Genomic DNA, 144179 nt, shown 5'->3' with positions numbered 1-144179 from the left:
AAGAGCACTCCTTAAATCAGCATTTGATATGCTTGAGAGAAATATAACCCTGACGTTAATGCCAAAAGTCGTATCTTATTTTCTACATTATAATTACAAATTATATTCCCCATGTGAGAACATTAAAGTTAACATAAACAAGCAGTCCTCATTGATCATATTTTTGGAACTGTGCACAGACTGGATATAGGGGTGACGTCAGGCCAGAAAGAAACTCACAGACAGTACTGGCGTTGAAACAGAGAGATTGCGGCTGTTTAAACAAAAAAACAGCACACAGCACTTTGAGCCGAAATAAACAGACAAATAAAACAGACTAACACTTAAACAAAACAGCGACTAACAGCCAAACAAACAAGTACCCTGCTGTACCCTTCCAGTATTATTTATTTCTTTATTTTACTTTGTTTTACTCTCCTTCTCCACACCCGTTCTCCACTCACCGAACACACAACCACGAGTGAGTGAAAACATACATCTATATATACTGTTGTGCTGGGATTCAATTGCTAATTAATTATTTACTTGAACTAATTTGTGCAACCCCGTGCTCACATACTATAAAATACATTAAATGTAGGTGAAGTGCATGTGAAGTGCAATCCCAATGCCTAAATACAACTATATATTTTAAATCACTTGTGCTACACAGACCAATTTATATCCAGTGCAGCAATACCTATACACCAACATTAACACACAACATGCAACACATAACACAAAATACACGCAGGGGCAGAGCACTGCCACAAAAGCCCTTAGTCAAATTTTCACATCTTTAGCCCATAAACCCTAGTTTTGTACGGATTTAAATTTTAAAAAATCACACATTTTCAATGATACTTTACTTCAAAAAAATATCTTAGATTTTCAAGACGCATAAATGTTTAAAAGCTTACCTTGACAAAGTTGCAGGTCTTTTCTCCATAAAGACGATTAGCTAGTCTCAGTTGATAGGCGGCTCCTGCCTTGTTGATGTCAGCAAGCAGTAAGCTGAATCCTGAATGGATATCTCCAGAAGGGTCAATATGGAAGACCTATACACAAAATAACAGCACGTTTTAACTTGAAAGGAGGTGTTTTTATACTAGTAAGCTTAATTGAAGTAGAAGGAAAGAAGTCTTGTTGAATATTTCATATTTTTACTTTCAAAACAACTTTTTTAATGACAGACACCCAATAAGTGAGCTTTGCTGCAAATGTGTCAAGATCCTCAAAGGTTATCACATCTATAATGAAGGCTGGACACTTTTGTTTTATTAACATAAGGCTAGATTCATTAGCATGATTTTTCTTTAAAGCAAAGTTGCCAAACTAGAAATTTAAGAGAAGGAAAAACCTCTTGTGGGTCTTGTAAATAGACTTAAGTTGTTTCATAATTTTTTTTAGAATTGAAGTGTGTCTTTGTTCACTGTGCTAAAAACAATTTCAAGTTAATGCTCTGAGAATCTGGGCCATAACCTGAACTCTAGATAATGTGTCAGCACCCACCTGTGCAATCTCAGCGGCTGTGTTCCCCCGAGCCCCCAGATACACCATGGCCAGAGCGGAGGAGATGCTCAGGGGGGAGTAGAAGATGTTCTCAGCTTTTCTGTCATTCGTGAGATTCTTAAAGAGTTCCAGGGCAAAGCTGGTGTTTGCACTGGCCAGGCTCTCCATGATCAGCAGCCTAGGTGAAAACTGAAACATTGAAAAGATCACACGTATTAATTATGTATTATATGCGTGGAATCTCTCTGCAGTTCACTTTCATTAGAATTCCAAATCTGGTTGTCCTGTAATAAACAACACAGTACAGTTTGGAAAACAAATGTCATAAACATTCCACACACAAAATAGAAACAGACGTTTGTCTGTGTGCCCAATGACTTGAAGTCAAACTCTGTTTTTTTTTTTTTGTTGTTGTTGTTGTTGTTGTTGTTGTTGTTTTTTAACAGGAACTTAAAACTAGTAAAGCCTAAAGCATGTATATGTAGTCATATGACAGCTATAACTAGAAGATGAGCCAAGTGTACAATTTTATCGACTACGAAGTTATCTCCTCAATCACTTGTTATCTCCTCAATCAATCCTCAATTACGGCTTTACCATATGCAGTAGAATCTCTCGTCCATTTTTTGTATTTGTAATTAAAATTAAGTTTATTCTGTAATAACACAGTACAGTTTTGATTTTTTTTTTTAAAACTCGCAAAGGTTCCCAGTGGTCGCAGCGCAGCACAGCCTGCCACTGAGAGACTGATTCCGTTGAGGTCAGATTCAGAGCTGAACAGCACAAAGTGAATTCCACGCCTTAAAAAAGTCAGAAGCCATCACATAATAGCTATAACTAGAGAACACATTTCTGGAGACAACCTTCTACTTTGCTAATATACAAACCTTAACCTCCTTCTGTAACAAAACTGTTAGCTCCTTGACCACGTAATGCACTCTGTGCTTATCACTTAAATGTAATTTTCTAATGTTGTCTACAGCAACAGAATTTTTGATATCTTTAGTTTATTGATCAACCAGAAACGACTTTGTAATACTTACCTTTATCTCCCCAAAAATAGCATAACTCAATGCAGGTATTTATTATCTATTTTATAATGTCCTGATGTTAGGAATTATAATTAAATAAACACGCTTTTTCAATTCTGAACACAAACTTTGTATAAAAACAGAAAAAAAAAACATTACAATACTATCCTCATAGATTTACTGTATACAAGCTATTCTACTACAGTAAAAAGCAAGCTAACTATAGGATATTACTGTAACAGTACACTGTCTGAAGGTAATATAACTATTATTAAGTGCATATAAAATGCATTCCCACTTTGTTATTACACTTAAGTATGAAGTAATACAGAACTCTAGAAAATAAGTGATTTATGTGCTTGCTAAAATCACTTAAATGCAAATAAATAAATAAACAGTTCATAAGTCCACAATTTGTGATAGAAAAAAAAAGTTTATAGAAACATACCGTGCCTTGTTTTAATTTGGGGAAATGTTCAGTACAGCTGTAACTGCATGAAGTGAATTATCTGCTTTAATTGCTTCTGCAAAAGAACACCCAACCCTTCCCCCAGTCAGCTTCACAAACTATTTTAATGACACTGTGGAATACTGGCCAAAACAGCAGAACAAATGATTTGAAAGGAGGGCAGTTTTCTTAAAGGCACACGAAAACAAACATATATTTTTTAATGTTTATGAATTTTTTGTTGTTTGTCAATGTTTTTTCATTTACTTCATGTAACGGGGTGACCGACGTCACCTTTTTAGGTACGTTTGATTTTGTTATTGTAGTACATTTTGATTTGTCACATTTGATTTAATGTTTGCGAGTTTTTTTATTTTAACACGTTTATAAAGCACATTTATTTTGGCCTATTACTTTGTTTGTGGATTTGCATAGATCTCACTGGCATGTTGATGTTCTCCTGTTCTCAGCCCCCTTAAATAATAAGTGTTAATTGAATAATTTGAAAAAGCTGAGTACCTGATATAAAAGTTCCTGATTTCATCCATTCAAGAGACTGGATTTTGAACCCGGGTTTCCCTTTCAATTCGAAGATGGCCACCAAAAAATTCTTATGGGACACACTACTGCCTATTGGTAGGTGTCACTGAGCTCTTTCTATCAAAGCATGGAGATAGACCCTCTCCCCTCGGTGACCCCCTCCGTCCCACCTCCCGAAGGTACTTAACCGTCACACGGGAGATTCTCTTTCGCTTCTCACGATTGGTATGGTAAGACCTCTCTGTGTTGCACTGAGCCTTTTTTCTTCTAAAAGGTGCTGCATAAGCTACTTTTAGTTCCCCTGCACTTCGTGCTGAATGATGGCCTTTGCTGTGTCCCGCTGTTGAGTTGAATCCGCCAGCTTGTTTAAGCCTGCCTACTTGGCGTGCTACCGTGTTGACTGTTGTTTTACCCTCACAATTGCTAGTGTGTGTGTGTATATGTGTTTTTCTTTACTGCCTTGCAGTTCGAAAAGAAAAAGTAGTAGCAGCGTGATTCCTCTACTGGGACCCAGCTCTGCAGGGTCTTGCTGTTCAGTTGAATCAGCAGGCTTATTTTAGCCTGCCTATTGGCGTGCTTGGTCACCCGCCTGTCATGGGGAATGTGTCACTTTGTTCCTGCATAACACGCCGCAGCTTCTTGAGCCTGTGTTCCACTCTGGCATAAGTTATGCGCTGCCACGTGGTGTGACTGCATGTGGTCCAGGACCAGGTTATCGCTGCCCTGCACCATGGTGCAGCATCATGCGCTTCCCTGTACTGCTCTCCTGATTGCCTGCTGCAGTCACTCGAGCTATGTATCCACCCCAGTGTATGCTATGCGCTACCCAGGTTGTGTTGACTTCACATCCATGCCTCAGTGTTTGGCGTCACAGCATGTTAATAACACTCGGTGTTCCCGATGCTTCGGTGCACCAGTAGTGTATTCTACCTCACCCAGTGCCCTCGGTGCATCTGCACCCTTGGTGCCTGAGTGCTTCAATACATGGCTGAGCCGTATGGTGGCTCGCCAGGCCATTGGCCCGGTTATCAAACTGGACCAGGAGTACCTGTTCCACGTTCCTATGGGTCCAACACACAGGCAGTATCTCTGCTCCGCCTTAGAGGGGAGCGTTCTGAGTTTCCGTGTGGTGATTCGGCATCTCCTTACCCCCTCACGTTTCAAAGTGCGTGGATGCCAATTTGCTCCCTTGCGGCGGCAAGTGATCAGGGTGATGAATTGCCTGTACGACTGGTTGATCTGCCCAGTCGCAGGACAGAGCGGTGGCCGACACAGCTATTTGTGATGAAGCACCTGTTTAAGACTGAGTCTCACCCTTAACGATGCTAGAGCCAATTAATAGCAAGCTTACCTGTCAGACGACAGAGTAGCAGCTCTCCAGCACCAACTCTCCCTGTTTCGACGTGGATCGAGGGTGCCCCTTGTCTTGTGCTGCAGCAGTATCAGCATCGGGATGGGTTTACTGCACATGCGCCCACTGCAAGTGTGGCTCAATGCTTTCCATCTGCATCCCAAGCGCAACAGTCAGCTGATAGTGTGTCTTGCTTGCTCGCCGGCCCTGCGCTGATGGAGGGATACCTCTCACCTGCACCAAGGAGTCCAAATGGGAATAGTTTCCAACCGGACGCCTCCAACTCAGGTTGGCCGTTAGACGCCCCTGTATATCAATATACTGGAGCTACAGGTTGTGTTCCTTGCCAGGTATGGCCCAGAGCGCTCCGTTACGCATTCCCGCCTCTGCCATTACTCCCGGCCTTTCTCGTAAAGGTCTGGTCAGAGAAGGTGTCAGTTCTCCTAGTGGCCCCCAGGTGGCCCAGGAGAATCTGGTTTTCATCCCTGCGCCAGCTATTGAACGGCCCGTCCTGGGAGATCCCACTTCATCGAGATCTCCTCAGCCAGGCGAGAGGCACACTTTGGCACCCGGAGCCGGGCAGGCTCCAGTTGTGGGTCTGGCCCCTGAAAGGGATCACTGGTCAGCCTTAGGGCTGTCAGAGGTGGTCGTGGGTACATTGCAAAATGCTAAGGCGCATTCCACTAGGTCACTGTATGCCTATAAGTGGAAATACTTTCAAGATTGGTGCCGTACTAACAGTCATGATCCAATCCCCTGTCCCATGCCTGTCATCTTGCAGTTTCTGCAAGATCTGCTTGAGGTTGGTAGATCAACTTCCACATTGAAGGTTTACCTAGTGGTTATTTCTACTTGCCATGCCCCTGTTGACTCAGTGTCCCTGGGCGCGCATTTTCTAGCTACTCAGTTTCTCCGAGGCGCTCTGCAATTGCTCCCTCCTAGGAGGGCTACTCTCCCCGAATGGAGCCTTGAGATTGTACTGGAGGCTGTCACACAGGCCCCATTTGAGTCTATATACTCCATTGAGGTGAAGCACCTGCCCATGAAGACAGCCTTCCTCTTGGCTATCACCTCCACTAAGTGGGTTAGTGAGCTGCAGGCGCTGTCGTGCATAGCTCCTGCATGCATATTTGGGATGATGGTAGCAGAGTGTCACTGCGTGCAAACCCTGCTTTTCTCCCCAAGGTGGCTACAGCCTTCCACTTGAATCAGTCTGTGGAACTGGAGTCCTTTCATCCTCCACCGTTTGCTATGGAGGAGGGTAAGAAGTTGAACCTTCTCTGCCCAGTACGGGCATTGATGTGTTATGTGGATAGGACGAGAGTGCTGTGTCAATCTGGCCAGCTCTTCGTCTGCCATGGATCACAGACCCTGGGACAGCCCCTTTCGAAGCAGCGACTGTTGCATTGGATTGCAGACACAGTCTCAACTGTGTATGATGGTGCTGGCTTACCCCCACCTGAGCGGGTAGCAGCACATTCCACGAGAGGTGTGGCTACGTCAAGGGCCCTCTTTCGAGGTGCTTCCATGGCTGAGATTTGTGATGCGGCTAGCTGGGCTACCCCGCATACTTTTTCCAGGTTCTATCGCCTGAATGTGGTAGATCCCTCATTGCCCTCTGTGGGCTGACCTTGGTCAGACAGGACTTAACGTCCCTCATATGATGCCATTCTTTCCTTCCTCGCGATGGCTCTGGTACAAGTTTCACTGTGGCAAAGAGCGAATGAATCTGAATCAACAATCTCCCTCTCGACCTGGGAGAGCACTGCACAGCAGGAAATACGTGCCCCGTACTGAATGGTTGAGCAGTTCATTCAGGGGGCAGTCGGAAGCCGGCCATTCAGGAAGGGGGAGACGTCACGGTGCCAGGAGTCATCGCCCTAGTACGGAGAGTGAAGTTTCATTCATGAATTGGAGGAGACGTGATTGAACTAGCTATCGGAGGGGGCGGGGCTATGGGTACTTTAGGGGAACGTGACGTCGTGATCGGTTCCTTTGCTGTGGTTAATGGGAGGAAACTAGGATGGTGAAATCGCGAGTGTTTTCTTTGTTTAAGTAACTGTGTACATTTGTCTTTGCCAGATGGCTAATACTAATCTGGGAGCTGCCGCCTCAAGCCAGTACTAAACCGGGATGTCACTGCACCTGAACACAAGCAAGCACCCCTGGATCAAGCACCGCACCTGCACCTAGAGCACGCACTGTCCGGAGACGTGTCTGTTTGTGTTGTGTCCGTGTTTGTGTATTATTATTTCGGGACTGTAACCCCTCGTTTTGGCGCTGGCGATACCCATTGTTAGGTAGAGCCAGTTTTATTATTTTGAGCGGTGAAAGTGAGGATTAAAACTTGAACCGTGAACTTTGTGTCTGTCCTTGTTTGGAGCACCTGCATCACCCTCTCACTACGCACAGCAACCCACACGTTCACATTCCCATAATAGTGTTTTGGTGGCCATCTTTGAATTGAAAGGGAATGTTAGTTTACCTACCATAAACCTGGTTCCCTGAAAGACAAGATGGCCACCAACTGCGAGGTCGCTTCGGTCGACATCACGGTTTTGACGCGAAAGAGAGCGAATCTTCCCTGCGTGACGGTTAAGTACCCTTGGGAGGTGGGACCGAGGGGGTCACTGAGGGGAGAGGGCCTATCGGCAGCTTTGATAGAAAGAGCTCAGTGACACCTACCAATAGGCAGGAGTGTATCCCATAACAATGTTTTGGTGGCCATCTTCTCTTTCAGGGAACCAGGTATACGGTAGGTAAACTAATTTTACCTGGAGTGGAGGTTGGACACACAGCCAGCAGGAGCAAAGAAGGAATTCGACTTATTTGCGTTCGGCGGTGGGTTGGGGAGAAAAATGAAACAGCCGCTGACATTTAGAGCGAGACTCCTTGCTTCCTGTCTCCCTCCATGTGTGTGTGTTTTTAACTGTTTTAGATTATAGTATTTTTTAAAAGGCATGGAGGATTTTGGAGGAGTGCTGGAGACAGGGATTTTTAAAGTATAGGGTTTATTGTTGTTTTTAGTAAGCCCCATCTCCGCTATTGTCTTGAGCAGCACTGCACATTGTTTATTAATTAACCGTGTAATGTTTTAATGAACAGTGCAAACCCCATGCGGTGACTGTGTATTCTAGACTTGTCCTATTTGTTAAATATAGTTAACCACCTGTATTTAATAAAACAATGTTAATTGCCCTGCATATTATTGTGGTGTTAGTTTATTTCCTTCTGGTATTCTGCCTGGGACTGATCCCACCCCTATCGAAAAGAACGAGTGCCCCTCCCGGGTGCTACATTCATTTAACTTCAACTTTTTTTGTTATCATGCAATAAGTCATACACTTGTTCATGGATTTGTATGTGTCAATGACACTGCAATATGAACAGCTTTCCTTGCCTGCTTTCTATCTGGGTTGAATGTAGTTAAAGAGAATACTAATATAGCTTGTCAGTGGAGCAGTTTGCAGGTAGCAAGCCTGTGGAGCTAGTTCTTCTGCTGGCTGGCTAGTATAGGAATATGACATTCAACAGGTAAGCACAAGAGCACTTTCAGCTCTGGGGAAGGACCCAAGCTAATCCTACCTTTTTGTTACCTTTTGTGATGCTAATTTGAGCTTGAATGAGAGCCGTTCGAGTTAAAATTATAAACAAGCACCCAATGATAACTGGAAGTGAAATTAAGCAACAAATGAATGTGTGACAGAGAAAGAATTAATCTTAGTTATAAATCTCCCTCCCGACCTGTGAGGACGCTGTGTAAAGGGAACAGTGTGCCCCAGACTGGATGGTCTGACAGTTCATTCCAGTGAAAGGCTGTCAGCCATCTAGAAAGGGAGCAAAGCCACGGTACACCAAGGCTGTGTTCCAGTCCATGAAAATGCACCCTACGAAGTGCATTTCGAAGGGCGGAAGAGATTCTCTCTTCATAATCCAGCAAGCATTGCGTCAACCACATTAAGCTTTGTGTTTTAAAGACACAGCGCGAAAATGGAAATGGAGATGGACAAGATGGAGTTTGTGTACAAATGTAATTAGCAATTATTAATACTTATTAATGTATTATTCATTTATTTGGCTGATGCTTCTATCCAAACATATAACATAACAATATTATAATGCTTCTTGTAATAAAATTAATGTTCGAGACGACTTTTTTGTGTTATTGCGTTGGCCTAGCTTGCTATTGTCAATAAAAAAAAAAAAAGAATAGCAAGCTACAATATTCCATATCGATGAGACCTTGAGGGATAGCTGCAACAAGCTAGTTGCCTTTTTGTACTGCTAGATAACTTATTTATTCCAGTGAAACAGTTTTTTTTTTTTCTCACTCCTCATCAAAAAAGAGCAGCAGAACTGGCACTTCATTGTTAAGCCTTGCGTAACTCTGCAGGCAGCTAGATCTCTGAAAAGTGAATTGGATAGGGGGTTTTAATTTAAAATATGTATTTAAAAATATTTATATTCACTTTTAAGTATTTCATTTTTAAATGTATATTTACATATTTGTTTTATTGGTTAGTATTAAGTTGTGCACATAATTATATTGCTGTTAATGCAGAAGATAACTTGATGTTGGTACAGTATTGCTGCCTTGGCTGAGTCTCCCTTAAGAAAATAATAATTGGAATTACATTTTTAACTCTATACATGGGTAATTCCGCCTGGTTTCACTGTTTTCAGTTTATTATGTATATCTCTAGGGGGCAACAAAATTAACTTTAGAATGGTATAAGAGACAGTGCTGTACATAGCATTCAATTACCATGTAACCATACTCATTGTTATGATTATTACAATGTTTGCAGTGAAGATCTATATGAAACAGTTGGATAGTTACTATGTTAAAAAAAAAAAAAAAAAAAAAAAAACTTTATTTATTAGCTATAGGCCTACAACTTACTTATCAGGCCACCCTCATCAATCCCAGTATGGCTGCACGGCGATGATGGATTGGTCATTATTTAATAAAAAAAATAGCGAAGGCTATTGAGTCCGCATAAGTGTCTCCATTTAATTCTCTCTTCTCCTCTCAGAGCCTTGGCGCTCAAAAATGAACTTGCTACCAATGTTTTGATTGTAGTTGGCTACAAAACTACATCAAACACGATTATAAATAAAAATAAAAGACAAGCATGCCTATAAGGACAACATTAGAAATTTTTGTTTTCGTATTGTTTATTATGAATAGCTAATTTTTAGCAAAAATATTATTTAAAAGAATAATATCTAAATTCATACAATTAATATTATTGCTTTATTATGAATAGCTACTTTAAGCATAACAATATTTAAAAGAGTAGAATATCTTACACATACAAACAAATCTGTCAACCCCCTCCCGATTTCAAGCACTGACTAATGACGACGCCTTTCCCTGGCCGTGAGTGATGACGCTGAAGTGTGTTCCCATTGAATCACTTTTGCGCCCCCTACGCCCTACTTCCCTTCAAAGTGACCACTTCCAGAAGTGATCACTTTAAAGGGAGTAGGGCATAGGGGGCAAGGTTTTGGATTGGAACACAGCCTAAATCATCGACCCAGAGACGGGAAGCGATGTGGCACCCGCGGATTGGTGGAGAAACGGTTGCACTCACTAACCAAGGGGGCGTGGCTGACGGTACAAAAGGGGATGTGACCAAGCGATCTGTTTCTTTGTTATGGTTGAGAGAGAATCACTGAAGGAAAATAAAAAGTAACCATGAGTGTTTAGTGTTTGTTTGTTTTGCCGTTTCTAATTGTACTCGTTTGTTCTTATTAGACGGCTAACATGTACCGTGAGCTGTCGCTTAAGGCCAGCACCAACCCGGACCACACTTCACCACTGTGCACTAATAAATTGTATTTCACCACTTGCACGTTGGCACTCACTCTGGACTTGTGATCATGCTTGTGTCTTTATGAGTATTTATACTGTGTTTATTATTTCAGGACTGTAACCCGTGATTTAAAACTGAGCAATACAAATTGCTTTGTATTGCCTGGGATTATTATCTACGGTCGCCACGACCTGGATTAAAAATGGAACCAATAGAGAATTGTTTGGACCGTGAACTGTGTTGTCTGTCATCTGTTATTCACTGCAAACCACTGCAAACACATGGTGTCAGAACATGGGATGGATCACGCTACACTGTCAGCGCTGCTGGAGGTGCTGGATAGCAGATGGGAGGCAAAGGAGAGAGGAGAGGAACACGGCTCTAATTGAGAGATGCCAAGCACATCGACAGGACCCGTGATAATGGCCCCGAAGGCGAAGGCACAAAAAATGATGGCAGAGGATGATCCAGAGGCATACTTAGGAGTTCTGGGTTAGCCAGTTGGGGCCCTGTCTGATCAGGAAGACCAAGCCAGCATACAAAGCCATGACTAACCCCGAAGCCACCCAATGCGACCTGGTGAAGTAAGTCAATCTCTGACGCCTGAACATCACGGGACACACACAGTGTATGATTCAGAGAGTACCAAAGATCGACGGATACACGCCTCTGGGTGGTCTTACAATTATGTGACCACATGGTGCACTGGCTAAGCCCCTCCCAGAAGTCGGGAATACAGATGGGTGAGGCTATTGTCAACGAGCAGTTCTGCCATGTGGTCGGTGCCGAAACCCAGGCCTGGATACGGCACCACAATCCCGACACCCTGGAAGCTGCTGTGAAACTGGCAGAGGATTTTGAGGACTCCCGGATATTCTACAAGACCGGCCTACTCATCGCTCCCTTACCCCGGAGCAGCCATTTCCACCTCCTCTCAAGACGGGACCAAGACCTCCTAGACCACCAACCCCAATGGGCAACCTTACCTCTACATCATGGAGCCTTATCAGCAGCGGGACAGATGATTAACCTCAGCTCCCTCTGCCCCTCCTATTTTTTTCAGGTGCCAACAACCAGGACACATCACCAGGTTATGCCCATCTGCATTGAAGTGTGATGTGGCAACATGTTATTTGGCATCTGAAGTGGGTAAGCAATGGGGAAACAGTCGGGAGGGGCTTTATATTGTTGATATACTTATAGGGAAAGTGAAAATCCACGCATTAGTGGACACAGAGTGTGAGCAGACCTTAATCTGAATGGCTCTTTTGGGTGGTGTGTCGTGGCAGCCACAAGGTCAGGTGGCTATCTCCTGTATCTACTGAGACATGGCGACATACCCCGTACTAAAAGTATATTTATCGGTGGGACCGATCAAACGTCATCTGTAAGTAGGGGTGGCAGAAAGGCTACCACACCCAGTAATTCTGGGCCAGGACTGGCCAAACTATACAGAATTGGTTAAATTAATGGCAACCCCGGTCACACACATAAACATGGCAGAAAAAGGGAAAGGGGAACTGATTGGCGAGATTTTCCCCTTTATAACCGATTTGTTTTCACCCACTTTTCATCCTAGAAAAACAAAAAGAGAGCGATGGATCGAAAAATGGGAGGGAGCATCAATGAGACAAGGCTGTGGTCTGGTGGGAGAACGCTCTGATTGTAGCAAACACCAAACAAAGGGGGTTGGTATGCAATGTAACTGAGCGGGTAATGGTACTTGAGGCTACTCCAGCCCCACTCAATATACCAGACATGTGGGACCGAAGCGTGGCCCTAGTGTGGGACCAGAAAAACCATTCCACACTGGTGAACACTTGGGGGCAGGGCTGGTCTATTGAAATTAAGGATGTTTAAGGCACTGGGAGGCTAGTATATCCAAATTTCATTATAAAGGGCAAATATTACATCGGGTGAAGCCTGCCACGGGCACAGGACAGCCTGTAACACAATTAACGATTACCCAGTCTTGAGGGGAATCATCTTGCGTGTACATCCCTTTTTTGGGATACCTCGGAGTCGATACACTAGGGAATGCATATTGGCCAATTTTATTGGGTAGGACTTCATAAGGATGTGTCGAAAATTGTAGCAACATGCCCAGACTGCCAGCGAGTAAAACCAGGGTCGAGTGCCCCCCGCCCCTTTGGTCCCACTGGCAATTATTTCCACCCCCTTTGAAACTGTAATGTCGGACCTGATCCAACATAGGATCGATAAGGGCTAATGCAGATGCTGAGACATTTTGTGATTCAACGCTTCTTCCTTACCTCCTTTTGCAGTGTGTGAGGTGCTGCAGAGTTCAACAGAGTTCCCCCCCTTCGAGCTCTTGTACGGCCGACAGCCTTGCGGCATCCTCGATCTGGTGAGAGAGTGTTGGGAGGAGCACAAAGGCTTGTCCAAAAATTTAGTGAAGCATGTGTTCCTATTCAGAGATCGCTTGGATTTGGTTGGTCGATTGGCACAAGACAATCTAAAATTGGCTCAGTATCAACAAGAGCAACAGTACAATAAAAATGAATGTATTCAAACATTTTGGCCAAGAAACAAAGTACTGTTGCTCCTCCCCATGTCGAAATCGAAACTATACTAAATGTCAGGGGCCATATGAGGTGATTCAGGCTATATGAAAGGAAAATTGTCAAGTTCAATGCCTATCCTATATCTCGGTTCATCTCAACTTTGGACTTGACAAAGGGATAGTGGCAGATTCCATTAAACCGCAGCTCTAGAGAGAAAAGTGCATTTTCTATTCCTGATGGTCTGTTCCATTTTATAACTATGCTGTTTGGGCTACATGGTGCGCCCGCTGCCTTTCAGACTGATGGACCAGGTCTTACACCCACACTGTGAGTAAGCCCCCCCCCCCCCCCCAAAAAAAAGGGCGTATCCCATGCACCAGAGATAACACGGACACAAACAAAGGAAATAGCCTCTTCTGCATCCAGCTCTCAAAGAATATCACAGACATTTGCAGAGCTTTTTGAGATGTTATAATAATAAAATAATGACTTGGATCACATTATTGAGGAGTTTGGTGATAAAATGAGAGATCAGGAGAGGATTTATTAGTATGCACGTCTATAAAGAGGTATGTGAAAAATACAGCAAACAAGGGATGGGGCTTGGCTGGAGATTCAGTACTGGTGTCCTTTTGCCATATACTGCCTTTTAAACCTGCTTTACTCTGACAAATGTTTTAAACAGAACGTGTGAAGTAAACAGCGCATGTGAAAATAAACTGGACCTGACACACCTGACAAGCGCTTAATAAATGGACCGCTAAGGGTTAAGGGTAGCTCGGCTGATAGTCAACTTGAGAAAATGTGCATTTGCCAAAGTAGAAACTCAATATTTGGGATTTAATATGGGAAATGGACTGGTGAAACCTGTTATCACCAAAGTCTAAGTTTTTCAATGATCGTGGCAATCCCCAAAGCAAAGTCGCAGGTGAGGTCTCTATTGGGGTTGGCCGGTTATTACCGAAGATTCATCCCTGAGTATGCCACAGTAGTCAATCCCTTAGTAAACCTCACTCCAAATTTGATTAAATGGTCAGAAGAATGTCAATGTGCATTTTACACTATCAAGCTGAGACATAAAAGGTACTACTTTTGATATCAACAATTCTATTTCCAATATCAATTCAACTTTTGATATCCACAATTGTACTTCCGATATCAACAATTCTATTTTTGATATAAAAAAATAACATTGATAATTGTTGATATCAAAAATAGAATTGCTGGTATCAGCAATACATTACTGATATCAGTATTAAACTTGGTGATATCAGCAATTGAGGATTAAATGTTAAAACGGCTTGCCATACAGTTCACCTAGTATTTGTAAGTATGACATACAGTTGGACAGAGGTACAAACAAAAGACCCCCCCACCCACACCCACCATCTGGTTTTCCAGATATTTGGAGAGATCTGTGTGACATGTACGTACGTCTGCACTACACCCCTTCACAAGGGATACCATCCCCACTGGGGGAAGATAAATAATTAGAAAAAAAAAGTATTTTTTGTCAGGCTTTTGTGTAAGGGTACAGTATCTTCTGTAGCAATGTTCTTGATTTGGTTACAGCACCACCTGCAGTTTGTAACGTACATTAGACTTATAAAGGGATATCTATTCCAGAAGGGAGAGATAACAAAGTGGTAATACAGAAGTAAATCTACCTGACGCTATAGTTGTTCAGCAATAAAGGGCTGTATTCACAAAGCTTAAAAAAAAAATCCAGTCAGTATTGATGGATTGAATAAAGTTTTGTGTCAAGGACATATTCCTAGAGTAATGTGAAAGAAGCCACTGTTGAACAGTTCCATGAAAATCTTATTTTCTTCATAGGAATCTAGTTACCTGGCTGAAACTAGAACAGCTATTACACAATTTAAAAAATCAATGAATATATATGTAAAAAAAAAAAAAAAAAAAAAGTGTTTTGAAACTTCAGGGCCTTTGCAAAACAGTTCCATGTGATGTTCCATTGAAGGACTGGATTACAAAAATAAGAATTTTTTTTTTTTTTTTTTTTTTACTGATCAACTCATATTTTTAGATGCTCCAATCAATAAATCCAAAACCCCACATAATGCAACACAGCAAACTCTTAACCAGGTGAGTGAGTCGACATTCCTACAGATAAAAATGAATTAAGTGCTGTTTTAACATTGAATAGTGTGTGTGTGTGACAGTGTGCCCCGCCCCTGTGTGTATTTTATGTGTTATCTGTTGTATGTAGTGTGTTATTATTGGTGTGAGTATAAGTGCACAGGATATAATGTTGGGTCTGTGTAGCATGAGGGATTTAAATTATATAGTAGTAGGCACAGGGATTTCACAATCACTTCACGCGCAGATAAAGTATGTGTGCATGGGATTGCACAAATTAGTTCATGTGCTGGGATTCCAGTGAATAATGAATTAGTAATTGAATCCCGGCACAACTGTATATATAGAGGCACGAAGCACTCACTTGGGGTTGTGTGTTTGAGAGCGGAGAACGGGAGAGAGAAAGTAGGGAGTAAACTTTAAAGAAAAATAAGAATTGCTATTTTTTGCTGGAGCACCAGCAAGGTACTTGTTTGTTCATCCACTGTTTGTTTGTCTGTCTGTTTGGCCATAGTGCCCTTTATTTTGAGTTTTTTGTTTTGTTCAACCTTTTTATTTTCTGTTTAATAATAAACCGGCGCATGAGCGCGTTTCATACCCCAGTACTCTTATCTGTGTCCACTGTCTTCCAGGTTTGACGTCACCACAAGCCATCCTGTGACATGACCTTATAGTGTTGTGCAATAATTTTAAGTAAAGAGAGAAACAACTAAAAAAGAGTTGTTTTAATAATGAACTTTACAGTATATATTTGCCATGTTAAAGAGTAAGTAGCGGGGCTACAACTGTTTAAATAACACACCTGCCATTCTTAACTGTCATTGTTAACATCCTGACAACTTTTTACACTTGTAGCTTTAAAGTCTGTTTCAAAGCTTTTCAAAATGTCTGCTCTAGTGCACAGTTAAAATATTGCCCACATTGTCAAACCAGTAACATAGCAATAACGAATTGTGGTACTGAAAGAAAAGCCAGAGCAATTTTTTTTTTAAATGTATCTCTATTCATGCAGTGATTTAGAGAACATATCTCAAACCCCAGTGTACTAGAGCAGACATTTTGAAAAGAAAAATTACAGGTATGTTATTTAAGCAGTTGTAGCAACACGTGGGGATGTGTAACGTTGTATTTTTCAGAACCTCACCACTTACTCTTTACGGTGCCAGTCCAAACATACAGAATAATCATGTTTTCTATTTAGATATTTTGCAGCTGTATTAAGCAATGGTAGGTGCTGTAAATATTCCACTGTACATTTACATTCCCATTTAAATCACCAGTCTAGGGAGACCACTTAGTTTTCAATCATTTGTGCCATATTTTCAAAGAGTTACCACCGTCTCTAATTAACTCCTATATTTTTAAAGGAGAAAAACAACAGAAAAGAACTCAAGTTAAACGAGGCAGTTTTCCCAGCGACAGCGAGTGGAAGCGACAGCGAGTGGGAGAAGTACAGGCGTGGAAAAGTACAGAGCAGTTTAGAAGCAGTAAGGAGAAATTGCATCTTGAATTGCTTTAATCAGAAAACAGAGGACATTGGGGAAACACAGCAGCAGCTCAAAGTCAAACAGCCGCGTGTGTTTTTCTGATAACAAACAAGCTGAAACTCGGAGTTGCTGATTCAAATTCAGCGCCGTTCTGAGACACGGGCGAGGGGAGGAGCCAACAGCACAGCAGAACAACGCAGTTAAACGAGGCAGTCTTCCCAGCGACAGCGAGTGGAAGTGACAGCGAGTGGGAGAAGTACAGGCATGGAAAAGTACAGAGCAGTTTAGAAGAAGTTTGAAAGCAGGTTGACGGCTGCAGAAGAAACTAAACTTAAAAAAAAAACTCTCAACATGGTCTTCAAGCCAGTAATCTGTGACACCTGCTTGATGTGGGAAATCCGAGAAAACCCAGCGGAGCTAAACCAAGTGTGCGTAAAGTGTCGCGCGATCCAGGATTTGCATAAACTAATAAGTATGCTAGAAATGGAGCTGGAAGAAGTGCGACAGCAACAGGATCTTGAGGAACTGGCACACCCACAATTCATGGAAGTCTGCATCACCCCTAACAGACTGAAAGCCACCAGGGAAATAGAAGGTCAGAACAGCTGGGTTCAGGTAGGCAGAAGCAGGTAAAAAAAGAAACTTTGTCAAACACAACCACCACAAATCAAAACAACCAACAAATTTGAGTCACTTCAGAATTTTGATGAGCAGAATCAACAAGAGAATGAAAGGAACAACATTCAGGACCCCATTGACGGTGGTGACCAGACAGCAAAAAGAAGGGAGGTCATGATTGTTGGGGACTCCATATTGAGAAACACAGCAAGTTCAATTCGCAGTTTGGACCCCCTTACTACGACAGTGTGCTGCCTTCCGGGAGCCTCGGTCAAGCACATCACTGAGAACGTGGACAGGCTCCTAGAATGAACAGGAGACGACCCGGTAGTAGTCGTCCACATCGGTACAAACAACATTGGAAGAGACAGACCAAAATCCCTGCAAAACAAATTCAGAGAGCTAGGAAGGAAATTAAAAGAGAATACCAAAACTGTGGTATTTTCTGGTATACTACCGGCACCTTGCAAAGGACCATATGGACAGCTGGAAATAATTAATCAAAACGCATGGCTGAAGACGTGGTGCACACGGGAAGGCTTCACCTATCTTGATCATTGGACCACATTCTACAACAAGGACTATCTGTATAGACGGGATAGACTGCACTTAAATAACAAGGGAACCAGTCTACTTGGATGCAACATCGACAATGGATAATTGCAAAGCATATGACATGGTTTATTTAGATTTCCAGAAAGCTTTTGACAAAGTCCCACACAAAAGATTAATTCTCAAACTGAACGCAGTTGGGATTCAAGGAAACACATGTACATGGATTACGGAGTGGTTAACATGTAGAAAACAGAAAGTACTTATTAGAGGAAAAACCTCAGAATGGAGTGTGGTAACCTGTGGTGTACCACAGGGATCAGTATTAGGTCCTCTGCTATTCCTAATCTACATTAATGATTTAGATTCTGGTATAGTAAGCAAACTTGTTAAATTTGCAGACGACACAAAAGTAGGAGGAGTGGCAAACACTGTTGCAGCAGCAAAGGTCATTCAAAATGATCTAGACAAGATTCAGAACTGGGCAGACACATGGCAAATGACATTTAATAGAGAAAAGTGTAAGGTACTGCACGCAGGAAATAAAAATGTACATTATAAATATCATATGGGAGATACTGAAATTGGAGAAGGAATCTATGAAAAAGACCTAGGAGTTTTTGTTGACTCAGAAATGTCTTCATCTAGACAATGTGGGGAAGCTATAAAAAAGGCTAACAAGATGCTCAGATACATTGTGAAAAGTGTTGAATTTAAATCAAGGGAAGTAATGTTAAAACTGTACAATGCACTAGTAAGACCTCATCTTGAATATTGTGTGCAGTTCTGGTCACCTCGCTATAAAAAAGATATTGCTGCTCTAGAAAGAGTGCAAAGAAGAGCGACCAGAATTATTCCGGGCTTAAAAGGCATGTCATATGCAAACAGGCTAAAAGAATTGAATCTGTTCAGTCTTGAACAAAGAAGACTACGTGGCGACCTAATTCAAGCATTCAAAATTCTAAAAGGTATTGACAGTGTCGACCCAAGGGACTTTTTCAGCCTGAAAAAAGAAACAAGGACCAGGGGTCACAAATGGAGATTAGACAAAGGGGCATTCAGAACAGAAAATAGGAGGCACTTTTTTACACAGAGAATTGTGAGGGTCTGGAATCAACTCCCCAGTAATGTTGTTGAAGCTGACACCCTGGGATCCTTCAAGAAGCTGCTTGATGAGATTTTGGGATCAATAAGCTACTAACAATCAAACGAGCAAGATGGGCCGAATGGCCTCCTCTCGTTTGTAAACTTTCTTATGTTCTTATGTTCTTAAGAGACTATATTACTTAGTTATTTGGTTTTAATTTTCTAAAATGGACAGATATTTTACTGCTTTCAAAAGATAGAAGTTAATTAAAGACTAGTAAATGCTTTGAAAATATTGTAATAAACTAACGAAAAAGAAACTGGCAGCAGGAATCTTCCAACAATAGCACTTTTATTGCTATAGCAATTCAGCAGGTTCTTTACAGCAAATGCAAACAGAACTTCTCTAACACACCACCCACCTAGCGCGCAGGCTGCTAGTTTTATAAACGCCACCCACCCAACATTGCAACAATGTACATTAGTGACAAGCATACCGTCCAATCCGCGAATCCTCCCTCATGCTCCTAAGTCCCTGTCCGTGCTCCCAGAGTTGCATGCAGAGTCCCAGACAGTAAAACATAAGGCTGTAGACAGAACAATTCCATGGGTGTGAACAGCACAGCTGCGGGGTCGTGCACTGAGTCTTGCACACAATTTAGAGAGTGCACTACAATAGAACTGTTCAGCAAAGTCTGCACACAGCTCAAGCTCAGACGCACATAACAAAGTCCCGGCATCATTACAATATGGTCCTTAGTGGCTAAGAAAGTTTTACAAGTAGTGTACTACATGTGACGCTGATTTTGTTTTACCAGATCAACTGCTTGCCTAATCTGAGCTTTTTAAATAAAGTAGCTTATAAAAAGTTTAAGAATTTAAGTTCAATATACAATTTTATACCTGAAGTGAAATCTCCATTTGTTTAAAATAATTAAAAAGCTCAGATTAGGCAAATTATTAGTTCAATTAAGGGTTCAATTATGTAATTGAATGCTTGGTTGGAACAAAAACCAGCAGGGCAGTGTTCCCCCAGGACCAGAATTGAGAACCACTGCTCCAGATTACCGACAGTACAGCCTCACGGTGAGCCTCAGAGCCCTCATGATGCCTAAGGGCATGTCTCCTGCAGCACCCTAGAGCCCAGAGAGGGTCTTGTTGTTGCAACATCAAGATGGTAAAAATACACAAATGTCAGACTACCTGTCCATGTAACAGCATTGCAAAGCTCATCCAAGGAGGCACCATGAAGGAAAGCCCATGAAGTTGCTTGGCCTCTGGTAGAATGGGCTGTAATGTCCCCCAGCAAGGGGGTGTCCGTCTGTTCATATGCCAAGCGTATAGCATCTGCCACCCAGTGCGCTAAACGTTGCCTGACCTCTAGAGCGGGACCCATAGCAGACAAGCAGCTGGTTGGACTGTCTCCAGGACGCTGTCCTATCCAGGTAACAGCGCAGAGCCCGGACCGGGCAAAGTGTGTCCTGTCTACGGTCCTCCTCTGACTCGTGCGGGGGAGGTCTGAAAGTTTCCAAAACCACTGGTTGGTTAATATGGAATGAAGATACCACCTTTGGCAAAAAGGCTGAATTTGTTCTTAATGTTACCCGTGAGCTATTTCCAGTGAAAGCTATACATGTGTCATCAATGGACAGCGCATGTAGTTCACTTACTCATCCAGCAGACGTAATGGCTATTAAAAATGCCAACTTCAAGGAAACAGGGCAGAGCTCTGATGACGCCATGGGCTCAAAAGGGGGACCTGTAAGGACCTGCAACACCAGTTCCAGATCCCACTTGGGGACCATGCTTTTCATGGGAGGACGAAGCCTCCGAGCCCATTTAAAAAACTGCACTGCCAGGAAGTGTGCCCCGGGGGACACAGAGTCAATTTTGTCGTGGCACACTGATATTGCTGCCTGGTATACCTTCAGAGTGGACGCGGATTTTCCTGCATCAAACAGGTGTTGTAAGAAAGTTAATATTGTCTCAATAGGGCATGTTACTGGATCGTGACCTTCAGCAATGCACCAGTTTTGGAAAACTTTCCATCTATATGAATACTGGGCTCTAGTGCTCGGCATCCTAGCCGACTGTAGTGTCTCTACCACTGCATCTGGCAAACCTCGACTGGATAGACGGCTCCGTTCAATGGCCAGACCCAGAGTTGGAGATGGGCTGGGTTCGGGTGCCATAATAGCACCTCCAATTGCCTCAGGAGGTCCTTGCATAGCGGGAGCGGCCACGGTTGACCCAACAACATGTCCGAGAGGAGAGCAAACCAGGGGCGTCTCGGCCATCTGGGTACAACCAGCAGATCCTGTGGTCTCTCCACCCTGATCCTCTCTATTAATGGTAGCGGAGGGAACGCATACAAGAAACCCTGTGGCCAGGGGTGAGCTAGTGCATCTACTCCCAGGGGGCCCCTATCTCTCTCCATAGAGAACCTTAGGGGGCAATGAGTGGACTCGGCTGTAGCAAAGAGGTCAACTCGTGCAGTATGAAACCTCTCCCAAATCTGTTTCACCACCGAGGATGCAGTCTCCATTCCGAGCTGTCTGGAGCTCTTCTGGACAGGAGGTCTGCTGCCTTGTTATCCACACTGGGGTTGGTGAACCGCCCTGATGGAACGCAAGTTTCTGTGTGTCCAGGACAGGAGTCTGTGCACTGCGTGGTGAAGGCCTGGCAAATGTAGGCCACCCCGGTGGTTTATGTAGGCTACCACTGTACTGTTGTCCGTCGGGACCAGCACATGTTTGTGCGCTAGCTGCTAGCGAAAATGAGAAAGCGCCAGTGCTACTGCTAGCAGCTCTTGAGCATTTATATGTGCTTGCTGCCAATGTCCCTTCCACTGACCTCTTATTCCCCTCCCATTCCAGACCGCTCCCCAACCCATGCTGGAGGTGTCTGTAGTGACCACTTCCCTTCTCTGAGGGGAGCCGAGGGGAGATCCAAGACGCAGATTGCCAGGACGGAGCTACCACTCCAGTGTCTTCCAGCATTGTCTGGACACTCGCACCAACCGGTACCGATCACAGACCAGGTGCACCTTGAGTGTATTTACCCAGGCTTGAAGCGGGTGCATTCTCATCAACCCTGGTGGAAGGATTCTCGAGGCGGCTGCCATCATCCCTAACAACCTTTGATATGTTCTGACCTGTAGAAGAGCATCCTCTCTGAACTGGGAGCGTGTGACTTCCAATGACCTAATCCTGTCTTCCAACAGTGAGGCAAGCATGCTCACAGGGTTCAGTTTAATCCCAAAGAACACTGGACTGAGACGGTACGAAGCTGCTCTTCTGTTGATGAATGGACAGCCTTAGCTTCGTCACATGATCTATGACCTGTTTTGTGTGCGCCTCAGCGCGTGCTTTGGAACACGGACAAACTAGCCAATCGTCCAGATAGTTAGGATCCAAATACCCCGCAGCCTGAGTGCAGTGTGCGGGGCGCCAGCGAGAGGCCAAATGGCTGCATGCAGAATTCGTATGCGTTGCCTTGAAAGGTGAGGCATTGATATTTTCTGTGCGCGTGACAAATTGGGACATGGAAGTGGGCATCTTGCAGGTCGATCATTGTAAACCAGTCGCCCGGCTGGACGGACTGGAGAATACGCTGTGCTGTCAACATGCTGAACTTCCTTTGTTTAAGAAACATATTATGGACCCTGAGGTCCAGAATAGGCCTGAAACCGCCGTCCCTCTTGGGCACCAGGAAGTACTTGGAGTAAAAGCCGCTGAGGGCATTGCTTGGGTTTACCACACACACAGCACTCTTCAGTTGAAGATTGGCAATCTCCTGTAAAGCTGTATGACTCTCATTGGTTTGGCTGTGGTAAGGAGCACACCCCTGAAGGGTGGCGGACCTAAGCGGAATCCGTGTCTCATTGTCGATAGCACCCAGGAGTCCTGGGTGCAGCCTTGCCATGGGTCGTGCCCATTGGTCAGTCCGGTTGTGAGGGGGGTTGGTCTCCAGCCGGAGAACCGGTTACCCCTGGCCGGCAGTGGTCCCTTGCCATCGGCTCTTCCTCTGCCTGCTTGTTTGTTCTGGGGTGGGGGGCAGCGTTCGCCCTCGTTACCACCAGTAGCTCCCCTGTGTCCGCCCCCGTGCCCACTCCTGCAGCCTCTCAGCCAACTGTGTCTGGTACAAGACCATTATAGACATGGCATTGGCAGCCCTGGTTGATAGTGCTGCTGACGCATATGCCTTTTTTAGCATGGGGGTCTTTGTCCCCTCTGGTGAAGGTAGACCCCTGCACCATCAGCCCGATGGTGGGGAACATGCCTAGGCTTGCTTCTTGGGCTCCTGCAGTGTGTAGCAGGGCCTCTGCTGTTCTAAAGGCTGCAGATGTTGGGTTGCTCCAAGATAACAGAACCAGCTCAAGAAAATTCTGGCACAAGGTAGGGCATGCTGTGGGTGCCCCATCTGTTTTAAGAAGCGGTTCTCCTTTCCCTCCTGTTCAGCCGGCCAGGGATTGTCCACATCAGGGCCCGGAACTCCTCCCTTTGCAATACATTCGGAATTGGCGGTATGGAGCCCCCCGCTGTGGTCTGCCCAACTGATATCGCTGGGTCAGACATGTCCAACCTTGAGGCTGTAAATGACAGCTCATCTGGGCTCGGAGGTTTATGTGCAGGCGATGAAGAGCGCCTGTGCCTATGTGGGGAAGGAGAGCAGTACCTGCTAGGTGACCGCCTGCTCCCCGGCAAGCGTCCCCTAGAGCGGTGCCGCTTCGGCGGCGACCATCTCATCTCCCGAGAGGGGCATGCGCCTCTGCACCGGTGGTGGGGAGGGGGTGGGTGACCCAGGGGTACGGGGGAGCTCCCTGGTCACAGGGGTTCTAGAGGACCTTTGTGAACCCCTTGTCGGTGCCGAGCAGTCAGTGCGAATCAATCGGCGTTGTGGTCGGTGCCGAGGAGAGCGCTGTCTGTGCCGAGCAGTCAGTGCCGAGTCAATCGGTGCCGACATAGAATGCACGGTTGGGCCCGAAGGTATTCTCACCAGTACCAATTCAAACGGAGCCGGGGTCGGCGCTCGAAGACAAGTGCGGTCGATGTCATGCTGATGTAGCCGAGTCAATCGGCATCGGGGCCGAGGGCAAGCGCAGCCGCGCTAGGAGAGCCCGAGGCTAGAGAGGGGCGTGAAGGCCCAAGCTGGAAGGTCGATGAGGCCGAGTAATTGCCATAGAGGACAACATCGCAAGCCCGCGGGTTCATCCTACAGCACCACAACAGCTAAAGCAACGGTAACAAAAAACTACACAAGGTAGTGAAAAGGAGAGAGTAATGGCTGCTTGCCAATCTGAAAGAGCGGTCTAAACCAGCTCTAATCAGTAAACTGATGCAAGACTAAGGCAAGATCACTCTCAATAAACCTCGAAAGCGTAATTTTACCGTGTATAGATATAATTTGAAGGTTTAGAACCAACAAATCAGCCAATTCGGACAAAGAAAGCATGAAGCAATCTGTGACCTGTCTCAGTGAAGTGAGAGAGAAAATGGAGATATGCTACTGTGAGGACGACCCTCTTCAGCAAGAGGTGGGAGGGACTTCCTCCTCACAGCAGGGCCCTGATAGGGCAGCTTTTTTTGTATTGTATACCCTCAAGTGTAAAGTGAAAGTATCGTTATGTTTTTTTTTTTATATGCACTGGTTAACAAAGATACGGTATGCAAAACGTTGGAAAATGAACTAGCAGAATTATGAATTTGTATTTAAAAATTGAATTTGATCTATTACTTATTATTATTATTATTATTATTATTATTATTATTATTATTACATTACACTATGTAACAAAATTTTTGTTCCTGGGTAGCAAGTGTTATTTCCTAATTGCTTATGCCTCAAAAGTATAGAAAATGGCTATTATTCCCCACAAACTTTGCTTTTGTGACCAGGACAGTGATATTTTGAAATTTCACTATTTCCAATGAGAAAACGGGCGAATTTGTGTCTTTTCATTCACATAAAGTCAGAAAAAAACAACATATGAATCCAAATTAACATGTATTTATACTAAAGTAATACAAAAATGACTACAAAAGATTTAGAAGTGAGTAGTTTTTCGAGATTTACAATTATACTGTAAATCACTTTCACGAATCAGCCCCCAAATGTAGTCTACCATCATGTTCTCGTTATATTGTCCTTGGTAACGACGTTCAAAGTCCAGTATATCCTGGTGGCAGCGCTCGCCTTGCTCCTCCGAGTACGGTCCCATGTTCTCCTTGAATTTATCAAGATGAGCATCAAGGATATGGACTTTGAGGGACATCCTACAGCCCATTGTGCCGTAGTTCTTCACCAGAGTGTCAACCAGCTCCACATAGTTTTCGGCCTTGTGATTGCCCAGGAAGCCCCGAACCACTGTGACAAAGCTGTTCCAAGCCGCTTTCTCCGTACTAGTGAGCTTCTTGGGGAATTCATTGCACTCCAGGATCTTCTTTATCTGTGGTCCGACGAAGACACCGCCTTTGACCTTTGCCTCAGACAGCTTAGGGAAGAAGTCTTGAAGGTACTTGAAGGCTGCCGACTCCTTATCTAGAGGTCTGACAAATTGTTTCATAAGGCCCAATTTGATGTGCAGTGGTGGCATCAGCACTTTCCGGGGGTCCACCAGTGGCTCCCACTTGACGTTGTTCCTCCCCACAGAGAATTCGGTCCGCTGTGGCCAGTCCCGCCTGTGGTAGTGCGCCTTGGTGTCCCTGCTGTCCCAAAGGCAAAGATAGCTGGGAAACTTGGTAAAACCACCTTGGAGACCCATCAGGAATGCCACCATTTTGAAGTCTCCTATGACCTCCCAGCCGTACTCATCATACTTCAAGGCGTCTTCAAACTTTGACTTTGAGGTGCACCGAGTGAGCCACGGGAAGAGACGGGTACTTGTTACCATTATGGAGCAGCACGGCTTTGAGGCTCCTGGATGAGCTGTCAATGAAGAGGCGCCACTCATTCTGGTTACAGGCGATTCCGATTGCCTCGAACAGACTGGTCACATTGTGGCAGAAGCAGAGCCCATCTTGACGGGTGAAGAAGCTGGAAAAAGGTTGGTGACGCTTCTCTGATCTGCGACTTGTACACTTTCATCCAACAAGTTCCACTGCTTGAGCCTAGACGTCAAAAGCTCGGCATTGGACTTGGTGAGACCAAGATCTCTAACCAAGTCGTTGAGGTCTTTTTGGTTGGGGTAGTATGGGTTTCTCTCCTCAGCTCCACCTATGAAATTGTCATCTGGATCTACAACGTCGTCCTCGCGCTCTGACTTGCTGCTCTCTTCTAAAGACGGCTGCTCTCTCTCCGGAGGAGTGGGTACGGGGAGCTCATGGCAGTGTGGCACCAGGGCTATAAGAACATAAGAACATAAGAAAGTTTACAAACGAGAGGAGGCCATTCGGCCCATCTTGCTCGTTTGGTTGTTAGTAGCTTATTGATCCCAGAATCTCATCAAGCAGCTTCTTGAAGGATCCCAGGGTGTCAGCTTCAACAACATTACTGGGGAAAAGATGTAGAACTTCTGTCCTTCGAGCCGGATTTGAACCAGCGACCTAAGGATGTCCGGGCTTCACCACTACAGTCCTCCGCTCTACCAGCTGAGCTATCGAAGGCAGGTCGATGATGAAGGAAGGTCCGGATACGTGATAGCAGGTGCATTCTTGCCAGTCCAACGTTTGGAAGGGTCCACCATGCAGAAGTAGCAGTTGCTTGAGTGGTCAGTGGGTTCCCGCCAAATTCTTGGGATAGCGAACTTCATGGCTCTCTTTTCCCCTCTGTACCATCCTACAAAAATACATTTATTTCACCCATGACTAATGTGTAAGAGATTCTCGCAACATTTTTCATATATGATATATTTTTTCAATAACATTGAAAACTGTAAAACATTTTAAAATTAAAAACTTTTACAATTTTAAAAATTTTAACAAATTTTATAACATAAAATTCCGAGTAACAATTGTCCATCTTACCTTCCAGAGTTTTTCTGCAGTGCTCGCAGGTGAAATGAGGTGCCCAGGGTTTGTCTTGATCCCCGACAGGCATGCCGAAATACGCCTTGTAGGCCTCGCACATCTTAGCAGATGCTTCCACCGAGTACTTTTTCGCTCTTGTCTTGATAAATTGGCCGCAGACATAGCAAAATGCGTCTGCCGGATGTTTGCAGCCTCTTGACGCCATCTCAGAAAAATGCAGATATGTATCCACTTAGGCAGCTGGAACTAAACTGAACTGGTGGGCTTAAGGCCCCTGTATTTATACTACTATTTATATTACTGGTAAGTTCTAGAAGTTACTCCAAGTTTACTCAGCACTGAATCTATCTGGAATGTTCTGGAAAATAGGTAAATTTCAAAATATCACTGTCCTGGTCACAAAAGCAAAGTTTGTGGGGAATAATAGCCATTTTCTATACTTTTGAGGCATAAGCAATTAGGAAATAACACTTACTACCCTGGAACCAAAAAATAAATAAAAAATTGTTAAACGGTGTTATTATTATTATTATTATTATTATTATTATTATTATTATTATAATTATTATATAATAATAATAATAATAATAATAATAATAATAATAATAATAGTTCAATCCACTAAAAGACAGTCGCACAAAATTCAGACAGCAACGCTGACTTGAGTGCTAAGAACTGTTGTGTATAAGACTGAAGCACTGGTAATTAGGGGTGTAAATCATTTAGAGTTTAAACGTTTAAACATTAATAAAGCGTCACACGTTTTTAATTTTGCGTAATCATTTAAACTTTGTTAAAAACGTGCAGGTGAAATATTATGAAGCTGGTATCTGCAAATAATGGCTACTCATTTTTACTTTTATTTTTTTATTACTTCTTACCTTTGTCACGTGGCATCATTGTCACTGGATATTCACCACCCAATCTCCAGCATGCTTTTGGTCACGTAACTTGTCTGGTTCTACTGAAGTTGGCTCTTGCGTGGAGAAGGTGGGGCCCAGACATGCAAGCGAGTTGTTAGGAAATGCAGTAAACTTTGGGCTGAGAACAGTTGATTACTGAGTCAATCGCAAATGGCATGCAACCAATTTCAATTGTGGAGGATGGACAACTTTAATGTCTTTTGTTGAGCCAGATTACAGAAGGCTGTGTTGATCTTTTTTTTTTTTGTTGTTACTATTCTGGTCTTATTTGATTTTTTGGTCTTAATTTTTAAAACTGAATTAAAAGTCATGACGACGGTACAGTTAAGATGTTTATTCTTGGCGTTTTGATGGTCAGGTCTGTCACATGAATAACCAGGTACACGAGTGGAAAAGATTGCAGGCGTTTTTGTAACATTTTATTAACGAAAGGCGAAAAATTGTGCTTAGTCTCTTTCCCGCTTCTAGACAATTAAATGTTATAAAGTTATATTTTATATGGCACTATAAAACAAACTATGGGTTATATTTTATATGAATAGTGATATTTCGCTGTATAATGAATTTTCCACAAAAACATGTGGGTACTTTTTTACTATCGTACAATAAATGCTATCACATACTTAACAAAATAAAAGTTATGTGTAGATATATTTGTAACCACCCCCGCAGTTTATCGTATTATAGTCTACATTATAATCGTTTGTGTGATGTATTTTAATATCAAATATATACACTATTGCAGTATACATTAGTTTATCTCAAATGTAACCACAGTTTTAAATAGACTGCTCCTGTTATCATTTCCATCTCAAATTCTAGACAATTTGGTTTGCAGATAACGTCCCAAATTCTGGGCTGCTTTGGTTTTCTTATAATGCCATAGGGAGGTGGTGGTCTCATCGTACCTCATATCTCCACAACCCCTGGGGCAAGGAACTAGGGAGAACTCTCTTCATGTGCACATGACTCTCAACAAAAGAAAATCACCGGCCACGGGTTCGTACACCACCCCGCAGCCAGAAGGCGGACGTTGCCCCAAAGGTGTTTTATAGTGGGATTTCCCATAGACATTTTTCAGGGTGCTATATCTCAGGTTTCAGGGTCCCCGAGAACTGAAAATCGGTACGGGGGTCCACCTCGGGGCCCCTGTCGATCCCTCCAAGCGACGTGTCCCCAGCTGGAAAAGACCCCAGGTTAGACTTTCTTTGCCAACCTGGAGCTCAAAAGCTATTGGAAATCCAACCTTGACACTCCATCATGCTGAAAATGTGAAAAATTGTTGAAAATGTAGCATCTGAAAACGGATGTCTCCCTGTGAAACAGGGGCCCCAGACATGACCCTAGGAAGTTCAACCCAGGTTCTAGGCGCCAGGGTCATTGAGATATTCGTTAGTCGTTTTTGGACATTTTTGACATGGCAAATCTCGGGTTCTGTTGAGGTTAGGAACTTGATTTTTTTTTTTTTTGGGGGGGGGGGGGGGGGGGAGTCGCACAAGGAGTCACCGTTTTCACGATTCTAGGTGACAGGACGGCTCAGCAAAAAAGAAAATTTCGTCACGACTCGAGTTTTTGGGTGAACCACTGCACCGTGGTGGTTTGGGGTGCTCCTCTGTCTCTGTATCAATTTCAATGGTGGTTCTTCGTGCTCGGGTTCAAGAGATGTGCATGAAAATGTGTTTTTCAACCCTTCCATAGACAAGAATGAGGCTGAATACCCTAAAAATATTTTTTGCAAAGAACTGTTACAGATTCATGGCATGTTACATTCAGAGTCTAGAACTCTTCGTACAGTGGTTGTATGTGCTCTGGGTCGAGAGATATGACTGAAAATGTGTTTTTTAACACTGCCATAAACATGAATGGGGCTGAACACCCTGAAATTTTTTTGCAAAGAAACTGGGCATTACATTGAGGCTGGTCTCCTGAGTCTAGAACCATTTGAATGGTGGTTCTAGGTGCTTCTATTCCAGAAATATGCACTAAAAGTGATGGCTAGGTGTGTGCATTAAGGGTTCGCATGGTGGTCAGTGTGCAGGGGTTGCATGGTGGTGTGTGCATACATGGGTTGCATGGTGGCGTGTGCGTGCAGGGGTTGCATGGTGGCGTGAGCGTGCAGGGGTTGCATGGTGGTGTGAGTGTGCAGGGGTTGCATGGTGGTGTGTGCGTGCAGGGGTTGCATGGTGTTGTGTGCGTGCAGGGGTTGCATGGTGGTGTGTGTGTGCAGGGACTGCGTGGTGATGTATGCATGCAGGGGTTGCATGGTGGTGTGTGCTTAGAAACTCGGCTGTCAGTCCCAAAAACTGAGCTGAATTCAAAAATTATCTAAAATCCAAAGCGGCCCAGAATTTGTGACGTTATCTGAAAAGCAAAGCGGCCCAGCTTTTGGGACGTTATCTGAAAAGCAAAGAGGCCCAGAATTTGGGACGTAAATGAAAACTGGGGCAGTCTATATTTAAAACTGCGATTATATTAGAGATAAACAATTGTATCCCGTAACAAAACTGCAATAGTGTATATATTTTAAAAAAGACAAAAAGCACACCGCTACAGAAAAAAACAATTCTTACATTCGTGCATAACATGATAATTCATATAAAGTAATAAGCCAATGTTTGTTATATTAGTACAGCAAAATACCACGTTATATTTTAATTGAAAGGTTGTTGAAAGCAGATCTCTTACTCTCTTTCTCTCTACGATTGTCATGTTAAAAAGCCTGCAAGCTTTTCCACTCATGACGACATATTCATGTGACAGACATGGACCAATCAAAACACGAGACTGTTATGCGGTTCCATCCCCAAAACCCAGCCTGTGTCATACCTCTATTATTATTATTTTGTATTTTATTTTTTTTCAAATTTTTTTTTTATTGATTATTGATTCTTTGAATTAACGTGATACTGTACTTTGAATAAAGTCAGTTTGGTGTGAATATAACTAGTTTTTGTCTCTTTTATATACAGTAAGTAGAACAGATTAGCCATATGGATATTAGCACTGTTTAACTGCATAACATTTCTGTAATAATGCAACTAATGATCGCCCTCTAATCAAAACAGACCATTATCGTAGCGCCAATATTATTGTTTCATATTGCTTCACTGTTTTTATACATTTGTAACATTATTATATTTATAATATTATATATATAATATATATAATATATATATATATATATATATATATATATATATATATATATATATATATATATATATATATATATATATAGGGCTTAATTTAGTAATTTATTTGATTTAATTAAGGTTTTGTTTTTTTTTTCTGTCAAACAACTTAATGGGCTTTTAAATCGGCCAAGCCTTCATTTTTCACATGCAAACGAAATCACAACATGTTAATAAGCAACTAATCTTTATTAAAACTATAATGAAAAATAAAGCGTTTTGCTGGACTCACTATTACAATCGTTATGATGAGTAACCGTATTAAATTAATAAAGATGAGTCGCTTCAGCATTTAAATGAAAAAGTAAGACTTAGCATTTAAAAGTCATTTAGTGGTTTCACGGGAAAAAAACATAAATTAAACCAATGTTACTATTAATGCGTTTCTCTGTTGTGCTTGAGATACACAAATGGATTAACAGGTACTGGTGTCAAGTGCGTTTAAGGAGAGTAGAAAACCCGATGTAAAAAACCTATGTGTAGACATACAGTGCCCTCCATAAGCATTGGGACAGTGAAGTCAAAATTGCTATTTTTGCTGTACACTCAAGCAATATGAAAATACGAGTAAAAGATGAATGAGGCAAAAGTACAGAATGGCACCTTTTATTTCTGGCATTTTCAATACATACATGTTTTACCAACTAAGAATAACAGCACTTTTAGAGTTCCATCCCCCCATTTTATGTGAGCATAAGTATTGGGACAATTCAACTTAAAGCAAATATAAGAAGTATAAAAGTTAGTATTCAGTCACAAATCCCTTGCATGCAATAACAGCAGCGAGTCTGCAACCCATTGACATCATCAAACTTGGTACTGTCCTTTGAGATGCTTTGCCAAGCCTTTACTGCAGCCATTTTCAGCTGTTGCTTGTTTTGGGGAGTTTCTGACTTCAGTCTCCTCTTCAGCAAGTGAAATGCATATTCAATCGGATTTAAATCAAGAGATTGACTTGGCTAGTCTAAAACTTTCCACTTTTTTCCCCTGATGAACTCCTTGGTTTTGTTGGCAGTGTGTTTTTGGTTATTGTCCTATTGCGTTGTGAAGCGCCACCCAATGAGTCTGGTGGCATTTCCTTGTACATTGATAGCTTCTGTACACTTCTGAAATCATTCTGCTGCTGCCGTCGTTCGTTACATCATCAATAAAGATGAGTGAGCCTGTTCCAGAGGCAGCCATGCATGCCCATGCCATGACACTACCTCCACCACGCCTCACAGATGAGGTGGTATTCTTTGGATCATCTGCAATTCCTTTTTTTCTCCACACTTTTGCATTCCCATTACTTTGGAAAAGGTTAAAAATCTTCATCTCATCTGTCCATAAAACTCTGTTCCAGAACTGTACTGGTTCATCTCTGTAATTTTTAGCAAATTCTAATCTGGCCTTTTTGTTTTTGGTGCTGATCAGAGGTTTGCATCTTGCAGTGAAACCTTTGTAATTCTGCTGTCAAAGTCTTTTGAGAACAGTAGATTGTGACACTTGGTGATTTCACTTACACTTGTTTGAGAGTTTTTTTTCCACAGCTCTGGTCATTGTTCTGTCATCAACTGCTATTGTGTTCCTTGGCCGACCTGGTCGTTGCTGATTGCTGAAGACACCAGTGGTTTCGTTTTTTTTTCAGGGCATTCCAAACTCTTGATTTGGCTATGCCCAACTTTTATGCTATGTGCCTAACTGAGTTCCTCTTTTCTTTTAGCATCCAAATTGCTTGTTTTTCTTTCAGACAGCTCCCTAGTCTTCATGTTCGATTATTCCTACTGACACCAAACATAGACTCCAAAGGTAAAAGCAAAGGATAGAACTGAGACTCCACATTCACAGTTCTTTTATGTATGAACAATCAATGCAACAGGAAACACCTGATCAATTAGAAACACCTGTAAGCCAAATGTCACAATAGTTATGCTCACATAAAATGGGGGGATGGAACACTGAAAGTGCTGTTATTCTTAGTTAGTAAAACATATGTGTGTTGAAACAGCCAGAAATGAAAGGTGACATTCTGTACATTTGCCTCATATTCATCTTTTAATCATATTTTCATATTGCTTGAGTGTACAGAAAAAATAGCAATTTTGACTTCACTGTCCCTTTACTTATGGAGGACGCTGTATATGTGATAATTTAAAGAAAGCTATTATTTTAAAATGCTCAGAGCCGTTGCAGCTACGTGCTTCAGCCAAGATGCCCATTTTCCGGTTTTCTCCTGCTGTTGAGTCGGCACAGAGGGGGACGCATACTACCCCCCTTACACAGCGTCTTTTCAGAATGTTTTTATTTTAACGCTTAAACTATATATTTTTTAAAGTTTAAACATTTATTAAATAAACAGAATCTAGCACCCCTACTGGTAATGGTCTTGGTGCCGAACCGAGCCACTGATACCGGTTCTGGTACCAAATTTGGTATCAACCAGATGACTGGTACCGACCTCGGCACTGAACAAGTTCACTGGTACCGGCTCTGGTACCTTAGGAGTGCCCTGGTACCGACCTCAGTACCGAACAGGTCACTGGTACCAACCCCAATAATGAAATCAAGTCACTGGTACCGGCCTCTTACTGAGCAAGGGGGTTGGTAACGACTCTGCATGACAACCCAAAGCACACAGCCAAAGCTACACTGGAGTAGCTAAAAAACAAAAAGGAAAATGTCTTTGAGTGGCCCAGTCAGAGCCCCGACCTAAATCCAATCGAAAATTTGTGGCATGATTTGAAGATTGCTGTCCATCAACGCTACCCAAGGAACTTGACAGAGCTTGAACAGTTTTAATATATAATTTTTTTCCCCTTAACAGTGTGGAGTATGGAGTGTAGATTAAGTGGGAAAAAAAATCCTCATTTAAATGCATGAAACTCTGAGGCACTGACACAACAAAATGTGAAAAAAGTTCAAGGGGGTGTAGACTTTCTATATATCTCCCCATTATTATACATGACTTTATAATCTACACAACCAATTTTACATTAAAATATTAAACACATTTGCACAATCGTGCTGTTTTTATGATTTACAATTCTGTTTTTGACACCAACAACTCTATTTTTAATATCAACAATTGTATTTCCGATATCAAAAATGCATGCTAATGAACATCCGGGTTCAGTTTTGGACTTCAACAACACATACTAATAAAACGGAGACTTCCGGTCGACACATTTATAAGCACATTATCCTGGGTATGCCAAGAATGCCATGGCCGATAGTGTTGATAATGTTTCTGCTGTATTAAGGTGCGTTTTTTCATCTATAGAACGGGCCACGACGGACATGTCTAACAACAACGAAGCATCAGAGTTAGTGACTTTAACACGCAGGTATTTTCAAAGACGTTGAAAAAGTGATTTACCAATTTATTGTATGGTCATAACGCATTGTATAACCTATATATTAAAAAAAAAAAAAAAAAAAAAAAAAAAAACATTTTCTGCATTCAAAATGCTTTAGCTGAACATTACTGCTTCCGTCTTAATTATCTGAAACTACATAAGCCTTGCGAGTTCCAATCCTGCCTGGAAGTGCATTTTCTATGAATTGCTCTTAAAACATTGTCCATGTCACGAGAATTCTCAGACATTTTGCCAAACACAAAACAGACATTCAGACCAGGTGTAATTCATCACCTAATTAGTATGTATTTTTTATATCAAGAATTCAAACTGGATGCTCATTAGTATGCATTTTTTATATCAAGAATTCAAACCGGATGCTCACTAGTATGCATTTTTGATATCAAGAATGGCATTTTTGCTATCAAGAATTGTATTTTTGATATCAAGAACTGTATTTTTAACATACAAATGTGATTACAATACTGATATAAAAAAATGCCATTCTTGATATCATAAATACAATTACTGATATCAAAAATGCCATTCATAACATCAATAATGCCAATCTTGATATCAGCAATTGAGGATTAAATGTTAAAACGGCTTGCCATACGTCTGTGCCTACTGCAACAGACAGCGACTACACAAGTGCGCACCATTTTTTCATAAAGCAAACTAAACTATTTTAAGGTCTGAAACCGCTTTAAGTGAATCAGCGATACGGCTTGCCTGCCCACCAGCTCGTGACACGGGATACGGATCACATGACTTGAAACGTCATTCGAAAACTCTCTATAAGTAACTAACTTCAGACCAGTTAGCGACCATAATATTCCCAACCACAAACCAATGTGTCTCCCCATAGCTGCTATCTCCAATCAGCGCAACTGAATCATAAACATCCTTTACACTTCAAAAGCATGTGATTGGCAATGTGTTTTCTATTTATCCTTTCACGGTTCCAAGTCTCCCCTCGGTCTTTTCTTCTTGTTGTTTTTACAATGCGTCTGTCCCTGCAGAACCATCCCTCGACTCGTCACAGCAGCTAGGTGTGTAAGGATCACGTGGGCTCAGCAGACGGAAGTGACATCCGACATCTTGATGCGGAAGAGTTTTGTTTCTGTGCTTATCTAACTATCAGAAGGAAACAAAATAAAGAAAGAACGGCGACAGAATTACATGTTAAACGTTAAGATCGTTTTAATATAATAGGTGTTACTTGTTGAATCGCTCGTCGCTTCACTCTCAGCACCCATGGCTGCCAATGGCAACTTACAGGTAAGGAGTAAGAAAAGCAATAATAATAACAGCGCTCACTGGGAGGGGGTAAGGAAAGGGTTCTAAGGAGACATCCCTTCTGCTGATTTTTATTAAATTTTTAACGTTTTTAATATTAAATCAATTACTTTTATCCACGATTCTGCCAGAAAATATGTCGCACCACGCTATTTATGTATTGTTTGTTTACTTCTTTGTTAGCTTAGTTAGTGAATGTACAATTCTTTGTTCCTGTATTTTTAAAATATACAATAAGAAAACGTGTTCATATGTGTATAGAGAGTACTGGTGAACCAACTTCCAAAAAGATAAACAAAAAGTGGAAATACCGGTACAGGTCGAGTAAGTGGTACGCGTACCAAAACTTGACCCGTGTAACGTCAGAAAATGGCACGCTGTTAATGCTGCGATTGACTACTGCACAAATCACTACGAACAAGAAACTAGCTCATCCACAAAATCGTATATGTTTACCATTTAGATAACCCAATAGCGTACGATACACGTTAACATCCACACACGCAAAAACACAAAGCTCTACCAAATTTCTCATCCTCGAGCTTTACTATGTTAATATTTTTTTAAAAAAAATACCAAAATTCTAAACTTCTTTACAACAAATATAGTAATTACAGCCGTACGTACAACTACGGCGCTCGTTGCGCTCGCGCAGCTTCTTTTTTTAAAGCATCCAAACAAAAAAGAAAAGTAGAAAAAAAACAAACAAACAAAAAACCCCGATCATCCTTAAACGGGATATCTCTGGCAAATCATATTTTTAAAACCCTTTTTTTAACCCTTCAGCAGAACTAAGTCATGTTACTCCACCATTCACCTTACCTCATTTATAACACCATGTATTTGTCCATGCGCAACTTCACTCCTTGCTACGTCATTTGTGACTTACTTATAAACTTAACCCTCAATCTAATGTCACCATTAAACTGTTAGTTTCAACACCGTTTGTTTCCCGCCCTATGTCGGCATCTAGTGGTTACTACACTCGACGATAGCGTCTGAATTGAAAGGTAATACGCAGTAATGTTTTCACCTATTATGCATAAATACATAAAATTTCTGTATTTTCCTCACTTTATTTTTCCTAAAATGGCCTGTTAAAGCTTAACAACAAAAATGGTGCAGAATTTGGTAACCACCCAATTTGTTGCTCATCAAATTTACAGCTAAAATTGTGCATCATTAGAAGAAAAATAGACAAAAGAACCTGTGTTTCATAGTTCATTTTAGGCAGTGCCTTGTTTGCATAGTGTGCCATCCTGCTTTACTGAAACTGAGACAGGTAAATGACACAATTAAATAGTTTGTCAACAGAATTGCCATTTTGAGGTTGGGGTACACTGGCTCATAAAACTGAAAATCACAATAGTTCATTACAGAATGTAATGCAATTTAAGTTTAAAAAAAAAAAAAAAAAGGCAGTTTATTTTGCTGTTAATAGTACCAGGGTCTTTTTTTTTGTTTTTTGTGAGGATGTGCTGTATGTTACACTAAGTTAATGCTGATTACTCAATTTTGTTTTGAGCCACCACCATTACCTAAGTGTAACACACGTTTTTCAGGGGATGTATGTTACTCATATTTGTTTCTGTATTGCTATTTTATTTCAGAAAGCTATAGACCTTGCTAGCAAGGCTGCTCTAGAAGACAAAGCAGGAAATTATGAAGAAGCCCTTCGTTTATACCAACATGCAGTGCAGTACTTTCTACATGTAGTGAAATGTGAGTATTTCTTCTTTTTCTTCTTCTTAGTGAAATGTATTAGAAGAAGTCTTCTTCTTCATTATTATTATTTATTTATTTATTTATTTATTTATTTACTTACTATGTTAATTCTAGATGTTCCTAGACATATTTTCATCTGGTTGGATCTTAGTTGGAAAGGGAGTAATCTTAGTATGTTATCTGCAATAACTAATGATCTAGTCTGCTTTGAGCATGTTATATTAGTATTTTGAAGAAAATTCCAGTACTGCACATGACATAGCATTAGTTCCAGCTAAACTCTGTAGATCTTTTGCTAAAAAAAAAAAAATGGCCAAAATGGTTTAATAGACAAATTAAAAAAAATATTCAGAGAAAAAAGGCACTTTACAGAGCGTTTAAAAGGGACCAAAAACCAAGTACACAGAAAGAGTACTTGCAACTGCAAGCAAATGTCAAAAAGGAACATTTCTAGCTCTCTCTAAAACGGGCTAAAACCAGTTCTAAAAAGGAGGATACAGACAACATGCCCCACATGTCGACCTGTTCCTATCCAGTTTTAAATAACTTTAGCATAAGAGGCAGAAGTGTTAAAGGGACCAACAAACAAATCCCCAGGGCCGGATAAGATCCTCCCAGTAGTACTTCAAGAAATGAAAAGGTTAGTTACAAACCGCTAACCAAGATCATGCAAGAGTCTCTTGAGACAGGGGTTATACTGACAGACTGGAGAATTGCAAACGTAATACCGATCCACAAAAATGGAGACAAAACCGAACCAGGTAACTACAGACCAATAAGCCTGACTTGTATTATATGTAAACTTATGGAAACTATAATAAGATCCAAAATGGAAAATTATCTATATGGTAACAGTATCCTGGGAGACGATCAACATGGTTTTAGGAAAGGGAGATCATATCTAACTAACTTGCTTGACTTTTCTGATGATGCAACTTTGACAATGGATAATTGTAAAGCATATGATATGGTTTATTTAGATTTCTAGAAAGCTTTTGACAAAGTCCAGCATAAAAGATTAATTCTCAAACTGAATGCAGTAGGGATTCAAGGAAATGCATACACATGGGAGTGATAACATGTAGAAAATAGAAAGTACTGATTAGAGGAGAAACCTCAAAATGTAGTAAGGTAACCAGTGGAGTACCACAGGGATCAGTATTATGTAATTTGCTATTCCTAATCTACATTAATGATTTGGATTCTGGTATAGGAAGCAAACTTTTTAAATTTGCAGACGACACAAAAAAGTAGGAGTGGCAAACACCATTGCAGCAGCTATAAAAAATATATACAGTGCCTTGCAAAAGTATTCAGACCCCTGACCAATTCTCCTATATTACCGAATTACAAATGGTACGTTGAAATTTCGTTCTGTTTGATATTTTATTTTTAAACACTGAAACTCAGAATTAATTATTGTAAGGTTACATTGGTTTTATGTTGGGGAAATATTTTTAAGAAAAATAAAAAACTGAAATATCTTGCTTGCATAAGTGTTCAACCCCTGTGCTGTGGAAGCTCCCAGTTTGCACCGATGAAAGAAATTGCCCTAACGAGGACACAATTACCTTGCCATTGGCCTCCACCTGTGAACCATTAAAGTTGCTGTCACATTTTCTGGATAAAAACCCCACTGTTGAAGGATCATTGGTAAGGCTGTGAATCTGAAGGAAAATAGAAGACCAAAGAGCATTCTACAGAAGTTAGAGATAAAGTAATACAAATGCATAGATTAGGGAAAGGGTACAAAATAATATCCAAGTGTTTGGATATCCCAGTGAGCACAGTTGGATCAATAATCAGGAAGTGGAAGCTGCATCACACCACCCAGGCACTGCCAAGAAAAGGCCATCCCTCAAAACTCATTGCTCAAACAAGAAGGATATTTGTGAGAGAAGCCACAGAGAGGCCAACAATCACTTTGAAGGAGCTACAGAGTTTAGTGGCTGGGAGTGGAGTAATGGTGCACCAGTCAACCATATCAAGAGCTCTGCATAACGCGGGCCTGTATGGGAGGGTGGCAAGAAACAAGCTGTTACTCAAAAAGTACCATCTGAAAGCACGTCTGGAGTTTGCCAGAAAGCATGAGAGTGACCCAGCTGTGATGTGGGAAAAGGTTTTGTGGTCAGATGAGACCAAGATAGAGCTTTTTGGCCAAAACTCAAAGCACTATGTGTGGCGCAAACCTAACACTGCCCATGCCTCAAGACGCATCATCCCTACAGTGAAGTATGGTGGTGGCAGTATCATGCTGTGGGGATGCTTCTCATCAGCAGGGAGTGGGCATCTTGTTACAATTGAAGGAAGAATGGATGGAGCAAAATACAGTAAAATACTGCAAGAGAATCTGCTTCAGTCCACTAAAAAACTGAAGCTTGGGAGGAAATTCACCTTTCAGCAGGGCAGTGATCCCAAGCACAAGGCCAAAGCAACATTGGAGTGGCTCAAGAACAAAAAGGTGAATGTCCTATAGTGGCCCAGTCAAAGTCCTGATCTCAATCCCATTGAGAATCTGTGGCACTATTTGAAAATTGTGGTCCACAAGTGTCATCCAAACAACCTGAACAACCTGGAGCAAATCTGCCAAGAAGAATGGGCCAAAATCACTCTGACACTGTGTGCAAAGCTGGTACATACTTACCCCAAAAGACTTAAAGCTGTTATTGCTGCGAAAGGTGGCTCTACCAAATATTAATGTGTGGGGGTTGAATACTTATGCAAACAAGATATTTCAGTTTTTTATTTTTCTTAAATATTTCCCAACATAAAACCAATGTCACCTTACAATAATTGATTTTGAGTTTCAGTGTTTTAAAATAGAATATCGAACAGAATGAAATTTCAGTGTACCATTTGTAATTCAATAATATGAGAGAATTGGTCAGGGGTCTGAATACTTTTGCAAGGCACTGTATATAGCAGGGTTCAACATCAACTATGGCCTGGCGGCCTGGGGCTTGTAGAGATCGCAGTTTTAAGTAATTACAAAGATGAACATTTAGAGTGGAGGCTTCATCTGGTTCCATTATGACAGTAAAAAAAAAAGTAATGTTCTGCCTTATTTGGCGTTAGTTTCCCAGGCTTGCCAGTAAAACAGCAGCTTTGTTGTGAATTCAACATTTTGTTTACATCATATCCAGTCTCGCAGTAAGATGTTCCGATCGACACCCAGATATGCGATCGAATTGTCTAACTTTTTGATTTGGGATCCGATGTGTTCAGGTCAAAAATGCCATTCACACTCTTTCCAGTTGGTAGCAGTCAGCAAGACTGGCACTGACTTGGGAGAGGCTACACAAGCAACAACGATCTCAGAAGGGTTATTATTATTTTGTATTATGAATATTGTTTTAATAGTGTTTATTATTAGGACTAGGGATAGACATTTCAAATAGTTTCATATTTGAATACACAGGGTGCACATTTTTGTGTATTCAGTTACCCGAACTCTGGTCCCTAGCGCTCCCAAAAGTAAAAGGCAAATGTGTGTGTACAAGCAGACAGCATAACAGTGTAAGCCGGTAAACTTTAGTTAGGTTCACAAGGTGTAGCAACAGTGTTTCTTTATTCAGTACCCTATTTCATTAGGCTGAAGTTTTTCCTTTTGTTTACTGAATTAAAATACAGATCTCAATAAGCAACAACACCACAGCGCGTATCTCTTCCAATTAAAGCAACAGTACCATAATAACACCTATCCTATATTTTGTTGTTTTTCTTTTTAGATGAAGCACAGGGTGACAAAGCCAAACAGAGCATCAGAGGAAAATGTGCAGAATACCTGGACAGAGCTGAAAAACTAAAAGAGTACTTGAAAAAGAAGGAAAAGGCTCCAGCTAAGCCTGTAAAAGAATCACAGTCAGATGAAAAAGGGTAGGAAGTCATATTATCTTTGTGGGTCAGCCCCTTGTGTCCTGTGGGCTCAGCAAGTTTCTCATAGAGTTTTAGCATACCACTTGTTTTATTTACATTTTCTAAAACCCTTGTCCTGGCTAAATTTGTACTACCCCAAGAAATGCAGCACTATTAGACTCTTATTTGTTTTACTGTGTTTAGGAATGAAAGTGACGAAGATGGTGACCCAGAGAAAAAGAAGCTCCAAAACCAGCTCCAAGGTATACATTCCCTGTACGGTACAAGTTACCACGGGAAAGGGTTTTGTTTACGGCCAGCCTCATGAGTGAAATAAACACAGCACCACATGAAAGCTCATGCACTATTCTGTTTAAGTAAGGTACATTGATTGAAAAGATGTTGAATTTTGGGAAAATGCCTTGTCATTCTGTCACTGGATTTGAATAAGTTGAGCTCTGTAGTGTTGAATTAAAAAAAGTTATTCAACACTATAATCTTTTACCAGTTGTGGTATAAATCATATGAATGCAAATCCATTTTTAAACAACTCATATAATAGATAGAGAGAGAGAGAGAGAGAGAGAGAGAGAGAGAGAGAGAGAGAGAGAGAGAGAGAGAACTGAGCAAAAGTTTTAGGCAGGTGTGAAAAAATGCTGTAAAGTAAGAATGCTTTCAAAAATAGACATGCTAATAGTTTATATTTATTAATTAACTAAATGCAAAGTGAGTGAACAGAAGAAAAATCTAAAGCAAATCCATATTTGGTGTGACCACCCTTTGCCTTCAAAACAGCATCAATTCTTCTATGTACACTTGCACAAAGTCAGGGATTTTTTAGGCATATAGTCAGGTGTATGATTAAACAATTATACCAAACAGGTGCTAATGATCATCAATTCAATATGTAGGTTGAAACACAATCATTAACTGAAACAGAAACAGCTGTGTAGGAGGAATAAAACTGGGTGAGGAACAGCCAAACTAACAAGGTAAGGTTGCTGAAGACAGTTTACTGTCAAAAGTCATACACCATGGCAAGACTGAGCACAGCAACAAGACACAAGGTAGTTATACTGCATCATCAAGGTCTCTCCCAGGCAGAAATTTCAAGGCAGACAGGAGTTTCCAGATGTGGTCCAAGCTGTTTTGATGAAGCACAAAGAAACAGGCTACATTGAGGTTCGTAGACACAGAAGTCGGCCAAGGAAACTTACTGCAGCAGATGAAAGACGCATCATGCTTACTTCCCTTTGGAAGATGTCCAGCAGTGCCATCAGCTCAGAATTGGCAGAAAACAGTGGGACTCTGGTACACCCATCTACTGTCCGGAGAAGTCTGGTCAGAAGTGGCCTTCATGGAAGACTTGCGGCCAAAAAGCCATAACTCCAACGTGGAAACAAGGCCAAGCGACTCAACTATGCACGAAAACACAGTAACTGGGGTGCAGAAAAATGGCAGCAGGTGCTGTGGACTGATGAGTCAAAATTTGAAATATTTGGCTGTAACAGAAGGCAGTTTGTTTGCCGAAGGGCTAGAAAGCAGTACACGAATAAGTGTCTATAGGCAACAGTGAAGCATGGTGGAGGTTCCTTGCAAGTTTGGGGCTGCATTTCTGCAAATGGAGTTGGGGATTTGGTCAGAATTAATGGTCTCCTCAATGCTAAGAAGTACAGGCAGATACTTATCCATCATGCAATACCATCAGGGTGGCATCTGATTGGCCCCAAAATTCTGCAGCATGACAACGACCCCAAACATGCAGCGAAAGTCATTAAGATCTATCTTCAGCGTAAAGAAGAACAAGGAGTCCTGGAAGTGATGGTATGGCCCCCACAGAGCCCTGATCTCAACATCATCGAGTCTGTCTGGGATTACATGAAGAGAGAGAAGCAACTGAGGCTGCCTAAATCCACAGAAGAACTGTGTTGATATATGTATATATTCACATACACACATTACACACAGTCAATTATCTGAACTAATTGGGGCTGATACTAGTTTGCATAATCTATTTGTATGGATAATTGACCAGGTATTAATAACAATTACTGTACCTTTATTAATATGTAGAATAAAGTTAACATACACAAGTACCTACTGATGATATATAGCTAGTAAAATATTATATCATATTAAGCATGCACGTATTACAAAGCTTTACAATTCAATAAATTAATGCAATTCAGTAAAACTAACACCTACAGTTAAGGTAATGAAATACTGTATTAAACGTACCATATACCAAACTTTGAAAATCATCAAAGGCTGCAATTCAGTACAACCTTAACACATTACAGAACTTTAGGAATCCTTAAACTTCAAAAAATTGTGCTCAATACACCACACGTAATTCATTACGTGATTACAGGTGCAGTCGATTGACTGGACAGTACGTTTGATCAAAGATGGGATAATTGACTCTCTACTGTGTGTGTGTCTAACATATATATATATATATATATATATATATATATATATATATATATATATATATATATATATGATCACAGTACTGTAATTTATATATTATACAACACACTTATTAGCAGAAAAATATATACTTTCCATAGTGCCTGGAAAGGAAAAACAATTTAATTGTTTTGTAAACCCCAATGTGTTTTGCCTAAAAGCTTTGTCTATTTTTTGCATAATTATACCTTATACTTGTATTGCAGGCGCCATAGTTATGGAGAAGCCCAATGTACAATGGAGTGATGTAGCTGGTCTGGAGGGTGCCAAAGAGGCACTGAAAGAGGCTGTGATTTTGCCCATTAAATTTCCACATCTCTTCACAGGTAAATAAAGATTTTTAAGTGAACTGTACTTGCATATGTAAATACATACAAGATTGGTGCTTTCTGGGGAAATGTAGAGTACACTAAATTAAAATGTGTCTTAAGGGCTATGCACACCAGACGTGAGCAAGTGAATTCGAGGCAAAGAAAGTATGCACACCGGGAGCGAAGTGAACGACACGAGTACAGCATGAGTACATAAAAAAGACGACAACTCTAGCTAGTCATGAAAAGTAAATGCTGTCTCCTTTTGTGGAGATAAAATAAATACAACAAAGAAATAGAGTGTGGGTACACAACACACTAAAAAAAAAAAGGAAATTTAAGAGTGACTGTTTATATGTGATCTGGTATCCCTCCCAACTGGATGACCGAGCAAGAAGGAGACGGATCAGAGAGACTACCAAGAGGATAATGGCAACTTTGCAAGAGCTACAGGCTTTTATGGCCAAGACTGATGAACGTGTGCATGTGACAAAAATATCCCAAGCACTCCACAAATCTGGCCTGTATGGTAAAATGGCAAGAAAGAAGCCATTACTCAAGAAAGACCATCTTGAATCTTGTTTTGAAGTATGCAAAAAAACACTTAGGCGATTCAGTAGCCATGTTTTGTGGTTTGACGAAACTAAAATGGAACTTTTTGGTCTAAATGCAAACCATTATGTTGGCGCAAACCCAACACAGCGCATTACCCTACTGTGAAGCCTGGTGGTGGCAGCATCGTGTTATGGGGATGTTTCTCATCGGCATGGACTGGGGCACTTGTCAGGATACAACAAAATGTGAAAATAGCTCAAGGGGGTGTATACTTTCTATTGGCACTGTATGTGTGTGTGTGTATGTATGTGTATATATATATATATATATATATATATATATATATATATATATATATATATATATGTATATGTATGTGTGTATATATATAATGACTCAAATCTCTGGATTTCAAGCCATTCATTCAGTTAGTGTTGCTTTTTCTTGGTTATTTAATCTGTTGTCCCCACCCTTTTTAAATGGCTTTTATACTAACAACCAAGTGACCCTGGTAGGTGCAAGTGTAACAGTTAACCTGATAATAAGGCATAGAAACTGCTAACTTTCTTTTTAACCAAAAAATATATAAGATATTGTTTTTAAAATGCATATACATTTTTATTTCTTTTTGCAAAACTTTCATGTAGTTAATGGATGTTCAACATGAGTTACGGTTTTATTTTGTTTGTTACAATTACTTTAAATTTAATTCAACCTTTAACTTGGTCAGGCAAAAGAACTCCATGGAGAGGGATTCTCTTGTTTGGCCCACCTGGAACTGGAAAGTCCTACCTGGCCAAAGCTGTGGCAACAGAAGCCAACAATTCCACATTCTTCTCTGTATCTTCCTCGGATCTGGTGTCAAAGTGGCTCGGTGAAAGTGAAAAGTAAGTACCTGTTGCAGATTAACCTGTAACGCTTCCCTAAATGGGAGTGTGGTACAGATTTTACATAGACCCATTTCAATAAGAGAAGCCTTTTAAAGGTTTTATTTTTTTTTTTTTTTGCGCTTGCAGATAGACCGTTCGAGTAAGGCTCTGTATCAAAGTATCATTTTAAACCTTTATTCTGCAGCATTTATTTATTTTTTTTAAATCTGCATACACTTCAATGTAAAGGACAAAAAAAAGAAATCTATAGCAAAATAGAAAGCTTTATTTGAGCTAATAAGAGGTAAACAATTGTATCTGAAATAGGTTGCTATCAAAGGCAATTGGAATAATTTCATTTAGGTGAAAGGGGAATACCCCTCATATGGGAAAAGACTTTACATTGTTGTTGTTTGATATATAGTCAACTCTCATTAAGAATAACTCAGATGAAACACATTTCCTGATGCTACAAATGTTCTACGTGGTCCTGGCCAAATTTAGCGGTCGCTTATTGTAGATTACGTCTTATAATATAAATTCACTCAACATGAATTTCCTGTTTTATGAATATTATTTTGGAGCCCCCCCAAGGAAGAACATTTTTAATAAAATGAATTGCCCAATTTTAATCAGCAGTGTGTAATTGGGAAATGTATTAACTAGATTAGCACCTCTGTGCTGTATGTTAGTGCTGTCCTGTGATGCATTTCAAGTTGCCATAGTGCTCACGCATCAATTCTGTGAATAATGTACCATCGTACAAGAAAAAGTAAGATGTTGCTGCAAATTTCAACATTGCCACAAACACTTTATCAATCAATCAGAAAAACCAAGATACAATAATACAGGCCTACTTTGGATTTTCTCAGCACCTTGATGTTGAGGACACCTTGCTTTTTGGTTTAAAAATGTCTGCGATCAGAATAGGACACGCAGGTTTCAAGTTGCAGTGTATACTTTTTAAAAGGTCACTTACAACTGTATTTTCAATAAAATGCACAGTACTTTTCAATTTAGAGTACTTTTTTTTATTGTACTGTAATTCAAATAAAATTTCAGTGTTACAGTAACTTCAATAAAAACTGACAGTATGCATTTAGACTCCTGATAATAAGAATTAATGATAATTGCTGGTCCCTTGAAATTCATATTAATGTATTTATTTTTTTCTCAGGCTGGTAAAGAACCTGTTCCAACTGGCTAGAGAGAATAAGCCCTCTATTATCTTCATTGATGAAATTGATTCCCTGTGTGGATCCAGGAGTGAAAATGAAAGTGAGGCTGCAAGGCGCATTAAAACAGAATTTCTTGTTCAGATGCAAGGTAAGACAAATAGTGTTTTCTATTGTGTATGTAAGAAATAATCCACCACAGGATGTGCAGTAAGGCTTATGTTACGCATGCCTAGGTGCATTGAGACACAAGGCCATAGATATGCCTTACCGTACACCCTGGAGTGGGTTATTGCGCATATAAAATGTCTCTGTTTTATAAAAAGAAAACAAAAGGCAGTAGCATTTTAAAAGTTAAATTAAGTTTTATATAATGTATAAAACAAAATAGTTCTATACTGTCTTTTTAGAAGCTACTAATTGGATGGAAAAACGTATTATTGCTGAGTACATTTAAATAATAATAATTATTATTATTATTATTTTTCCAGAATCTTTTCCAGAATCCCCCAGTCAGTGAGGTAGTTATGCAAAATGTCAACCTGAACAAAACTGCTCACTGCATTATAATTATGGCCTTTCGTTTTTCACAACTTGTTTTTTTTTTTAACCTGCAATTCAGTCCTAAACCTCCAGATGTCTGTGTAGCCACTCCAACTAAACTGATCAAAAGAATAAAAGTAATCAGCCCATAAAATTCTGGCTAATTAGAAAACACCCCCTAATTCCGAGGGACAATTATTGCCATTCTAGAATGCGTTTAAAGAAAAAGCTTACCTCAAGACTTGCTGTTTTAGAATAAATACAGGCACCAACCTTTTGTTTTTAATATTATATTCAAAGAACAAAATAAAACCACTAAAAACAAAGAAAAAATAAATAAATATACACTGCTTACATATGTTACAGAATCTATCAAATGCCCAGATTCCAGTAAATGGTTAGAATATCTATACTGTTCAGGAGTCAGTGCCAGAAGCTGGAAATCCATTAAAAAAAACATTATCTTCTCTTCTGTTGACAAAATATATTTGTGCCTGGTGAGATCTAGATATCAATGATTTGCTTAAAAGTGTACTGGTAAATTAAAACCTATAAATAATGTGTTTACACTTGTGACAAATGTGACAATATTGACAAAAACTTCCTTTTAGAAATGTTATACGTGCTCACAGCATCTACAGCATTCTTAATCTGCCAATATGTGTTTGTAGTAGTAATGGGATGACCAATTCAAGTGGTTAAAGTAACATAATGAGATGGTTGTTTAATGATTGCTCATTATGTGGCTTACTGTGGAGGCTATATTGACATCTTGGGGCTGTAGGATTAAATTACAGGTGAAAAAATAAGTCGTGGGAGGCTCTCGAGTGTTGCATCAGGTAAAGGCGCTCCCCATGGAGCGCAGGATGTGCCCTATAGCCTGGAGGTTGCCAGTTCGAGTCCAGACTATTCCACTACCAACCGTGGACGAGAGCCCCCAAGGGTCAATGCACAATTGGCAGAGCGTCACCCGGGTGGGGAGGGCTTAGGTCGGCCAGGGTGTCCTCGGCTAACTGTGCACCAGCAACCCCAGTAGATTGGCCAGGCACCTGTGGGCTTGCCTGTAAGCTACCCAGAGCTGCGTTGTTCTCTGACACTATAGCTCTGAGGTGGCTGCATGGTAGGCCTGCAGAGTGGAAGAAAGGTAGATGGGTGACAGCACACTTTTCGGAGGACAGCGTGTGTTTGTCTTCGCTGCTCCTGCATCGTGGCAGGGGTGGCAGCGGTGAGCTGAGCCTAAAAATAATTGGCTATTTCAAATTGGGAGAAAAAAAGGGGTAAAAATCAATTGGCGACTACTGATGTCTGCAATGACTGAAAGGCATTTAACTTTGTATACCATATTCTTGAAAATATGAACATAGCTCTCTGTTTTACGCACGGCCCCTTCTTTAAGATCCAACACAACTGATCTCCACCCCGATTTCAGATCCTGCAGTCCGATGGAATTTGGTACTTATTGTTTGGGGCTTCACAGGATCTATCACTGTGGCCAAGAAGATCAAGATTTTGAGATTGTAAATAAAAAAAAGAATTCACAGCAATTGATTATCATTTAAATGTAACAATTCTATTTCATTTCTGTTGGTGTTTGACTATAAAGAAATATCAAAAGGTTGAATATCTATTTGGCCCCAAGTCCTGAACTGCCAGTATGGCGCAGTGTTTTTTTTTTTTTTTTTTTTTTTTTAAAAAGCTGTTGACCCAGACCTTGATCTCCAGAGGGGAGTCACCCCTAGCCATGCATACGACGATTGTTTCTGCATGGTCATGTGATCTTATTCAGCCAGTCTCTGTGTTCAATTTATCCAAGCCATTTTATCATGAATTGCATATTTGTACAGAACTCTGCAAATCCTTGTTGGCCATTGTACATTGCCTGCACACTTTATCAGAACCTGTCTACTTGATTGGATTTGATATCGCCCTGAACTAGTGATGCAGATTAGATTCATCTTGACATGTGATCCCTACAGCACTATAAACATAAATGGTAGCAAAGTCACCAAAGTAGCAAATAGAATCATGTTGGTAGGCTGTTAAGCGTGACAGCTGTGGCTGCAAACATTTGGTGATGGATACAGAGGCTAGTTGAAAAATTAATGGCTTGAATGGACTAGCATCCTTAAAGACACCTCCCAGTGTCTTGCGCCTACTTTCTATGCCTGTTGTGTCAAGACTATGGTCAGGGCAACATTGGCCCAACTCCATATTAGGTACTTGTCCTAGTAAAGTGGCCAAGTCTCTCCTGGCCATTCAGTGTTTGGTTTAAAGTGCAAATGTATTTAAGCTTTTCATGTCCTTCTCTTATCTGTCAGCAAGTCTCCTGGGATGTATGCTATTCATTAAAGATATGTAACTACTCATTTCTCTCTAGGTGTTGGGGTAGATAATGATGGAGTATTGGTACTTGGGGCTACAAACATTCCATGGACACTAGACTCAGCCATTAGAAGAAGGTAATTTTAATGCTTGGCATCTTTATTTCAGTAGCTAAATCAAATTTAAATATTGAGGTCTTTTGTAAATGCTGTTCTGTTTGTTGGATTGCAGACCATCAAGAGTAAGTTAGTTAAGATACTGTGTGTGACTTTTTTATACTGTATGTGACAGGCAGTGTTGTCTGTTCTTGGTTGTGAGTTTGAGTAAATGACAGCATCATTTAGTTAGATAATCAGAGGGTAAAATGATAGTCAGTAATCGCATGACAAGACTAAGTTCTGTGACTCTGCTTAGCAGCCGACTCGAGGCCTCATGCACTAGGTAACCAGTTTACCACGCAGTATGCCCGTTACTGCCTGTTTTGTACACCTGCTGTATTCACTAACCAGCGGCAAATGAATCACGTGGAAAAAGATACAATTAATGGTAATCCATGGAAATGTATTCAAATTCTCTCCCCTAATACCGTGAGGGAGGGACTTGATATGAAAACCATATTTACTTAATGGTGCTAACTTTCCTAAGTGTCTCAGCGTGTGTTAAGTTTACCGCTTATTGAAACCAGGCGGAGTCTGTCTAAATCACAATATAAATAGAGCAGACCACAAGTAGTGCTCTCTGGGAAACATGATAAACATATATGTCTGCTTTCAGGTACTGTATTTAATTTTTTCCATGATAAACAATTGCCTGTGTTCCACAGAACACTACAAATAAAATGTCAGATATAGACTGCATAGGATGTATTTTGTTGGTTTTGTGGATTAAGTGCAATATTTTAACATACGGTACTCTCGCATGATGTGATTCTGAAAATGCAACTTGCCAAAAGATAATTGCAAGTGAACTGTATTACTGTATTGAACTGTATTAAAGTGAACTGTATTACAAAATCATTTCCTTTATTCCGATTCCAAACGTTTTGCTTTCTCAATGCAAGATGCATTGTAAGAATACACAGTGCTGTATAAAATCCCATGATGTACTGTATTTTTTCCATTATGACGTTGTACTGTTGAAACGGCCAAGAGACAGTTGTGCGTCTCTGAAAAAATGTGCATGTTTGTCATGGAAAAGATAACAGTGAGTACTGTACAAATTGTGACTAGCCTGTGCAGCACATTGAAATCGCCGGATAAGCAGCTGGAAGGTTAAAGTTTCTTAAAAGGAAAAAAAGAAATAAACTCCACACTTGCAATCCCTTTAAAAGAAACACATTATATTTAGCCAGCGTTTCGGTACCGGAGTACCTTCAAAATAAACCAGATGGGATTAATGGTAAACAAACAAATATTCGTTTTCAGTTAATTGCACCGTGTAACAATAATTTTTTTTTTTTATTATACTGTAAATGCAGTATAATCGTAAATCTCAAAAAACTACTCACTTCTAAATCTTTTGTAGTCATTTTTGTATTACTATAGTATAAATACATGTTAATTTGGATTCATATGTTGTTTTTTTCTGACTTTATGTGAACGAAAAGACACACATTTGCCTGTTTTCCCATTGGAAATAGTGATATTTTGAAATATCACTGTCCTGGTCACAAAAGCAAAGTTTGTGGGGAATAATAGCCATTTCCTATACTTTTGAGGCATAAGCAATTAGGAAATAACACTTACTACCCAGGAACAAAAATTGTGTTACATGGTGTTATTTTTTGTTTTTCCGCTTTGACCGTCTCAAAGCAAGACATTCCCGGTGTTACGTAGAATTATGTATCCCTACCGTTTTTGCAGTTTTTCAAAGCTGGACGCGGATGGGCGATATTCCTGTGCCTGAGTCCCGCTGTGTTCTCAAGCACTGCCATTGAGTTCTGCTACAGTTTGCAACAAATATTGAAAACATGACCAAACTAATTCTGTAGCAAAATAAAACAGCACATTTAACACCACTGATTTTCTACAGTACGCTCAGCCTCCTGTGTTGCACAATACATGAAACACTTGATTAAAACTAACCTTATAAAACTGTGTTTTTCTTTTAAAACACATTTTAATTTTATTACATGTAAGTACTGTAAATATGTAAATACTGCTCAGAAACATCAAGCATTCATGAATAGCGATCTTGATCTACGCAGGCGTCAAATCTATGATCTAAGGTGATAAAGAATTCTGTGGGATACAGAAAACTGAGTAACACCAGGCGGCCTCCCCTCATCCTACGGAGACCCACTGAAGATGTAGCTGGTGCCTCCTTGGTCGCTGTCATTATCACAAAGCTGGACTACCTGTCCTTTGAAGTGCCCATATACTAAAATAAAGGGTGTGTAACGCGTGCAGCATTTCGTGGGCTATGATGACTGGCAAATTAATCATTTACCTTGCCTTATCCGTGCATATTATATTAGTGAATAGAGCGGTCACGTCTTCCTTTTTGTGCGGTATGGGTTTCTCTTACCATGCATTATTTCAGGTAATTTACCACCGTTTTAATGCATGAGGCCCTTGGTGCATTGTCCTCCCTAACAAATACAGTAATATGTATGCTACAGCAACAACAAAGGCTTTAAATGAATTAACATTAAAGCATGGGGAAATACCTAAAACAAATTACAGTAATGTAATTGTGTTGTATCTCATTTTTAACATTATCAATTAAAATGGTTTTACTGACATTAAAGGCAACCATTTTGCCATGTACTGTAATGTACAGTGCTTTGATGCATTGCTTGAAAGTTAGGTTGTGTATATGCATTCATGGATAAGCAAATTAACTTTAAAGGAGTATTCTTTTTGCTGTAGACTTTTTTGTGGGTCAGTTTGCATTATTGGTTTGTTTAATGTGAAATCCTTTGACAGTAAAAGGCTTAGTTCTCTGGGAGTGTTTTAAAGAAGGCTGGATCACCATTTCTCCATGTTAAATGAAGGGGGGACTTTCAACTAAAATTACGAGAAAGATTAAATCCATAACAGAAACATGACATATATAATTATTTCTGTGGTACAAATATTAAAATACCATGCTATCCAACTGAATTTAAAGAATTAGTCCATCAGTGTAGTGCCATTCAATTTATATATTAGAAATAAGATATTGTTTTTTTGTTCTTTCAGGTTTGAGAAGCGTATTTACATTCCCCTCCCAGAAGAACATGCCCGTACCTTTGTGTTCAAACTACACATGGGCACCACTCCCACCAGCTTGACTGAAGCAGACTACCACACCCTGGGAAAAAAGACTGAAGGGTACTCTGGAGCTGACGTCAGCATCATCGTGAGAGATGCCCTGATGCAGCCTGTCAGAAAAGTGCAGTCATCCACTCACTTTAAAAAGGTCAGCCTGTTTTGCTTATTTGGTTGATGTGTAGGATTGAGTGGAAGGGACAAGGGTTCCATGTTTTTAAGTGTGCACACTTCAATTAAGTTTACTGTAAGCAAATGTTGAGCCATTCCCTTTTGAACTAAACCACAGACACCAGCCAGTTGAAATTGATGCATAAATGTTGAGCACTGTTTTAGGAATGTGCAGTTTTGTCACACAAGTTCTACGTTTGTTTTATTGTTGCATTAATTGGATCTAAGACCATACTTGAGAATGCAAAACAACTAAGGGTAAAGTTTACTTTATGCAGTTAGCGTACATGTTTATTCTAGTGGCACCGATTTACCTTGTACAGGTACGAGGAGCATCAAGAGATGACCCAAACCAGCAGGTAGAAGACCTCTTGACCCCATGCTCTCCAGGAGATCCCGATGCTATAGAAATGACATGGATGGATGTCCCTGGGGATAAACTTTTGGAGCCAGTTGTTTCCATGGTAATAACTATGTTAATATTCCTTGGTGACAGGGATATAGCAAAGCTACATGTAGACCAGTTGTCTGGCTAGTGCAACGCAGTGAATCTGTTAAGGCTGGGTGTTAAGTCCATTTATCTTGTTGTTTTTATAGAATAGACTGAGTCTACCTAGTGGTAGTTAACATTTTGTACTTTTACTTTGTCTGGACTCAGTGTCTTGTGGTTTAGCAGTTACATGTCAAGTGCTTTGGTATTTGATTTTTAATGTCCAGGATCTTCAGTTAAAAAAATCAGTTACCAGTTTCCTGACTTAAGCCGAATTAGCCAGTAGCCACAGGCTGCTATGGTATGCTGTCAGTGGGAGCCTTGGTTATGTTTTATTTTTGGAAGTGACCTATGTCATAGTTTTGAGGGGTAACAGGTTCTGGAATCCCAATAAAAATGAATGGCAGAGAAATTCCATTTGTAATGTAATGATATACTTGTATTAGTCTATAGCGGTAGGCAGTATTTGATAGTAAAGACCTACTAATTCTGTCAATCTGATTTTTATTTATTTTTCTTATACAGTCTGACATGTTGAGATCCCTTGCAAGCACCAAGCCAACCGTTAACGAGCAGGATCTGGAGAAACTGAAGAAGTTTACAGAGGACTTCGGCCAGGAGGGCTAAACCTAAAAATAAATTTAAAAAATGTATTCATCCTCTCTTACTTTTCTGGTTTCATCTAAATGTGTTATTCCAATACTGAGCAGCTCTCCATAGGACATTCAACTTGACTGATTTGCTAAACCAGTCTTTAGGAGTGGACAAGAGGGGTGTAGCTGTATTTTTCATGTTCCTAATACTCCTTTTGCTAATAGGAGTGTACAATTTCTTTGTTTGTATAAACCTTCAATGGTCATGACCTAAAAAATAAAAATATATACTTTCACTATAGATTTCTTATTAGTGTTGGACTAAAAAAAAAGATATCATGGATATCACAGTATCTGTATTTCACACCTGAAAATGACTCATAGAGAGTGCATCGATAAACAGAAGAGAGTACATATCCATTATTCAGCCCCCAGAATTAAACCAGGGTTTTTTGTAATTGGTATCTACTGCCACCTGTTGAGTACTCCTTGTGGTGGCTTAGAACATGTGCCTTTACTGCAGTTACTACAGACTCTATTTATTATTTTTTTTGTCTAATAGCGAGTAGCATCTTCATTATGTACTCTTCAGTCAGGTTGATATGGAATGTTATCTTTGGAATACTGCATCTTTTAAAGATGGGCACATTTAATTTACAATTGTACTCAATGATTGTACAAGACGACTACTATGCACTGGTGTTTGGTTTTCCTATAAAACTCTGTATCGTTTAAAAAAAAAAAAAAAAAGTATAGCGATCTAGTGTAACATATGAAGTATACTACAAATATATATACGATATGCCTTTAGTGCCCCATGGTAAGAATTACTTCATACAAGAGATGTTAAGAATATCTCAAATCCCAAAACATTCCTTTTTTATCCATTGGTTTTTCATGTATATGTAAATAAAGCTATTACTTATTCAAGCTTCTGTTTCATTTGATGGCATTTTTATATTGAAATGTATATGTCTGATGTAAGTTAGTAAGCATTTGGTCACACTCATTCCTATATCATTAAATCTCCACATTGTTTGCTGAATTATTGCTGTATTAGTAATCAATAAATTACCCACAGACCTCATTTAAACAAAGCTGCTACCTTGAAGCAAATTGTATAATGTAGTCAAATATCTGTGGTTGAACTACAGCATTTGTATCACTCACCGTGATCAAAAGTTTCACTGTGGTCTCGACAAGAAGTTGACCTCCAAAGCAAATATATTAGAAAAACTACAATTCCCGAAATTCTCGTCTGTATAGATAACGTCCCTTTGTCGTCTGCGTCGGAGGAGGAACTTGCGCTCAGAGTGCGTGCGTTCACGATACTTCTTTGCCGGTTAGATTGCAGATAGGGTCTGTGCCTGACGTCACCGGTCTATGCAGATGGAGCTCAGACAGTTTTGGGAGATTTCCCAGGCAAGCATGTGACGTCAGCTGACTGTTGAATTTCTTGAATTCTGATAGCAGAATTATTATTAAGCAATTTTATTTGATATATATATATATATATATATATATATATATATATATATAATATATATAGCAATGCACCTTGCTTTCACCTGCCAGTTGTTTTGGAAATGAATGTCACATGCAGTGCCATAATCAACGTGAAGTTACTGAAATAACTACAAGGAGTTATTTCAGTAACGTCAAGACTGTTTAAAATATGTCGTTGTCATTCGCAATACAGTAGATGTAAATTATACAAACTCATTTTCTGTGTTATTCACACCCCCATCCTAGGTGGCAGTACACATAGCTGCATGGCGTTCTCTACACTCCTCTTGCATTTGGTAGCGCTCATCGGTTGTTTTGAAGACGGATCTGCTCCAGCAAAGACCCTTTTAGAATCTGTGCCAGCTGCGCAGACTTTTCGATTAGTGGATGCGTGACCTCTGTTGTCAGATCCGGCTGAGGTCACGCAGTTTGCCGAACCTGGACAGGATATGCGCGCAGACCAGTGTCGTTTAACGTAGGACCTGCGCAGACTGTTAAACGTCTGCGTGATATGAATGCACCCAGACTGTTTACGCATTCTCCTTGTTTTGCTTCCTGATGTGGCTTTGCCTAAACAACTGCTGTATGTATACTGCATTGTGCAAGTTTGGTTTCGTTAAACCCCTGTGCTTAACATCTTCCCCCTGCCCTCTGTCCTGGAGCGCTGGCCACTGAGTTTACCGCCCCTTCAGTGATACTAAAAGAAGCTCGATTTGTATCTCCATGTGCTCCCCCTGGGTTTGGCCTTTGCAGCTGCTGCAGGAGGAAAGTGTGAACTCCGCTCTCCCGGACTGGTTGTGTCAATTCTTGTATTCGTGGTGGCTTTTGTTGCCCCTCATTATGTTGCTGGTAGTTGCTGCTTTCATCGTGGCCTTCGTACTTCTGCTGTACATGGTCTCACCGTTGATTAGCCCCAAACCTCTCAAATTAAACGGGGCCCATGTAGTGGTAAGTACAAACAACAAAGCTGCTTTTTTTTCCCTCCTTTTTCTCCAAGCAGAAATCGCATGTTCTCGTGTGATTGTAAAGTGACGACTTCTCTTAATATTCATTTCTTAAGGAGAATCGCAGAACAGTGGTCACACTGTGATGAATAATACTAAGTGTACAAAGTATATGGTTCATTTTTGCAAATATGTTTTTATTTTCAAAAGCGTGGGTACTAAATGCGAATTATTATTTCTGTTTGTACGAGGCAGCTATTATATGTTTATTAGAAAGCTCTCGGTTATGTGGCAACGAACTACTATTTACATGGTTGCCTAAAGGGTCTGTTACGAATGAACCCCACTGAGAGATTGTGGTACAAAAACTAGACCTTTACCAGATAACTTTTAGAATGTGGTACCCAATTCCATTTTACCAAGGTATTTTATTAAAATATAATGTGTTGCATTCTGACCTTGACATGCTAACAATGTTCTCTCAGTCGCTATTGAGACTAGATGGACCCTCTACCTATTTTTCTCATGTGTTCAAGTACATTTTAGTGACAGCATTCAAAGGTAGGTTGTACAGTATGTCAGGGAGTGCCGCTTAACAGGTGGGTGGTGGGCTGCATAATAAAATGCACCGATATGAAATTAAAAACAAATTCGTGCAATAAATACAACATACCTTCATATATAGACCCAAGACATACTTATTTTCGGATGCCTTTTCTTTTTTGAATATATATATATATATATATATTATATAATATATATATATATATATATATATATACTTTGTTTTGTAAAATTTTAATGAATTACACGTGGAAACCTAAGTGGAAACGAATGCTTACAAACTTTGCGAATATCAGGCATAACATTAACCCTAACCTTAAAAATAAGTTGTGGTTTTCATTAACATCATAAAGGTAAACCCTAAAAATAACTTGCTTAATGTGAACTGCGCCTACTGTGAAAGCGCTATTTATTATGTTTACCCCTGTTTAGTGAAATCTATTGGGATTCCTTATTTTTAATAGAATGCATACAAATGTTTTCAAATTAAAGATAAAGCCCTGTTCTGTTTTTTGTTCAGTCATCCTGAATTTATTACAAACCAGTGTCAAAGTAAATAAATCCAGAACACTGGATATCACAATCAGCAGGACTCTCCCTGTTTTGTTTTTTTTTGTCAGCAGTTTAATTACAAAAGTACGATTTATTTTAGGGTAGTATTGGGAAGTGTAAAGCATGATATCTGCAAAGTTTGTAGGTATTTGTTTTGTATACCCATACCCATTTTAAGCAGGTTCTTTCTAGGGCTTAATGTAATTATTATAGTGTGCATGTTAATGAAACCCACAAGAAATTAGTGTTAGATTTCTAGGAACTTACCTAGTTTCTGCTTGAGTGGGATTTATGCAGCTGACTTTTTATTGGTGATCATTTGGGACAGGAATCATACTTTTATTTTCTTTTATTTATACTTTCATACTTCTCATAACCCAGTATTATCCAATAGCTTCTCAGTGTCATAAATGCAATTTGCTGCACATCAGGCATGACAGGAAATCTAACAGACATGGATAAGTGGATGTTTTGATGAGGAACATTTTCAAAAGGGCCATTAGTCTAGAGAACCATCTTGTCTGCCCCCAACTTTGCAGGCCTGATCCAATTAGTGGAAGTAGGATAATCATTGAAGCCCAGTGCCTGACCACATATCAGCCAATGTAACCCTTCAGATAGCCTACTTTGCAGAATTGTTGCATCTGTTCTAGTTGCCCATGATGGCCCTAAAACCCATTAAAATGGTCCATGTTGGTTCTTCTATGCTGCACTGTAATGTCATGCTGAGTGGTGGACTTTTCATCTCCCTGATTTTAGAGGCTATGCCAATGCCTACTTTTATAACAATAATCCCCCCCCCCCCCTAGATCAGGTTATAATTTCATAGCCCCCAACTTTCCCTCTTCTATTACTGTTGAAAGCCATCTGTCTTGGTGCCCAGCATAACTCAGCAAACAAGTTTCTGTAACTGAACTCTGCTCTGTATTGATTGAGCAAGCAGTCTTGGAACTTTTTGATCTGGGCATTTTAAACAGATATGTATTTTCTCAGTTAACAGCCTTGCTTCCCAAGTTATACTTGCCAGGGGACCAATAAAAGATGAAACGTGGCAGCTGAGAAGCAGGGTCCAGTAAAGAGCAGATGTTAGCAGTACATCTAATGCAGATCAGAAAACTGGGCATGCTGCTTGTGGCATAGAAGAGCAATTCTGTACACAAGTACTTGCTCTTTCATCTAAATAACATGTGTTTTGGGTCAGTAATATACACTAAATAAACAAGACAAAATACATTCACATACTAAAACAAGCCAAGCTAGTTTGGTTGTAGTACAAGCCTTCAGAACAGTTTAAATTAAAGACACTTCATTCAGTACATTTACATGGCACAAATATTCAGAATATTAAGTATTTGGAATTCTAGAATATTCCAAATGCTCTGTATACATGTAGGCGGAATTCTCTTATTCCTTTCATGTTCTGGGTTTACATGGTAAACGGAATATTCCTTTTCTGCCATTAATGCATGCATACTTGAGTTCCCACTGCAAACCAAGAGAGTGATGATTGTAGTGGAATAGTTTGTTGTTTATTGCAAAGAGCTGTTGGTGTGGAAGTACATTTCTGTTATTAGTTTTTTCAGGTATGGAATCTGATATTTTGAGACTGTGTAGATGCTAGATGCTAGGGTCTTAATTCAGTGCAATGTGTTCACGCAGACATGCATGCTTATGTCTATGAATATAACAATGAGACAGACTGAAGTTGAGTTGCACATGTTTAGCCAAGCACATCGTCAACAGATCCTACAGTAAACACATGTAGAGCAGAATAATAACTGTAGTAAATAAATAAAGCAAATACTGTGTGTGTGTATACAGTAAATAATAATCATCCCATACATAGTTGCTTTTTCAAAGGCCATTTGATTGAGTTTCGTTAAATGGTTTAAAATTTAGATGCATATTTGCAGATCTAGCATGTATTGAGAATTCTTTTCTGTATATTCTTTCGTACTCAAATTGTAAGAGAACTTTATACTGTATCTATACAGCTCCCTGGTACCTATGGCGAGTGGCACTTTAGACATTTAGAAAAATAGATAATATTTATGTGCAGGTTAATATATTATAATGTGATGACAAATACTGATAGAATTATTTTACTTCAGTCTTTTCAGTCAACTGGTCAGGGTAACTTTCTTCTTCAAACCTGATGCCCACACCACTCCTGTGCAACAGTGCACCCCCTGAGATAGTGCACTCCTTACATACTGTATGCATTGTTCCTTTTTGTTGTAATTTTTGCTAGTTACTACTTGTATACAGTGCTACACATTGAGTACAACACCTAGTTTTTATACACTTATAGTCAATTTTGTAATACAAGTAAAAAGTTGTGTGAATAAACACACCTACAGCAAAAGTACAGATGTGGGAAAAGCTTGCAAAGAGGAACATGTACAATATGTGATTTGTTTCTTCTAGTTTTCAAATGTTGAACCCAAGGTTTTTTCCATCATCTCCCCTTGCATCGCATGCCGTGCACATGTTCAAGGCATGCTGCTGCGCTGAAGGGGTGCATTACCTTATGCTACACTGGGTCGGTGAAGATAAAGGGCGATTACCCAGTATATCATTCATAAGATTGGTTAGGAAAAATTGATAGATTAGCCCCACTTCTGTTCAGTTTGTTTTTAGGTTTTTTGTTTTGTTTTATTTTTGCTTTTACCGTGCTTATTTTCATCGATGACGATTTTGATCCACAGTTCTCTCAAATCCCCTTCATGATTTTTTTCAACCATCCTTCTAAACACTTTTGCGCATGTCTGTTTCTTGCCATCAAGCTGTTTTACTGCATTAAATTCCTTAATAAAAGTGATGTCTCCTCATTAGACCAAAAGCTTTGCGTTTTCTCGTACGTGCCGTCATGTTTACTGCTGTGAGCATTTGTTATTGTGCATGTCTGTTGTGGGTTACGTTTCACAGTGTGCTGTTTACAAGGCTTTATATTCCACTAGTATTCCGCATACTAGTGGAATATGCCACCTCCAATATTCCGAATATGCAGAGGTGGAAATGTTCCTCTTCATATACTGAATATGCTGTTTACATGGCAGAATATATGTTCTGATTATTCAGTATTGTGAATACTAATGGAATATTACTGGCCATGTAAATGTGATTTGTTACGCTAATGGAATAGTAGATGCAGGAATAGCATGAACTCTAGTATTGGGCTAAAGCAGGATCAGCTGTTGCAAGGAAAACAAAGTTAATTTCTCAAACTGACCATTTTGAGGTGAAAGCAGAACGCATATAAATAATTGGGACGGTAATTTAGAAGTGTACTACTGAGAAAAAAACTAAACATTTAGGAAATTAAATGAAATGCACTGCACATTTCACTAAATTTAGCTCTCAGATTGTGCTAATGAAAATATCTAAAATGCATTGAAATGTGCTTGCCGTGGCGCATTTAATATCATAAATACTGAAAACTTGTTTTAAAAGGTAACATGTGGTTAGTAGGGCTAGGAGTTTGTCACGGAAAATGGGGAGAATAATGGGGAGAATAAACACGGATCAAATAAAACTGTCGAAGAAAAGCATATTGCGGCGCACAGGTTCAGCAAAGAAGGTAGAGACAAGAAAATTAATTTCAATTTCAAATTTCAATTAATTTAATTTGCTCTGCAACGGTGACTATAACAGCATTTATAAACGCTGAACTAAGCAGAGAATAAAGACGCAAACGGGAAAGGGTAAGCAGACGAGAAGCGCAACACACTTTGGCGAGAAATACACACGAGGATAATGTACATTAAATTAAACAAGTGGAACAGTCATTTCAGTTAAAAAGAGAAAACTCTTCAATGTATGTCCCGAAGCAAATGCTGGCAGTTAGAGTAACAGACACACACTGAATTTATGAACTGTTAATATAACTTTAACCGAATTTAATCAAAGAGCTTAGTTTGACTCGAATTTCTTTTCTTCTACAAAAAAAAACATTACATCAGTACAAAGTTGGAGCTAGTTTAAATAGGTAATTATTCTAATAAACGCCAAATACATTTTTACATTATGTTACTAAGAAACACTTTCTAATAAAATCCCATAGAAATTGAACACAATTGATATCCTCACACATCAGAAAAAATTGTGGACACTAGCAAAAGTCAGGGAATCCTTGACACCCACAACCACCGTGACTAAATCCCAGGCCTAATTATAAGAGCTGTCTGTGTTATGTGCTGTCAGATCAGGACTTCACTGCACAGGAGCTGCAGCATGCTGTTTCCCATACACAATTAAGGCATGGTCACCAATTCCATACACATTTTCAGCCAGTCTTGTATTGCAGAAGCCTTGATATTCAAAGGTAATTTTTCTTCTTGTTGATCATGCCTTGTGAGCAGTGCTGAAGTAAAGCTCATTCACTGCACTAATGGAGTACTTCAGACACTATAAGCAGCCTACTACTAGTCCATGCAAAGATGCAGCAGAATGCACCGTTTCTATGCCTTTTTTCAAAAACTTCCCACTGGGAGACCTCACCCCCGCACACTCCCCCTCAACGCTATGTGTCTGAGATGGGGGCCCCGTACTACCTTGGTATTGCTGCATACTTTAAAAGGAATTGAAAACCCTGTACAATATGAGGTTTTTTATTGCAGATTTGTATGACAAATGATAAACAGCCATTTAGAGTTACAGCCTTATTTTTATGCAGTAAACAAGATTTAAAACTTAAGATTTAAGAAATACAATATCCAAATGAGTACTAATAGCAAAATACTGTTTTTTTTTTAAATTTTATTTAAACTAATAAACTTTTTGGAAGATGTGAAATTTCAACAGGTGAAAAAATAATACATGTACGAAACCAATTATCTTTAAATTGTTAAACGCTTTGTAACAGTTTATTCTAGGGACTAATACAGTACAAACTCGCACTTTCAAAAAGCTGAGTGATCTGACCATGAAAATTAGTTCTGCGTCTGTCTGAATCTCTCAGTGAGAAAGCTTGGTAATTGCTCAATGCTCAGTTTCTTGACAGATTGTTCTTGGCAACAGTTTCTGTATTAGTGTATTTGCTGTGTTCCTGGAAAGCTTCAGACATACTGTCATACTGACAAAATCTGCTTTTAATAAATCCTCACACATGTATCGCAACTAGCATTGGCTAACATGTTTTTGTATTATTTAACCAGGTAACGGGAGGCTCCAGTGGTATTGGTAAATGTATTGCTATTGAGTGTTACAAGCAAGGTGCTTTTATAACTCTGGTGGCACGAGATGAGGTAAGTGTATTTTGTGTAATAAACACTTTATCTAAACTTTGGCAGAACTTAAAAGGGTTACTTTGTCATCTGCATGTTCCTAACATTACGTTTCTTACAAGTTAATATCCAGTTACATGTGTTTCTCGTGTATTCCCTGTTGGTTTTACTTAGATCATTATTTTCCATGCTTACAAATTTTAACAATAAAAATGTCAGTTTTCAAAATTGTCCAAAGTCACAGCCACTGTTCCAGCTGAAGCAGAATTTACAGTACAAGAAAAATGAGCCCTTTTGAACCGCACAGTCTCAAGACCATCTGCGATAGTGACTTTATATTTCCATGGCTGTCATATTGAGGTCACATGATGTGTCTGGGAGACAGTAAACATTTGTTAAAATGCATGCCTGTCTGTCAGTATAACATATTATATTATTATTTCTATAAAGTTATTTTTCAGGTGGTGTCCAGTAATAATTAACCTTTTTACTGCCCTAATGGTTTAACCTCAGGCCATATTTTTCCCTTATTCCATTATAGAGGCCAAACCCTGTTCATTGTGCCCTTGGGACTTCTTTGTTCACAACATACTCTTGTATTTGTTATACTTCATTGAATATGCAAACAGTTATTTTCAGACTTGGCTGACGCTGATTACCACTGCATCTAATTGACTGGCATCTACCTGGTCTAAAAGGTTTAAAGAAAAAAATCTGAAAAAGATCACACACATACATATTACATGGTTACTATCATGAAATCATTTTTTTTGTTTCATAGAGCAAACTGCTACAAGCGAAAAAGGAGATTGAAAAACATGCTATTAATGACAAACAGGTAGGTTTTTTTTTTTTTTTTTCCCCCAAAAGTAATTTTGTAAATTAAAAGTGCTGATTGAATCTCTTTGCTAAAATAAATAAATATATACATTTATTTATTTATTTCCTTACAGATAGTACTGTGCATTTCTGTTGATGTGTCCAAGGAATATGTTCAAGTTGAAAATGTCATTAAGCAAGTAAGTTTACTTATATGTACATTCAAAATTTCAGATTGTGGAAATTTTCAATATCCGTATCAAGAACAGCCTCTTGGTTGCATATGATAGAAGCAGTAAAAGGTTTGTGTTATATCTACGACTCAGCATTTTGCTTGGTTTGAGTATTCACTGTAAAAAGACAGAGTGCTGGTCATCAGTGAGAAAGTGGCAGTTGCATCTCCTGCAGATGGCATTTATTTAAAGTACACTGAAAAGGCTGTTAAGATTTTTACAAATGTCAGTCTTAGATCCCTGGACTATTTTTCCTTCAAGGGAAGTATTATTTAACAAGAATTTCCGTACAAGTGTAATTTTCTTACAAATTACCTTACGGTTGAAAGTCAAATAGGAGAGCTTAAGTTAGTATTGTACTTGTTTTAAAAAAAATATATATATATATATATATATATATATATATATATATATATATATATATATATATATATATATATATATGTGTGTGTACATAATCAGTGAACCCCTTTTTTATGGGTTATGGTGAAAGTCTATATAAACAGCCATTCAGATAAATGGGAGTGTATGCCCACAGGCAAAATGTGCAGTAAGATGATCAACAGAGACCCCGTTCACATTACTGTGCTGGCTCAGGGCTGCCACATATTTAGGTCTGCAACCCTGTTGACATTTTGTGGTTTAAGGCACCTTTGCACATTCACATGTGTAACTAAATAGCAGGCTTAAAATGTGGCGACTTACTTATCAATTTTGTATATATAATTATACACTTGCTGAAGTACCCAACGTTGTCCGAGGAAATTCAATATTTCATGCATGACTAATTGGGGAACAGTAGCCTCATGGGTTCGTATAAGTTCCCGATCTTGGGTGTTGCCCAAAGCGCTCGGACCCCTTTCCCTTTTTTAACTTTTTTTTTGCTTTGCCATTTTTTTACGTTTTTTGCATTTCTGTTTTTTTTTTTTTGGTTTTGTGGATTTCTTTAATTTGAGATACATGGCTACTGTAGTGATCCAGTCCTTACGGAAATAACCTATAGAAAGTCCTATAGTAAATTGGTCAAGTCCTATAAAATATCCTATAGGATTTCTTTAAAACCTTTTTAGTCCTATAGAGTGTCCTATAGTACTACTGTAGGAAGACCCTTTTGAGTACTATAGGAGGATATTTTTTTAAAAGAATCCTTTAGGATTTCTCTAAAAACCTTTTTAGTCCCATAATGTCCTATAGTACCACTATAGGATCCTATAGCACATTTCTGTAAGGGATGGGGTTACTAAATAAAGTACCCAGGGGTCAAAATTTTCGATCCAAACATAGCCCTCGACCTTCCCCTGGATGAAGGAGGAGGCCATGCAAAGGTTGGTTGCACTCCTGTGTGGTCCGAATGCATAAAGGAATAGACAGACAAACGTTCTTCTTTATACATTAAAATTATTGACTATTTTTAATGTTATGGTGCATCAACGATCTTTAATATTTGTGGATGAGAACAGTATTTTATAATAAGACTTTGTTTTTTCCCATAATTTAGATTTTGTGATGTTTTTCATCGCCACTCTTCAAATAGCAGTGTGAGGATCATTTTGGACTTAATTACTTCATGCATTTGGAGATTTACGCACCTAGTTTTGTTTGTTTGTTTGGACTTCACTTTTAAGGCACAGTAAGGACTTAATGTCAAACAATGTGTGTGTAAAAGCAAGCAGCTAAAAGGTCGGCATTTTAATGTAAAAACACCCACTTCTGTAGCTATGTATATCGTTGCATGCCAAGACTCCGCATTAGTGATCAGTATTGAGGTCCACAATCCTGCAGTTTATATTTATTGCTTAGTTACTAAATAACAGGAAGAAAGGGTAATTGACAAATTAAGCTTAATTATGAATGCACTGCAGCTCGTTATGAAACAACCTGAACTTTAACCCACTACATTTTTTTAATTAAGTTTTTTTTTTTTATAATTAAAGTTGTACGATGTAGAAATAATTTATCATTCGTTATTGATCCACTGCTGTCTTGGCTACCAGAGCATTCACCTCTCTATTTGTCTTTCGCACAAGTGGGAGTATGGGAGTAAAGAGTGACGTAACCAAATCGGTCATGTGATACGAAACTGCAGCCCTAAGTCTGCTTTGTGTAAAGGCCTGCCCTGGTCCTGGATTTTAGTGACCTAACTCTAGGCCGGCCCTGGGTTGCCGTTTCTTTTCGCAAGTGTGAATGAGGAGAGTTATCCAGTTTTGTGCAATGAGCTAGACTCTTGTAGCACTGACGATTCTTATCTGCCTGTGTTTCTTCTAGGCACAGGAAAAACTGGGGCCAGTTGACATGCTAGTGAACTGTGCTGGGATAACAGTGGCTGCAAAGTTTGAAGAGGTTGAAGTGGATTGCTTCAAGGTAAATATTTGGGGCAGTTGAGTAACTGTTGTATTTTTAATTTGTTATTTCCTAGATACAAAAGTAAAATGTATGCAGAAAACAGTTGTTATCGTTTGGTGTACGTTTTATGTATTGAACAGTGTTGCAGTACCAATAAAACGGTTTCAATTATTTACAGAGGTTGATGGAGGTCAATTACCTGGGCAGTGTGTATCCAACAAGGGCAGTGATTCCCATTATGAAGGAGAGGAGGATGGGAAGGATCATGTTTGTGTCCTCACAGGCTGGGCAGCTAGGCCTGTTTGGGTACACCGCTTATTCACCATCCAAATTTGCCCTTCGTGGATTGGCTGAATCCCTGCAGATGGAGGTATATTTAAATGTTCAGACAACCTTAATATATTGTCCGGAAGCACAAAGATTTCATCATCTAATATTGTTTCATAAGAGTAATCCTTCGGTGTCTGCGGGAGGTTGAGCTTCTGTCAAGATGGTCCCATGCATGTATGTTCTAGCAGACCCAAGGTAGAGTATGGGGCTTTTTTGTATCATGTCAGAACAGAGTTTGTGTTCTTCTAGATACAAAGCTTAAAACCATATCTCTATCCTTTAGCCCAACCTCCTGCCTTTTTCAAACAGGCTGGTCTTGAGTTAATTGTGTTGAATATGTGGGGTACACTGTCATATCGTCAAAACTAGGGTTGCAGCGATACAAGCTGATCCGAATATGATGATATCCGAATATTCTCGCGGTAATTGATCATCAGGATCTAGAACTGGTTGGTTTTTTTTTTTTTAGAAAATTTTAAAGAATGGAACAGTTGTATTAATATCAACAATAATGTGAACAATAACACAATAGAATATTTCAGTGAATGATGTTAAATTAAGAGAAAAAGAGGAGAATATTGCCTGGGATCAATTCAAAGTAATACAAAAGATTTAGAAGTGAGTAGTTTTTCGAGATTTACGATTATACTGTATTTACAGTATAATCGTAACTCTCGAAAAACTACTCACTTCTAAATCTTTTGTAGTCATTTTTTGTATTATTTTATTATAAATACATGTTAATTTGGATTCATATGTTGTTTTTTTCTGACTTTATGTGAACGAAAAGACACACATTTGCCCATTTTCCCATTGGAAATAGTGATATTTTGAAATATCACTGTCCAGGACACAAAAGCAAAGTTTGTGGGGAATAATAGCCATTTTCTATACTTTTGATGCATAAGCAATTAGGAAATAACACTTACTACCCAGGAACCAAAAAAAAATAATAATTGTTACACGGTGTTATCAATGATTAAAGGCTGGTTTTCAAACAAACTGATTATCGCTTTCCAATACTGTATTTGTATAAGAAATGTGTTGTTTTTAATGTTATTTCAGCTTTCAATCACTTAAAATATGCTGAAGATAATGTAAACAACACAAGGGCTGTAGACAGGGAGTCCCAAGCTTTAAACGTGTTGCTGTTTTCCAGGTCACAGCCGACCGTGACCGTTCGTAGGGGTTGGTGCACAACTGGCCAAGCGCTGCCCGGGTAGGGAGGGCTTAGATTGGCAGGGGAATCCACGGCGCATCGTTCATCAGCATACCCTGTGGCCGATAGGGCGCCTGTGGTTCTGCAGTGGAGCCGCAGATCTGTGTTGTCCTCCGGCGCTAAAGGTCTGGTGGCCTCGCTGTGGATCCGCAGTGATGCAAAACAAAACATATGCTATTTGCAACAAAACTGAGCTAAAAGCAGGATCCTACATCTCACAGTGCCTGCTTTCTGATGTTCAGTGTGCAGGGAGAGGGACAGATTCCTTCCTGTCTAAAGCAGGTGGAAACGTACGTTTTGTTTAAAGATAGTTCTGTTTATTTGGTAATTGGTAATTGTTAATTATCCCATGCACCTGGCTGTCATTGTAAATTAGAGCCAGGTGCAGGGTATTTAAAGAAAGCAGCCAGTCTGTTCAGAGCTACTCAGCTGTCTAGTACCCATGACGTGGTATCCCAGGTTATAGTCGGAAAGGTATTGCGAAATTTGTCTCTCCCAGTGGATACGAGCACGCACTGATGGCTGGCTGGTGGCTGTACTGAACGTTGGGTCCGTGGTTGGGATGTTGTCACACTACAGACAGTCGGGGTGTCCACTATGGTGGTGGTGGCAACAGCAGGATAAGGTGGGCTGATAGTTAATGGGTTAACTGTGTTCACAGCACTGGAGATATTTATGCTGTCTGTACTGTTGCTGTGGGGGACAGGATTAGGTCCATCAGCGTTTTGCTTCTTATCCGTGTTATCCTTAGGTCAGTCTGTTCGGTAACTCCGGCTCGAAGGACCGTGTGACAGAGGGCAGGGACCTGTTTAGGCTAGACTAGTTTGTTTGGTGAAGTTGAAGAAATGCCCAAGGATAGGAATCGCGGTCAGATGATTGGACACAGGGAGAAAGGTAATTCCAGAATGTGAATCAAGTAAACAATCCACCATTCGAATCAACAATGAGGAGATATTATCTGTGTTAATTATTTGTGTTAATTATCCTTGTAATGATAATATCCATGTAATGCTATTATCCGGGTACTGTAATAAACAAGAAACAACAATTTCTATATACCCTGCTTGTGCCTATAAACAAGAGATTAAGTAAACTAAGGTAAACATTGCAGTTGGCAGATTGAATATGCTATATTTACAATCATTAAACTTAAATACTATGTATAAATACTTCGCAAGTTAAACAGAAATGATGGCGAACTACGCATAATTAAGATTATTACTTACATTTTGGCACTGACGCAGAGATGGCTGGTTTATTCATGTAAGAAAGGGCTTGCTTACTCTCAGCTGGCTATGACAATACAGAAAAAACGACTAAGCTAACTCATAAGGAAAGTGTCAACTAAGATGACGTGTACAAAGAGAACAATATAACCTTCATGTACACTAGAGGGCAGCATTTAGCTGTAAATCAAAGACTAACAATTCAGCTTTCCCCTACCATATATCTCACTCCCAGCATCCTCTGCTACACATTAACCTAAGTGTAGAAAACTGTCAACAGGTGGCAACAGCGAGTCACTCCAGCCATGCCCGTCACAATGTAAATGTATTCATTTCTACATTTATTTATTTAAAAATAATTATTTCTAAATAAAAGTATTTATTCCTCTATGCATTTAAGTCATTTATCTATTTCTACCAAAAATTATTCTTTTATTTATTTTTAATTAATACTAGAACCACCACTGTAGTCATTTTGACGTTTTCACTTTTAAAATTTAAATTACTCTGCGTGTGTTAAAGATCAGCGGTTGTCTGTTCTTGATTTTTCTTAGGTAGATATATTAAATATCCTGACGGCATTTTGAAAGTTAGAATCGCAAAAATAAGTTATAAGCACTTCTACCTAGAACCGCCAAAAGTATTCATTTTGACGGCGTGTTACAATACCTGCTTTTGTCAATATAACTTACAAAATGCTTTGTTGTATATGTGTACAAGCCCGTTTGTTATCTCTAGCTCTGCTGAGTTTACAGCAGTATGTATTTGAATAAAATATTGCTCTTGATGTCTAGATATGTGTTATCCAAACCTGTATTATATTCTTATCAATTCCTTGGAGAACTGCCGTCTGGCTGTCTATGTGAGCATATAGTCTGTTGTTTTATAATATTACTATTACAAGAATTTTTCGAGAAATCTTGATATTTTTGCATCTTGATTTGAGAGCAACTACAGATATATTTTCATTTCATTGTCAGCTTTGTAACGACTTCACTGAAAACAGCATTGCCTGTTTCAAGCTAAACATAAAGCATTACATGGACAAGCAGCTGTTTCCGACAAAAGCACGGTGTCGGTGTACACAATACTTGTCAAACAAGCTGTCAAATTTGGGATCAAGTTTTGGCTTGCAGCGTACTTGTGCAAAGATGAAACTCGTCCAGCTGGTCAGAGACTGGGTGGCAATGTGATACTTAGGCTGATGTAACCGTGTTTAGGAAAAGGGATGATTGTTACCAATGACAATTTTTATTTCACTGTAATTAGCAAAACAGTTGGAACAGTAAACAAAGCAAGAAGAGAGTTTCCACCATCTGCGCAAAACTTAGTTCTCTGTGAAAGCAATCACCGGTGTCCAGTTTCTGTATCGTACAATGTACTGGACATGGCAGCAGTCAATTTCTTCATTTTGGACAATGAATGCACAGGTGAAAATATAATCTTATATGCTAGCCACGGAGCTTTGGCTGAAACATTTCGATCAGAAAGCTGCAAAGCAGCAGGGAAACGCAGCTCAACCTGGATACAGTGTGCATCAAAGATCTTTGTTATTTTTGTAAATAATTACTTTGTTTTTATAATTGTGTATGAACATATCAGTTTACACCTGTTTACACTATCATTCTTTGAAATGTTTATTTTATTAGTTTTTCATTTTTTTACGTCATGCATTATATGCGCAAATGTCGAAAATAAAGCCTTTTAGGTTTATTTTTTCATTTAAATATGGTGTTTCTGCTATGCAAGTGTTAGATATGATGTTCATAAATAAATCTTTTGAGTTGTATCTGATAGTTTACATTTCATTTTTATATCGAAGCTGTTTAAAAATGTACCCATCAAAATGAATACTGCTGGCGGTTCTAGGTAGTTGCATAAACCCGGCGGTTCTAGTGTTAAACGAGGAACTACATTCAGTGCAGGTTAGGGTACAGTTAGGTACAGTTTGCCTTCCCCCTATCTGGACTTAATGACAAGGTATTTTTCATTTTTTGTTTCTCTCACTACGGGAACGCCAATGGGGGGGGGGGGGGGGAGGAATCTGTCCGGGGGGCACTACGTTGTACAAAACAGGAAACCAGAAAATATATTTTCAACAGGGCATTTCTAGAAGTCAAGCAGAAACCTTTTTCAGCAAAAGCTGATCAGGCATGGATGTAAGCTTAAACAATGTACACATTTCAAGTTCATACCACGGTAATTATTTTTTTTCTGTGATATGTGCTGTTGTAAAACATAAATACATTGTTTAATATAAATGGTGTGGATATCAAATTGCTTGTGTTCCCTGATTTATTTTGACGTTGACCAACATGTGGAATCACACGATTGGTAGATGTCCAGTTATTTAGCTTTTCTGTTTGAATAGTCGCTACACACTCTTAAAGTAAACAGAATAACAATTTTAGCTTAGTTTGACGACTTGTATCTCATTGTGTAAAAGAGGTATTTGCGTGTTTTTCCACATTTGATGTAGGAAAGTTTCAGACTTTTGGTACTGGTGATTATGTGATTTAGTTTTGCCGCTGCAACATGGTGAAAACAGCAAACCTCTTGGAGCTGTCTAGAGACTCACGGTAGTTTTCAAACAAGTTTTTCTAAACTGTACGACTGTTTCTAAACTGTTTCCTCTCAATCATGCATAAGTCCAATTGGATTTGTTTTACAAAATGCTGTGCTTTTTTTCAATACAAGGCATACCAAACATGTTTCCATTTTTGTTTGACGTTTCTGTGAATAATAAAAATTTGTAAAAAATCAATCATAATAAATAAGCCTAGGATTTTCTGGGGGGAAGAAATCAAACTTTGCTGCACAGGTAAATTCTCTTCATTTCATCTAGGCTACTTGCATGTTTTAAAATTCAAAACTTAATGCACATGATTTCCATTACATGAGAGTAAATGTTAAACTTCATGATGATTTGAGCTCTGCTCTCGCCAAGGTAAGCACCAACTAAGACGTAGCTTTGCAGTAAACTAATGTGATACATCTGCATCTCCATCCATTTGCATTGTTTTCCATCTGATGATGTAGATATCCTTCTGTCTGGTGTTGATTGCTGAAGTGTAATGCTGGCTCCAGGGATCAGCTCATTTTGCCTCCCCAGTGCATCAGCACACAAAACTGCTGCGATGCTGGCTTCGGGGATCAACCCAGTGCGGTCTCCCTAGTGCATCAGCATGACAACCGCCTGGATTGAGCCAAGTAGGGTACATGTCTGGGGTCTTCAAGTAGGAACTTTTTGTCCTCTGTGTTTCGTCGACTAGCCCATGACACCTCAAAAGGGCTCAACAGTGATTCTGGCGACCCAGGATCACCCCCCTCCATCCCCCACTCGGCTCAGCCCAACTTACTTATCTGTACAACAGCATTGCTTTCTTCCTATTGTGCTTGAGATCCTCATCCAGAATCTTTCCGTCTCAACCACAGCCAGTTGCTGCTCCTTTCTGCTGCTTCAGATAAGTTCTTCACTGTGCGACGCAACTCTTGGCCACTGAATCCGACATCTCTGAGAAACCAGGTTGTAGAGTGTGCGACAAATCCTTGACAACCCACTTCCACTGGGTAAACTCAGACTTTCCATCCTCGCTGTTCCGCTTCAGCAGCTAGTTGAGCACACCGAAGTTTCTTCCTCTCATATGCCTCATCCACAGCATCTTCCCATGGCACTTAACTCTACCAGAAGAACAAGGTGTGCTGATCCAGACCACAAGACAATGTCTGGTCGAAGGTTAGTGGTGGCAATCTCAGGTGGAAAAATAAGCCGTTGACCAACATCTGCCAGCAGCTTCCAGTTGTCCTGGGTGAGGCTTGGTTTTAACACTTTTTCTTGGTGGTTGCTCTCCTGGACAGAGGAATACTGTCTTATGAGTAATGCTTTGATGGAACTGGTGGCAACTTATTGGTCAAGTTGCGCTTGTCTTCCAATGCTAAGGCCAAACATCGCAGCACCTGGTCATGGCGCCAAGTAAACCGTCCTTGGCTAAGACCCACCTTACATCCTGTTAATTGTGCCTTAGTGTTGCAGGTGATGAACACAAAGGACATGAGGGATCCTCACCCACCCAGAGGTTTAGGTTCTGTGGTGATGGGAGAACATCATGCTGATCTGATGAGGAAACTAATCCTGCTATGTTCCATTGTCCATAGGCCTTGCCAGCCGATCTTGCGTTGTTCCACTCCCATCTCCCATCTCATCCATTCTCCCTGCTTGGCCTGGGAAACGGCCTTTGCACACCTGATCCTCTCCTCCTGCTTTTGCACCTCATTGACTACCAGCTTCCACCACTGAGCTGGGGTTGCCTTGTGCCATGTAGGAGGAGCTGAACTGAGGCCAAAAGCTCCTTTTCCATGCTGAACTTGCCCCATAATATCACCGATTCAAAGGGCAGCCTTAGCATCTTCCACAGCTTTCTTTGCTGACCATTTTCTTCCCGTTTTCAACACAGGTGCTGCCTCCCTTACGCATTTGTCGCGTGAATCTACTAATGTCATTTGTAGTATTTCTTTACTTATTTTTTTACGTAACTCAGCCTTACCTTGTGCAGCATGTGCATGTATAGTGTCAGTCCCCTGAGGCGTGTCCAACATCACATGACACACAAAGGTTCTTTCATCTGATGGGAACTAGACTCAATCATAAGCCTTTTCATATTGTATAACTGACAAGTAAGAAAGATTTCCAAGTGTGGATTGCTATATGAATTGATTGCTATATCTCTGACTTACTAATATTATCCATGCCATTATCCTGTAATACCACAATAATTGATTTGACAAACGATACAAATGGTAACAATTTCTGTATCGCGATATAACAGTATAACTCGTGTATCAATGCAACCATAGTCAAAACATCCAGTACAAGGAAGGCGTAGAACAGACAACCCTGTTTTCTGTAGAACATAGACAGGAACCCTATAGAATATGCATGGAATCATCTTGACAGGCAGTTTGCATCAATGTATATTCAATGAATGTTTTGCATTTGAGACTGAACTTGTGTTATTTCTGCAAGCCAGCACTTCGCTACTACTTTTAGATAGAATAAGGGCTTGTAGTAAATTGATTATTTGGTTATTTAATAAACAATACTATAAACAATTACAACAATTGCATTCCTTTTGCTCCATTGGAATAAACTCCACTATATATTATTAGGGCATCAAACTTCTATCTGCTGAAGCACAAGATTATGAAAGGATTATTTTGAACTCCACCAGAAGCCAACAGGGTGCACTTTGTTATACATTTTAGTTCATTATAACAAGCAGGCTTCCCTCAGTCTCGTGTGAGTGCTGACTGAGTGGTTTTGCCAGTGGCATGTACAGATGGTCATCGCTGTACATTGTTACCCACGGTAAAACCGGTCTTGTTAGTGTCTTGACCAACCCGGTTGCTATCTATAAGCAGATTGAGGCAGCACCTGTATATTTGTATACTGTGAACTGCATTGCTTGCTGCTTGCATTATGCACGGGTTCTATCCATACGACACATGCAAAGCCACAAGATGTGGAGAAGCTGGGTCTGGCCCAATTTCTGTCAGTGGAGGCTTCTATTGCTGCCTTGGTCTAGGCGCCTAATTAAACGCTTCTATCCAAGGATGCTACCAAGGGTCTCCTGGGGTGATCCTCAAGCGTGTCTATTCAGCCAGTGCATTTGTCGTACGACTGGGCAATTATAATAGCATCCTGGTAGCCTACCAGTACAGTTTGCTGAGGTCCCTTTCTGAGAGCCACAGGCCCTCACCACAACAGTTGGATGAGCTGCGCCTGCTTGACAAGAACCTGCTCCGTGCAGGCTATGGATGGGAATCTGGCTGTGCCAGTAGCTGCACGTAGGCAGCTATGGCTTTCCCAGGCACGCATGCCTGACGGACAAGGCGCCACTGTTGGACCATCCGATTACACCAGGGCATATATTTGGTCCTGCGGTGGACAAGATGCTGCAGCGCTCTCACCACCCGTGGGAATTCACGAAGGAGCTGGTTTGCCTGCTTCCCTTCCCCTGAAGTCGATCTCTTTTGCCTCCCAGGAATCAACCCACTGTCCCCTCTGATTCTGTAATAGGAGGTGGGGACATGCTGGCAATAGATGCCTTAGCACACCAATGACCGAGGCAACTGTTATATACCTTCCCAACGGTCTGGCCCCTGAATGGCTGCATTTGAACAGTCTGGGGCTTTCTCATAGGGTCACTAACATCCTGCAGAATGCCAGAGCACTGTCCACACTTTCCCAGTACGGTTACAAGTGGGGTGTTCAGACATGGTGTCTGCTTCGTGAGTTGGACCCCACGACTCCTTTCCATGTAGTTTTTTCAGGACCTTTTTGACAAGGGGAAATCCCGCTCCATGTTAAAGGTCTATCTGGCAGCTGTTTCAGCTTTTGAAAGGTGTGCAGCGGGTTCGGCCGCCTATGAAGGACATTGTTACTTGCTGGAAGGTAAATGTGGTGCTTAATGCACTCGAAGCCTCCGTTTGAGCCGATACATTTAGCAGAGATATTTATCACTCAAAGAGGCTTTCTTTTGCTTGCTGTCACCTCACCGCGAAGTGGGTGAATGAGATGCAGGCATTCTCCATTGCAAAAGCCTGCATCATTTTTACGGCGGCCAGGACAAAGGTTATGCTCCATATGAATCCTGCCTTTTTGCCTAAGACGATCTCGGCATTCCATGTCAACCAGCTGTGAAATTGAAGGCTTTCCATCAGCCTCCTTTCTAGTCTGACCGAGAGCGACAGCTCCATACGCTCTGCTCAATGCGGGCCCTGGTGTACTATGTTGACAGGACGAAAAGTTGGAGGCAGTCCCAACAATTTTGTGTCTTCAATTGTCAAACCCTGTCTAGGTAGAGGCTGTCCAAATGGAGATCTGACAGTCAGGACTGCCTATGAGCTGGCCAACTTAACCCTTCCAGAAAAGCTTGCTGCCCATTCCACCAGGGGCATGGCAACTTTTGTTGACTTTATCCTGGGTGCATCTGTCAAGCACATTTGCAATGCAGTTCTGTGTACTACTCCACATACCTTTTACTAGGGTCTATAGACTTTAATGTTATGGATCCTCAAAACCCTGGTTTTGGAACTAGTGTTAAGGGCAGCTTCCCAGTCGACCCTTGCAACACAGGCATAGAGGTGAGTTTGTCCCTCAGTTTTTTAGCGCTAGCTACTTGTTACTGGGGTTCCCTCTGCTTAGCCTTGTAGCATTCCAGTCATTCTGCAATATTACCTGGCAATGGCTTTGGTACACTCGCCCATACGGTAATGGCTACATTTCGTACTTGAAAGGGAATGTTCTATTGGTATCATAACCCTGGTTCCCTGAAATAGAAATGTAACCACTAACCTTTAAGGTTGTTGCATCCATGATTGCAGCAGACTTGAAGGAAAAATTACACTGAAGTCTGTGACCGCAGTGCTTTTGTTCCCTCGGGTCGGGCCATAAGTCTGTCACAGGCTCTGTGAGCAACTTTGATATATCTTATTCAGGGGTCTTTAAGAGAGAAATACCCATAAGTTAATGGTTACATTTGTATTTCAGGGAACTTGGGTTACGAATGAATAGTACATGCCAGGAAAGTTTGGACAAAAGGGCGTTATATACTCTTGCAAAAGCCTAAATTACAATTGCATGTTATTCAAACAGTTGCTGCAAGACAACTGTTTGAACAACTAATTGTATGTACATGAATCTAAGTATTGATTTTCTTGTTTCAGATAAAACCTTACAATATTTACGTAACAGTAGCTTATCCACCAGACACTGACACTCCTGGGCTTGCAGAAGAGAATAAAACCAAGGTAATTGCAATCCTGTGATCATTTGAATGTAATGGACAGTTGGTTGCTTTTTCTAGGTACTATGTTTATTCAACATTATGCACAAAGCCTTCACTTGTCATTTAATCATCTAGATGAGAAGACACATTCACATACTGGAACATTTATTTTATGAAACCAGTAATATTAATTTAGTGAATATATGTAAACAGGAAAAAACACATTCATTGAAATATTATCTGAAGACGTGTATAGATTTGGTATCTGTTCAGATATTTGCATGATTTCATTAATTATTTGCTTGTGATGTGGCCATGCCCCTTGCTAGACGTACATGATCTCATTGAATCGCTTCCTTAAAAAGGCCACCCTGACAAAAACTGTTCACTTAACTCATAAAATGAGAGGCTGTACTGGAGCTGCAATATACATGAGCTTTTTCAGACAGCTGCTATTTGAGACATTTTCTTTTTTGGATTCTTTCACTGCATTCTCTCCCTAACCTGGTGCATTACATAATAGAAAGCTGTTGTATAATGTGAGTAGTGCTCTAAATCCTGTTCTGTCTGTGTCTGTCTCTCGCTCTGCTGTATTGTTCTAGCCATTGGAGACCAAATTGATCTCTGAAACATCTGGCCTTTGTCAACCAGAGCAAGTCGCTAAAGTGATGGTTAAAGATGCTGTGGTACGTATTTATTTTTTTGAATGAATAAGATAATTTGAGAAATGAATTTTGCATTAGTTGAGATATATAAATACAATGTAATTTTAAAACCTTGAAGATTCATCTAAAACAACCATTAAACAAAATAGTGATATTTGTCATTAACTAGGGCTGTCTTCGCCAGTGTCTTCACGATAAGTAGTAAAGGTGAAACTAAAATGACACAATAGTTGTCCCGTCTAATAGTGCAAGTGTTTGGAATAAAACAGGTTCTAGTCAGATAAGTTTTCACAACCTGCTTTGCTCTGTAAATAATACAAAACACAAATAATAAATAAAAAATGTATACAATTGTACAGTTTTTGGAAAAAAATGGTTTTTTTCAGTTTTGCAAACTTCTGAATCAGACAGGTTTAATGAAGAGTTCTGTAATGGAGATTCCTTTTAAACCAAATACTGTAGGTGAATGCTGTCCTTAGCGTAACCTCTTCTTTTGCAGGTATAATTCAGGGATTATATTTAGTAATGTAAGGACTTGTGAGAAGTGTGTACCTTGGCTCCAAAGTATAAATTATTTTTCCACAATACTGTAGGGACGCAAATGAAACATATTGGGGACTGGTAATGATGTTTAGCACTGACTGATGCTTAAGATAGTTTTGAACAATGTAATGTTTCCCGGGTAGGTTATACGTACTAAGTAGTATACAATCTTAGACCTGCATTGGCTCAGATCTGACGTTGCCGTCTTCAACTGCAATGGCAATGATGAGAAAGATGATCCTAAACTAATGTACTGTCCGTCTGATGGTGTCGTTTAAAATGAGATTTGTTGTATTTTGACGTGTCGCCTTCCATTATGAAATGAACTGATGATCAACAATAACCCACTTCCACTTAGCTCTGGTTCACTTCGAACGGGCTTGACAAAAACATCCTTTACACACAGTGATAGAGAAGCTGTGGCGAGGCTGCTAGAGTACTTTAATACTAATACATATTATTCTTGGATTTATTTATACAGACACTAAAACCAAGTCTATGACCACCACCTTTTTTGCATGCAGTCTTACATTTAACTTTTTTATTTATTTATTTATTTTAGTATCGCTGTATACAGATACATGGATCACGGTATCAGTAATCATATCAACAAGAAAAATATAACTGTTCACCCTATGAATCGGCACTCCCCTACATCTAACGAATGTTAAAGAAAAACGTGCTCTTTAATTCATCTGATATATAGGACAGGGGCAACACATGAATTAGGACAACACTAGTGCAACGTCATAAGCTGCAAGGTCCTAGGGAATATTCTCCAGGGATTGGCATACTATTCCACAGTAATCACCAGAGATCGGAGTTTTCCGCAGTAAAAAAAACAATCTCTGATTTTAAAAAATAAATAAATAAAAATCTGTGTTATTCAGCAATTAAAATAAAAGGCTAAAAAAACTTGAGGGTCCCAAACCCCCACCCGTCACATTAAGATACACAAACAGTACTACACACACTCTACTATTGAATAACAGTTAACACACAAAGTATTTTTTGGTAGGGTTTTAAATTCTAAGGAAGTTACAAGCTCACCATTGCCATCAATCAATAATATAAAAAAACTTACCATTTTACTTTAACCCTTTGCAGTCCTATGTCGGACCAGGTCCGACATTACAATTTTCCCATTCCCGTCCAATGTCGGACCCTGTCTGACATCATCAAAAAGACATAAAGCACAGATCTCTAGTCGTTTTTTCTCTGGAAAAAGCTGAGAAAACCTTTCAATGGCTGAGTGAGACTGAATAAAAAGGGCATATCTCATAGCCCCATCTACTACAGAGATAACACGGCCATAACAAAGGAGGTAACTGCTTCTGCATCCAGCGCTCAAAGACTATCAGACATTTGCAGAGCTTTTTGGGAGACATTGTAGTAATAAAATAATGACTTGGATCGCATTATTGAGGAGTTTGGTGATAAAACGAGTGATCGAGAGGATTTATCAGTATGCACGTCTATAAAGAGGTATGTGAAAAATACAGCGAACAAGGGGTGGGGCTTGGCTGTAGATACAGTACTAAGTGTCCTTTTGCGATTCAGTGCCTTTTAAACCTGTTTTACTCTGAAAAAAATGTTTAAACAGTGCTTGTAAAATAAACAGCACGCATGAAAATAAATTGGACCTGACGCACCTGACAAGCACTGAATAAATGGACTGCAAAGGGTTAACATTACTTCTGTGTTGTAATAATAAAAACCAAAAAATGGTATTCATATTAGTTTATCTGCGAGTTTGTCAACTGGATTGTATTGGACTCTATATATATTGCAGAATCCATGTCAGGAATTCTTTTTGCATAAATGTAAGGGACAGCTAATTTACAGCAACATAAGAAGCAAGGGTTGTATGTATGTCCCCCAAGAAATGAAATTATTAGTTATGTTATATTTCCTTCTGTCTTCCCTACCAGCAAGGTAATTTCAACAGTTCAGTGGGTCCAGATGGCTATATGCTTTCCGCACTGACCTGCGGGATGTCACCTGTCACTTCTATCACTGAAGGACTTCAACAGGTAAGGGTGTTTTGCATGAGGTAATACATGTACTTTGTTCTGTACAAAGGGTTCAGTGTTTGTTTGTAAAAGTAAAAAAAAAACTAAACTGCAATGGCTGCAGTGTCGGATTAAAATCCTGAACAAGAAAAATCAATTTCTTAAACGGAGCAAAAAACAATACAAATTTGCATTTATTTAAAATGTAACTCGAGCAGTTGCATTGGACTCCTGCCCATGTGCAAGCAGTGTTGCTTCAGAAGAGGGTGTTCACACATGATCTCTCAAACAAATATACCTCCCCTTAATTTATTTATTCATTATTCACCTGTAAACGTATGAAAATAGTACATTATTGAGATCTAAAATAAGTGTTTTATACAAGACATTTTGAAATGTGCAGTATTGACTTAAAACAGCTTTACTTGGATTGTAGGCGGTGCATTTCCCGCAATATTATTATTAAAGTTTAATTAATGGTGTTATATAAATTGTTGCAGGTCAAATGTTGTTTATTTTAAATTATTTTCATAGTGGTTTGAGAAACAAGACTAACCTGAAATTCACAGCACTCACATCATAGCAATTTACTGAAAATCGATTTATTCTACTGTTGAAAAGGTATTAAACCACGGCTGACTTTCTTTTCTGCCCTGATCAGATCGTCACCATGGGGCTTTTCAGGACGATTGCTCTGTTTTATCTGGGAAGCTTTGACAGCATTGTTCGCCGCTGCATGATCCAGAGAGAACAGTTAAAAAAAACAGACAAGACTGAATAAATAATCTCGTCTGGGACCTCTGTTGGAGATCTGGAGTACACTTGTCAGAGTGGCAACATCCCCCAGCCCTCCAACGCATTAGGAGAGTTACTGGTGATTGTACTCCTGAGAAGCAATGAGGGACACTGAAAATGAATTGCATTCACTGGGAAGTACTGGTGCCAAAGAAATGCAAATATAAGGGGAAAGGCATTGCTGTGCAGCATTATTTTGATCCATGCTGGTGCACCAGTTTTGTTTTTTTGTGTGTGTGAATTGTTTTTCTGGTTATAGTATTTTTGTTTTTTGGTCTGGTATTTTGTTATGGTTTATTTGATCTTGTCTTCTACTGAATATCAGTCCCAAGGCATTCCAAGAACTTATAGAACAACTTGGTAGGAGTATGAAATATCAGTCTTTATCCTAGCTAATATATTATTATATATATTCATTTTGCATTATTTTCTGTTCGTCATCACATACGGGTGACTTTTTAATATTTAGAAGCCAAAGCATCATGACTGCCTTCCATGTTCATCTGAAACATCAGGGTGTAAACATTACCCTCCTACAACATCCAAGTTGCTTTGGGAACATCCAACATGTACTATACATTCCATAATGATAATGAATGCTTTAAAAAAGCATGATATCTTACAATTAACATTTGGGGGATTTTTCCAAGTCCCTTGTAGAGTGTTACTTGGCCAGACCACCTACCTACCTATCGACCATACAGTAGTGAATGTTGCTAATAAACTGTCCTATTGTAAACACTATTAACATGCTGTAAGGATTTTTTATGTCTGTTTTGGATGAATCACATGTTTGTCTCCCCAGGCAACTGTTCTCCCCAGCGGATATTGTTTTAAGTGCAGCCATGCAGGTAGATAATTTTAGCTTTGAAATGATATTCCATCCATACGTCTGAGTTCTCAGACTCAGAATAATGATAGGCTTGCACACAACCAAAGAATACAGTCTTTTGGGAGTCTACCTTTCTAGCAGCTGTGTGTGCACTTTAGATATACTTTAGATATAGTAAGCAACATGACCTGGTATACACTCTTCAAAACAAGATGTTGCATTCAAGGGTCTATCCTGTGGACACATTTTAAATAAATGTCTGACACACACACTATGTTGTACTCTTGAACTGAAATGCCTACCTACTTCAATTTTGTGTTTCATGCAAAGTGAGCAATTTAATAACAAACACCTTTTGTATTTCTTTTTTTTTTGTAATTATGTATTGTTTTGATGCATTTATTTTATTGAAGTTGTGATGCACTTCAGGGCTTCTGTCCTGCAACGTCAGGAACATTTCAGTTAGCATAATCAGCACACACAGTACAGTATGTTTAAGAAAGTCGGCACACCAAATTGAAGAGGGCATGTATTGCCAAAAGAGGACTTGTTTCAAATGTATTTTTTTTTCCATTCTGTTGACCCTGTGTTTCAGATGTTTGTTATACAACACCATCAGTTGTTTCTATTAAAGTAAGCAAAGCGTGTGCAAGTGACTTGTGACAATGACATTTTTCGCTTTTGTACGTAAATTATCACAACCTACAGTGTATATTATCAGAAAATGCTACACTAAAAGAAAGCTTAGTGTGATTGTTGTGGTGACATTACCGACCAAATTACATAAGGCTGAAATGAATTGAATTAAAATTTTCAAATGAAGAAAATAAAGCCATTTGGCCTACCAAAGTAACCTTTGTCATAGCATTGTCCCACTGATGATAAAAGAAGCAGTCTTGCCTACAGGCTGGGACTTTTTATAATGTGGCTGGGGGAACAACCAGGCCATTTACTAATATGCACCTTACCACGTTGCTTGGGAGTCATTTTGTTTTTAACACCGATCAGTAGGTAGTCCTCTCTACCTGTTTTATCCTTACCTGTAGCCTGGTCTGTCTAAGTTCCCAGTATCTGCATTAGTAAACTTGTAAAACCTAGATTAAGTTTAGTTTTCTACTAATAGTAGGGGGAAGGTTTCGGTTTTTGTGCTATAGAAATCTGATACTGTTTCCTTTTAGTACGTGATTGATGGCTTCATCAGAGTAGAATGGTACTCGAATAATGATACAATCATGGCGGTGAGAAATTAGCTGTACATATCGTAGTAATACTAAAATATCTGCCATAGCTTGTGAAAGATTGTAATAAGAGCCTTGCATAAATCATTCGTGCCTGCGATTAAACCCGCAAGTAAACTGCACTTTGCCACTATCTGTGAAACCTACACTTGCTACTTTATTGGAGGTGGATCAGTCCTAAAGGAGCAGTGGTTTCTTGCCATGTTTTATAGAACTAATAGCCAAAAAAATCTTAAGGCTGTATGAATTATGGAACACTCAGTCATAACATCATAAGAAACTTAAGTAGACAAATCGGTTTAATAAAGGCATAGCCGAAACCTTGTCAGTTTGATGGAGGGGTTAATTCCATCCTGCTCAGTCCTATTTCCACACAGGACAAAAATGCCAAATATCTGTACAAGTGGGATCATGTGATAAGCACTTAATTTAAAACACATTTATATTATACCTCTGGAAAATGTGATTGACTTAATAACTGAATATGTTTGTCCAAAAGTAATGTTTACTGATATGTTTTTAGTTTTGTTTTTTATGCTAAGCTTTGTCATCTGAAATGTAGGTGTTTTTTTCTTTTTTTTTTCTGTAAAGAATGTCTTAAATTTCAAATATGAGGGTGAGAACAGATAATTGATTCTGATTCTTTTAAAATGACGATCTCACTTGACGGGCTTGATGCATTGTTCAACATAAGGCTGTAGTTAATTTATACAATCTCTTTTTACATGTTTAAACTTGTCAAAATAAGCTTCATAATGTAGCGTATAAAAAAATCATGAAACTGTTTCAGCTATGCAAGTAAAGTATATATAATTTGTTGGTTATATGTCTGATAAAATTTGCCTCCTATTTTTTCCATGCTAAGTACTCACATTTATAATGCACTTAATAAGCATTAAGGTAAAATATTGATCAAAAAATATTTAATAGTATTTTGTTTATATTGTTTTAGCCAAGCTTGCAAGAGAGCTTCCCTTGTGTTCCAGAATAATAATGAGAATAAAAATATTTCCCAACTGTCTTATTTTCTGTATTGTTATAGAAATCAATAAACACATTCTGGGGAAACATATTTCAGTGACAACTTGATACATACTGGAGAATATTTGTATTGCATAGACTTGTATTTTAAAGAAGTGTATATTTTATTCCACCAGTTTCATTACTTAGAATCTGTACTTGTGTGAATGAGAAAATGTATTGTTTTTGATCAGCAGTAAAGATAACATTTTACATGCAATACTTAAGACATAAGATTTTAAGATGATAATCCAAATGAAAATTTCATAAATGTGGCTTTGCGGGTCTATAGTGTTGTGAATACTTTTTATGGACCTTGTTTTACATACTGCACAGGGACAAGGGTTAACATGATATTATATTATATATATTATCATATATATATATATATATATATATATATATATATATATATATATATATATATATATATGTAAATGCTGTAATCAGACATTAGGTGGTGCTATTGGGCTGATTAATGGAATTTGAGATTTTGCTATTATGGGTTATTTCAACAGGTTTCAATGAATGCATCTGTTATTAGTGTTAACTTATGGGGTCATTTGGTTCATAATATTCCATCTCATTCCCTAAATTATACTACTTATTGAGTTTATTGATGTTACTAGAACATTCTTTTTTTTTTTTTTTTTTTTTCCAAAAATATATATTTTTGCGAATTTCTTGAATACAATGTTAGTGATAAACAGGTGGATCCTGGTACTTCTGCTGAAGGTCACATGGATTGCAGCGAGACCATTGCACTAAAACACAATTAGGAACCAGAAAGCATCAGCAACTTCTCATCTATAATGTTGCATGCACAACCTGATTTTGCTGCGTGGCTGTTTCTGGTCCAACATTGTAAAGTTGGTCCTGGATCAACATCCTCTTAACCAATCGTCATTCAGTTTATCGCTACCTTGGTTATGTGATGTCATGCAATACCCCCCACCTCCTTTATGGTTTGAAAAAAGACCTTAACTCTTTTCTTTACCTACTGACCCCTGCTTTTACCCCTACTCACCCTCGCTCACAGGCTTCAGTCTCATACTGTATAAGGAAAATGACAAGGAAAATGTAATGAATATATAGTTGAGGCACCTTTACCAGTAATAACCACTGTTAAAGGATTAGAATATTTGTCAGTGAGCTTTTGGTGTGATTCTATAGCTATTTGTGACCATTCTTCAAAGCAAAATTGTTCCAGTTCTTTCAAATTCCAAGGACTTCTCTTGTGCACAGCCTTCTTCAACTCATACTAAAGATTCTCAATCGGATATGGAAGTAGATTTTGATGTGTGGTTTGGATCATTGTCGTGTTGGAACGTCCAGTTGCGCTTTAACCAAGTTTTGTAGTGGAGCGTTTCAGGTGATTGACCTGATGATTGGACTGATCTTTTGATATGCTGTGGAATCCATTTTACCATGTATTGGAACTAAATTTCCTGTGCCATTAGAGGAAAAAAAGCCCCATAGAATGATATTACCACCTCCATGCTTAATAGTAGGTATGGTGTTGTTTTCTCTGAATGTCTAAACTAGACTTTCTCCAAATGTAACAACTATCTGCGTGACCAAATAACTTGATTTTTGTTTCATCACTCCACAAAACTTTTGACCAGAACTCTTATCCATCATTCAAATGCCATTTTGCAAACTTTAAGCAAATGTCCTTGTGACGTTTTCCTAAGAGCTTTTTCATTGGCCTTTCATCATGCAATACTCAATCTATGGTTGAAATTGAAAATTGAAACCCCAGTCCCACTTGCAGACAATTCACTTTACCATGCTCAGGTATTTACAAGGCAAACGAGACAGACTTCTTCCAGTATTGAAAGCCATTGATAAATGTATTTCATAACTGCACATTTTAGGAAAATGAGAAAACCCTGTTTGAAATAAAAATTTGTATTTAACTTGGTGTTTCTTTTCTCCATTATGCCCATAAAAATGCCACCAAAATAGGGGACTATTTCATATCAAACCCCCCCTGACACTCAGCTGACCACTTAATTAAATTTGGAACACTCTTTTTGGAGAGGTCAACTAATGGGTTAACCACTGTGGCATACTCTGGGATAAAGCGGCGGTAATAACTGGCTAATCCCAGTAGTACCTCACCTGAGTCTTGGTTTTGGGGATCGCTGCGTCAACCAAAGCCTGGATTTTGGTGACTACGGGTCTCACCCTTCTATTCCCCATTAAAAATCCCAAATATTGAGTTTCTTTTTTAGCAAACGCACGTTTCCTCAAGTTAGCAGTCAGCCAGACTGCCCTTAGACACTGAAGGACGGCTGCAATCCTGGCCAAATGCTCTCGCCAGGTGGAGCTGTAAATAACCACGTCATCAATATACGCTGCTGCATATTCATGATGTGGGAGTAAAACCTAGTCCATCAGTCTCTGAAAGGCAGAGGGCGCACCATTTAGCCCAAACGGAATGGTTTTAAAGTGAAACAGCCCTTCTGGTGTTGAAAATGTGGTTTTCTCTCTAGAGCTCTCTTGGATTAAGGGCATCTGCCAGTATCCCTTTATCAGGTCCAGAGTGGAAATAAACCTCGCTTTTCCCAGTCTGTCTAGAAGTTCATCGACCCAAGGCATGGGGTAGGCATCAAAGCGTTTACCTTTCTGAAATCTACGCAGAAGCGGTTGGTGCCGTCTTTCTTGGCCACTATGACAATAAGACTGCACCACTCGCTCCTGGAAGGCTCAATCACCCCAAGCTCGAGCATGTCCTATACCTCTTTGCGAACACCACCTCGTCAACTTTCTGGGATCCCGTATGGTCTCTCTCACACGATGACATCTGGTGGAGCAATAATGTCATATTCAACCAAATTAGTTCTGCCGGGCAAGTCAGAAAAAGCATTGCTGAACTCCTCAATAAGCTTACGCAGCTCCTGTTGCTGATCTGGAACCAATTGTTCCCCCATTGAAATGATTTTTGTCTTTGGACAGGGGCCTAAATCATCCTCTATATTGCCTGGGGCTATGAACAAGACCTCCCTTGCCTGCCAGCGCTTTAATAAATTTAAATGATAAATTTCACATTCATTACGGCGATTGGGCTGTCTAATTTCATAATTCACTTTCTCTATAGCCCGAATCACTTCATATGGCCCCTACCATTTAGCACAAAATTTCAATTCTGACGAGGGAAGTAGCAGCATTACCTTGTCTCCTGGTCGAACGGTTCGGACTCGTGCATTTTTGTTGTAATGCTGCTGTTGTCGGTGCTGAGCCGATCTGAGGTTGTCCTGGTCCAAACGACCGACCAAATCTAGGCGATCTCTTAGTAGGAGCACATGCTTCACTACATTTTTGGACGAGCCTTTGTGCTCCTCCCACCCCTCTCTCAACAGATCGAGGATGCCGCGAGGCCGTCGGCCATACAGGAGCTCGAAGGGGGAGAACCCTGTCGAACTCTGTGGCACCTCTCTCACTGCGTTTTCACATTACCTAAAACCACATCGATCATACAAGGCCCCTCCCAACCATTTTCCCCGCGCTTACCTATTTCAGGTGCCCAATTACAAGTGGCCACGTCACACTCCATGGCAGCGGGGCATGACATGGCTATATGTCTTGTTTGGGTGCACCTAAAACAAATCGGGGGAACAGGGGTTGAGAATTTGTCCCGCGGCTGGTATTGCAACGGGGCAGGGGCAGCACCTCTACCCCAACTGGGGGCCAACCTTGGTCTCCATGGGGGGGGGGCAAGGGGGCCCATTGGGGTCGGCAGTCTTGGAGGTCTGGGTCACGGGACGGATGGTGGGGGTGGTGTTGGAGGAGAGAGAGGTAGGGGTCAGCTGCTCCGAAGGACAGGGGCAGACAGTATCTCAACTCGGGCAGAAGCTAGGGAGTCCTCAAAATTTTCCGCCAGCTGCAATGCCTCCTCCAGGGTGACAGGGTTGTGGCGCCGTATCCACGCCTGGGTGTCGACGCTGACCACATGGCAGAACTGCTCCACCACTATTGCCTTCCCATCTGTGCCATGGTCTTATTTTCTGGGGTCAGCCAGTGCACCATGTGGTCACAGAACCGCTCTGCGGGGGTCTTCGGTACTCCCTAAAGCATGCCCGATCGGTTTATGCCATTTTATTGAGGCGGCTAAGGATGGCCTGTTTAACCAGGTCGTAGTTGGCGGCGTTGAGGTCACTCATAGCCTGGTAGGCTGCCTGAGCTTCCCCAATCAGGCAGGGTCCCAGTTGGCTTGCCCAGAACTCCCTCGGCCAAGCTGCAGTGGTAGCCAGCCATTCAAATGCCACCAAGTATGCCTCTGGGTCGTCCTCCGCCAACATCTTCATCGCCCGAACCTTCGGTGCCGACATAACAGGTGTTGCGGTAGGAGCTGGCACTGTAGACATTGTCAGCCCTACCCGCTCAGTGAGCGCAGTATAGCGCTCCTCCCTCCTTCTCTCCTCTACGTCCCGTCTGTGTTCCAGAGCCTCCAGCAGCTCCGCCAGTGCGTTGCGATCCATCCAGTGTTCTGACACCATGTGTGGCAATTTGACCAGTGATTGTGAACAGGTGTAGAGGTGACGCGGTGCAAAAGGAATCGCAAACAATTGTAATCCGGTAGGAAAGTGGTTTTAATTGTAATCCAGGTCTGGTGACCAACAAAAGAAAAACTCTCCGGCAATACACAACAATGTGTAATGCACAGAGCTAAACAAACAGGTTTACGCTCCCAAACAATAAACGTTATCAGCCCCACAATACTAAAACACGGTCACCAGTCCCGGGTGTGTGTAGTAGTGGTCGTGGTGGGTGATAGCAGGTTATTTGGTGACAGTTTGTGCAGTGCAGTTCCAGCTTGTGCTGGCCGAAAAGCGACAGCTCTGGAACGTGTTTAGCCATCTAGTGATACAATAAAAAAGACAATTACTAACACTCAAAACAAACAAATACTTACGAATATTCTTCGGCAGTTTCTACTGCAGCTCTCAGTCCTTCCAGGTTTAAAGTGCAAACCCTAAGCGAAGGAAAAGATTAGCATTTCTCTGGCTCCTTTTATGCTACCCTGCATGATCCCTTGATAAACAATTCCAGCTGCGTCTATTGCTTGCAGCTGCTACCTCGTTTACATTCCGGCCGTCAATATGTTCCTGCAACAGAGTCTCGCTTCCATCCAGGCTGAAAGACTTCCCGACCTTGGAAATGAACTGTCAGGCCAGCCCGTCCAGATACATTTCCTTTCGCTATTTAGCACCCTCACAGGTCGAGAGGGAGATTTATAACCAGAACTTATTGTATTTCTGTCACAGGGACCTATTACAGTGGATTTAATTCAGCTGTTTTCTGTGTCTTTATTTTAATACATTTCTAGAATTAGAGGTGCCAGAGCAGCACTTCCTGTCTTCTTTTTAGAAACAATAAGAAATATTTACCAGTGCCTTTTTATGTCTCAGAAGGATGCCTTGATAAATAATATGTATTATAGTTTTGTAATGTCCTGGGAACGTTTATCATCAACACCCATTCATTTTTCTCAGAGTTCGTGATATTTTACATTTGGTTGAGAAAAAAAGATCCTCTTTTGTTGACACACGTTTCCTTTCCAGCGCATGAGAAAGTACAAAAGGCAGTGGTGCGTCAGCAAGCTCATTTTTTTTGTTCTTATGTTTAAAACTTTAGTTAATTAAATTTTGGCGGCAAAAATGTGTATTTATTTGTTACTGTATTCCCCATTTGCAAATACGTTCATAATTCATTTGAATACAAGCTATATGCAAGTTATATGACACGAATATGCATTTTACAATATAAATAGTAAACATGCGTACAGCTGTGGCCAAATGTTTTGCATTACACTATAGAACTAATACATTTTACTAAAATCGAATGAAACCTGCTGAATAATGTTACTTATTGAATTACATACTGCTTTGGAGTTTACATATTATAAAAATGCCAGCTCAAACAAATATGTTTTTATTCCGGTTTTAAAAACAGATAGTCTCAGCTTCCCTCACATGTGTTGGTAGCCCATTCCAAAGTTTAGGGGCTCTGTAACAAAGCCATTCCTCCCCATTTGACATACATTATTTTAGGGATTACCAGCAATCCCATAATCATGGATCTAAGGTTATGATTGGGGATATATGGGGTAAGCAGTTCTCAAATGATAAAAAGATGATTTTGTAATCTTTTTTACATGTTTCCCAAATAAAAGAGTAGGGTCAAAGATCACACCTAAATTTCTCATTTCTAGTACAGGTTCAGAAGGTAGTCTGCTGAAATCCAGGAAAAATGATCCAGGCTTATCCAGCTGGTTTGATGAGTCCACTAACAAAACCTCAGTTTTTTCTGCATTCAACATTAAGAAATATTGAGACATCCAGCTCTTAATGTCAGTAAGACAATATACTATATTGGTCCCAAAAGAGGCATCATCAGGTTTTAGAGATAAATACAGCTGATAGTCATCTGCATATAAATTGAAATTTTCTCCATGTTTGCTTATAATATCTTAGATCTAATAAAATTAAAACTGATAAATAACCAGAGTCAGTGCCAATTAATAGATCATTTAATACTCTAACAAAAGCTCTCGCAGCATTATGAGCATATAGGTATTAAGAGAATAAAATATTTTTTTCAATAATTTAGTTGGAATAGGGTCAAGAATACAGTTAATAGGTTTAATAGGCATGACTATATCATTTAAACCTATTAAAGTCACCGGAGAGAAGGAATAAAAAATAACAAGAATAGGTCTGGTAGGTTCTACTGGGGTTAAGTCCTTCACCACCAAAGATATCTGTGAAATTTGATTTCTGATGTTTATATTTTTACTATGGAAATAGTCAGTGAAGTTGTTGCAAGAGACTCTGGCTGCAGAAGGATTACACAGAGTTATTACTAGTTTATTCAAAATAGAAAAGAGATGTCTAGGATTATCTTTGTTAGTTTCAAGTCTGAGTAGTATGTTGATCTGGTTACTACCAAAGCCTCTCTATACTTTACTTGAGGGTCCTTCCATATAAGATAATGTAGCTTAGTAACTCTCCATTTACCTACTACGTTCAACCATCCCGTTTAAGTTTTAGAGTGGCGTCATTAAACCATCATGAGTATTTTTTTAGCGAAACATTTCAAACCTTAGCTGGAGCAATAGCATCAAGGGTACTAGATAGAAAGACATTATAATTATCAACAAGCTCATCCATAGTTTCAGAGTGCAAAGGTAAAGAGACAAGTGTCTCTGAAAACTTTAAAGTAGTTGAAGGGTTAAGTTCCCAAGTTGTAAAAGTGTGTATCACTTTATTTATATGTGCTGGCACATTAACCTAAAAAATAACAGCAAAATGATATTTTGCCATATACTTAATGAAAAACTAACAAAAATTAAAAAATGTGAAATTTCAAAATCTAACATGAAATACTGTACTACTATTATTGCTTCTGGTAGACTTTGTGATATCATTTTCTAGGTTTTTTTTTTTTTTTTTTTTTCCGATTGCAAGATGTTAAATATGTTTTTTTTTTTTTACTATGTCTCAATCTTAATGGGTGATGCAAACCCTTTGGCCAGAGCTGCACGTGTTGGGAGATTTGGGTAATGAAATATTGTAACAAGCTTACAAAAGAAGGAGCATAGAAGCAGGTAGTATTTCAAAAACAGCAGGTTTTTTTATTTAGCAGAAAAGGTTAAACAGCACACATACTTGTTTCCCATCAGCCGAGTACAGGAACCTTTTCCCACGCGCTCCAAATTCAGCACAGGTGCAGAGTTGAGAAGCATAGCAGCAACTTCTGAGGACATCCAGCAGTGGTACAGAAATAGAATCAGGTGTTCAACCCTCAAAAGACCACCCAGCGGGGTTAGCTGTTTCTCCTGGAATAGCCAGAGTAAGGGTTACACCCACCTAGAAGCTAAGGAGCCCCTTCCAAAGATCCAGCTGGCTGCCGATTCATCTGAGAGTCCAGTCCCAGGATGCAGGGACCTTGTATGGCTGCCCATTCCCTCTCAGTGGTACAAACTCGCCCACCACAGTCAGACAGGAGCGTTGTTGGAAGATGTCTCGCTCGAACTGGGGCTGTGCATGAGACCCCCTCTACACTGATGGGAATCTGCTAGAAGTTCCCCAGGGTTGTTTTCCCCACAGCTGTGGCTGAGCTCAGCAGTCTGGTGCATGGTGCGGTTGCACTGTTAGCTGCTTCTGGAGGTAACTGTCCCCTCAGCTTTTCTGTCCCAAGTGCTTCCATGAACTGCAGCCTGTCTGGCTTCTTTTCGACAGGGGAGGACCTTGCATAGGCTCTGCGACTCTGAAGCAATGTTGGCCAGGCCCTCCCCAGGCTGTCACAGTGGGTAGCACAGTTTCAGCTTCAGCCCCTCTGGAACATCAAGGCCTCCGAAGTGGCATGCGAGGGCTTCACCAGGCTCCCGGGAGGAAGATTCAGTAGTATCAGCTGCGCGTTACCCCTCAGCAATCCGGTCAGTTGGCTCACTTTTTCTGCCTCACTCCAGCTGCACATGGAGTGCCTCCCAGTTCCTGGTTCCATCGAAACTCAGGATCTTTACCACTTCCGCTGCTGGCGCTGCCCCCTGTTCAGCACTCTCTTCTTGCCGCTCTCTGCTGGTTGTCTTTGCTTTGGAACTCCCGTCCGCTCTGTTATATTTCTTCTCTGCCACAGTGTGCTGCTCTCTCAGACACCATCATTGGCTGATCTCCTCTTACACTAACATCCACCTGAGCACTAGTGGCATTTCAGCTCTGGCTGCAGCTTCCTCCAGCTCTTTATGTTCCACAGCTTTCGTTCCATCCCACTTCTGAACACAAGCTTGCGAAAGAATGAGTATAGAAGTAGGTAGTACTTAAAAATAAAATACAGCAGATTCTTTTATTTAGCATAAAAGGTTAAACAGCACACACACACAAGATGGCACCAGGCCACTTATATAGTCCCAACCCTTCAATGTTGCAACATTCACGCAGATTAGACAATAGTCCCGTTCAGATTTAGTCCAATTGAACGGCCCGCACAGACCTGGCTGGCCAATCAGAGCGCTTCTGTCATGCTCCCCCAACACTTGTGTCCCGTCAGCCGAGCCAGGCAATCCTGGGGACGCATGTTAAAGTCAGCACAGGTTTGCTGGTGCAGACAACAGCAAATGTTTTTACCTCTTTGGAAATCTATGAACCAACTAAGGTATACCTTATGAAGGTGTCTTGAAAAAGCTCATGCCATGTACGCTTGCTCGATGATCATTTTGGATGACCCCTAATACAGCAGGGAATTGTATCTGTTTTTAGTCAAAGTGGCGGCCGATGCTTTGAATGGTTTTGTTGCTTTTCTTTTTCAACAGCAGCCCATTCACTTGTCAGGTCAGGTGAGACTTTATTTTCACTCTGTAACAGAACCTGCCAATTTCCAGCTTGTTGTCTTAAATTAATTATTTTGTCCAAGGCAGTGACATAATCATTAACAACTGTCATTGTTTAAGCCATGGAATTTCTGTTTGTCTTCCAGGAGATGGTTGTCTGTTGGTGACCTATTAAAACGAAGAGTTTCTAACCTGGGCTCATTGTATATGGGACTAACATAACATAGCATTGACATAATCCAGGATAGAAAGTAACATTATTGACACATTCTTATTTTTTCCAATTGACAATTCTTATATATCATATATATATATATATATATATTATTATATATATATATATATATATATATATATATTATATATATTATATTTTTTTATTATTTATAGATATATAAAAAAAACAAAAAACACATAGCGACTCTTGTAAAAAAACAATATCATATTTTAATATTTAACAATGCTAAACAACATACAGAACACTGAAGTTGTTTAAAGGAGGCAGTGTGCAAATCATTTAACTCTCCTTGTAAGTGACTGCATATAATGCACAGTTCACAGCCTCTGCAAAGCGCTTTGTGATGGTGGTCCACTATGAAAAGCACTATATAAAAATAAAGATGTTATTATTATTAAAGATTACCCTAGCATTAAAAAAATTGATGAGTGAGGAAACATGGCCTTAAAATTAGTTAAGAGTTCCTACATCTAGTAGGATTCTGTAGGCATGGAAAAAATGTAAAAAAGCCAACAAATAAGTTAATTTCTGAAAATATACCATACTGTAGTTCCATTATAGGTGAAATAACTCCCATAGTGTCTACTGTAAGCAAAATTAAAATGTTTTAGGCCCTTGTCCTTTCACCGTGTAACAAATACTGTAAATACAGTATAATCGTAAATCTCGAAAAACTACTCACTTCTAAATCTTTTGTAGTCATTTTTGTATTACTTTAGTATAAATACATGTTAATTTGGATTCATATGTTGTTTTTTTCTGACTTTATGTGAACGAAAAGACACAAATTCGCCCGTTTTCTCATTGGAAATAGGTAAATTTCAAAATATCACTGTCCTGGTCACAAAAGCAAAGTTTGTGGGGAATAATAGCCATTTTCTATACTTTTGAGGCACAAGCAATTAGGAAATAACACTTACTACCCAGGAACAAAAATTGTGTTACATAGTGTTATGTTTCGAGATATTTAATTGTTTTAAGAGATTTTAGCAGATACCGTGTTAGATGTGAATCTGTGTTCTATCTAAGACCTCCTTTTGGTTTAGACCCAATCTGGTGACTATCTGCCACTACTACACCTACAGAAGGGTAAATAAGATTAATAAAATGTCAATTAAACACCCTAAATAAACCTACAGTGGTGGTTGTTTTAGTGTAAGGATCTGTTATAAACAGTTAATATGTTATAAACTAAATTACTATAGCAATTCAGTATAAGGAGAACATGTAACTGAGAAATTTGATTACATATATAAATTTACATTAAAGCTTTACACTAGTAATGTTTATTATTATTATTATTATTATTATTATTATTATTATTATTATTATTATTATTTAATGCTTGATTTTACTATTATTACTTTCAATAAATAAAACAAATAACAAACCATACATTTTAAAACACAGCAATACATTTACAGTGATATGCATTACATGTAAACGGCTTCACTCCCCCAGAAGTAGCTGACAGTGCTGCATCGCCCAGTACAGCGCCACTGCTACTGCCGCTGCTACCGCCACTGCCAGCCAGAGGATCCCAACAGTACAGCCCCAGAAGTAACTAACAACGTCACAGTTTCAACAGAGCCTGCCGTTGTCGTGGGGAGGACCTATGTGGGGAGCTTCTGCCACATCCTGGTCCGAGTGGAGGGGGTTCAATGCACAGATTTGGTCGACATGGGATGAACGGTGATGCTGGTGCTAGCCGATGTGATCCAGGGGTGCGTCCAGCTCGAGCTAATGACTTCCAGAAGGGCCCGACCGCCACCATGGCCCAACTGGGGGAACCAAACCCCCCCCACCAGGCCCAGCTCCTGGGGGACCAGTTTGGGGAACGAACACACACCCGAGGACGGACCCACAGACCACCAAGGCCCCACACCAGAACAAAGACAGCCAAGACTGCAACCCAGCCAGTCCAGCTTAGACCCAAACCAACCCAACCAGTACGCCAGAGCCTGAGGCCACCACCCCCTTCCGCCAGGGTTTTATCAGCCCAGTAAGGGCCGAGCAGACCCCCACCTGCCACCCCAGCCCAGCCAGAGCCACCCCCAGGTGGGGATGCTATTCTAGCCGCAGTGACTGCTATCTGGGGACTTAGCTGCTATGGAGTACCGTGACAGCTTCGTAACCAACTTAGAAGGAGCAGGCGAGATTCATATGGTACAGTATCACATCGAGACGGGGCAAGGCCACACCTATAAAGCTGAGACTTCACCGCCTTCCCATGGCCAGACAGGAGGCTGCTGAGAAAATACTGAGGGAAATGCTGGATGCGGGCCTGATTGAGCTGTCAGACAGCTCCTGAACGTCACCAGTTGTGATGGTTCCCAAGAAGGACAGAGAGCAGTGCTTCTGCATCGACTACCGATGGCTTAACGAGGTGCCCAGAAAGGACTCCTACCCCCTCCCCTGCATCGATTAGTCCCTGGACCTGGTAGCAGGGTCTACGTGGCTCTTGTCACTGAACCTCAAGAGCAGCTAGTTGGCTGGTAGCTCTTGTACCAGCAGCAACACCCAAGACTGGCTGTTCCACGTGATGCCGTTCTGCCTGTGCAATGCCCCAGCGACCTTCAGAGAGTGCTATGGTGAGTGATCGTTGCTGGACTCAAGCTGCACCCGGACAAGTGCCACATCATGACAAGGGAAGTCACCTTCCTGGGCCACCGGGTCACAGGAGAGGGGAAAAGCACTGAGCCAGACAAGATGGCTACTGTTCGAGTGGCCCAAGCCCATTGACGAATGGCGACTCCATGATTTCCTGGGCCTGGCTTCCTACTACCGCCACTTCATCCAGGACTTCTCCAGCATCGCTTCTCCCATGCACCAGCTGCTGCTCAAGGGATAACACTTTGAATGCAAGGAGGAACAGCAGACTACGTTTGACACCCTCCAGGAGGCACTAGCACAGTCCCCGTAGCTTTCCCCCCCTGGATCCCAGCCTACCATTCCTTCTGGACATGGACTTCCGGCACTACCTGTGAGTCCTTCCTTTCACCATCTGGACAGACCACGTAGATCTCCAGTGGCTCCTAACCTTCAAGGAGTGGGGGCAGGTTGCCTGCTGGATTGAGCAGCTCCAGCCCTTCCACTTCAAGATCCAGCACGGGCTGGTGCTCACCATGCCCGTGCGGATGCCCTGTACCTGCTGCCCCTGCATCTAAGAGGATTTCAACCACTGCCTGAAGAGGGAGGCCTGGTAGAGGGTTCTGAAGGTGACCGAGATGGGAGTGGGCCAAGACCAGGAACCGAGTCTGGAGGCATCGGTGAGTTGGGTCAGGGCAATCGCTTACTGGGAGATGACCCCACTCAGGGCAGAAAAATAGAGGCGACAGCAAGGAGAGGATCCTGACCTTCAGTCCATCCTACAGTGGCTGGTGGACAAGTGGCGGCCCCCCTGGGAAGAAGTGACACTGCAGTCCACAGCGACAAAGGGCCTGTGGTTGCGATGTGCTGGCCTGGACTCGCTGGGGTTTTGCAGTGCCAATGGAAGGAGACAGCTAAAGAGAGGTCAGGTGGCAGGTGGTGGTCCCCCAGGCATATGGGAGGACGTGCTGAAGGCCCACCACTGCACCCCCGGCACCTGGCATTTCCGGTTCACTAAAACCTTGTGCCGGGTTCAACAAGGGGGACAGAGATGGTGTTCAGCCGACCACTGGACCTCTCTGCTGAACAACCAGACAGGAGTATGCCAGGCTGCTGCAGGATAGCCTGGAGTTGGCTCACGGCTTTTCCCAGTTGCTGGCTGCTGGCTGCCGGCAGAAGAGAAAGTATGACACCAGGGCACAAGGAAGGCAATTCACAGTGGGGAGCTGGTCTGGGTCTACAGCCCCCAGTGGAAATGGGGCTGCTGCCCCAATCTGGACAGCCACTGGCTAGGACCTTGCCAGGTCTTGGAGCACATCAGGAAGATTGTATATATGATCCAGCTACCACCCAGAGGACTGCAGGTGGTACTCCACCAGGATCAGCTCGCTCCCTGTTGAGGATGGGACCCTGTGCAGCCTTGCACAGTAGCACCTCTCCCCCACCACCCTTACCTGACAGTCCTGCTCCGCCACCCTTCAGCCCTGGCCCTGTCCTGCCTGACAGTCCTCCTCCACCTGGACTCGACAGACCACCACATGCGGACAGAGGGAGCTCTGTGTCATCATGGCAGCCAAGTCCCTGACACCAACACAGACAATCACGTCTTTTTCAGGGCTTTGTTGGTCACCTCGGGGGCGAGGGACTTTACTTTGCTGTAACTGTGTTCGGAAAGGTTCTGGGACCCAGGGTCAACAGTTCAATTGTCAGGGACGTCAGAGATGGGAGAATCGCTCACCACCAATTAGAGGCTCAGCTGGCTGCGGGAGCGGGACCCGGTTGCAACATTGTTGTCACAAATCAGGGAACAAGATGTTGCAACAATCAAGAGATGGAGAGCGGGAAACTGTGCATGCTTAGGATTGGTGGCTGTTGCACCAGGGGTCGTGGCCTGGACGCGGGGATAAGTAGTAGGCTACTGAGACGAACAGGCAGCTAGCTGCTGGAGTAAGAAGAACAGAAATATTGGTGTGAAACAGCCAAGGAGCCAGAGAGAAGCGAGACTAAAAAAAAAAAACAAGAACAACCAGACTGAACTTAGTTGGCTGTAGCACATGGCCAAAACAGTGTGCTTTGGACTTTATTTTATTTGATTATTTTGTCACAGTCTGACTTGTACTACACTGCTCAGCTGTAGTTGTACCATTGGCTGGTAAAGCAGCCAGTGGTACAGTCCCAGCTTAATAAACCTCTGCATTCGTTTCTGTAAGGTAAACAAACAGTATAATTTTCCATTCACAAAAAAACATTTATTTTATTTTCAAAAACAGCACTAAAAAGTACATGTCTAAAAAAAAGTATTAGATATTGATAAAAGGTCCAATTTGGCAATATTGTCTTATTCTTCATAACATGGTACATTACATTTATTAGCAGAATATAATTGCTGATATTAAAAGGTAGGCTACTATAGTGAGCAGTTCGTATTTCTCCTTCAAGCTAAATTATTATCTCCCAGAGTTCACAAATTAGTGCACAGGCGCGTCCGCAAATAATTGGCTTGTAGAGTTTGTTTAAATTTAGATTAGACTGGTATAATCTTGTTGCATAATGCAATTGCCTTGTCTCTGTCTGGCTCCCTCTATAGTCCCCAAAGCGCCTCAGTAGCTTCTTGTAGACTGCGATGTTCGACAGAATTTGAAGTTTAATGAATGGGTGTGACGTAGAGGAAATACCTCATTGGAAGGAGTATAGAGGCAGAGAGAGAGAGAGAGAGTGAGAGCGAGAGCGAGAGCGGTTAAGGATTTCTGTGACAGTGACAGGAGGTTCTGTTAAGTCAGTTTTGCTGTGAAGCTGCAAGCAGCGGGATTGCGTCGGTCTTTCTGCAGGTGGGAGTTGTTGAAACCCCCATTTTCGCCTTTCAAGGAGCCTTTCCAAATACATTTTTCAGGGATTACTGCATTTCGAAAACCAATGCTTTCTCTTCCGTCTTTCTGAGGCGTTGTAATGTCATTGGAATTGAACCCAGAAAGGGAAGCACACACAGTTCTGTACAAGACAGTCGTGGATGTGTATGCAGTTCATTGGTTTCATTTACTTAAAGTGGATAGTCTACTTTTCAAAATCTTGTTTTTTTTCTAACTGGTATTTTTAAGGATATATTAAACCCACGCATTTCAAGGATTTTCTGTGCATTGCCGAAAAGGGGCGTTTTATCCTGGATCCAAATTCCTGACGGATTGCATTAGCTACATATACTGTACAGTGGATACAGACTGTATTACAGTATATAATCTGAATTCAAACAAGTAAATAACTGAAAGCTAAGAGATAATGCGTGAACTTTTAAAGGTACGTGAGCACAATTGAAATAATGCATACTAGTAACTTGCATGCCAGAGGATTTTGAGCAGTTCTATACTTATTTTAAGTACAGTTAGTACAAGATAAGCAGAACATTTTACTTTTAAATTTAGAATAAATAAAATTAAATAAAAAAAAAAATTCTTAAACACATTCCTTTGAAAACGAGAAAACTACAAACAAAAGCAGGACCACGTTACTTTTAAAAAGCTCTGCGTAATTATTACCATAATTCAAACAAACCTTGCATGTCACAAAAGTCTAAATTGATAAAGTGAAAACTATCTTTTGAGGTTTTTTTTTTTTTTTTTTTTTATGTGTTTTGCATAAATCCTGAACGCCTGGTTTAGATACTTTATTTTACCGCGTTATGGCAAATAACACGAGACCTTACGATAACCGGAATATCGTGTCAAAGTATATCCATTACAGACTCCTGAAAAGGGGCTATATGTGGGACTCCCATGTGGGTAGAGAGTCTGGCTCTCCAAATAATAATGGGTTGCTCGGCTCCTCCCCCTCCAGCTCTCCAGTTTTGGTACGGCGTCCCGTGCCAGATCCTGGAGAGGGTCCTTCCCTTTTAGTAAATCGAACGGCCAGGGTCGATCCCCATGCGGACCTCCATAAGGTTTTACGGGAAGCCGGGGATGAAATCTCACGAAGGTATCAGCAAGAGTTTGCAGAGATGGCTGGACAGTTACATTTCACACCAACCACAGTACACATGAAATTTGAATCGGTGGTCGAAGAGCTTTTCAGGGATGGGGTGAACTGGGGGAGGATTGTCGCGTTCTTCGAGTTTGGTGGGACAATGTGCATGGAAAGCGTGAACCGGGAGATGACGTCCCAAGTGGATAATATAGCAAACTGGATGACTGAGTACCTAAATGGACCGCTTCAGAACTGGATCCAAGAGAATGGAGGATGGGTATGTGACTATTTAACATTTTTTAATGGAAAATGCTATTGACACTATTGTGTCAGCAGTCAGTATGGCAATAGACAATAATGCAGTTGACGCCCGTTTCAAAAGACAATAATGCAAATAGAAAATAATCTTGTTAATAATAGCAGTTTATATTTACCTGTTCGTGTGCTTTATGAGATTCATATACCTGTGGTGCAATGCGACTTCAAAAAGCATCTGCAATTTATCTCTCTCTCTCTCTCTCTCTCTCTCTCTCTCTCTCTCTCTCTCTCTCTCTCTCTCTATATATATATATATATATATATATATATATATATATATATATTATAACGGTATATATTGCAAAAATGCAAAATGTGTTTTACCAGCAGCTTCACTGTGGGAACATTGTTATTATTATTTGTTTGGCAAATGCCTTTATCCAAGGCGAACATTGATCTTTATGGCTAAAGTGCAGGGGCGTCATCAGTTACTCCTCCCCCCTATAAGACAAATAAGATGATCAAAGTTTTTGGATTGATAGTTCATTGTTGTGCAGTGGTTATATCTACATTACAGGATTACATTGCATTTATTATTTCTATAATAATCGTTTTTTTGTTTGTATCATGATGAGTCAAAGCACAATTTTGGAAATGTTTGCCACAGCTGGTGGGAAACGGAAGAAATTAAAGACAAGTAGGGATTCATTTGTGGAAGAAACTGTTAATATTGCTTATACCCAGGTACATTTTTTATTTTGTATAATTTATTTTAGGAATAAGAACGACGTTGACAAAACGTAGCACACTATCTCGTTGCATGGAGGGCCAATTACTGCCTGTTTTTTTTTTCTTATTCATGATGCTCTTTGGGACAGAGAATGTTCAACACAACTTTGCCCCCCTCCCCCCAGAATTTTTCTGAAATGACGCCCCTGCTAATGTGTTTTACCAAAACTAATCAAAATACATTTTGATATAATATTTAGGTTGCATCACACCTGCAAATTTACTCTCAATACGAATTTTCGTGTGTTGTACATTTAGTGTAGCCTACCAACCAATAGGTTTCCTTCTCCACTACCACTCCCCTGCCACGCCTACAATATGTGTCACCCTCCACAGTTTTAATTTGTTATCAGTTTCAGGTAAGGCTGTAAGGTTACTGTACAGAACTCTACATGCCAATCAATATGTGAAATCACAGGTTCTCAGGCCATGAGATAAAGAGTTCAGTTGTATTGCATGGGGTGCATGAGACTGATAGACAAACAGAGTGCCATCATTAGTGACCAGCTAATTATGTAGTCTGTAAATATAACAAAGCAATTGAATGAATGTCAAATCTAAGTTAACCAGTTGACAAAGGTATTGGAGATATCTTTTGAAGATAGTTAGCTGCTACTGTTTTATTAGTTATTTTAATTAGTTTATTATTTTATGTATTTGTACTGAGTACAGCCGATATTTTGAAATTATATTCAAAGTATTTCATAATAAATTGTGTTGGTTTAAAGTTCCTTTAACATGCACTGGAACCAGAAACCAGGTCAATAAAAAAAAAAAAAAGTAATCAAACACAAAATCGAGAATTGAAAATAAGCTAAATGAGGCCATTCTTTTTCTGTAACCCTACTGTTGTTTTCTAAGGTTGGGTGGGTAGTTGTAGATTGTAATTATTTATTCTCCCCTGATTAACAAAGTACAACTGTTTGTAACATGTTCTGCTGCAGGTTTAAAAGTGAAAACATGTACTTGGAGAGTCTATTTAGGTTGTAGTGTGTTGCCAATCATGACAACACATCAACCTGGACAAATGCAAGTGTACATATTGTCTGTAGCCAAAAATCATTGGCATCTTCTTTTTTTCCATGTTAAACTGGCTCCCACAGCTCTGGGACTAAAGACCTGCATCTTTAGATGTACTATAGTGTTAACTACTACAGCTAATGTCATTCACCTGCTACATGTGGTACTAAAGTTACTGCACCGGCACTGGTGAAGCGCACAGAGACTTGCACAACACTCTGTTTAAAGAGTGTTTCTGTTATGTTTGCATTATTTAGTATACAGCCTTCCTTGAGGCAGTTGAAGCTGTTCTGTTTCATCTCATAATAAGAATATGAATCATTTGTATTTAGCCTGCTATAGAAGATTTCTTATAAACATCAGCAAACTGTAGGAAAAACGTCAAAAGATAATTAATTAGTAGGTCCTTTGTAATCTGTAATTTATGGCAACGAAAGATGTAAAAAAAAAAAAAAAAAAAACCTAGTTCTTCTATATCGGTTTTTTTGAAACAACATATTTTCCTGATTTCTCAATGGTCTATTCTTTTTCAGTTTAGACATGACAATAGCTTAATATGATCTAAATACCACTGCTGTTTAGGTAATTAAAATAATGTGTAGGTGATGAAAATCAACGACTAATAATGTGACGGTTTATTTGCTGTAAAAATAACTAAGTAGCCAGGGAGAGCCCGTAATGATTTAAAAGGTGACTGTTACAAGGTCTGTCACCGGTCTAAAGTACATCCGCTGGATAGACCCTCAATGTCGTGTTATTTTGGCTTTGCTTGCAGTGTAATTTTGAAGACAATTACAACATTCTGTTTGTCATCAGTTTTCAGATCCAGGTGATTCAGTTCAGTTTTCTGAGCTAAAGCAAACCACTGCACAAGGTTACACTTTTTATGCTGGGATTGTTAAAGAAGATATGATCAGTGAGTCTTGATCACCTGTGCAAATTGTTTGTAAACATGTAGAAGTGTCCAAATATACAAGTTATCAACTGACATTTGAGGACTGGTGTACATATACACTACACCATGATTAAGGACAACTAGTTATTACTTAACCGAAAATACCTAAATTGACTTTAATAGAATGATAAAAAATATAAACACCTATACTGTACATATATATATATATATATATATATATATATATATATATATATATATATATATATATATATATATATATAGTGCTGCTATCTGATGTGGCTGGTTGGTATAAATAGAATATCTAATGTCTTCCATTTGAATAACCGTTCTTACTTACTGTTCTTCTAGATTCTTTCACAAAAAATGTAGACTTGTAAACACATTTTTTAACTGGTTTTATATTTTAAGTATGAAATAACACCTCCGTAAAAGTTAAAAACTGTCCTGATCAGCTTTTTTGACTGTGGTAGTCTACATTTTCTTTAGCCAATTTAATGTCTTCAGTTCTTTATAAAAAAATGTATTTCAATAAAAACAAAACAGATCAAAATGTGATATAAAATATCAAGCTTTTAATCCCTACCCCGAACACACAATCCTATATGTTAAATGTGCAAATTGTATATGAATAACACAAATTGAAATGCAATATTTATATATGTCTTGCAGACAAACTACACCTAAAGTAATTATTCATTTTTTTAAAATGATTACATGTTTATCTTTGTTATTTTTTAGATTGTTTGCAACCAGTGTAATCTAATAGTAAACGCAAGCGCTGAAGTTGTAACATATATGGAAAAAGTAGCATGAGCTATGAGGTCAAGGTTAAAGTAGGTAGACATGTATAATAAGATCCTATTCAACTTGAATTGATGGTAAGAATAGAATATTTGTTATATTCTTAACTTGTAATAATCTAGTTGTAGACTTTGTGAATTGGACCCTCAATGTCAAAAGCATTGATATATTTAATTTTCAACAAAGAATGGATATATTTAAGGTCTACTGCTAGGTTTAAGTGAATGTTTACCTAAATTTGAATTTTATGTTAACCATGTATAAGTTCATTAGCATGCTTTATAGATATATATATATATATATATATATATGATGAACAGCTATTGAATTTAATGCTTACCCAAAGCACGTACCACATTTGGATATTCTTGGGGTTCTCCTCTTGCTGAAGCCGCAAGGGTTAAATCATGGGTACAGTACTGAGATTTTACACAAAACCCCCTCTTCTGGTAGATTATACTGATGATAAGTACACAAATACCTCGACTGGTTTTCCCCTGTTTATTTTAAAACTTAGCAGGGGAAATCCCGTCTGTTTTCCTTGTGTTTTGTACCTGTTTTACTATGCGACTTGTAGTGGAGTCTGGGGTACAACAGAGTCAAATTGCATTGGTAAACAATGCCCTCTTACTTGCTTTATTCTTTGCATTTGCAAATTAAAGCCACTTTCATTGTAGCCTTCGTTAGTCACCTGGACTTCAGTGGTCAAGAACACATTTCTATATTGACCCTGGGAATATATGAAATGTACGAGACAGAAAAAAATAAATAAACGCAGATGGAAGTTATTCAGTAATTAATAATGTTTTCACAAAAAAGTTACACAATTATTTCTTTTTTTTTAATGGCTAAAGACACTAAGGAGGCTGTTTTTGTGAAGGGGAGTGCATCTTCATTCTTGAATGAGGCGCCAGCATATTGTAATAGCACCTGTAGCACAGGTGTCATTTCCCTGCTCTACACTGTCCAGGTTATTTAGAGTTAACTATACTGGTATAATGGAGTATTTATGAAAGGAAAAAAACAGTAAATAAAGGAAAATACAAATATAAAATGATACCTTCACTTACAGCATAAAGTCTTTAAACTGTAGGTTTTAAGGGAATTTCCATGTTGTTAAGGTATCCAAGCGATCTGTTGTCAAACTCAGCTCCTCCAAATTTTTTGTCCTCAGTTTTAAATAAGTGGGACTTAGAAAGTTTTTGCCTCAAGTCTTCAACTGAGAGACAATTTTGAAAACCCATAATGATTCTTCTGTAAACACCATTAAGTAAAAGTGCACTGTTGGTGTTATGGTACCGTATAAAGTAATTAAACGAGTCTCAATAATTTAGTTACAAAGCTTTAACTCATATTTAAAGAATGTTTTCTCAAGACTGTTTTAATAAATGAAATGTATGAATTAAACTTTTCTGTACGATTTTAAAGAAAGTTATTAAGGAGATGAATCTATCTGTCATTTTTCTGTAACATTTCAAATTAACATTGTTTTTTGTGCAAGGTGGCACTGAACAATTGCAATGACTGAGTTTGCAGGGAGGCTCTGTCAGCACTTTGGAGATTTGCCTTAAATACAGCTGAGCCATTTTTTAATCCAGGCACAGAGCACACACCAAAGTGGTGTGAAAACGGTGAGGATAATTCTTGGTTAAACCTCTTAACTGTCTGGCATTGCATTGGATGGCTCACTTTTTTTTTTAAACCCAGAAATGCTTCTACTACAACCTAATCCAACATTATCCTGCTTTGTGTTACTGTGGTTTATTAAATATAAATCCATCAAAAAAATTAAACTGTCTATCTGTCTAGAATATGTTAAGACTTTCTTAACCCGTTACGCACCGTGCTAAACCATTTACATTTAATGCCCTCCCCCGCCCGCCCAGGCTATCCCTAGAAAAACATTTTGTAAAAGGGATTATTGCAGGTTTAATACTTTATCGTATTATTTGTAGGTTGGAACAAAAATCGATAATAACGATAACTTTTTTGCAGTGATAATTTTATCGCGTTGAAAAATTATTATTGATAATCATACTTATGGTCCGTGACCCAATGACGCAGGAAGCAGCTCTGCATTGAGCAGTTAACGGCACCGAACTGTCAGCATGAGGCGTAAAACATGAACTGTATGTACATTGGGAAGTGAAGTGTTGATTTTAAACAGTATGCTTTTATAACTTTACGTCGTGGTTTTATTTTGATAATGTGTACACAGGCATCTAACATAAAAACACAAATATTGTTATTTGTAAAATAAAAAAAATACAAACTGCTAGCTCACTGTAAAATTACTGTAGAAAAGTGGAACTTTTGACTATTATCTGTTCCCATGGCGTTGCTTTTGTAAAAAAGGGTAGTTGCATAAATAGAAGAGTTATCTTTTAATGGAAGGATAGGCGGTTTATTTTATTGAACTATCTGCATACAAGCAGCCATGTCAACTCAGTATGTTCCTAATAGTATAGTATGTATGTATGTATGTATATATATATATATATATATATATATATATATATATATATATATATATATATATATATATTTAAACTAGTTTGATTCTCTTAATGGCAGATTCACCACACAAGCAAAGAAAACAAATGCTGCCAAGTAATGTTAGCAGTTTCGTTTTGTTATATTAAGATTATTTATTTCTTATGAAAGTAAACGTTCTCGAATTAACATAACAATTTAAATAGCAAATATATGTATTTTATAGGAAAACTATATTATATTAATATACAAATGACAATATTTGTATTTTTATACCCACGTTTGTTCTGGGCACCACCAGAAATCTATAAACTCAGAGCATATACTGTCTAGTTTTTAACTTTAGCTTTTCTTCTAAACTCAGTGACATAGACTAGAGGTGTTATGCTGTTGGACCACAAATTTAATAAATTACAATAATTTTTTATATTTATTCAGCCGATAAGCACGATTATTGTGGTAATTTATATATGATAATTGATAGGTGAAAATATAATTATCGCCCAACCCTAATTATTTGGGTTTTACTGTGTGTTTGTCAGCTTCAGGATATCTCAGGGTATGTCACATGGTTTGGCTCCTGTTCATGACCTCCCTATGTTATCATTTATAAAGGTAAAGCTGGTATAGCTTAATTGTGGCTCTAAATTTTGAATGAACCTTATGAGTGATTTGTAACCAAGCCTTCACATCTATTTTCTTAAAAGGTGTTTATGCTTCCTGGTACTGAATCACGTTCTAAGCAGGTCAGATTCACTACAATGGTCTAACTGTTCTCAGACTGTGTGACCTACAGCAGAGGAAGTTATTAGTTATTGTTAAGTTATCATGCACCGGAAGCAGCACTTTAAATGTTTAATATTTTGTATAGTTTTGTATTTTGAAAAATTTATTTGTTCTGCCCAAAGCAAGCAAAGAACCAAATACTTAACAAGAGGCCAGTCATGCTGCTAACGCTGATAACATTTTATATTTAATGCCTTGATTTTAACTGCATGTTCCTGAAGTTCCGTTTGTGAAGCATGGCTAACATGAAGTCCCTGTTCCAAGTTGTAAGATATCTGCACGTTGTCAGCAGTGGCTGTCCAAGAAATCAAAATGACTACATTTGGCCGTCAGTGGCACTGCATGCCATACAGTAATCCAATTAGTAGTGATCACTAGCAATAACAACATTTATGTCATCAATATTAATCATGACACATGTATTTTCAGTAGCGATAGCAATAACAGAATGTACTCTTTATAACTGATCAGAGCTGAACTGTAATCCTGAAGTTTTGTGAAATGCTGTAAATAGCTGCACTGGAGGGTTTGTGGTTCTGAAATAAGTAAACATGTCTGCTTTCTCTAAAAATAGAAAGTCATGGGTATGCGCTTGGACTAATGACAGCATTAAAAAGTTGTGGAAACTGTTCCAATTACTCCACCTATTTCTGTGTTCCTGTTATTGAAGTGTCATTTACAGCTTAATACAGGTATGACCCTAGCTTTTTTCCCCACAATGACATGTTCATGTGGCTTTCAAACAGAATATCTTTAGGGAAAAAATTAATTTCAGTGGTAGAATAAAGGACATTTTATTTGACTTTAACTCAAACTAGGATTGTATTGTTCTGAAATTTAAAGATTTATAGGTTTAATTTAAAGGTTTATAGTTACTAAAATGTTTAACATGGGACTTTTGGCAAATGTTGTTAGCGATTGTTTAAATATAATTTATTGTGCAATATAATTTATATTCCCAATTGTTTTGTATTCATATGGAGGTTTGTGTGCACAGTGCCACAAGTGGACAAATGTTGTAACTGCCGCCTTGTAAACTTACATTTTTTCACTAGGCACTTTTTGTCACCACTGATTAGATGTAACTCTGGCATTGACCACAAAAGGCGAGGAAAGGGACAGTAATATGTATGTTCTTAAAGCCAAGAGGACACTAATCTACATGTTGCTAGAAAATGTAGAATGAAATCTGTTGCTTCTGCATTGTTGCTTCAAATTTCAGGGGACCTTTTTTACAGTATGTAGGAATTATAGCTAGAATGTTGATGGACAACTCGGAGTGTATTGTGTATTGGTAATTTTTAGTGTTTACATAATTTACCAGCATTTTTGTTTTCAATATAATAAAATAAACTTTATTCTTAAATATGTATATACATGATTATTAGTAATATTTACCATTTTTGGCTTTAATGTTTTTCTGTTTTATTTGTGTAAGTACATGTGTAAATAAAACTAATTGTAAATAGAGAGAGGTTGTTACAGTTTATTTTTTTTTAAATTAGATTTTGAACAGAATTCCTAATTATGCCAGTTGACAGATTTTTTCCTTCTATAAATCAGATATTGGTAACTGCGTGTAACAATATTTGCAAGTTGTTTCTGCTGAGCTGCAATGTTCAAACGGCTTTAAACAAAAAGTAGAACACACTTTACTTGCTATTAAGTTGTATCAAATGAAAGCCTTTATTTGAGAGAAAATGACCACTGAAAACACAACTTAGAACTTAAACGTAATACACTGTTAACACACCTTAACACACCGTTGCAGTTTAACATGAACGCTGTAGTCCTTCGGCATCGGTACCAAACCGGCTTTTTTTATTTATAATATTAGAGTATAATTAGGGCGTCTGTTTTGTGGTTTTTATTAATTGTTATTGTTATTAAAATTATTAATTTTATTCATTGCTATTTTCGAGTTTTATGTAAATGCCCATCTCGTGGCATTAACTGACAAGTTGATGATTAACTGCCAGGAATGGACTGATTAACACTTATTTACTTCCCTGTAGCGCCTATATAAATGAAATCGATAAAGAGAATCTCCCTCAGAATATCCCACACCAGTTCCGCGTTCATTTTTTCTGCCAAGTTTTTTCCGCCAGCGGAGAAATTGGTCACATTACTTATTACATCACTTTCATTAGCTGATCAATTCTATGACGTAATGTTGCTTCTACAAAATCAAGCTGTTTGTAGTTGCTTGCGAGTTGCCTGACACTTGTAGCTTACACGTCACTTTCTACAAAAAAGTAGCCCTTTCTAGCATCCAGTAAAAGCACTCAGGTAGATTGCAGGACACGCCCTATAGTCTGGATGTCACCGATTCGAATCCAAGCTATTTCTTTACCGACCGAGGACGGGAGCTCCCAGGGGGCGGTGTGCAAGTTAGCGTGGAGGTAATAGCGGTTAGCTGAGCTAAACAAAAATAATTGGACACTACTAAATTGGGGAGAGAAAAAAAAATTGGCGACTATTACATTTTAAAAAAGTAGCCCTTTCTACATTTTTCTAGCAACATTTGGACTAGTGTCCCCTCTGCTAAATGTTTGTTTTACATTACATGTTGTATTAGCAGTATACACTACTGTTGAGATATGCTTTTTTGGGGAAGCACATATTTAATGCAGAACAATGTAGTAAAACAGACCATTTCAAGTGCCTTTCAAATGATATTGTTACAAATGGAATTGTTTGCTAGGTAAATATTAATAATACAGAAGTGGACATGTATCCCAGAGGTCTGGAATTGGAGTTGACAGTCTTTATAACAAGACACAGAACAAACAGGATTAGGTAGACTTGTATTTGTATAACCAAGCCAAGTGCAGCCTAATGTTTTTCTTTCTATATTCCTGCAGTATGATTTAAGGCTTATTAAAGCTTACCATGGCATGTTTGTACAGTAATTTTGCGCTTTGCCATGCCTTTCCCATTCTTTCCCAAATTTCCGTTTGATTTATTGGGGCCTGTGCTAATGTACACTGTGCTTTCACTAAGCTTTTACTACAGAAAACTTGTATAATTGTTCAAACTCACTGTTGTTCCAGAAAATTAATAGGAGCTTGTTACCCTTACCTTAATCCTTCGATCACTAGATTGTAAAGAGTTGGAGATTACTATTGGTTACTATCTACTATAATAACAAGCAAAATGTTCTTGGTGTTGGAAACCAAATTCTTAACATAGTGTACTTTCCAGTAAGCGTTTGCACATAACAGGTCTCAATAAGGAGCAAATGCACGCAAAGTGACTGTTTTATTGTAAAACAGTTGACTACTAACTAAATGTGAAAAGGACAGTCATTTTCCTGGTCTGAAAAGGCTTACATGTATGTAGACGACTCAGTAACTTACTGGAACTTTGCAAACTGCCATTATGTGTTGGGTTTTTTTCTTTTGTACTGTAGAGTCCCCAATTGTAACGTTCATGCACTTTTCAGTGAATTGACGAATAAGAAATTAGAAAAAAACCCCAGTGTAAGCCTTGAGATTTGCATTAGATTCAACTGATCTTGTTCTTTTGGATCCGACACAACCTTTGCTCTGATTTCAGAACAGAAAAATACATGTAAATATGGCTACTTGTCAGCATTTTCGATGGAAATAGAACACTTACTCTAGTGGGCGTTTGGGTGATAATGGAGAGGTTTTTCATTTGTTGTTGATTTGTATTAGTGTAAACCATACCTGTGGTCTATTTTTGGAAAGGTTTATTTTGCGAGTGCCTGCAAAGACAAGTGGCACTCCATTTTTAGAGCTTGACTGCCATTGTACAAACCCTTTGAATCAAAGGTCTTTGTAACTGTTGGCTTCTGAAAAGTTCGATTCACATAGATTAAAGGTAGTAATTCACATGAGACCTCTGTGCAGTCCACCTACGTAGCTCAGTATGGGGGCTTTTCTGAGTATTTTGGTCATGGTCTTGCACATCTTGCAAACAAAGAAATGTCAACGATGAGTAATGATGTATGTTCTGAACGATATATATTCAAATCAAGTGCGGGAAGCTATGTGTCAACTGCTGTTAAATTTGTCATTTGATTTTTATATTTTGCAAGGGCACATGCAAAGCTGTCTGTGTTTGTTTATATTGCAGGTTATGTTTTTAAGAGTAAACACTACCTCTTACAAGAAAGTAGTAGCCTCTCAGAACCCGTGGCAGGACGGCAATAGTTTGTGGGTGTGGGTGTTTAGGGAGGGGCATGGGTTGGGGTGGGGTGTCTTTGTTTCCCCCAAGGACACTGCACCTGTGTTTATTTATACAGTACTATGTACTGTATTTTCTTTTTGCAAATTATTGTAGTTAATGACATCGAAATTCATAAATGAAAGCTCAACGTGTGTGTGTGTGTGTGTGTGTGTGTTTGTTCTAAATTATTACACTAAACTGGCATCTTGGTTTCCATTGTGCTTTTGGTTGAGCGGAACTTGGTTTCAAAGCATTGTGTTCCACTGAAAGGCTTGACAAAAGGAATGAACTATACACGTAAAGTTTAAGAACATTCTCCAAAGTTCTGCATCTTTTAAGACAGCGGTTTGCAAAATGTGTGTCGGGTGTGTCGCAGAAAGGTTTCAGGTGGGTTGCAAAACCACATTTGTAGCACACCAATGCAGTGACTACAGAACAATGCAGTTGGTCATTTACATAAAGCAGACATTACATTTAAACACTTTATTATTCATGTTCAAGTTTATGTAACGACACCTGAATTAAATAAGGTGTTTTGCATGAGATCAGAGTCTCTTTAAAAAAATCTGTTAAGATTCACTGTAATGCTTTTCAGACACACATTGTTGATATACAGTGAACATCTCAGAATGTGATCATGCATACCTTGTCTTTCATCACATTAAGAGCTTGATTCAATAAAGCAGGCTTGCAGTGGTTGAACAGTAAAGGGAAATCATTTTTTATTGCAATAAGCAGTACATTAAATAAACCACTTATTCTATTAAGCAGAATTCAGTGTTGTAGTATTGATTTCAGTGCACCTCCAAAAAGTAACCAAGTTCTGTCATATAGGATATACTGTAGCTTACAGTATGCCATGTGGTGACATCCCTAATTTTGGAAATATATTGTATTTATAATAGGAAACCTGCCAGCAATTTTTAGACAGATTAATGGTAGGTGAGAACCTGTTTATTTTTGACTATACTCAGTGTACAGTACTCCCATTTCAACACTAAAGGTAAATGTCCTTGAGTGGCCCAGTCAGAGCCCCAACCTAAATCCAATTGAAAATTTGTGGAATTACTTGAAGACTGCTGTCCATCAGCGCTCCCCAAGGAACTTGACAGAGCTTGAACAGTTTTGTAAAGAATCTAGGTGTGCAAAGTAGGTAGAGACCTATCCCAACAGACTCAGCTGTAATTGCTGCCTTAGGTGCTTCCACCAAGTATTAACTCAGGGGGGTGGAGACTTATCCAATTATGATCTTTCAGTTTTGTATTTTTAATATATAATTGTTTTCTCAATAAAAACTTTTTTCCCCTTAACAGTGTGGAGTATGGTGTGTAGATAAGTGGAAAAAATCCTCATTTAAGTGCATGAAATGCTGAGGCACTGACACAACAAAATGTGAAAAAAGTTGGATGCAGACTTTCTATAGGCACTGTATGTTATAAAATATAAGATAAAAACGAGATGTTCTGTACCCGGACTTGCTGATTCCATTATATAATAATCATTAAAAAAATGTTTTTCAGTAAGAGACCAATAACAGCTGAACTCAAACAAACAAATGATTAACATTGCCAGGGTAATTTGCAATCAAAATCCAAATTAAGCTTAACTATTTACAAAAAAGTCTATTTTCTTCAGCCTGAGACGCATCTCATTGCCGACCGCTGTGCACAGTGCTAAAGGCTTGTTTGTTTTTTTGCCACATTCTAAAATAGCAGATGGGTGCTTGCATTTTAGATGAGCTTTTAACTCGTTGATTTATGATACGGAATACTTGTGCTACTGAGATTGCATTGCACAGTGGTCTCATTTAACTTGTCAAAATAGTTCCATGTGTTGCTTTTTTTTTTTTTAAATGCCATTTTCACTGCTGATGAACACCCTTAGCCAATAGCAGAGCTAGGCAATGAAGTGTGCCTGCCTCCCTGTAAATTATACAAACCTTTGGCTATAACGAACCTGGACCCTGAACCCCAAATAATAAAAAAAAGAAAAGATAACATAAACACACGCTCTCAGCGTACGCTGTGTAACTATGCCTCTGAAACGAAAACCATTTATTCAAAAATACCCAGAGCTTTATGACAAAGGGCATCACAAGTCTACAGAGTTGAAAGATAATGTATAATATATTTAGAAGGAAATGGATCAGCCTGGTGTGTATGATTTATTGCCATATATGTTGAACTACTGTCAGAGAAGTCACTCATAATTTCCACATCATGTTGACGACTATGTATCAGTCTTGATCATAGTTTTGTCAACAGCAATTTTTAATAGTTGTATAGATCTGGCAGTTTTCAAACCTGTCGCATTGTCTCTGTCGCTTCAGGTGTGCATGGTCATGTTTCTGTGAAAGTGTCTCGTCGTCAATTAAAAAATTGCATCACCTCTGGTGTGTGGCGACCTTAACGCAGGCATATCTCTGTCCTGAATATAGGTTGTCAAAAAGCAAAATTGATCAAAGAAAAATACAACAAAACTTAAGGATCTGATTAACTTTTCATGTCAGACTTTTCATGTCGAGTTGACTTGGAATAAAAGCTCAGTTTGGGATTCTTGCATGTTTTATTATGATTTGGTGCACTTTGAAACGATTCATGTCAGATTGATTTTGAATAAAAGTTCAGCTTAAATTCGGGATTTTTGCTTTTTGTACTGTGTTTCAATTTTTCAACGAATAGGATAAAGCAAAGGCAGAATACTGCATAAATGAGACGAACAGGTACATATAATTCTACATTTATTCACAATCTCATCTCATTAACTTACTCCAACAGTTTATCTTCGTTTTGATTGTACTTTTGCTATAACGAACCCCTCGATATAACAAACAAAAGGCTTGGACCCCAGCAGTCCTACTTAGACTTAGACGTAACCACCGCTGACATTCTACCGAGGTCAAACTTAGGTTTCAAGCTATAGCTGGTAGTATTTCTATGACTGCTTGGTATTTACTAGTCAACTTCCAAATCCATGTTACACAGCAAACCAACAGAGAACATTAAGGACTATTTTGTACTTTACCAGAATTTTTACATGAGCATCAGCATTAATGATGCAGAACAGGTTCGGCCATGCTTACAAGCCCTTGTTTTGTGGGAGGTTTCATTTGCTAGTTCTTTGAATTTGTGGCCAGTGTAATTTAGGCCATGGAAAAGCAGTACACCTTGAAAGGAAGTCTGGTGTTGCAGTATAAGTGCCTCAGTGTGTGGGTGGAGGAGGTTGATATACCACTGCGAACTCCAGGCAGATGTGGGAAGATATATGTGTGTGTGTGTGTGTGTGTGGAGGAGGCGTATGGCTGTTTTGAAGGGACACACAGGTGTTGAGGTCCAATCTGATTGTTGTGGTGATTAAAGAAATGCAACAGATTGCACCTGGAAAACAGTGTGGGAAGGAGATGTAAGCACCTACGTGCAGCGTTTTAGACAGTGAAACACCTACAGTTATTCTGTGTTTGTTTTCTTAAAGTTGGCAATTATGCCTTACACTTAAAGTATATAACAAGTCTGTCATCTGCTTACGCAAGGTCACCTGTAAAGAGTAAAATGATTACTGCTTGTTTCTGTTGTGGGGAAAAAAGGTAGGTAACCAGGTCTGGGGTCTGGTTAGCATTGATAAATCAAAGGAGTTGTTTAACGGAATAGTGTTGGAAAGAATCTTTTTTTCTTTTTTTTCTTTGGTTTTTTGTCACAATTAAGTTATTTTGATTAAAAAGATTTAAAAAAAAGCAGTTGTCTATGACTTGGCGTGCAGTCTGATGCTTTTCTAATGCGTTATGAGGGCAGATTTGAGACAGGAAGACTGAAATGATAATATTGTCTGGAAAAACTAACATGAGCAGAGAGTGGAATTCCCATAAAAGTACCTTTTTTTATCGGGGGTTGAGTGCAAAACAAAAACAGTTCTCATACAGTAGGAGTAACCAGCAAGGACAAAAAAGACGTTAAAAACAATCAGTGGTAAGCATAAAACAAACACTAAAGCTAAAACTTGATTGTTCACTAAAGTATTGCTTTTTTATTTATAAGATCCTTTCAAATTCATGGTAACAATTTGAAAGCAGTTCATTTCATTATTTCATGTAATATCCAAACATGCTTCACAATAAAATGATAAGCCTGTGAAATGAAAACATGCTGTAACATTTTTTTTAGAAATACAATGGAAATAAAGGAATTATTTCTTGTTCTCAGGCTTAATGATGGTAGACAGTGAGATATACAGATATATGGGCATTTTTCTTTTAACATGCCGATATTCAAAGACCAACACTCACACTTTTTTTGTTCCAAAATTGTTCAAATAAGAAGCTTTTTATAATCACCACAACCTTAAGTGTTATATTGTTAAAAAGGGACCCTTGATACTACTCTTTTCCCATATTTTTTGCAGATTTTAACTGGCAGTGAAACGTCCTGATCTTATGAGACTTCTTCCACTAGTTGTAGACTTTCAGCACAGTCTTCACATTGTTTAGCCTCATCTGATATATAGCATGCACTGGTGAAATGTTGTGGTCTCTGATAACTCCAAAGCAGTTGCTGAGTTTTGCAATAGCAGCATAGTCATCGATGGTTTATTGCATCTGCTTGATTGTTAACAATCTAGTGGATCTGCTTTGTTCCTTTTGCTGTCTTCAGACTCTTTGGGTAGTTGCTCATCAACAATATGGATGTCTTCCTCAGTCACCATCATTAGAAGTATGCTGGTTCGATCTTGTAGTTTCTGCATCATGATTTCACCATTGTTGATGTCCTCTCTTTCTTTTTTTTTTAACCAGGAAGTCGTATTGAGATTCAAAATCTCTTTTCAAGAGAGACCTGGCCAAGAACACAGTAATACAGAAACAATCAACACATGAAACTACACAGATTAACATTTCAAAAATAATAATACCATTACAAAGTAATTAATCAATACATTTCATTGAATTATTTGCAACTTTAAAATTTATTAAAACAAGTATATTTATCAGAAATAAAGTTCCAACCTGATTTTTTAAATATCTTAAAGATATAATCAGATAGTTTTAAGTGTTTTTGAAGGTTGTTCCATGACCAAGAGCCAGAATAACTGAAAGCTTTTTTCCGAAACACAGTACATATTTTTGGAATTGATGAATGTAATATTGACTGGGATTTAAGCTGGTAAATATTAGTACTGGTGGTTACCAGAGCACTAAGATAAGATGGAAGTTTTCCCAGAATAACTTTATATGCAAAGATATACCAGTGCTTAACCATTGCAAGCGCTGTGTTCCTCCTACTCCATAATGTGGTCATTTGCCATGGGCAGCCACAGAGGTTCCAAAAATCAGCTTTGAAACCATGGAGGAAAGGAGCGGTGCTCCTCAGGTACACATTTCCTTTGTTTAGGTATGGGCTGGAAGGATCATCACTGCTGAAATGTAGTGTTGTGACACAAGGGTCAGTTTCTTTTAACCACCTAAGTACTGGGATCAGGTGGCCCCAAACTGCTGCTTCATCATGTCTCAAGATGTCTGAAAGTGTGCATATACACTTTTTGAAAATTGTGTGGTCTTGTCCTGCACAAACCAACGCTGTAGTGTGTGCTTTACATGAAACCCCAAATGGGCAGACTGCACTTGAGAGTGATTTTTACATTTGTAGTTCTCAGAGACGTCAACTTATATTAGTGCTTCATCCGCTCCCAGGTTTTGTTTCAGGTTCATTTGAGTGAATTGGTGGATCATGTTGTAGGCATGTGTACACATCCAGGGCATTAAGTTAAGGTCTTGAAGGCCAATGCAATGTTAGCTTCGTTGGGCGTGAAGATTCAGGGGCACCAAGGCAGTTCTAGGAGGCAGAAAGGCAAAACATAAATCCAACCCAAGGGAGCCATGGCGATTTCATTCTCATAAAACAACAAAAAAGAAATACAGAGCCTATTATGTTCGTAAAATAGTAATTCAAACAAACACAAATCAGTGTTTTCTGAGTGATTCACACTGATTGTTACAAAAATAAAATATAGTTGACTTTTCCATTGTAAAAATCAAATGCTATAAAAAAATCTAATTTAAAAAACATTAACTTTCATAATGAAAAAAATACAACAGGTAATTTTTACTAAACTCAGTCACACACCACTAATACATAGATTAGAACAGAGGCTTAGAAACAGCCTTAGTCATACAACAGCACTAGCGATGTCAGTGAAGGGAAAGTTGGAGTTTAATAACGATAGTGGTCAAATGAGTTGTTCAGTCTGCAGTGTAGTTTGCAAACTGCTGTTACAAAACCTGTACAAACAAAAAATTGGAATAGAATCTTTGTCAGGCAATGGAGAGTGCTCTGCATCACAATGATGAAAAGCTGGATGTACATAATGTTAGATGTTTACATTTGAGACACTTTATATAGTTTCACAGTTCTTGAAATTTACAGTTGCATAGGATTTGGAGTTTTGTTATGGTGCATTGCTGGACACTTGATTCAGGAAACTACTAGTTTTACTAGTAAAAAAGGAGAACTACGTAAGGTAGTGAGAATGTATTGCGCAAAAAAAAAAATGAAAACAGAAATCAATGCACTTCTGAAAATTGTGTTTTGCTCACTATTATGTTATGACTCCTACTTGTTTAATAACGCAGGGAGCTGCTACTTGAACCGTGTCAAAGCTATTCGTTCAGTTTTTATTTTTATTTTTTTTGGGGAGCGCGGTCATATTGAGCTAAGTCTAACAGCTTCCCTACCTTGGTTTGCCCTTCATTAACCAATGATACAGTAGGTCTTTCTCGTGGCTTAGTGCCGGGAGGTTCACAGTAAAAAGAATGGCAATAATAATACATTATGATAATGACTAATTTTCTCGCAGGATGAGATTAGACAGAATTTAATTAAATTGTGACAGAACAGGCCAGTTGACATGGATAAAGTTTGTGAATGGGATGTAGATCAGATGTGCTGGTGCTGAGGGACACTGGTGGCAATGACGGATGAAGAACGCGTTGCTCTGAGGCTGCTGCAAAACCTATTGATTTGATTAGGAGCAGTCTATGAGTGTATTGTCAATTGCGAAGTAGGAGCACACTTTGACTGAAATGTTGATAATCTTAGGACATAGTTTCCGTATCTGACTGGCGGCTCACGTTGATGAAATGATGACTTTGAAAGTTGAATAAAGTGCCTTGATGAAGTTGGTCGGTTTAGAGGAGAGGAGCCAGATGAGGAAGCATGAATCCGGGAACAGGAATAGAATGGATGCTTGATGCAGGGAAGCTGGAAGTTAATGTGACGGTAGAGTCTGAGCATCTCATAAAGCTGTGGATTTATAACCAGGTCCTTGAAGTGGGGGGGTGGGAAGAGTTGAAATTGAAGAATGTTAGTTGATATAGGTAGGCAAAAGGTTGAGGAGGAGGGGAACTCCTGAGAATCCCTCAGGGTGACAACAAACTGCAGGAATAGATAGAAAAGTTTGGAGTGTTTGAGCTTCACAGCAATAGCAAATGGGCTTAAAAATATACTTCCTCATCTGCAACAAATCGCATACACACTTGTCTGTACAAGGCGAGCAACATCATTATGAAACACACTTTCACCTGAATATCCTCCTAGATCGGACTTGTGGAGAAACAAGCTGGCCCCTTTAAAGCTCGCATCAGCTGTCTAGTAGACTCACTTTTCTGCATTCAGTAAAGAAGCTGATGTAACGACTCAAGCAAGTTTTGTATGCCATGGAATATCTCTCGAGCCAAATGTCCTTATTCAGATGAATTCATCTTTTTATAAAATTGGAGTGTTGGCTCTAGACTACAGAATGCATGTTTAAATGCTATATTGCAGGTCTACAATGTATATTATATTTACATATTGTATGTCTCATCTCAGGTACTGTAATCCCTTTCAAAATAAATATAGTGCTTTTTTTTAATAAATTTGGAATCAGCAATAATTTTTTCTCATTTTCTTCCCAATTTGGAAAGCCCAATTATTATTATTTTTTTATTTCAACCTGGCTCACTGCTGACTCAGGAGAGATGAAGATGGACATGTGTCCTCTGAAATGTGTGCTGTGAGCCATCAGCTTCTTTTGACTCTGCTGGCCTGCTGCACAGCCACCTCAGAGGTGCAGAGTTGGAGGACCACACAGCTCTGGGCAGGTTACTGGCCAAACTACAGGGGTCACTGGTGTGCAGTGAGCTGTGGACACCCTGGCTGACCTAAGCCCTCCCCACCCAGGTGGTGCTTGGCCAATTGTGTGGCCGTGGGAACTTCTGTCCACTGTTGGCAGTGGAATGGCCTGGACTTGAACTCGTGACCTCCAGGCTATAGGACACATCCTGTACTCTGTGCAGAGTGCCTTTACTGGATGCGCCACTTCGTAGCCCCCAAATATAGTGCTTTTGTCATCCACAAAGCTCTCAAAAGTATTTAATACACGGAGCAGTAAAAAAAAAAACTAAAAACGAAATCTTCAAGGGAAGAACTTGTCAAAAATAATCCTTACAAAATTGTCTTTTTATGTGGGGTTTTTGGTGAAATCAGGGCAGTTTTGTATTTTGCTTCATAATAACCGAATATATTTTATTTAAAGTGCGTAGTACATACAGTATTTTTGTAGTAGTTTTACCCTGACTTTTCTACTCTCCTTTAAAAATGTATGCCTGTTAAGCCATCAATTGCCATTGCTACAATACAGTGACAATTTACCATGGCAAATTTGTAACAGTCTTCTGATAGTTTTAAGGAGTTGAGCAGCTTCTAAAGACAATAAAAAGAGGGTTTTAGGTTTTAGAAAAAAATAGTTTTAGGTTTTAAGTTATTTCCGTTAGATTTCTCCAAAATCCAATTAGTTAGGGCAGAAAGTCTAAGCATGCCTTTGTCATTTTAGATTTATTATTTATGCCCAAAAGCTTGACAGATAAAACTTTTACATTATTTATTCAGACATTTTAGAAAATCACTTGAGCATTTTGTTGTGGAGTAAACAAAATCTGACAGCTTTAAACAACAGTTTTCTGTGAACCACTCCTAGGAGAGACATCCACTCTTTCCAGTTTCCCCCCTCTTTGGTACCTCTTGGTAAAGTCTGGCTGCATCGCTTGCCATCTGCTCCACTGTTTACGTTTATCGCTGCAGGCCCTGGGATCTCAAAAACATTTCCTATAAATGGGCTAACTAGTGCCAATTCTGTCAGGAAAACGAATACTCCCTTTCAGACATAACATGCTCCCGTCCCCATGTTAAAATGCATGGTCCAGAACAGATTACAATGCTGTTGTGTGGCTCAAAAATGCTCCAGGTATAGTTTGTATTGCAGAAGATTCCAAATTGATTTAATGCATTCACTGCCCACATTTTGTTTTATTTCTATGGTAGTAGGCTTATTTATCTGATATTACACAAAACAGTGTTATAATTACCTTTACAAATATATTATTGAAGTACCACATTGGAATATTTTTTCACTTTTTATTTATAAGATTTTTTAAAGTGGGTTTGCCTCTGAGAATAATAATTGGTTACATTTAGTAGAAAGGACCACTGAGGGTACAGAGTAATCATGAAAATACGGGCGTCCCATTGGCCCTCTGTGTGTCAATCAAAAAAAGACTGCTCCACAGAGGCCATTTAGAGGCCATTTCCGAAAAGATGGAGGCTATTTATATGTTTCAGTACTATTTATGGAAACAGCTACTTTAATATTTTAAAACAGAGTATGATCAATTCCACAGCGATCTTATTACATTCAGGACACCTTAAGGTATTTTGATTTAATTTTAAGAATGCAATATCATTGTTTTTTTTTTTTGTTTACTGTTTGTTTTAACTCTTCCAAAAGTGAGTATACTGATAAAATGTTACCACTTTTAATCATGAGAATTCTCTGCCCAACAAGGTCTGCTTCGTATTTTTTTCTTAATTGTTGTTGCTTTAACACTAAGCTTTAGTTTTTTGCTGGATATCTTTACCTTGAGGAATTTCACTTTTTCTTTTTCAGGAGGCTTTTGCAAGTTTTTTAATGTGATTTCTCCCAGTGTCACCCAGGGTCAGCTACTCTGCCTGCCTAGGAATTAAAAGGAGTTTTACGCAGCACATCTAAACTTTGCTGAAGAGAAGGAAACCATTTAGTAATTAGAAAACTAAATAGCCTACATGCAGTGTATTGCTTTTTTTAGACATGTGCTAAAAATAGAGCTTTGCTGTAAGTTACAAGGAAAAGAGCAAGGTGACTGACCACAGCTGTCATACTGGGCAAGGGGATGTTGGAAATGTTAGACAAGATGACTTTCAGAAAGCAAACTCAAGGACACATTATCCTTTGCTGCTCAGTTAGTGAAGTCTGTGAAATTGCTCAATTTTGTTTTGGTAGCACTCTTTAATTTAAGACATGTTCCTCTTTACTGTAAATGGTGTAAAGCTGCTAGACAACAAAACCGGTGGCCTGGCAGGGTACGTCTTTTTGTGCAAGACCACCATCATAGCTACTTGTTTATTCACAATTTGCACCAGACAGATTCTTCTTTGAAGACTTATAGAATACAAAAGGTATTCTACCATGAACTTATAAGACACCACCATTTTCAGGTTTCCCCCTTTATGTATTGTCACTATAGCATTGCATTGGCTTGCTGCTTTGACCACAAAACTGACATGAATACTTTAATCTCTTTAACTATAGTGTGGGGACAAACATGGAAGTTGGATTATTGAAGATTACTTTATTAAGGTTTCTAAGCACTCGTAGTTTTTGTGACTAATTTTGTAAGATGAACGTGTTGTTTTCTCCTTTCAGTCAAAGAGGCAAAGGCTGGTTTCCAGAGAGGAATACATTAATATTAGCTGTATGAAAATACCAGAAACAAATACTCAGAACAATAATTGAACTTCATCCTGCAATTGTGTGGCTTCATGCTAGCTTTATACAGTTTATACACTTACTTTATTATGTCAGGTGTCGTTTGTTGAAATATTATAATATATTTGTTCCAGCACTCGACAAGATTCTCACCACTGTATATGGTAGTTCTACATAAAGTACCATTACACAATAATTAGACACATTTACGGTCAGAGCCAATGCTAATCATTTGTAGTATGTGTAGATTGCCTTGCGAAATGTGTTATTTATAAAATAAAAAATGTTAATTTCATACTCATTTGGAAAAACTGTAATTACCAGATAGCACGAGTAATATATATATATATATATATATATATATATATATATATATATATATATATATATATATATATATATATATATATATATATATATATATATATATATATTTTTTTTTTAGACCTAGGGCCGCCCTGTGAGTGCAATTGCAAACGCAGTGGTTAGTGAAATGCGTCTGCAGGGAGTGGCTTCTCCAAAAGTGTGATTCTGATCAAAATAAAAATCCAGCGCAAGCGCGTTTTAGTGACGCAGTGACAGCCCCCAACCAATCAATCCTGGAGGCCTCCCCAGGCGGTGTGGTGTAGGCATTCCCGGGAGGTGACGTGCAGGCATCCCTGGGTGGTGTGGTGCAGGCATCCCCAGGCGGTGTGGTGCAGGCGTCCCCGGGCGGTGTGGTGCAGGCGTCCCCGGGCGGTGTGGTGCAGGCGTCCCTGGGCGGTGTGGTGCAGGCGTCCCCGGGCGGTGTGGTGCAGGCGTCCCCGGGTGGTGTGGTGCAGGCATCCCCAGGCGGTGTGGTGCAGGCATCCCCGGGTGGTGTGGTGCAGGCATCCCCGGGCGGTGACTTGCAGGCATCCCCGGGCGGTGACATGCAGGCATCCCCAGGCGGTGACGTGCAGGCATCCCCAGGCGGTGTGGTGCAGGCATCCCTGGGTGGTGTGGTGCAAGCGTCCCCGGGCGGTGACGTGGAGCAATTCAGAATAAGTCCTCATGGACAGTGGCTTAGTATAAAGTGTAGTGAAATGAGTGAAATTGAGGGGCACCAGATACAAACAATGTACTTTGAGGTAAAACTTGTAAGAATCAAAGACAACGTACTGTACTTTCCCCTGATCTCTGAAACATGTCATTCTGAAATAGCCTTTGATCACAAAAAAAAAGAGTTTGAGCATGAACCAATTTGTTACTTTCATTTTAAATTGAAGGAGCTAGGTGATACTGACACAGTAATGTATTCAAATCAAACTAAGCATTCCCCTTTCTCTAGCTATGTTTGTGATTCCACACCGAGAAGAAAGAAGACTTTAGCGTGGTTTAGGGGTTTAGTTTAGAATTGTAAAAATATCTTAATGTTTGCCTAAACATGTAACCGCTACATAAATAAACAGGTCAAATACAGATGTAATGTTAGCCTTAGTGTCTATAAAGAAGTAACTGTAAAAACTAAGGTGATTCATTTCATATATATTTTATATTTTAAGTATTCTTCACATAGTATTCTGTGAGAGGGTTGCTTTACTAATGAGTATCAAAAAGAAGCTTACCAGTAGTAAAATCTTAGACAAATTGGAAAACAAATCATCTTTTTTTAGTGTCTTTATGACCTTGCACCCCTAGATTATATGTACAACCAGAGAAGAAGCACACAGTCCTGTGATACAGTACAATACCTTTGTTTGCAAGTATTCGTTAGCCTTTTTGAAAAACCAAATTTGAATCAGTAACTGTGAACTAGACCGACACACCAAGTAAACATTGCAAAGTAGGTGCCCAAAGAATGTAAGTACTAACAGGTTCTGCTCTAATAGGATGTGTATGTAGGTTTTTTTTTAAATCTGAGTACAATTGCCTGGCCATCCATGTACACTACTGTATTGTAGTTGGTCGTGTAAGAGAGGAATGAAAAGCACTATTTGAGTTCTTTGCATTTCAAAAAATGTTGACCTGTGTAGAGAAAAAGGTTAAGCCAGACAATACAAGATGCTGGTATAACTAGAATCAAGTACAATGAAAATACCAATTTAGCCATGTCTTTGTTGGGAGCTGACCTTTACACCCAGAGCACAGATTTCTGAATATTTTACCCTGGAGTCCCTGGTGGCCTGAGAAATGCACATTCCTGGTCAGAGACTATAAATAAATAAATGGAGGAGGGTGGTGCTTTCCTGAGCATCCAAGAGTCTGGGGTGTGGACAATTCCTTGTTTGTGGATTCCTGGTCAGATTACTAAAGGTCACTCAGCAATAAACTTTGTATACAATAGTGTGTCAGTACAGCACATCCTCTGCTTTAAATATGGACTCAAAAGCTGGACCTATGTTATGTCTATTATTGTAACATACTGTACAGGTGGCAAGATTTGGAATTTTTTCAATAAATATGAGTGGTTTATTATGAAATCTGAGGAGCACTGACTACAGTCAGCTATAGTGACGGCGGTTGCCAAGAAAGTTTTTGTCATAGCTCTGCGAGGGTGCCTATGAGACCTTCCACAGCACAAGAAAGTGTAGGTCAGCTACTATACCTGGTTACTGCAAGTTGATTCAAATAAAGCGTGGTGGTTTTGAGATGTTAAATAATTTCAATCATAAGTTATAATTTATATGCCGTTCTCAAATAGCCCTATAAAACACATTAACATTGCAAAGTTGTCCATAGCCTGGAACTTATATAATCAGGACAGGCCACACAGTCAGTTTTCTGAACCCATAACACAGCTTTATCTGCAAAACACATCAGTATAGCTCAACAGTCTAGAATGCAGACAAGCCACATGTAGAAGGGGTTGCATAAGAGATCACTGTTTAATCCAGGCTACCACAGAGAGATTATGTAACATCTGGGGGGATATACCTGACCTTCTCAGTGGGCAGAACGACGACCCGCTCTGCAGAACAGAATGGGGGTGACCAATCATATTAATTACAGCATTCACTGATATTTGTGAGGGCGTGGGGGGTGAAAGATAGCTAACCTTCAGGAGGTAGCCCCTCCAAGTCTTGCCAATGCATACTACTGGTGCTGATGTGTTTCTGCTGTTCCTGTCTCCATATGGCTCACTGGCAGTTTTAAAAACAAAGACAGTCCTGAGAAGCCCAGTGCTAAACAACTTGTGAATATCTTAATGTACAACACAGAGGTGATTTAATATGAATGAAGTATAGTACATTTCTATATACTGTAGTATACCTTTTTTGATGTTTTATTATTGCAAAAGATTTGCTGAAGAAATATTTATCTTTTTAAAAAAAAATAAAAACACTTTCTCACTATTTATTTCAACAATTATATGTAAATATGTTTATCATCATAAAACATTAAACATAATACACACTCCAATGAAATGTCACAGCAAGCAATGCTCTTCACACAAGCTTGTGAATTATATCTTAGTAAAAGAGCGAGAGAAAGCATATGTCAGCTACTGTACCAAGACCATTATGTCCGTGAGTAATCAGTTATCAGACAGCCAACAGCAGGGACACTTAATCACCTGTGCTGGTGGTGACTTGTGTGCTGTCCACCTCAGCTCCATACCCCACTACCAAACCACATGTACAGTACAATGTATAGTCCTAACTTCCAGTACAGCTCGGATCCTTAGTAACAATGTACATCTGGTTTTCGATAACTGCTGCCTAATGTACAGTGTCTTGCAAAAGTATTCCCTTCCTATGGTGTCACATTTTGTGAAATTACAAAATGATGCATACACAAACGTAATATTTTATTCAAAACTTGAATGCTCAAACTGAAGACTTCTAAGGGTAAGATAAGTTACAGTAAATGTCAGCAAAAACTAAAGAGGAAAAACTGAAATATTTTTATTACAAAAGTATTCAGACCCGTCAACTCAATATTTGGTGGAAGCACCTTTGGCAGTCTGTACCAACTTTGCACACCGGCGGTGCAATTTGTGCTCATTCTTCTTGGCAGATTTGCTCAATCTCTCTCAAGTTGCTTGAGGATTGCTTATGGACAGCAGTTTTCAAGTCTTTCCACAGATTCTCAATAGGATTCAAGTCAGACCTTTGACTGGGCCACTCAAGGGCATTCACTTTCTTATTCTTAAGCCACTCCAATGTAGCTTTGGCCTTGTGCTTTGGATCAATGTCCTGGTGAAAGGTGAATTTTTGCCTTTAGCAGACTGAAACAAGTTTTCCTCCAGTAGTTGCCTTTACTTTGCTCCATCCATTTTTCCTTCAATCCTAACAAGCTTTCCAGTCCCTGCTGAGGAGAAGCATCCCCATAGCATGATGCTGCCACTACATGCTTGACTGTAGGAATGGTGTTGACAGGGAGATCTGCTGTGTTGGGTATGCACCAAACATAACGCTTGGCATTTAGACCAAAATGTTCCAATTTGGTCTCGTCTGACCACAACACCTTTTGCCACATTTTTGCAGGATCACTCAGGTGCTTTGTTGCAAACTCCATGCAGGCTTTGTGATGGCATATTTTTAGTAATGGCTTCCTTCTTGCCACCCTGCCATACAGGCTGCTTTTGCGAAGTGTTATGGATATTTTTGACTGATGCACATTTTCTTCCATCTCAGCCATTTTTGAACTCCGTAGCTCTTTCAAAGTTGTCGTTGGCCTCACAGTGGCATCGCTCACCAGTTTCCTTCTTGCCCGGCTGCTCATTTTGGAGGGATGGCCTAATCTAGGCAGTGTCTGGGTGGTACAATGCCCCTTCCATTTCTTGATGATTGAGTAGACTGTGCTCACAGGGATATTCAGAGACTTCGATAATTTTTTGTACCCTTCTCCTGATCTGTGCTTTTCAATGACTTTATCCCTGACTTGCTTTGAAAGCTCCTTGGTCTTCATAGTTCAGTCTTTGCTTGAAATTCACTGCCTGACCAAGGAACCTCACAGAGACAGGTGTTTTTATTCTGAAATCATGAGAACCGCTAATATTGCACACAGACAGAGGCCATTCAACTAATTGTGTGGCTCGTTAAGGTCATTTTGTGCATCTGAATTAATTTAGGTTTGCCACAGCAAAGGTTTTAATACTTGACTTTTACATTTTTATTTCATATTAATTATCTATTCTTTCTTTTTGTTTTTGCTTTGAATGTGTGGAGTAGGTTGTATATATAATGCATATTAATTTCTACTTCAAAGTGTCATGACTGCAAGTTTTAAAGCAACACAATGTGAAAGGCATTATATTATATTATATTGAAAGGCACTGTATAACAAGTTTTACAAAACACACTGTTATATCCAAATTGTGAAGTTCAATACAGAGCGTAATCCAATATCTGGTTGCAATGTGTATTTATTTCATATGCCAAATTACTACATCTTGTTCTTGAAAGACTAATTAGCTTCAAAGGATAATGTAATGAATGCTTACACTGTAAGGGGGTAATGGGTAAAGAGGTAAGCATTACAGTGCGTGTGGTAAGATGTTAACAATGAAAAGAAACTTACAGGTGTGTTATTTAAACAGTTGCAGCAACATGTTGGGCCATTTAACACTATATTTTAAGAACCTTGCTACTTACTCTTTAAGGACTGATTCATCTCTGATAATGAGTAGTTGCTTGCTAGTTTAATGCTGTTGAAATAATTGTATTCCTGAAACAGTGATACATGCTGTACCAGAACTTGTAGAAACACAAACCCACTTTAAATACTGAGGAACTTTCCATGTCATGATAGACACTGCATTACAACAACCGTTAAAACTGATTTGATCTGTAAAAGACCCCCTTTCATTTTCATGGGTTAAAAAATGTTGTTCCACGCACAGAAAACCGTTTCATTTCTACGGCAGACCTCAACACAGATCACTAAGCAATGTGTCAGCCAGCTCTAATGTATCTCATTGCAATACCTAAAATGGATCCAACTGTTATGGAATGAGTCTAAACTGTCACTGTTTGCATGCAAAAACCATTGCAAGTGATGCTGTGAAATGTGTAACTTTTGTGTACCGCAGTTATGAAAATCAAACACCCCAACAGCGCATGTGAGTTTTTTTTTTCTGTAAAAGAAGTATAACGCCAGAGATGGTCCTATTTTAATGATTTAAACAGCGGCACTATTTAGATTCACCACTGTTAGACTAATTGAATAGACTTCAATGTCTTCCACAGTAGTGAGTGGGAGGGTGACTTGGGAACATACTGTATAGTGGAATGCAGGAAGTGTCTGACAAGTATTCCACAAATTTCGAATTGTACAGTCATATTGTGCCAACAGCCTTCGAGTAATACAAAACTTCTGTCCTTGAAGTTAACATTGTGTTCCTTGACACTAAACAAAGTAACTGGTTTAATTTACTGGAGTAATGCAGTTTTTATTTATTTTCTTGGGAGTAATACAGTGTTTTAGTACAGCTGATGCTTCTTTAGAAGTTGTAGACCTGAAGTTGTGCATGGGGTGGGAAAGGGAGTTTTACATGTTGTGTGCCAGTTATCTTTTTAGTTCAGGAATGTGAATTCAGTGTATTATTGTTATGAAGGAGGAACACAACAGCCTGTTGACTCTTGGAACACTTGTCTTTGTGGAGTTCCATGAGTCCCGTCAGCAATCACTGCTGCTGTGCCACCCGTGTGTTTCAGCTTGAGGACCACAGGGATTCCAATAACAGGGACAATCATACAGTGCTGCACCAGTTCCATTTACACACAATGCAGATCTCAGCTTGTCTTAATATTGTTCCTTACAATTACTGAACCACTTGATAATAATGTCACATTAGGCTGCATTAGCTTCAGAATACTTTTTTTTTACTGTGGTCTTACAGCATCAAATGTTGTGTTTAATTTACTGTGTTAAGGTATATTGACCTGATTGAAGTTCCCGCCAGCTCTATCTGGTGCACAGGTATTGTGTGCTTGTACTGCATATTGACAGCAGCATAAACAGAAACATGATTCATAAGACCATAAGAAAATGTATGAAGAGAGGGGGCCGTTTGTTCGATCTATACCTGATTCACTAGCCCGTGTTTTGTACTTTTATGGTGAAAGAGGACCTACCAGCTACAACTCATGAGCTGCTTCTGAATTCGGGTCAAAGCATGATAACACAGAGTTGGCATATCAAAAATGGGTTTAACGCAATGTTTGAGTAGTTGCAATAAGAATCACTTTGAATGACCAAAAACATCATACAAAAGTAAGAGGACAATACAAAATATAAATGTATTTTGAAGAGAGGAGATGGTGTTATTTTCATAGTACTTCATACTGTCTTTCCAGTATGAGAAACATCTATTGGCACATTTAGAATAATTATGCAACCAGGTGGTGCCAAACGCCAAGTAAAACTCCAACCCAATCACAATAACAATTGACACTTTAAAGGGGAAGTCATTTTACAGTAGCCACTCTTTGACTCTGTATTAACCTTGCTGGTATTTTGCTCCAGGGAGGATTTATTTACCCCCTTATCACTGTAATAAATGTTATATACAGTGACATGGGCCCCTTGAAAATTGAGGGGTACTTTATCATCTTCTGAGCCAGTATAAAGTGCTCCCTCTGATCTCTCTGGACACTTTTTAAAAGCACATATTTTGTATAAAGTATCCTAAATATTCATTCAAACAAAGAGTGTTTACTGAATAAACACTACTAAAAAGGTTTTTAATCAAACAAATGTTACATTTATTGTGGTGACAGAATTAATCGGATGGAAAACGGAATGATCTACAGCAAAATGGTGAAGGATTTGCAAAGGTTATGCTTATAAAAGCTTCCTGAGATGCCTGAAATAATTAGCCCTTTACAGAATGAGTGTCATCTAACAGAAAACACCAATAAACATCTTTATTTTTTAAGGTCGCATGTTGGATTATGGTGGTGGTGGTGGCTTCAATTTGTCTCAGGCTTTTGCTGTTCTCAGCAGTTAGATGTGAAAGAGAGGAAACCTAACGCCTGCTTGATATACAGCTCATAACCAGAAAAAACTGTGCATTGTTCGAGAATGTTCGACCAACTACAGCCAGGCCAGCTTTGAGAGTGGGCCCTGTTTAGCACTTCTAAAATACGACTCCACCTGCTCCTAAATCAGTATGGTCAATGTGCCTTCTTGTATGTCATCATGATTATCCAGTCCCGAACATTACACAAGAGTGCTTGTCATTGGAGTTAGGGTGGCTGGTATCCAGAGCCTGGAGCCATGCAGCCATCTAGACTGGGTATCCTGAAGCTAATGGTAATCATAATCGTCTTATTGATGCCATTGACTCTTCCTGTAAAGTTATTCTAAAACCTCCACATTTTGCACTTGCATAATTTACAAAATATTCAGCTCAATAAAATAAACATTTTAAATTAAAACAAAAAGCGTAATTATATTGTTGCATATTTCTTGTTATGTTGCTTGGTAACATTATATCAGTCGTTAATGCAGCAGTTACAGAGATGTAAGGCTTTAACAAAATAAAGGCTTTTACTGAATGCAGCTGATTATTTAGTTTATGAGAGCAGAAAAAAATGGAAATGATAGATTACAGGACTAAGGACTGAAGCAGTATGTACAGAATAGGCTAGTTTGCTGTAACCTTTCATTTTAACTCTATCTAAACATTTTTAGGACCTCTGTATGTATTGTGCGTATTATTTTTATAGTGTAAATAACAGTCAGTTTTGCACATTACATCACTTTAAATCTTTATGCTGCAAATTGCTTACTCAAGTGTCTCCTTACCTACCTAACTGAAGAAACTTGAGTTGGGTGATAGCAAACCAATATTGTTTTTAAGGGCAGACTTGATGAAGGGTATGCATCAAAATGCCTCATTTTATGCAACTCGTTCCAACGCAACAGTAAGCTCGACCCACTGATATTCTTGTGTTTTGTTGTCAAATAAAAATGGTTAAACAAATTAGCAAACCACCAAAGCAGATGGGAATAGTTGAGAAACGTGGTAAAATCTAAACCAGGGCACTTTTAAAGGACGGGGAATACTTAGGAGAAGCCCTGCCAGTATGAGAGATGCCAGGTAATTGTGTGCACCTTTTAACTGTACAGACAATGTGAAGGACTTCTGAGGGCTGTTTGATGTGGTTTGGTTATTTCTGCCATGGCAGTTGTACTGGGAGGGACAATTGGGAATTACAGGATAGTGTAACAATGAGGATTTTGCTTCAGACATGCCCTGAGGTACTGCATACTCAAAATTGGCTGTAACATACTGTCACACATTGTTACAAACCACAAAGGATAGCCAGCACACCTTTTTACAGGTTCCACCGTTCTTCTAATTTTTATTTATTCTTTCTGTTTATTTAAGACCGTTGCTTTTGAATTATGAAAAATACTGGCTACAGACAGGCACTGTGGTGCTATTTAAGCTTCCCCATAATCCTCTGTAAGCAAAGTCATGACAGCCCTTGCTATTCAGTCCATGCTATGATAGGAAATGATTGTACTGCAGCTGCCTCACGTCTTTTAAAAACAGTTATCCCAGAATTAGTATTATCCAAACCCATGTAGTTCATGCAGTCAAAGCAATTCAGTAACATTCAAATAATTATATCCAAACACATTTTTAAAATTAATACTGTCTATATGGTGTATTTTTAGTTTACAAATGTTAAGAGAGTTGTGGCAAATTCATCAGTTGTCTGAAGTTTTGCATCAATTATAAACTATATAGTTGTTAAAATGTAAACTGTCTTCTGGATTTACCCAGTGCTCAGATGAAGCACATCCAATAACAGCATGTCCTCCTGTTCTAAACTACAGGGCTTTTAATGGTAAGCGGTTGTTACAGTGTATGATTTACACAGATAGAGTTTACACAATTCTTAAGGAGGAACCCAATTTTGTGCTGATTACTAAGGAAAAGGTTAATATTTGCTGCTGTGCTTGAATCTGTACTTGGCTGTGATTACACCATTTACACCACTTGTTTAAAAAAGCCAGTCTTCCAACTTTGCAGAACACAGGCGTTTCAGGATGTTGGGCAATCTTCTTTAAACAAAACAGTCAAACCCGAATGGCTCTTAATGAAATTGACTCCGGTGTCAGACAAAAATGTTGGCACCCTACACTTAATATCAGATAATTCAAGAAAACATGTTAAATACAAACATTTAATGAACATTAGCCACAAATGTATATGACAAAGAACAAAATACACCATTTCTGGTAGTTTAAACAAACAATCTTTTAAAAAAAAAAGCTGGATTTACATTTGTGAAAAGCTCTCCCAGCAAATTACACCAAAGGAAATGGCTACAGCACAGTATCAATGAAATATGGAATACCTAAATCCACAGTCAGAGCTACAGAACAAATTCAACTAAATGCTTGAAAGACGTGGACAAAGAAAATTACGGGTACAGCAGGTAGGAGAATCATCCAAAAAAAAAAACAAACAAGATTAACAGCCAAGGACTCTTCAACATGAGTTAAATTCTCTGGTCCAATCAATGAGACTAAAATCAAACTTTTCCCCAAAGGTGGACTACAGTATGTTTGGAGAAAAAAGGGAAAGCATTAAATGATGAAAATCTTGTACCTACAGTTAAACATGGAGGTGGATTGATCATGATATGGGAGGTTTAGCAGTTCAGGGACTAGAGACATGCATGTGATTGAAGATTGAATGAATGCAGTTATGTATCAATGTATTATGTATTTTACAAAGTACAGTGATACCATCTGCTGATAGGCTGATTGGCAGGCAGTTTATCTTGGACCCAAAGCATACGGCTAAGTCAGCTCTGGAGTTCTTGAAGAAAACTAAGATTAAAGTTTTTGAATGGCCTTTGCAATCACTAGAAATGCTTTGGACTGAACTAAAGAAAAAAAAAAGAAAAAAAGCTGTAGCATGGGCTACATGGGCCCAGATTTCACCAACAAGATGTGACAAACTGGTTAAGAATTATCATAAACGCCTGAAAGCCGTAATAAAAGCAAACAAAATACTAAAGCAGGGGGGCCAATACTTTTGTCATACATGTATGCTAAAATGATTATTTGTTAAATTACCAGAAATTGTGTATTTTGCTTTTTGTTTTATTATAAAGTGGTTACAGTTTAAGAAATGCTTGTCCTTAATCTTACCCTGAATTATGGTATAGTAAGCGATGGGTGCCAATGCTTTTGTCTGCGAGTGTACAGTGTATGTTAAAAGCATGATTTATGAATAGAAAGCAAAGCTGACTGATTTGCTATGCTACATAGTGATGGTTACTGGATCGCTGCCTCATCTTGTGCTAGCTTTGAATTTGACACCCAGAAGGGTAAGGGTGAGGCCTACTATTTCTGGTAACAAAATTGACTGTGGATCATCAACATAAAGTTCAAAAACATACTAATTAGATAGATGGCCTGGATAGGCAATATATAGCAGTCTGTCTCAGTTTTGGGGACTTAAAATAATGGTGTTGTGCAATGCTTGTTTGTTCATTTGTTTTATTGCACATGCAATAGACCATTGCATTTTTTGTACATTTTTTATCACATTTAGAGCCCCATTTACAAAGCATAAACATGACTATCATGCACAGTTCTGTCCTCTTTTCATTTACTATTTTCATTTTGCTGAAAACAAGGATTTAGCGGCTGAAAAATGAAAGGGGTGGAATAGCGCCACCGCCTCATTTGCATTGAAGTAGTGATGTTTACATATGCAAAGCAGCATGTTAAACACAGATAATGACTAGCATACATTCATGCGCTATTCACAAAGGTCTGACAAGGATTTTGCGCAGGCAAAAATGACCCAAAAATTCCAGCGACTGAATGCTAGGCTGCAGAAGCTGTGTACCGATTTGAAACGGCAGATATTTAAGGTCCTGTATAGCCAGAGCGTGTTAATGCGACACTATGATTTATTTAGGGCTAATTGTAAGTAGACTAAGATAAAAAGACAACAAGCTGAAATAATTTAGTTTAAATTTAAAAGAATATTTTATTATCTACGTGTCCTACAACAATGTGAAGCCTACAACGCATCAGCATGGTGTGTTTTGTACTGTATTGCAGGTGGGCTAGACAATAAATAAATAAAATCCTGCTAGGTGTTAATTTGATTTTATCACTGTACTGTTTAAGCCTATTGTACATATCTATATTTTTACATAATGTAATGTGTACAAACACATTAATGTTATTTGAATATGCCCTTGTATTTATTAGGATTGAAATTTCGTTCTGTTTGATATTTTATTTTTAAACACTGAAACTCAGAATCAATTATTGTAAGGTGACATTGGTTTTATGTTGGGAAATATTTTTAAGAAAAATAAAAAACTGAAATATCTTGCCGATGCAGATACACATTATGTAGTAGTAGTGTATAACATCTTCATGTGGGTATAAATATAAAAATAATAAAATTAAAAATAACATGGTGATGCTCTTAAATGATGTCATTAGGTTCTGCAGAGTGCTTTCAATTCAAATGGAATTGTCGGCTTTTAACTGGCTAATTATCTATGTATGTTTTGCCTCATCTCAATTTAAAACATTTAAACCTCACATCAATAGATCGAAGAATTGTAACAAGCGGGATTTTTAAAACCCCTACCTGAAGACGTTACACACTATTGTTATGCTTATGTTTATAGTGTGGATCTGAGTCGGCCACGCGAAACTCACCTGTTTATAGATTAAAAGGCGGCAATTTGTTTTTAATTGAAAGCACTTTGGAGATTATGCACACAGCACAACCTAATTGTGTGATTTAAAAGTTTAACCTCCTTTCAGTTGAAATGTATGGGTTCAGTGAGACCTTAAAGGAAACTTATTCGGAACCGCTGTATTCATCCTAACCCTAGTGTGTGTGTGTGTGTGTGTGTGTGTGTGTGTGTGTGTGTGTGTGTGTGTGTGTGTGTGTGTGTGTGTGTGTGTGTGTGTGTGTGTGTGTGTGTGTGTGTGTGTGTGTGTGTGTGTGTGTGTGTGTGTGTGTGTGTGTGTGTGTGTGTGTGTGTGTGTATATTTATTTTTTTACCTGTGTGATGAAGGGCGTTGTAGGCTTCACATTGTTGTAGGACGCGTAGATAATAAAATATTATTTTAAATTGTAACTAAATTATTTCAGGATCTTTTCTTTTATCTCTCTCATATTTGCGCCCCTACCGCCACCAATAAAAGCTCCTTCACCTGTTGTGAATAGAATGGCAACTTCAGATCTGTTGCCATGCACAATTCGTATGCTAATTTGAATTTTTCCGACCAGTGTTTTTCCTTCTAATTAGTAAATAGGGTGTGACACTTTGGGAAATACCATGGCAGCCATCTCAATTTTCCTCCCGCAATTCTGGCAAAATTACCGCTGCTTAGTAAATAATCACCATTATACAGTACTGTACTAGAGCATGTGCAAGTGCGGTTAAATTGCATGAAGACGTTTTCAAAAAGTCTTACCTGTTATGACATCTTTATCTCTTTCTGTATGTACTCTACTGAGTGTGTGGGCTATTGAGGATGAAAGGGATGTAAACTCAAATTAGGTTATAAACATACTGTACATTCAATATCATCATTCCATTTAAATGATCGTCATCACAGTTCACATTTAAACAGACATTATGGTGGATATTGTATTTTGTTTTTAAAATCATTGAGACTCATTGCATCTTTAAGATCAATGCATCGACAATATTGTATTTTCCTAAACTCTACAGAGGGTTATGAGTGGACGTCAGCAGCGCATAACAGTATTTCCAGTCCGCTACTGTATTTTAGAGAATCAAAACCATGTTAAAGCAGAGAGAAGCTGATTGTAGCTACATTTATAAAACCCGAAAGCTGAATTCTTACAGTATTTAATCTTGTCTTGCACTCCATTGTTTCGAGTCACCACTAAAGTCTCAAGTCTCAATTCATGAGTTTTTAAATACCATGGTCGAAATGCACCCAGGCAGACACAAAAACACAGACAAGTTAAATAGCAGCAGTAAAACCATTGCAGATTTCTCTTGACAGTGGAAAATGTTACTGAGGATAACACAGGGGCGGAAATTATTATTTTGCTAAATTGTTTCAAGAGTTTGGCACCAGAGAGCCTACAGGTGCTAAATTATCACCAACCCTCCCCTCCAAATAGGTTTTTAGTGTTTTGTGGATGAGTATGGGTGGTTCATGTGCAGCAGCACCTCCAGAAATCTTTCAAATGGTACGCAAAACTGAACCACACCATCCCATCTCGAACGACTCTGCATCAGCATGCTGTAATGTGTTTCAGCCTATCAGAGTGCAGAATTATTTGTTCTTTCCTACGTTTCACAGCCCCTACACTGTAACATTAAAAAACTGCAATCACATTGCATTACTGTTTCCCTTTCTAAAAATGAATAAGCACAACACTCTGTCATTGAGACAGAACAGCAACTACGACAGCAAAATAGTCCACAACAACAATAAAAGCTTCAAATAAACTAATTTAAAGTAGGAGAAAACTGGCTCACAAATATGTTATTCTGGTTCCATTTCTAATCATTACTCTTGCAATCACTACAACTAATGTAATCATTACTCACCCCCTAAGCGTGGGATATAAATTTTTTTTTTAAATGTGACAAAACAGGAGTTAAAAAAATAAAACATTATTATTATTATTATTATTATTATTATTATTATTATTATTATTATTATTATTATTATTAATAATAATAATAATTATAACTCAATTATGTGTTAATGATTAGGAAATGTATTATTAATTTTAATATAAGATTGATAAAAATGAAACTTGTATAAATGTGTACTTACCGTGCTCAGTCCTCGAAGAGCAGCAGAATTCAGATAATGCTGTACTAACATTGAATGTCGTCAGCGTATTTTCGGCGCTTAAAACTCTACCACCGTTACTGACAGAAACAGATGGTTTGGTGCTTTTACAGATTTTTTCCTCTCACATTCTGGGTCATCAGAAGAAAGATTTTGGCTCTTTTTCAAGGCTTCAACCAAACTTATACCACTAAATAAATTGTACAGTCCTGTAAGCTTAAAATGCCTGTTTCTCGCTGAAATTTGTCATACCAATGGTACACACAGTGTGTAACATGCGTTCGACTGCAGGAGCCAATGGTCGTGTGTAGTCAAGGCCCGTCTATGGTTGCTATGAAAGAAAAAAAAGAAACATGTCTACTGGCGCCAAGATTTAATATTGCTGATGCTATATGATGTACCCTGGTGCTAAAATATAGCACCATAGTGCCAAATTTACACCCCTCTAACAGAAGGCTTCCATGGGTTTATGGTCACGGACAGTACGTGGACTCAAGACTTTCCTATTGAGAGATAAACTACATCATCTGAATCCTGTATCCCTCCTAGAAGACTTGGGGCTGGAATAGCTAATTACTTCCCCACAGTTAGGCATGTATATGTCTTCCTATTTGTGATTTACTGCGCCTTGGGAGACACTTTGCTGACTCTTGGTAGTACAGTCTAGTCCCACCCCAATCACAAACACGAAGGTTATTTTTTTTTTTTGTTAAGTTTTTAAAGCATTTGAAAGGTGGTGGCTTGTCAATATTGTAAGTGTAAGTAATCTGATAATTAGAAATCAGATACAGCATCGGCACAACCCAGTTTCTTTGTCAGGATGCCACAATCATGTCTTCTTGAAGTAGGTCAGCTCTAGCAGAAGTCACATTAACCTTCTGTAATGAACCATTTTATTGTTACTGTGCTTGGAGTGCTGTGGCAAAGTGGCTTGCAGTGCGCAGGTGTAGAGGTGATGCAGTGCACAAACAACGACAGCAAACAGTGTTCACATTTGTTTTCACAGTTTGACACCATTAAATAATAATGCTGGCAGCTACAAAGTCATGTGTAATTGCACAGCCAAAAAATACAGGGTTTCAGTCCCGAAATAATAATACACAAAGGCAATGTCCAGACACGGCTCTATCCTTTCGTGGTGCTCCCGTGCTGGTGGTGAATACACAGTTAAGAGTGACCGGTGCAGTGTTTGTAATCTGGGTTGGATGCGGTGCTCCAGTGCTGGTGGTGAATACACAGTTAAGAGTGACTGGTGTAGTGTTTGTAATCTGGGTTGGATGCGGTGCTCCAGTGCTGGTGGTGAATACACAGTTAAGAGTGACTGGTGTAGTGTTTGTAATCTGGGTTGGATGCGGTGCTCCAGTGCTGGTGGTGAATACACAGTTAAGAGTGACTGGTGTAGTGTTTGTAATCTGGGTTGGATGCGGTGCTCCAGTGCTGGTGGTGAATACACAGTTAAGAGTGACCGGTGCAGTGTTTGTAATCTGGGTTGGATGCGGTGCTCCAGTGCTGGTGGTGAATACACAGTTAAGAGTGACTGGTGTAGTGTTTGTAATCTGGGTTGGATGCGGTGCTCCAGTGCTGGTGGTGAATACACAGTTAAGAGTGACCGGTGTAGTGTTTGTAATCTGGGTTGGATGCGGTGCTCCAGTGCTGGTGGTGAATACACAGTTAAGAGTGACCGGTGTAGTGTTTGTAATCTGGGTTGGATGCTGGTTTAACAGCGACAGTTCCCGGTTTGCTTAGCCATCTAATAATTATAAATAAACAGTTATTAACAAACACAAATACAAAACACTCACAGTTACTTTCTGTTTCATCCGTCCTTTACAGGTCTTTCCATAACCAAAACAAAGAAACAGATTGCATCATCCATCACATCCCCTGAAATACCCTTAGTCACGCCCCCTCCAATAGCTAGTTCAATCACGTCTCCTCCAATCCATGAATGATGCATCGCTTACCGTACTGGTATGATGACTTCTGGTATTGTGACTCCACCCCCTTCCTGGATGGCCAGCTTCCAACTGACCCTGGAATGAAATGCCGAACCATCCCGTACGAGGCACACTGTTCCTGTTATACCGTGCCCTCACAGGTCGGGAGGGAGATTGTTGAATAGGATTCATTCGCTCTCTGTGACAAGTGCACGTTGAAAACGTCCTGGATTTATGCATGTAGGCCCTAATGCAGTGTGATGTTGACCCGAACTAGTCAATTAATAATTATGAAGTTTGGCAATGAAAGTTTAAGGCTGAGTGGAAACTTTGAGATGACGTGATGGCACTTGCTGGTATACACTTAGTAATTATTGGTGACGACAACCAAGGTTTATAGATTGGTAATCTGCCACAGTTTTGACTGTGTTAATCGGAAATGACAGCAGATCAATCGTATTATATCAATCCTATAGCTGGATAATCAATATTCAGTAGCATTCTTCAGCCACAGGCTTCCTGTCACAATGCCATCTACTCGTCTGGAAAGTAAGGTAATTCTTTAGATTTTAATCACTTTTATTTTGATACATAAATTCTGAGGTTTTGCTGTATACCAACTTGTTTTGACTCTAGTGAAGATCAAAAAATCCCCCAACTAGTACGAATGGTACTCATGAGAATGTTGACGTTATCATCAACACAGAGCAATCGAAAGTTGGCCTTTATGGTAATCCCCCCCGATGAAAAGGGAAAAATAGAAGATTTTTTTTTAACACAATTACATTAAAAAAAAAAAAAAAAAACACTGGGCTCTTCAGGACACTGTGTATTTCATAGATTATTATGACAAACTTTGGACCCCTTTTCACCACTTCTACATAAATTATCAAATTGGGGCCCTCCCTGATGTGTTACATGCAGTACTTTCAGTGATGCACCGAAGAGACTCACATGACTGTCTCAACTAAAGTAGTAAATAACATTTTGAGCAATTAGATTACAGAAGTAATTGTTTTAGGTAAAGCAGTTGGACTATTTGACAAAGTATTACATGGTGTTCAGAGATGATGACTTTAGAAGACACCCAGAGAACATGTAATGATGTATAAAGAAACTAGCTTTAAAGCTAGTGTTTTTTTTATTAATTTTATTATTATTAAATGTTTCAAAAGTTGTCATGGGTTTTATTAGATGAATGTGTAACAAATATATGAAAACACCAGCTTTTGCCAGGTTCATCTTGGAAACAAAGACAGTGGGGTCCATTCCACTGATTTAAAACATCACCTTTATTTAAATGCTTAAAAGGGGACTTAGTGAAAACTAGCACTGTGTATAGTCTCTGTGGTGCATTGGTCTTTAATCAGTCTATCGTTCCGTCATCAAAACTTAGGTGTGGCAACAAAACCCCCCGTGTAGATTAATGAATTAGACTCCATTGATGTCTTTAAAAGTAGGTCAGATAGCAAGTGGCAGTATTTTGATCCACAGCTGTGTAGATTAATGAATTAGACTCCATTGATGTTTTCCTTGATTAAAAATAAATAAATAAATGAATAAAGGAATACATTAGTTTCTTATGCTGATATATTCTGATCTGCCATTTTTAGGTCAGTAGTGTTTAAAAACAAACAAAAAAAAGTGTATTGAAACACATGTAATACACTTTAGAGTATATTGAAACACATGTAATACACTTTAGAGTATATTGAAACACATGTAATACACTTTAAAGTGTGTTGAAACACATGTAATACACTTTAGAGTGTGTTGAAACACCTGTAATACACTTTAGAGTATATTGAAACACATGTAATACACTTTAGAGTGTGTTGAAACACCTGTAATACACTTTAGAGTGTGTTGAAACACCTGTAATACACTTTAGAGTATATTGAAACACATGTAATACACTTTAGAGTGTATTGAAACACATGTAATACACTTTAGAGTGTGTTGAAACACATGTAATACACTTTAGAGTATATTGAAACACATGTAATACACTTTAGAGTATATTGAAACACATGTAATACACTTTAGAGTGTGTTGAAACACATGTAATACACTTTAGAGTGTGCTGAAACACATGTAATACACTTTAGAGTATATTGAAACACATGTAATACACTTTAGCCAGCCTTTAAAACGTTTAATTGTAAACCATACTGAATGGTTTCTAGTCAAGCATTGGGGATAGATCAAGGACTTGCCTGTCTGTCTTCTGTCCATCCATATGTTTCAATTATGTTTTTACATGCACTGTGCCAGTCACAGTGATCTACTGTACTGATAGTTGTAGTTTTATATGTAATTCCATGATGGCTGGTATATATGTTACTACTCTAACGTGCTTGTTGAGTAAGGAGTATATCCCAATACTTTATGGAGGTAGTGTCTATGTGTGCACATATTTTCACATTTCAAGGAAATACAATATACATGGATTCTATTCAGCAGAACATTTATTAAATTTTTTACGTTAAAATATAAATATATATAAATAGATGTGTAGTGCAATTGTTTATTTCATACAGTATCATGTGATTACTGTAGGTCATTGGCTAACATTCCTTAGCTGCTCTCCATGAAAAAATGAAAAACAGCACCTTACTGAGGACAAAGTTCTTACAAAAGTATGATTAATAAAGAAAACATGAGAATGTAAAGTAAATCACTGTAATAGTCGAAAGATATTTATGTTAACCCTGTGGCGAATGTAATTTCATTTTGAGTAAAGCCAGGATAATCTATGCTTTTACAAATTGTCAAATTGTAGCTACTGTATTTGGTTCTAAAGCAAATTGTGACATCAACCAACTCCCCATCATAGAATATGTTGTGAAAAAGAAATATTTACAGCTTGACTTGCGTGTGACAGCAAAAGGCTCGCAGAGGTATCATTGTAAGTCAGGATTGAAGTTAATCGTGCGATTTATGAAAACTGCTGAATCGCACCTATGTCCAAACCACTGGGGAAGGGGTTGGGTTGAGGTTACCCTCACCATTGGCAAAATCATAACTTGAGATGGACTGACAGTCTGGTTCATGCCTGAATGAATCTGCTTTGTCCTCATAAACCTCCCTTCTGTTTACAATAAGTCATTGCGACCAAGTGCCAAGTTCTGAATATTTCTGTCAGAACTGAGAAGGTTTTGGAATCTCCTACCCAAACGAAAAAAAACAAACAAAACAAAAAACGTGTAGTTTAAATTGCAAGGAAAGTGCAGCCTTTTTCAAAGTGTATACATTACCAAACACTTGCTATGATTTACTATACTTTACTGAACATTTATGTGCTTATCATGGTATTCCACTGTAATATTTTATGGATTAGAAGTATTGTACAATACAGTGCTCCCTTAATATTTTCACCATGTGGTAGTGCACTAATTGGTTAATTCACTTTTAGGCCATGTTGGCAGTAAATTGTAATGTACCTGTATTGTCCTGTATAAGGACTCTTGATGTGTAAGATAGTGAAATAAAAGAGGAAGCACTGCAGTTCACTATACAGTAATAACAAGTAATAACTGCAGTTTCAGAGCACGTAAATTGTAGTTACAGTAAACCACACGAAGTAAGCAACTCATTTTCCTACTATTCTTTTCCAAGGGTAGTGCCATCTTCACCAGGGTGAATATGTCCCGTGCTAGCGCTACATTCCAGTACTGCAGGCTGTGGGTACTCTACATGGATGTCTTATAGAGATCCTCAGACAGCACCAACATTTTTGAGAGTGAATTTACTTTAAACTCCCCCTCCCTTCTCAAAGACACTGCGCCCCTTTGTAAAAGTGACCATTATAGTCCAACTTATTTAATTAGTTAAATATTGACAATTAAGTACACATTGTAGGTACTGTTCAGCCCCGACTGCAGGTCTGCTTTGAATAAACAGAAAAATAGTAATTAAAAAATGTTTTATATTGCACAAATGACAGGCTTTTCTTAGCCCATGTTGCCAGTTAATTTATAGTGCTGCTGCTTTTCTGTCTGTTTGAAATTTGAACTGTGCCAACATCTCAGCTATAAAGTTTAAAAGAGACTTGAGAAATAAATTAACGTACCCTCCTTTTTTTTAAATAGGCAAATACATGTATGAACTGACAGGTCACAGGTCACAGCTCCCAGAGCAGTTTGTTTTAGGTGCATGGTGGCAAGCAATGATTGTCTTGGAAATTGCTGTGGTTATTCCAGGAGCCCTCTCAAACGCCTGTTTCTCCCTGTTGGTGGCTAGCTTTCCCATATAAAGCACACAGCAGCACAAAGTTGTATTGTTTGTGCCCACATCAATGCATTCCTTTCATACCTTCCCCAAGCTTTTGACAACATCAGCTGATATTAAGGTCATTGAACTTTTCCCTTGTTTAGAGATGCTTGTAGCAGAAACACTGCATAACTTTCAGCAGAGCGATGGGAACACTTGTACTCTGGCAATTAGACAGGAAAGGATCTATTGCGATGTGGCTCCACTTGTATTAGCTAATGCTGGAAATATTTTTGGGCAAGTAATTTAGATCCTTATAGCTGGGCCCCACAGCATGGTCACCACCCACACTGTTTATGCAGACTCAAAACCCAGCCACCCTGAGGTTCTGCCAAAAATTCAGCAAGCCTGCCTCTTAGCTTTTAGGTGCACTATCCCCTTTTGGGGCTTAATTGTGAGTTAGCCTCTGTGTTAAATAATTGATATAATTATTTCCCTACAGTATGTATGCTGATAATGTTGTGTTGAAATAAAACTGCCTTGGCAATAGCCAGAAAAGATATGGATTTCTGATGGTTGCGACTTTCTTGGGGAGTGCCTAACAAATATTTTCTGTACATTTTCATATGTGCTGGTATAGTGTAGCTATATAACAAGGTACTTTTTAACCTGCTTCTAGCCAGAGACATTTACATGTTTTAAGTTATAGTGGGTGCTCCTTAATTATAATGATTTATAATCCACATTGTACAACTAAAGACTATTGTACCTTTATTGAATCCATTTAAAGCATACCTACATATCCTTTTAGCTGCGTCCTGCTGGGTCACAGAATGTTAACCTCTGATTGTGTCCCTTAAGGGATCTTAAAGCCAAATGTTGTCCAGGGATGTGCAAATGGTTTTACCTTGTCACCCTTCTGAAAGGTTTCAATGAATGCACATGCTGAATGGAGCTAGAGAGTAAATTGTTATTGACCAGAGCAATACACAGGGAGTTATACTGGATGGATTTCTCCAAAAACTGAGGGTGGTGCTACACCCGATATGTCTTTACAAAAGTTTAGGATTTTAAGGTATTAATGACAACTTTTCATTACTTGATTTCCCATCAATATATGAAGGTTCTT

At 39.3% G+C, this 144179-nt stretch overlaps 4 protein-coding genes and 1 non-coding gene across 6 annotated transcripts in view; 3 read left to right on the top strand and 2 right to left on the bottom strand.

The window, feature by feature from the left end:
• LOC121314583 (leukocyte elastase inhibitor-like) overlaps window positions 1-3081 on the bottom strand; it is an 8542-nt gene extending 5461 nt beyond the window's left edge. Inside the window, exons 1-3 of one of the 2 annotated variants that reach the window (XM_041248004.1) lie at window positions 2971-3081; window positions 1492-1680; window positions 900-1037 (exon numbers count right to left, since the gene is read on the bottom strand). In XM_041248004.1, coding sequence (XP_041103938.1) covers window positions 900-1037; window positions 1492-1659 — 306 coding nt within the window. In that variant the 5' untranslated portion in view covers window positions 1660-1680; window positions 2971-3081. Of the gene's footprint in view, window positions 1-899; window positions 1038-1491; window positions 1681-2088; window positions 2216-2970 lie in introns of those variants that run through there. The other variant, XM_041248003.1, reaches the window with a different exon arrangement.
• A 23483-nt stretch (window positions 3082-26564) lies between these two features.
• On the bottom strand, window positions 26565-26652 carry trnay-gua. Its single transcript is given in 2 exon segments — window positions 26565-26600; window positions 26616-26652. It is a non-coding gene; the product is annotated as a tRNA-Tyr (tRNA).
• Window positions 26653-35126: 8474 nt separating this feature from the next.
• Window positions 35127-55025, top strand: LOC121314581 (vacuolar protein sorting-associated protein 4B-like). Its single transcript, XM_041247999.1, has 11 exons — window positions 35127-35745; window positions 37374-37485; window positions 41217-41364; window positions 41548-41606; window positions 44022-44141; window positions 45412-45568; window positions 46728-46876; window positions 49646-49727; window positions 52773-52992; window positions 53336-53476; window positions 54028-55025. Exons 1-11 carry the CDS (start codon window positions 35722-35724, stop codon window positions 54127-54129), a joined length of 1314 nt encoding a protein of 437 aa, XP_041103933.1. The 5' UTR covers window positions 35127-35721; the 3' UTR covers window positions 54130-55025.
• Window positions 55026-56037: 1012 nt separating this feature from the next.
• On the top strand, window positions 56038-84009 carry LOC121314580 (3-ketodihydrosphingosine reductase-like). Its single transcript, XM_041247998.1, has 10 exons — window positions 56038-56549; window positions 62818-62907; window positions 63668-63724; window positions 63840-63905; window positions 66204-66299; window positions 66460-66651; window positions 76782-76865; window positions 77446-77529; window positions 79983-80084; window positions 80725-84009. The coding sequence occupies exons 1-10, from the start codon at window positions 56325-56327 to the stop codon at window positions 80842-80844; spliced, it is 1116 nt and encodes a 371-aa protein (XP_041103932.1). The 5' UTR covers window positions 56038-56324; the 3' UTR covers window positions 80845-84009.
• Window positions 84010-98836: 14827 nt separating this feature from the next.
• Window positions 98837-144179, top strand: part of LOC121314579 (apoptosis regulator Bcl-2-like) — a 113160-nt gene continuing 67817 nt past the window's right edge. Inside the window, exon 1 of the mRNA XM_041247997.1 lies at window positions 98837-100340. Within this exon, the coding sequence (XP_041103931.1) occupies window positions 99783-100340 (558 nt within the window). The 5' untranslated portion in view covers window positions 98837-99782. The remainder of the gene's footprint in view (window positions 100341-144179) is intronic.

Source organism: Polyodon spathula, chromosome 4 (genome assembly GCF_017654505.1).
Source record: "Polyodon spathula isolate WHYD16114869_AA chromosome 4, ASM1765450v1, whole genome shotgun sequence".
In the NCBI taxonomy this organism is placed as follows: Eukaryota; Metazoa; Chordata; class Actinopteri; order Acipenseriformes; family Polyodontidae; genus Polyodon; species Polyodon spathula.
Note: the sequence above shows the minus strand (reverse complement) of the source record. Positions and strands in the feature narration are given on the sequence as shown.

Coding starts and splice junctions, on each gene's coding strand:
- LOC121314580 (XM_041247998.1), top strand. CDS start 56,325: ATGTGCTCCCCCTGGGTTTGGCCTTTGCAGCTGCTGCAGGAGGAAAGT. Junction 56,550..62,817: donor TAAACGGGGCCCATGTAGTG/GTAAGTACAAAC, acceptor TTATTTAACCAG/GTAACGGGAGGCTCCAGTGG. Junction 63,906..66,203: donor TTGAAAATGTCATTAAGCAA/GTAAGTTTACTT, acceptor TGTTTCTTCTAG/GCACAGGAAAAACTGGGGCC.
- LOC121314581 (XM_041247999.1), top strand. CDS start 35,722: ATGGCTGCCAATGGCAACTTACAG. Junction 35,746..37,373: donor CTGCCAATGGCAACTTACAG/GTAAGGAGTAAG, acceptor ATTTTATTTCAG/AAAGCTATAGACCTTGCTAG. Junction 46,877..49,645: donor ATTTCTTGTTCAGATGCAAG/GTAAGACAAATA, acceptor ATTTCTCTCTAG/GTGTTGGGGTAGATAATGAT.